The sequence below is a fragment of the Lissotriton helveticus genome, chromosome 7 (assembly GCF_964261635.1).
Source record: "Lissotriton helveticus chromosome 7, aLisHel1.1, whole genome shotgun sequence".
Classification (NCBI taxonomy): Eukaryota; Metazoa; Chordata; class Amphibia; order Caudata; family Salamandridae; genus Lissotriton; species Lissotriton helveticus.
The window spans coordinates 1,519,799,501-1,519,943,679 of NC_136068.1; the positions used below are offsets into that span (position 1 = coordinate 1,519,799,501).

Here is a 144,179-nt window from a genome sequence, read left to right on the forward strand (position 1 = left end):
CATTCTGACACCTTCCATTGTGGTGTAAAGACACCGTCCCTGATCGGACCTGGTCTCCCGTGCAAACATACCCAGGACTAGGTGCTTGCAACAACACATCATGGGACACACCAGTGGTGGCAGGTGAGCAGTGAAGCCTTGGTGTGCAAGACCTACAATTGAGCACAGTGCGGGGGAAGGGGTTGGGGTGCAGTACCCTGGGTGCACAAGTGCATGCAAGCGATTTTCCCGTAGCTAATAATGTAGGACTACATTATCAAAGAATGGTGATAACAGTATCACCACTTTAGCAACAGGAAACTGCAGCTAAAGCGACGATAAGGGGTTGATGATTTGCCCTTGTCAATTCCCATAGAAGCTCAGCTTTACACCAGAACCTGGGCTTCTATGGGAAATCACAAGGGCATATTATCAACCCCTTATCGCTGCTTTAGCTGCAGTTTCCTGCCGCTAAAGCGGCGATAATGTTATCGCCCTTCCTTCATAATATGGCCCATAATCTCTGGCCTCATGTATTTAATTTTAAGGACTTGCTGAACCACACTCTTTCTCGCAGACCCCAGCGTCCTAGACAAATGGGTGATGGAGGGGTGCAATAGGCCAACGCTCTGTCTCCTCCTCCCTATCTTCTTTTGACTCTCCCCCCCTTCTCCCTTCCACCCACTCCCCCTCCCTTCCATTCTCACTATGGTCCTTTCATTCGGACTACCTTTCTTTACCTCTTCCACATAGCACACATACTTATGTTTCATTTTTGTCTTGCAGGTTTCCTACGCTGCTTCCTTCTGGAGTCCAACCCACTTTTTTTTATTATACTGTTCTATTAAGGTTACATTTCTAATTATTTCTATTTTAATAAAGGTTATTTTTTTCAAATAAATAATTGAGTGTATAGGTCTTCTTTTTCTGACAACACTTGTCTATTATTTATTGTGAAAATCATCTATTTATAGGAGATTTTAAGGACAATATTATTTAATATTAGAGCGCACTTATCAAACATAATCTATTAGACAAATGAAGCCTGGGTAATTATACAACTGCAAGAGTTCTATGAGTGTATCACTTTATAACACCATAAGTACTGCCCGTATGATTACAGAACAAATAAGGCACCACCTAGGACCACCGAGGCTTCAGGGACTGCCGAGGCAAACCCTGCATATTTAAATAAAGACCCGGAGTGTGGCGATCCCCGGACTTCAGTTGGCCTCGAACCCCCGGAACAATTAGTAAACAATACCCGGGTAGGTGGCGCTCCCCTAGGCTGAAAAACGTCTCTGTGACCTTCCGCGCCTAATATACATGTGACATTAAGATCCCTAGTCCTACAGAGACCCCGCAATATAATAATTAGATTGGCCACGGAACATTACCCACTCACCAGGGGCCTCATTTAAAAGAACAGGTGAGACCCCACTTTTTTTTTGTTCTTTTCTCTCCATTTTTACCATCTGCATCCCCTCTAATACAGCGATTCAAGGTTTTCCTCCTCTTGCTTCAAGTAGTCGAACAAGTATTTGCTATCACAGGGTGGAAGCCATACACCACCCTCTAATAGCAAACACAAATGTCCAGTGAATGCACTCCCGGGACATTGTATGAGCTGCGCCTGAGAGGTCACCCTCCCTAGGACCATGATGCATTTGTTAGTATAAACGCATACTAACACTACTTACACATGTGTAGTACAGCTACCAGAATGTAGTGAGGAAGCAGAGGTAGCGCAAAATCTAAAAATATAAATCCTACCAGAAGTCGGATGACATACTTCAATGAGCTGATGACCCTGGCATGAGTAGAAACAGCTTCACGAACAAAACGGGTCTTCAGCACAACGCAAGCAATTTTGAAATATTGGTGAGTGGTGCCTTCTTTTTGCCTTCTCCTGTGCGTCGCCACATTTATGTAGTGAAGAGACAGACAGTTGTGGCTCCAATAAGTAGATTTATTGCAAGAAAACAAGACACCTGAAACAGCCACCAACAGGAGCAGACAGCAAAGCAACCGTCTAATCCAGCAACCGTCTAATCCAGCAACTGTCTAATCCAGCACCGTGTACAAACTCCGCAAGGTTCCCCTCATGAAAGCCCTACATTCGAACATTACATACTGAGGGCCATATTATCAAGGAACGGCGTTAAAATTATCGCCGCTTTATCAGCAGGAAACTACTGCCAAAAAGGCGATAATGGGCTTGATAATATGCCATAGAGAATTTCAATAGAAGCCCATGTTCTGGTGTTAACATGGGCTTCTATTAGAATTCTCTAGGGCATATTATCAAGCCCATTATCGCCGTTTTAGCGGCAGAAAGCAGCGATAATTTTAACGCTGTTCTTGATAATATGCCACTAAGATTCTAGTAGAATTACATACTAACATTCTATTATGACTTACAATGGAATACTACACAGAGCACATGAATTTATAGCAATGAGCTCATGGTTTCATCCACGAGTCTTGAGACCGGTAAGGGTAAGACTTTCGTTTCCCACTCCCTATATTGTATAAACGTAAAACAACACTTCTTCCACAAGTATGCTACAGCGCCCAGAGCACATCACTTTACAGCAATGAGCTCCCAATTTAGGCTTGCGGTTTAATCCCTGAGTCTTCACACCATTAGGGATGAGTAGTTGGCTTTCCACTCCCTATATACTATAAACGCATACAAACACTACTTACACACTTATACTACAGCGGCTAGTATCCTACAGCGCCCAGAGCCCATCATTTTACAGCAATCAGCTCGGTTTCATCCCCAAGTCTTAACACCGGTAGGCGTAACTACTTTGCTTCCCGCTTCCGGTATACTATCAACACACAGTAGGGGTCAGTAGTACGCTTCCCTATCCCTGTATGGTATAAATGCCTACTAAAACTACTTGCACACAAATGCTACAAACACATGACCACATTGCTTTACAGCAATGACCTCACGGTTGAGACTCTCGGTTTCATACCCGAGTGTAGCACCATATCATATTACCACCATGCCACTCTTAGAAACACTGCACTTTCAGATAGTTAACAGTGATAACTACCTACTGGCGACCGCCAGTAGGTAATCAAGAACAAATTACAATAGTTCCTTGATTCTTTTAGCTTTCAAAAAGTCTCTCTATTACTGTCTTTCTACTTTTCCATATAAATTGTTTTTTTTAATATTCAAGTACACATCGAAGTCACAAATGCAACGTATTCTATCAACACACTTTCTAGAACATTCTACAACAAGTGGAGGTTAAAAGTTCATCAATTTTTTTTAAACCTAACAATATTTTTTGCAACATTTCTCGAACATTTAAGGGCACATGCAGGTTAGAACTTCATAATTGTTTTTAGTTTGAACAGTGCCTTCCAAATTCAAATAGAAGGTGTCGTTGAGTTGAGCAAATGTTATCCTAAAATATGTACTCCACATGCAAACTGCTTTTTCTTAACCAATCGCAACCAACCAATCGCAAATATACTTTTCCACAAAACAAATCTGCACCCTACTTTTAAAAAACAATGTTTTTCTTCTCCGAGTCAGATACCGTTTTGTATGCGAAAAGAAACTCGTTCCCCATCTTTAAACATATCTCTTAGGAAATAGCTATGTTTTCTGGTGCAAGAGGTATGCAGAACAGAGACGTATTGACTTAGACTTAGGTTTACAAAATGTGGACATTAAATGGTTTGGACAGAGAGGATTGAAGTGGCACCAATTGTTGCCTTTGGTTAAAACCTGTTTGCATCTCCAACACCCTGACCTCATGATTGTGCACTGTGGTAGAAACGACCTAGGCACTTTGACTGGGGTAGATTTGGAAATGCTTATGAAGGACACCTTTGGACAATTGATGTTACTTTTGCCTCAAACTGTCTTTGTATATTCCAAAGAAAGAAGTGGAAATGTTCCAAACAATTTTGTCCTCAGATTGAAAAATCTCAGAAAAAAGTCAACAAAGCTGTCTCTGCATACATCAGAGACCACAAAATGGGATCCATCTACAACAACAACATACATGAAATGGCGTATATCTACAGAAGGGATGGAGTACACTTCACAGATCAGGGAAACCATGTTTTCCTGAATAACTTGAAGCTGTGCATACGCACTTATATGTAGCTCCAACTAATGAACACCAGGGCTCTTTTGAGAGCCACCCCATAACTTACAACTTAGGCCCGCTATTTAGGGCCATATAACGCCAACTCCTGCACCCTCTCCAAAATGTATTCTCCACACAGCTGTGGTTTGTAGCACAGACCTCTTGCTTTGATCCCCAGCTCTACTCTCCCATAGGGGTGAGTAGTTTGCACTTTACAAATACCATATTGAACTACCTTTGCATTCCCTATACAACATCACCTAAGCACCATGCACAAGCTACAATGTTCTAAACAAAAGTTTATCCAAGTAGCTATAACTACATGCTGACACTACTTGCACAGATGTGGCACAGCAGCCAGAGCACATGACTTCACAGCATATGACACACAGTTTAGGCTCACACTTTAAGCCCCGACTCCGGCAGCAGCTCAGCTTAAAAGCATGAGACTCTAGACAATACCTCACATATATTCCATACCCCGGGACTTTCATACCAGTACGTGTCAGTAGTTCGTCCTAGTAGTTATAAACACATTCGGACACTACTTCCACAACTGTAGTGCAGTGGCCACGGCGCATGACTTCGCAGCATAAGACACAAAATTTGGGCTGACGCTTTATTCCCCGAGTCCCGCACCAGCTCACCTTACCTGCATCAGACTCAATACCTCACTCAATTTCCATAGCCCACCACTTACACACCGGTAGGGGTAAATACTTTACTTCACACCCCCTATATAGCACACTTTAAACACGCAACAGAGGTTACAGTACTCTTACCCTCCTATTTCCCACTTTTTCTCCCTTTTTTCACCTTACTCACTTTAACGGAATCACAAAATGGCAGCCAATTGGCAACCAGTCGCACCGCTCGGAGCCAATCAGCAACAAGCTCATGCTTGTAATGCCTCAGCCAATCAGATGGCAGAATTCTCAAATATCGATATCTGCAAAATTCAATATTTCTCAAAAATTACTGAACAGATTTACACCAAATAAACAAAAGTGTGCTTTCTAGACCAAGATCCTTCTCCCTGCCACATTTGGGGTAATTCCGTTCACCCATTCAACCTGTAGCCTTGTCTAAAGTTTCCTATGGAAATTAACATGGAGAAAACACGTTTTGGGACCCCCCCTTTTTTCTTCTCCCCCCTTTGACGAATCACCCCCAAATGTTCAACATAGGAGCTGATCTCAACAAAGAATTTGTTTAGAAAATTTGGCAAAGATTCGTCAATCGGCGCCAAAGTTATTGGGATTAGAATGTTGCCATTTTCCTATGGTAACTAGGTCCTAACTATAACTACCTACATTTCCTAGTTGCAACCGCTCCCACCGCCCGCAGACAATCGGCAGCAAGCTTGTGCTCGTCACGCCTCAGCCAATCAGATGGCAGAATTGCCAAATATCGATAACTGTAAATTTGGATTTTTTGCAAAAACTTCTGAACAAATTTACACCAAATTAACAAAAGCGTGCTTTCTAGACCTAGTGCTTTCTAGACCAAGACCCTTCTCCCTGCCAAATTTGGGGTAATTCCGTTCACCCGTTCAACCTGTAGCCTTGTGTAAAGTTTCCTATAGAAATTAACATGGAGAAAACACGTTTTGGAACCTTTTTTCTTCGCCCCCCTTTGACGAATCACCCCCAAACTTTTAACATAGGAGCTGATCTCAACAAAGTATTTGTTTTGAACATTTTGCAAAGATTTGTCAGTCGGCGCCAAAGTTTTTGGGAATAGAATGTTGCAATTTCCTATAGTAACTAGGTCCGAACTAATTTATACATATATATATATATATATATATATATATATATATATATATATATATATATATTACCTACTGGCGGTCGCCAGTAGGTATATATAGTTAGGATTTTTTCCCTATGGGATTTTTGAAAATTCTATGTCTAATAACTTTGGCGTTTGTGGACGGAATTGGCTGAAATTTTCTGGAAAATGGAACATTTTGTTTCTGAGCATCCCCTGGAAATTTGGGGGGGGTTCGTCCAGGGGGGGTCGAGAAAAAAGGGGGGTCCCAAAACGTGTTTTTAACATTGAGTTTTCCATAGGGCGGTTGGCCTCACTTTTAGCCCGAACGGCTGAATGGATTTGCATGAAACTTGGCAAAATTGTAGGGACTGGTAGCCCGATGTGCCTTTTGTAGGTTTCAATATATGTGCTCCAGTGGATTTTGAGAAATTAACGTTTAAAAAAAATATATATCTGTAAGCGCGCTCTGGGCAGCGCTCCGGTCCGCGGACCTTAAGCGTACCGGAACTTCGCGTAGCTAAGCTGATTGGCTCTCCGGTGTCTGTCAACATTCTAAACAGTCCGGAGCGGCCGCCATCTTGTCTCTCGGTAGGATTGAGAGACAAGAGGAGGCCAAAACAAAGGGGGAAATAACCATAAGGGGGCATACTAGATCCTCCCTGACCCCCTAGGTTTAATGTGGAGGTTTTAAAAGGGCCCCGCGGGGCAAAAAAAACCAACATTTTTTTTTTGTTTTTTTTGCGTGGGGAGCGCCCGGTCCGCGAACCGGGAAGCGTTCTGGGCAGCGTACTGCAATGAAAAATGAATGATAGACTTTTCAAATGCTGTATGTTAATTGATTGTTGGTTTTGTTGATTATTTTTTATTTTCTTTATTTTTTAAGCATTTTTTTTTATTGTGATTGTGTTTCATAATTTATTAAACTTTCTAACATTTCATTGTCAGAAATTTCATAATTATCATTGAATATACATTGTAGTCTCTGAGGGTGTAAAATGTCCTCATTTTCAAGGAGGTTATCTACTGCTTGTACACATTGCAGTAGTTCTTTGTTTAAAGTTTCATCGAAAAATTCAATATCATTTTCATCATTGATTTCTTGGCTGCTCTCTTGCAGGACAATTTGAAATTCAACTTTCTGTTCGCCTTCCATTTTGCCTGAAATTTAGATTAAAAAAATATATATTAGTAGAGATAGGGCACTGTTGGGATTAATTTTGGGCAGTGTATAGTATCAGAGTGGAAGTAGGAATACAAAAAAGTGTATGTGATTTAACGTAAGTAAATTCATAATTATACAAGAGAAGCCTAACTCCATCCATAACTATAACAGAGAAGTCTATCTAAATCTATAACTACTACAGAGGGATAGTATATAACTATCAGAAAAAGTTTACCATATTAACTTATAGTGCACAATATACTTCAGTTTTAAAAATAAAAACTTACCTTTAGAAAGAAGTTGAAGGAATTAGTGAAAATCCTATTGAAATGTACACCAAGAAGTAGTAGTCAAAATGGCTGTGTTTTCTTCTCTTCCTTTATATATATTCAGGTATATAACCAATCAAATGTCAGGTAAAAAAAATAGAAAATGAAAGTAACATTTTAATTGGTTGTCAATTCCAACACTTCAGATGTGTTTTGTGAAGTAATTTACCTCACGGTATTTAGAGAGGTCTACAGCTAAATGGCTAAATGGAATTCCAATCAAATTTGTGAAAATGGTAGGGATTGGTATGTAGTATGAGCTAGTCTATATTTGGTGAAATTGTCTCCAGTGGCTTTTCTGTGAACTACTTTCCCACCTTTTTTGATGGTGCGCTTCCCAGGGAGCGACCCGGTACGCGAACCGTTGAGCGCCCCGGTTCGCGAACCTTAAGCGTAACGGGAGTCCACCATTTTGTGTTTCGGTCGAATTAAGATACAAGATGGAGGGCAAATAATGTTCAGAATGGGTAGAAGGGGGCACGGTAGACTTATCTTGACCCCCTAGGTTTTGTGAGGGTGGCTGAGGAGGCTTATATGTGCGAAAAAAAAACATTTTTTTTAAAAATTTCGCGAGGTTAGCTCCCGGTTCGCGTACCGGGTAGCGCCCCAGGGAGCGTACTTTGTTGAAAATTAGTGAAAAATGTTAGAGTAAAATAATAATTGTGAGTGATCAGATGTAGGGTAGCTCTGAGAAGAGCTTTTGGGTTTATGGTACATTTAGGTACTTATAAGTAGGTACCAATGCACATTCTTAAATTCAGAGTGAAAATTCTGTTGCCCTCATCTGAGAAGTGAACTCCATCTCCTCTGTAGATATCTTGCATGTAGTAACGCAAGTTATTGTTGTACAGGGAGCCCATTCCATGGTCTCTCATGTAAGCTGAAACAGATTTGTTTACATGCTTCCTCGACTTCTCAATTTGTGGACAAAATTGGTTTGACCACCTCCATTTCTGTCTTTGGCATATATTTGAATATACCAAGGCAGTCTGAGGAAAAAGTGCCATTAATTGCTCAAAGGTGTCCTTTAAAAGCATTTCCAGACCTACACCAGTCAAAGTGCCCAAGTCATTACCTCCACAGTGCACAATTAACAGGTCAGGTTTGGGCAAATGCATAAAGGTTTTCACCAATGGTATCAATTGGTGACATTTTAATCCTCTGTGGCCAAACCACTTAATTTCCACATCTTGTAAATTGAGGTTAGGTAAATTCCTGTTTTCAGCGTACCTTTGAGCCCAGTGAATATAACTATGTCCAACAATCCAGACAGAAAACATGGTGAGAGAAGGTTCTCCTGCAGTCAGATGAAGTGTGGCAATGAAATGGCAGTTGAAAAAATGAGAGTTTAAAATGAAAAAAACTGTGGAGTTTCTGTGTTCATGAAGCAGTAACAGTGATTGGTGGATTTTGATGGCTGAAAACAGAAAGTTAGGGTGCACGGATGAGTTATTTGAAAGATGTATTTTGAATGGTCAATAAAAAATCATTAAATGAAAGAATGCACTGGATATGCAGGTGCACTGAGAGTTCAGAGTTCAATTGCAACATTGTTGTGTGAACTTGCAAACACCAGAAGTCTTCCAAGAGGTGGTTGCCATGCAGAAAAGGCAGAAAGGGCAGAGGGGGGAAGGGTTTTCATTTGAAAAAAAGTGAGGGAAGAGTTTTGATTGGGTGACATGAGAGATATGTGTGAAGAATTACAGCATTTCTGTGCTTTTGATAGCTGCAGACTCTGGAGTGCATACCTTTTGCTCTGCTGAAGACAAATTGGTGTGTTTCTGAGACTGTTTTCAAACTCAAAGTATTTGCTAAGGTGAGAAAATATTTCTTTAATTTAGATAGAGAATAGTGTGCTTTAAGGAGAAAATTATGAATTATGTGGCGCAAATTGCTTGTAAATATGCTCCCACCTGTGCATGGAAAATTTAGATTTTGAATGTTTGTGTTACATAGCCATGTTAAAAGTGATACAAACATGCTGCAAAGGCAATTAAAAAACGCTTTTATGTGTCTTAAGGACATTTTAAGTAATTTTCCCATGTGCAGTGTTTTGAAATTATGATTTGAAAATCGTTTTTGGGGAAAAGGAATTGTTTTTAAATTTATGACAAAGACATAATGGTGTATGCTTCTTTATAAGGCAATTGACTGTCCCTGATGTTATTTTTCCCATTTTAATGTAAGACCTTTCTCTGTGGCGCAAATTGCTTGTAAATATGCTCCCACCTGTGCATGGCAAATTTAGATTTTAAATGTTTGTGTTACATAGCCATGTTAAAAGTGACCCAACCATGCTGGAAAGGCAATAAAAAAACACTTTCATGTGTCTTAAGGACATTTTAAGTAATTTCCCTGTGGGCAGTGTTTTCAAATTATGAATTGAAAATCGTTTTTGAGGTAAAGGAATGTTGTTAAAATTTATGTGCGCCATATGCCCCCAAATTTCTTTTTCAAGGGTGCAGCAGGGTGTTATTGAGACACCCCTGCACCTTTGGAAAAATTCCTAATTTGCGATGAGCTAATTGCTAATCGCAAATTGCACCTTCTTTCATATGGGCATCCTGGCGCATGGAAATGAATGGGTAATTTGCAATTAGCAATTTGCTCATCGCAAATTTGGAATGGTAAAGAATCGCTATTTATTCCTTAAAATTCGCTATTTTGGAAATGCAAAATAGTTATATGATACATATGGCGGTTGATGTCTAACAAGATAAGAAGCTTAGGGATACATTTATGATGACTGGCGCAATGAAGTGGACATCACTTACTTCATTGGTAGAGCTTTACATGTATTATGTCCTCTGTATTCTTCATCAAGCGTAACTTTAATCTGCAATCCTGAGTACGCCTCACCTTAAACAAACCTCTGGATAGGCCACATCTTATTGTCATCCTGAATTAATCATTTAAAATGCTAGGGACAGATTTATGATAGGTGTATGCCTCTTTTGCGCCACTTACAAAACACTGTCCATGGGGAAATGACTTAAAATGTCCTTAAGACACATGAATGTGTTTTTTTAAAGCGTTTGCATTTTTTTTGGGTCACTTTTAACATGGCTATGTGACTCAAACAGTCAAAATCTAAATTCACCATGCACAGGTGGGAGCATATTTACAAGGAATGTGCTCCATGGGGAAAGGTCTTATAATGTAATATGGGAAAAATGACATCAGAGACACTGAAATGCCTTATAGAGAAGCATACACCATTATGTCCTTGTCATAAATTTGCAAACCATTACTTTTCCCCAAAAACGATTTTCAAATCATAATTTGAAAACACTGCACATTTGGAAATGACTTAAAATGTCCTTAATTCAAAATTTGCTATTCCTTATTTTGCGATTGCACTGAAGGATTTGCAAATTTTGCGATTCCTTAAATGCAATGTATCAAACAAAAAATATGTAAAAAATGACATTAAGGATTTGGAAACTACCACCAACTTCTAGTTTGTGGTAATTTGCGAATTCTTTTCAAAAAGCATTTTTTTCCAAAAAACAAAAGGTGCCATATGACGCCAATACATGTCCTTAGGGCATGTATGTGTGCCATATGCCCCCAATTTTCTTTTTCAGGGGTGCAGCAGGGTGTTCTTGAGATACCCCTGCACCCTTGAAAAAATTCCTATTTTGTGATGAGGTAATTGCTAATCGCAAATTGCAACCTTCATTCCTATGAGCCTCCTAGCCCATGGAAATGAATGGGTAATTTGCAATTAGCAATTTTCTCATTGCAAATTAGGAATGGTAAAGAATTGCTATTTATTCCTTAAAATTCGCTATTTAGGAAATGCAAAATAGTTTGATGGTACATATGGTGGTTCATCTGTAACAAGATAAGAAGCTTAGGGATACATTTATGATGACTGGCAAAATAAAGTGCAAATCACTTACTTCATTGGTAGGCCTTTACATGTATTATCTCTTCTGTATTCTTAATCAAGCGTAACTTTAATCTGCAATCCTGAGTAGGCCTCACCTTAAACAAACCTCTGGATAGGCCACACCTTATCGTCATCCTGGATTAATCATTTAAAATGCTAGGGACAGATTTATGATAGGTGTATGCCTCTTTTGCGCCACTGTGCGTCATTTTTATGATGCAGCGGCGGTGCAAAAGATTTGCTATGAGGCGACAAAATTACAAATTGATGCATTTAGGCAGATATGTCATGGTGTAAAAAAAACGTACCACATGAAACCGATGCAGCAGTGATGCAAAAGATGCACCATGTTGCAAGACAGGCCTCACTTGGGGCCATATGTATCAAGCTAATTAGCATTCGCAAAGATCCAAATTCTGCGAATTTCGGCCTTTGCGAATGTTAATTAGACAAATGGTATGTATCAAACAAGTTTGATGCAAAATAAGGAGTAGCAAAATTTGCTATTCCTTATTTTGCGATTGCACTGAAGGATTTGCAAATTTTGCGATTACTTAAATGCAATGTATCAAACAAAAAATATGTAAAAAATGACATTAAGGATTTGGAAACTATTGTGGTAAATTGGTGGTAATTTGTGAATTCTTTTCAAAAAGCTTTTTTTCAAAAAAACAAAAGGTCCCATATGACGCCAACACATGCCCTTAGGGCATGTATGTGTGCCATATGCCCCCAAATTTCTTTTTCAGGGGTGCAGCAGGGTGTTCTTGAGACACCCCTGCACCCTTGGAAAAATTCCTAATTTGTGATGAGCAAATTGCTAATCGCAAATTAAACCTTCATTCCTATGAGGCTCCTAGCCCATGGAAATGAATGGGTAACTTGCAATTAGCAATTTGCTCATTGCAAATTAGGAATGGTAAAGAATTGCTATTTATTCCTTAAAATTCGCTATTTAGGAAATGCAAAATAGTTTGATGGTACATATGGCGGTTCATCTGTAACAAGATAAGAAGCTTAGGGATAGATTTATGATGACTGGTGCATCACCAGGGATGTGTCAGTCATCCTGCGCCGCTGTTCCGCCACCCATGGTGTGCTGCATTTACAATGCGGGGCATCATGGGGCAAAAATGGCACAGATGCGTGATGTATCTGTGCTGTAAAGGTAGTGATTGCTGGAGTTGTATCGCAAGTGCGATGCAGCTCAAGCAAGGCTCAGGGATGCCCCATCTCCACAATGTTGCGTCAAGACCTATGCCTGCTTAAAGCAGGCGCAGGGTTTTGACGCAGCTTTCTCCTATCTGATTGTAAATACGGCACACCATGGGTGGCAGAGCAGCGGTGCACGTTAACTGGTGCATGCCTGGGGATGTGCCATTTAACATAAATCTGCCCCTTTACATTTAAGTATGTGCAGGACACACAGAGTCGGTGAGGCTTATCCAAGGTTAAGAAGAGATGAGTCCTGTTCACTGAAAAATTAGACATAGGCTTCACCTGCTCAGCATCGCTGGACATGGCTAAATAATAGCTGCAAAATATTACTCTTGTTAAACAATTTTACTATTATAATCTCTGAGATTTGTCTCTTACTCTGCAACATCTCATTGTTGTTATCTTTCTTTAAAGATAAAGACAACATCAACATGAGCGACAATCTGCAATCAGTTGATTTTGACCTCATCATTGAACTTGTAATTGAAACATCAGTGGATGTTGATCCCTTGGATGATTTAAATCCTGAGGATGAAGAAGAGCGTGATGAGGATGCAGATTTGTCCGAATTATATGACATAGGGTGGGAAGCTGACCTGCTTGAGCCTATGGAACTATAAACATTTATTTTTAAAATTTATAATAAATAAAAAGTAAAAGTGTAAACTGTTTAATTTAAAAATAAAGACACCTTCAAAAATAGGTTATGTGTAGTGTCTTCAATAAAATATTAAAATATGCTCATAAAATTAGATCAGATTCACATATAAAATAGCACAGGTAACATAAATTTAAATGTCATTTCTTTTCTGCTATTTCTGTATTGTAATTTTGCCAAGGACTAAAAAATCTTCTATTTAAAATGTCAAGTAGTGTGTTAAGTTTTTGATCACTGTTATTGATTTACTGTTTGGTAATAATGGTTAATAACAGTTTTTATTATATTTTACCACAGATTCAACTGCAGATCATTTCAAGATTTCACCATGCCAACAATAGAAAGACAGAGAAAGGCTGCAAAACGTCAAAGACAGCAGGTGAAACAAAATAAGCAGCAGTCCTCTAACAAAAAGATTTGTCAAGTCACGAAGAAAGCACCGGCTAAGAGCACAAAATAGTTCATAAGAAATATGTGTAGTAAAAAAAATATTACTACAGAAAATGTTTCAGTCCATAAAAAGAGAACCAATTCAAATGGAAAGGAAAGGCCAATCAAAAATGTTACTGCTAGAGCAAGAGATAACTCTGTGCATGATAGTAGAAGGAAACAACAGTTTAGGGACATTCGTAAACGAATGTTCCGCAACAGGATAATTGGCAATTTGGTAAAAAATATTAAGAAAGGTCAACAGAAAGTGCTTTTTTATAAGAGAAAAAAAAAAGTTGAGAAAGTTATTGATCAGGCATTTGAAATTAAACGTAAGTTATTTATTTTGATAATCAATAGAATTAGGAAGCTAAACAAGGCAATTTATGATTTCAAAAGAAATAGTAGATGGAAGAGAATAGTTAATCGTAGTAATTTTTGTGAAGTTTTTTCTGGAGAATGGATGCATAGTTCAAGCTGTGAGGCATTTTTTAATGAGGAGAGTTATTTCCAGGATAATGATTTGGTGCATGCAGTTGACACCAGTGGTCGTGCTTATGAAGTGAAAGATGGTTGTCCAGTTGAAAAAGAAAAACTTGTGACAACAGAGACAGAAGAGGTGTTAGGTAATGAGGTTTTAGGAAGACGTGCTAAGGGTCCTGTGTACACCTGGAAGTGTAGTAGTATTTGCAGTGTGCGACAGGATTCCATCAATTTGCTTTGTGATTTTGTACGGTCATTTAATAAGAAAAGTTTGAAGCAGAAAATAAGGTTGTTGCAAGAATTAGATCCTTGCAGAGTGAGAGAAGTGACAGGTTTGCATGGTCATTCACTGGATTGTCTTTCCAGGAGAGTATGCCAGAGTGTTTTTCATCATTTCAGGATGCTAGCAGTGCATCATAATAAAGTGAGAAAATTAGTTAGAATGTTGTATTATGCTAAGAGTCCAGCAATTATGCTTAAACAATTATGTGCTGCTCTTTTGCATGGTTCTGAAATAGATGTGAAGAACATATGTGAAGAAATTGAGTTTTGTTACTTTGGAAGTAAAGAGGAGAATGTTGAAATTGACCCAGAAGAAGAGGGTAATGTGGAAGATAGTGTACAGGTTTCCAGTACAGATAATTTCCAGAGGGAAATTGCGACGTTTCAGGTGAAATCAAGTGAGAGGCCTAATTTCACTTGTGTGTGTTGTCGACGCACTTAATATAAGAATCAGACTAAGTTAGTGGATTTATATGCAAAAAGTGAAAGGGAAAATAATAGTGAATGGAAGGATTTTGCAACATACTTGATGGTAGAAAATTGTTTTGATTTGGGATTCGATCAACGTGTGTGTACTTATTGTTGTTGCAAATTAAATCAAAACCAGATGCCTGCTAGAGCAGTTCATAATAATCTGGAATTGGTTGAGATTCCTTCTGAATTGAAGGATTTAAATACTTATGAATCTATTTTGATTCAAAGTATCCATCCCTTTCAGGCTATTGTAAGAATGGAGCCAAAGACAGGGAAATTGCCTCCATCAGATTTACAGAGAGGATTAAAGGGAAGAGTTGTTTATTTGCCTCTAGATTTGAAGAAAAACATTAACACAATTGGAGTAGAAAAAGTGGAAGAGGAACCTCTGGTTATCTTAGTTAATGGGGTTCCGACAATGAATAAGAAAATATGGCAAGATTTAGTAGATGTTAGGAAAGTCAAAAGGGCAACATTGTATTTGAAAAAATATAATAAATACTATAAAAATGTATATGTTGCAGAAGAGGAAGTAAGTGAGGAAGAGGATAGCGATTTGTGTGCTGGTCAAATTGAGAAAGTAGAACCCTCTACTAGTGAAGAAATATATGAACATTATAGTGTTCATCCTTTGCATTCCAAGGAAGTCATGGGGAATGCTATTGAGTTGTTTCAAATGAAACAAGCCAAAGGGAGTCCCATTAGTGTTTGGGAGGAAAGTTTGGAAGCTCGGTGTTTCCCACAGCTTTTTCCAACAGGTCAGGGAGGAAGATATGATGAGCGACCTCATCAAATTCCTGCTTCTGAATACCGGACTTTGCGATTGTATGCAGGAGATGCTAGGTTTCGACAATGCATTCCTTATTTGTTTCATCTCCTGTTTGAAAGCGATCTGTCTGGACTGTCATATGCAGTGAACCACATCTTGAAAAGTGGTATACACATGCAAAACATCTCGGCAAGTGACTTTATGGATAAAGTCAATGTCCAAGACAGTATTTTGGATTCTCACCTGATTAATCTCATGGCGTGTCAGCGTGGTACTAATGAGTACTGGTACCGTCGTCATGGTGATTTAAAATGTATGCTGAGGAACTTAGGTACTCCCACATGGTTCCTCACTCTGAGCTGTGCCGAGTATGGCTGGGAAGACTTACTTGAATTTCTACGAGAGGCAAATGCTAACGTAGATAACATCGAATTCAAGACACCCGGAGAACTGTGCTCTTTGGATCCAGTCAATGTATGTAGGTACTTCAATCATAGATTTGAAGCTATGATGTCTTTCATCATGAATAAGAAGAATCCACCTCTTGGAGAGGTGTTGGATTTCTTCTGGAGAAAGGAGTACCAAGCAAGAGGTGCTCCTCATATACATATGTTGCTGTGGATCAAGGATGCACCTAAATTTGGAACGGATCCAGAAGACTCAGTGATGAGTTTCATCCAACAGTATTCTACGTGTGCTGTTCCAAACGCAAAGGAGAAGAAAAGCCTAAGAGAAAAAGTTCTGCGTTTCCAAAGCCATCGATGTGGAAAGTACTGCCGTCGTAAATTCCGAAACAAGGACAAGTTCTACACCAAATGTCGTTTCGGCTTTCCACGACCGGTGATTTCTAAAGGAAGAGTAAACAGTTTGATGTCTTCGCTGCGACACAATGTCATGAAGAAATCACCTAAAAACACATACAATTTGAAGAGGAACGAAGAGTCCAAGAACATCAATGACTACAACCCGGTGATTTTGTCCATGTGGAATGCTAACATGGATATACAGTTTGTGGCTGATAACTGTATGGCTGTGGCTCGGTATGTGACGTCTTACATCACCAAAAAAGAGAAGACAGAATTGAAGGATATGTGGGAGGACATTTCCCATGAAAAGAGCCTCAGTAAAAAGTTGTACAGTTTCAGTCTGAAGATGTTGTCGCATCGAGAAATCGGAGCGTACGAATGTTCTGACCGGTTGTCTTCAGCAAGTCTCTATGCCAAGTCCAGGAGTATCGTTTGGGCGAGTCTTGGTCTTGCTGCAACGCGTAATCGAGTTCTCAAACCTGTCCGGGAAATTGAGTATTTGGCGGAAAAGGAGCCAAACAGTACCGACATTTTGAAGACCAACATGTTGGATACATATTATCCAAATCGAAGCATTCACCTCGAGAATGTTTGTCTGTATGAGGTTCTTCAAAATTACATATTCAAGAGGAACATCAAAGAAGATACTGAGAAAGGAGTGTATGCTGTAATAGGAAGTGAGGGATATCTGGTCAAGCAAAGAAAATGCCACTTGATAAACCATCGAAAATTGAGTGGCGAATCTCCTGAAAAAAAGGAGTTTTTCTATTTAGCACTTTTGCAACTTTTCAAGCCTTGGCGTGCAGAAGAGGAACTGCTTGGAGATTTTCTCTGTTACGAAGACTCTTTCAATGCCGCCAAGGAGACCATAGAATGTCCTGCTTTTCCCAAATATGTAGAAATGTTGAATGCGGAAATTGAGCAGGAAGCAACGATTGCAGCCGAGATTGCCAGAGACAGTTCTCAGGACAGTCAGAGTTCTGCTTCATTGAGTCAGGATCCACTAGGAGGACCTGTTATTGAAAATGAAGCTGCCACTGCTATGAATGAAGTGGAAAGAGCCATGGCACATGCTCAAGAGGATGCGGTTAACTTAGAAGAGTTGGAAAGACAACTCAACGTTGAGCAGAGGAAAATATATGACGAAGTTACCATGCAAATTGATCATGGATTAAGTCATGATAAGAAAGAGTGCTCATGTACGTCGTTGAAGCCTGTCCGACTGTACGTGAGTGGAGAAGCGGGAACTGGAAAAAGTTTCCTCATTAAAGCAATTTCATGCTATTTGCAGGAAAGGACAGAGTCATCGCTGTCTTGTGTTGTCACTGCTCCAACTGGACTGGCAGCACATAATATTAAAGGGATTACTTTACATCGTTTACTGATGCTGCCAGTGGAGCATGACAACAAATTACAATATCACAAGCTATCTGGAGATGCTTGTTTTGAAGTTTCAAGAATCTTGAGGAAAATGAAACTTCTTATCATTGACGAAGTAAGCATGGTTTCCAATGTCATGCTTGCCTTTGTGCATTTGAGAATGCAAGAAGTTCTCAAAACAGAGTATGATGTGTTATTTGGTGGCAAACACATCATTGTTTTCGGAGATCTTCTGCAGCTGACACCAGTGAAAGGGCAACCTGTGTTCAAAATGCTCACGCATGAAGATACCAGGAAGTGCCTAGGCAGCATTGGCAACGTCAATATATGGTTAAACTTCAATTATGCTGAACTGCATGAAAATATGCGTCAGGCGAAGGATGAAGTTTACAAGACTATTCTACAAGATGTTAGAATTGGAAAAGTGACCGAGCATGGGAAAGAAGCTTTACATGCACGATTACTGTCAAATTTATATCCAGAACAAGATGTTGTGCCTGAGAATATTTTTCAGAAAATTACTGAGAAGAAATCTGGAATATGTTTGATGCCAACTCTTGCAGAATGTGCCAAATTTAACAACAAAATGTTGCATTTAGAAAAGCAAGAGATTGTGAAACTGGAAGCTATTGACAGAGTAGAGCATATGGGATCAACAATTATTTTGTCTGAGAATCTGAAAACAAAATTGGATTCATTAGAGAAGAGTATATCTAAAACTGCAGGTTTTGAAAAGACTCTGAATGTGTGCTTAAACTGCCGTATAATTTTAAGAAGGAATTTACATGTTGAAAGAGGTCTGGTAAATGGATCAATGGGTAATGTTGTTGATTTTGTGAAATACAGAAATAGAGATGGAATTGAATTTTTAAAAATTAAATTTGATGGCATTGAGGAAGTACAGCTAATTGGTCGTTGCTCTGCTAGATTTTTGCTTGTAAAAGACTTATATGTTCGCCGTAAGCAGTTTCCTGTTTGCTTGGCATATGCGGTGACAATCCATAAATCGCAAGGTTTAAGTGTAGACTGTGCATTGGTGAATATTGGCAGTTCTGTGTTCAAGGAGGGTATGGCATATGTGGCATTGTCACGAGTTAGAACTTTATCGGGATTGTACTTGATTGAGTGTGATGTCACAAACATTTGTGCGGATCTAGATTGTGGTAAGGAATACAATAGGTTAAGAAGAGAGTATGCGCCACATTTGCCTCAGTATCCTTTGTTTGAGAAACGTGTGGTAGGCCGGAAACGAAGAAATGTGACCAATACTGGGGAGGTTGTAGCAAAAAGACGAAAAGTCGATGAACCTAAAATTACAAGCAGAAACAAAAAGGATTCTGTTGAAGATGTTGTTGGTTTTCAATTTGAAAACAGTTCTGGTGTCAACTGCTATGCTAATGTAGTGGTTAATGTTTTGTTTTCTCTAGAAAATGTCAAAGAAGAGATTGTGGTCAATTCTGATCAAAGATTTTGCAGTTTGTTAAATTCTGTGTTAGAGAAATGTAGCACTGATAGAAGAAACATAGAAAGTGTGTCTGAAATTCGAAATCTGTTAGACAGATGTTCAGGCCAAACACAATTCTCTCAAAATATTCAGCAAGATTGTCAGGAGTTTTTAATGTATATGCTTGATGTATTGCATGCTGAAGGTGTAGATGTAGATCAGCTGTTTGGGCTTTCTTATCAATGGCAGCATGACTGCGAGAACTCTGATAAGCGTGGCCCAAATCCACTGAGTGACTTACCTCACTCACCTATAGTTACCCAAAATAAGTCAGCCGGACAGTGGAGAAGAATAAACAATACAAGTTTATTAGGCCACAAACTCCCATATGAGAGGGCCCTATATCGACCTCACCCCTAAGAGTGTGCCGAGAAGGACTAACTCACATCATCATGGTGATACATTATATTACGAGAAAGCAGAGTAAAACACGCCCATAATGGAAAAGTACTGGTCCACCAGAGATGTGGACAATGGCCTCATACAAGAGGCATCTGCACCTGCAATAGCAACACTTGTTATCATCTCCCAAGGACACAGAGCCAGGCCGCTACATCCCCAGCGCATGAGAACGGCCTGATAAGGAGTTTCGCTAGCAGGAGTTTCAGTTACAGTAAACCAAGAAATGCATATATGCTGACACGAGGAATTACTCCTATTCCTACGGGAGGGGGAATGAGCAAGTACACTTTGCACGTAAAGAGAATAATCCAAAATGGTGGCACACATGCTAAGCTAAGAACACTGCAAACAATATCACACGCATAAGTGAATAACTGCATAATAAGAACATGAACGTAAATGCGTAAGTGTAAGTAATTAGTTAGACACATTCCGCTAACTTCATAAGCATAATGTATGCAGGGGGCGGGGCTTGGGATTGACGTCTATCAGACCCTCCTTTTAGCGGACTGTGGCTAACACGTTTGTTTCCATTTATTAACCAAAAGGAGGGCCTTTACAGCAAAATCTATGGGCAGGGGAACTTAAACCATAACATCATCATGAATCAGTATTAGCCAATTCGCATCAGTAAGCTCAACAGCAGGGTATTGTTTCAATCGTTTCGTAGACTTCTTCAAATTGCTGGCACACATGGAGCAACAGGGAGGAAGGCAATAAACGCAGAGGCAGCATGACAGTAGAAAACCTACAACACCTATAATGACCATGAATATTTTCCAACCCCAGGAAGAGAAAAGACCCCACAACCATGTCTGTAAGGACCAGGTACCATTATCTTGATGGAGTTCAGCAGCCAACCTATGAAGTTTCTGCACAGCCAAGTTAACAGTCGGGGCGGAGTCAGGAATATATACGCAACAAGACGTCCCGATGACGCGGCAAGCTCCACCCCTATCTGCCAGGATGACGTCAAGAACCATTCTATTCTGAATCGTAAATAATCTCATAGCCTGCATCTCTAGTGACATGTTAGCTGCGATATCAGCTTCAGTGTTCACTACCTTTTCCATAACCCGTGAAAGGCGTCTAATGGATCTACTATTAAAAATAGGGCCCCAGAATGGCAACAGACCTTTAGAAAAGTCGTTAAACTGCTGCCCAGCGGTGTCTGTCTGATCGACGTCATCAACTTGAAGATCCCTCCTTTTTCGCTGTCCTTGCCCCGCGTCAAACCTCCTATGTGTCTTGTGATAATCTGAAGGTGCTACATAAACAGGAGGAAGTAAATACGCCAGGTAGCATGTCCCACCCCAACCCTCAGGCAACCACAGGTACCCGTTATCACCGCACACAAAGTAGACATTAGGGGGAGTGACAAGCGAAGGGCTAAGGGTCAACCTAATCGAGGTGGTCACATTACAAACACTATCACCCACCTTTATCGGACCTCTACCCTGTATACAGAAATAAGGTGAGGGTCCCACCACTGCTAGGGGCACTAAAGAATGACCACTACTGTTCGTAGTGGGAGGGTGTCGGTATGCTAGAGAGGAGTTTAACTGTAGAAAACTCTCTCGTACTTTATCAGTGTCATTAGGTACCAGAAACTTGTCCAACTTGTTCGAGCAAGTCTTTAGGAATGTTTGATCAAAACGTCCATCAGTAAATAACCGTCCAAGGGATGAGGGAGGCAAAGGGCGAACCCGCATCGTCAATGTAGACCTACTGTCAGGGAGTCGTGGGGTAAGAGAGTCCGGCTGCTGAAAAAACTTTACCCTACCAATTAAAGTGTACCAGCCCACGCAGCTATTCACAGGGGTCAGTTGCAGTGCCAGTAACCTGTCCTTCTTATACGCTGCAGAAGGAAGCAACCCACATACCCAACAATCTGTCACATTGTATACCGCGTGTGCATGATGTAACGTTTTTATGAAGACATTATCACGGTAACCTTTTCTCATACATTGTTCACCATAATCAACAGTAATCATATTATGCTCTGGTAAGGGGGAAGGGGTAGGAACCATCTTGTGGACTGGGTAAGCTTTGTCTAGGAAAAACAGTATTCCAAGCATGATCAGGAAGATAATAATGAGCACCACAATAACCACAATTTTACTTTTTCGTGATAGAGCACGCCATGGTGAATCTGGTTCCGGCCTGCGGGGAGCAGCAAAAGGCTGTTCCTCATCGGGTATTGGACGACCAAAAGGGTACATTTCTGCTAAAGAACGGGGCAAGGGATATCCTAAAAGTTCCGAAAACTAAGGACACTACTAAAAGTTCAGACACTCCAAAACCGGCCAGAGGGGTTCTTCACCCTTCGATGGGCTGTTCTCCCTATGTCCGTTAAAGCCTCATAGGCAGGCTTTCAGCTTCGCGAACCCTATTCCCTCGACGGAGCCACACAACTGTAGTGACTCAGGAGCACTAAACTTGGGCCCACGTTTGACTCTAATGTTCCATCCAACAATGTCTTCAGAAGTGCACCAGGGCTCCTTTCAGCAGTCCATCCCTATTGCTACACTAACCTATCGACTTCAGTCCACTCCTGCCCCTATCTCAGCCCTTCTTCCAGTGCTCAATTCGTTTGCCTCTCTTTCCTGGGCCGCAAGTTATAGCGAGTGCTCCCTCGCACTTCGTGATCTGAAAACAGAATTGGTGGATCAATCGGACAAGAGGTGGCTTCGGTCACCGGAGTACCGTGACCGATGGAAGCCTTGCTACTCGTACTCAGGGCTGGCTTTCGTGCTTTGTCGTCGTGCTCCTCCCCAATCAACACAGCATCAGAGAAAGGGAGATACTTAGGCAACGATTCTGTTTCGTGATCTGCAATGCCACCTCTTACCCAAGCATCATAGGGTAAAGGCAGTGGAACCTTTTTCACATGAGAGGCATGCGTCCACGCCTTACGTCCGTCCACTCGAAGTGCGGTGCGGGTGGTGAGCAGCACCAACCTCGGCTCAGACCACCTGGGCTCCAAACAGGACTTCCGCTGGTACTTCTTGACGACAACCCAGTCCCCTGGGTTGATGCCGTGACCGGGCCCCTCAGGCAGCGGCTTCAGTGTGTCTGCTACCTGCTGGTGAACAGAATGAAGATCTTTAGTCAAGGCATACAAGTAGTCTGTCAACATAGGATATTCTATCTCTGAGAAACATTTAGGTCTAGGAACTCCCCACACATTTGCTGGCCTGCCGAATACAACTGCATGGGGAGAAACACCCGTCTTGGAATTTACTGTAACTCGTGTGGAGAGTAGAGCAAGGGGAAGAGCGTCTGGCCAACGCAACCCAGTACTTTCCTGTATCTTGGCCATTTTCAGTTTCAATGTACCATTAAATCTTTCAACTAAACCCGCCGCCTGTGGGTGTAAGGCTGCGTGGAATTTTTGAGAGATTTGCAATCCCTTACATATATTTTTCATCAGTTCTGCATTGAAGGATGTACCGTTATCACTCCAGATCACCCTAGGTAATCCGAACCTGCTGAAGTATTCCTTGATCAACATTTTAGCTGTCGACATGGCTGTACAGTCTTTTGTTGGAAAGGCTTCCACCCATCTACTGAATGCGCACACCACCACAAGTACATATTTAAGATTATTCACTCTTTCCATTTCAATGTAATCCATTTGTATTACCTCAAAGGGGTATGTTGGAGGTGCAAAGTTACCCACAGGGACAGGTGTTCCCTTCCCAGGATTGTGTCTTAGACAAATCATGCACTGTTGTACCATGCGTGTGGCCACCCTGGAAATGTTCTTATTACTCCATACGGGGTCTAATAATTTACATATTCCTTTAGCGCTTATGTGAGCTGGTCCGTGGGCCATCGTCACCACTGGAAGGACATATGCATTTGGGAGCAACCATCGTCTTTTGTCAGTCACATCCGTCCAACACTCATCCGAGTCCAGCTGTCCCTTTCCATTCTTCCATTCCCTCAGCTCCTCCTCAGTCACTTTCTCCTGTATGTTTCGCACACTCTGTACAGTATCTGAAAACATATTAATGTCTGGTACAGATCTAGCCGGTCCAGCCACAAACATTCGCGGGAGTCTGTTCCTGGCAGTTTCTTTGGCCGTCTGATCTGCAAACGCATTTCCTTGTCCCACATCATCAACCACTGCTTTGTGTGCGCTACACTTTATGACTGCCAGCCTTCTGGGAAGCGTTAGAGCCGTCAGCAAGCGCAATATCAATGGGCCGTGTTGGATGCGCTGTCCGTGTGATGTTAAAAATCCCCTCTCTGCCCACAGTCTTCCATAACTATGAGCTACGCCAAAGGCGTATTGGCTGTCAGTATAAATGTTCACATCCAATCCTTCACTCAGTTCACATGCACGCATCAACGCTATTATCTCTGCGGCCTGAGCTGAGTTATACGGGACTCTAGAAGTCTCCACCACTGTGTGTAATGTTGTCACTGCATATGCTGCTGTTGTGGTGCCGTCCGTTAATTTAAAACAGGACTCATCAACGTACAACTCTCCGTCAGGGTTATCTAGGGGTTTGTCCGTCAAATCTACTCTCCCTTTTGTTTCCTCCTCCGTTCGGAACAGGCAGTCATGTACTTCACCAGTTTCCTCATCCGAAGGGAGGGGCAACAGTGTTGCTGGGTTCAGGGTAGCACATCTTTTTATCGTCACATGTGGGGCAAATAATGTCATCTCATATCCTGTCAGACGAGCGCTAGTTAAATGCTGCGTCTGTGTTCTGTTTAGTAAAATGTCCACTGCATGTGGTACCATTACCGTAAGAGCTGAACCCAGTACGAGCCCTGCCGACTGTCTTATCGAAACTGCAGCAGCCGCTGTAGCCCTTAGACAGCTCGGAAGCGCTCTTGCCACATTGTCGAGCATTGCAGAGAAGTAAGCACATGGTCTCTGCTTCCCTCCAAAATCTTGTGTTAAGACAGACAACGCGCAACCTTCCGCCTTGTGCACATAGAGTACAAAAGGCTTCTGGTAATTGGGTGTTCCCAAAACGGGTGCAGAACACAAAGCAGTTTTCAACAACTCAAACGCTTCCTGGCATGCAGGTGTCCAAGGTAGGGGCTCACACACTTCTTTCGTGGTCAGATACAGCAGGGGTTTCGTTAGTAAAGCATAATTAGGTATCCACTGACGACAGTACGATGTTATTCCCAAGAATGCGCGCACCTCTCGCTGCGTGTTAGGTACTGCCATGTTAGTTATTGCCCTGATGCGTTCTGGTGTCAGCCTTCTCCCGTCCTTCGATAGGAGGTGACCGAGATAAGTAACCTCCTGTCGACAATATTGGAATTTAGGGAGAGACACCTTGTGTCCCTTCTGAGCCAAATGGTATAACAATTTAACTGTCGACTCTCGGCATCCCTCCTCATTGTCGGAGGCGATGAGAATATCGTCCACATATTGCAACAAGACATTGCCCTGTGGGAGCTCCAAATCATCTAACTGTGCTTTTAATGCTTGACTGTAAATACTGGGGCTTTCTGTGTAACCTTGAGGAATTCTCGTAAATCTAAAACTGCGTCCGGCCAATGAGAATCCGAAGAGGTACCTGCTATCTGGGTGTACGGGTATACTGAAGAACGCATTCTTAAGGTCCAATACTGAAAAATATTTTGCTGACGGAGGTATCATAGTCAAAATGGTAGTAATGTCAGAAACCACTGGGTACTGAGGCTCAACCACTTTATTAACATGGCGTAAATCAATCACAAAACGATAGACATCAGGTGTATTCTCACCCTCGGCACCCGAGGACCTTTTCAGTATCGGGAGTATCGGGCTATTACAAATGTTAGAGTCTGTCTCCTCAACCACCCCTGATCCGATCAAATCCTGTATAATCTGCAACAGAGCCCTCTCTCCATCTCTAGAAATCTTATATTGAGGTATGCGAGGCAGCTTCGCTCCCACCTTAACATTTATGGACACCGGTGCAATGTCCATCTTACCCGCATCAGTATCGCTACAGGCCCACAAGCTCGGAGGGACATCCCTGAATTCAACTGGGAGGGGTTCATCCTTTGAAAAACATTGCTGCGCATGCGCGACTGAAGGACCCATTGTAAGGTACACACCATCCGGAGAGCAGTAAATTGTAGCATGCAATCTTTTTAACAGATCCAAACCCAGCAAATTCTCACCACAATTCGAAGTCAAAAGAAAAGGGGAGTCAACAGTAAAGGGGCCAATCGTAAGTGTCAATGGCTTAGAGATGGGGCTAATCACCGGGGTACCAGAAAACCCCACTGAAACATTAGTCTTGCCAGACAGAGCTGCCCCTGGAACCTGAGAACGTGCTACAAAACTTTTCGTAGCGCCTGTATCCAATAAAAATTTCTGATGAGATCCCGACAAGTCTGCCGTTACATAAGGCCCACGTTGATCAACATCCACAGAAACAGGTCCCTCACTCTGCCCTACGCTGTCCTAGTTATAAGAAAATCCAGTGAAATCATCCTCGGCGTACGCATCGTTGTAAAACTGTCTATCCCTTCCTTCAACATGCTGCCTATCCCTTCCTCCGTCAAAATAATTTCCTCCAGGTCTCCTACCCTCCTCAGACTGCCTATTGTCTCTAGGCGCTTCTCCCCGACCTCGTCCCCTACCAGGTCCAGCCTGGGACCGCAGTAGTGGACAATCCTTCCACCAGTGCCCTTCCTGTTTGCAGTTAGCGCACTGGTTGGGTCCCAAACGCTCTCTTCTCTCTCCCCTCCCGAAACTACTTCCTCGACCACCTGACGCGGGCGGGGCTCCCCGTCCTCTGCCCTTCGCTACTTGCTGCAACAAAACCTTCGTTTTCAAATCTTTCGCCTTCTTTTCCTGCCTGTCTTTATTCTCATTCTCTCTATGCTCATAATACTGGGCCATGCTTAAGATGCCTGAGGGGGTAGATGTTGTCCATGTACTTTCAGACGCTTGCAGTCGGGCTGATATTTCTGGCAGTAGATTCGTAACAAATCTATTGACAAAGAGACGCAACCCGCCATCTTGAGAGATATCCTGCCCGCTAAAATCCATAAACGTGTCCTCAAAGCGAGTAAAGAAATCTGAAACTGCCTCATCCTTTTTCTGTTTGCAAGCTGTTAACTTATCCCAATCTACCTTTTTAGGAGGAATGAGTGAATGCATATATTTAATTATGCGCCCGGGTAATGCTAGTATCTCAGGTTTCGGTTTTTCGCCTGGCTTACGTTCCTTATCCCAATCAGTAAATTCTGCCCAAGTTCCGCCTAACTCCTCTCTATGTTCCGAGCCCTTCACCTGTCTCCACACATCCACGGGGACCAATAATCCGAAAAACAGTTCAATATCTGCTAACGTCATTACCGTTGAGGATGCTGCCTCTGTTAACTCCTTGTAATAAGCCGTTGGGTTTTTTCTAGAGTCGGGTAACTGCGCCTTCAGAGCTAATACCTCGCTCCTTTTCCAGGGCGTATACACCCATTGTTCTTGGAAATGAGCATCTACACGTGGTCTCGTTACTGCCAAGGTGGTCGGGTCTATTATTTCAGATACCTCAGGGTGAAATATAGGGTGTACCTCACGCATTGGATGTATCCCCGGGAAGTGAGTCTCACCTGTTACCGTTAGCTCATTCCTGTATTCCAACAAATACCGCAGACTACGGAGCACTTCCCCCGCACCAGTATTAGCCCTGTAAGCATGAGCCTTAATATCGCGAAGAATCGCCGGTGCCTCACCGCCATACCCCTGCTCCCATAACGTTATCAGGGTCGTTGACATGTGCCACAAAGCGTGCTGCTGCATTAAAGGCTCAAAATCCTTCATAGTAGACCAAATATCTTCTAATGAATAAATGTTATTCCTGGCCCATTGACAAGCTTGATTAGCTACCATTGTTTTCTCGTCTAGGGGTACAGTAGCGCGTGTGAGTAACTTTCGTACCTGATGGAGTAGACCTCCCTCCGCTCCTCTAGCAGGTGTTCGCAACGCGCTCTGAGGGGTGGCGCTGGCAGAAACAGTGGGGATAGCAGGGCCAGCAGAGAGCACCGGGGATAGCGCAGCAGACGCAGGGCTCGCCGCCGAGAAAGGGAGCAAGGGTGCCGTGGTAGAAGGGGAAGTAAGTCCCCCTGCAGAGGAAGCAGGTGTACCGGACAAGGGAGGGGCACCGACTTGGGGAACTGAAACCACCGCCTGTGGGGCGAAATCCCCGAGCACGGGGTACAGTGACTGTGGTGCATATGGGGGAGGAGGTCGAGCGCTCAAAATATCTTCCATCTCGTCTACGTCCTCTTCCTTTACCACATAGCACTTATTTTCCAACAACCGAAAACGCCTATCTGCGCGCTCAATCCGCAGTTCATTCTCTTTCTTAGTGTGTTCTCTCGCCTTTTGCGCCATAGTCTGAGCCGATCTTTTCTGAGCAACCTTCTCTTCCCTTATCTGCCGTTCCCGTACCTCCTTCTGCCACATTCGCAAAGAATCAAACATACTCTGGCGGCTGCGTCTAGCAAATAACTTGTCTTGTAAATAGTCTAATTTTTCTGCATCGAAAGAACCCAATAGGGGCCACTGCAAATCCACATTATCCATTGTATACTTATGCCATAAAGAGGAAAACAAAATAGGAGGCAAGCCGTGTTTGACGTACATGTCGAAATTTGGAGAACCTTCCTGAGGGGCAGGTTGGCTCTTAGCCAATCTCACATCTGAAACCTCATCACAACACCCGAAACACCGCAATTTACTAAAGCACGGCATTTTGTAATCCTACAACACACAATAACACAGGAAAAATTCACAATATCATATGCATATATTAATCAAACATAATCCGTACTAAAACACGTGTTACCAAATGGGACAAGGCCCGTCGACCAAGTCCTGGGAAACCTGGACACTACCGCAGACTGAACAGCCTACACTCGCTGTTCCGAGACTGGGAAACCAATCCGTTTCCCGGGCAGCACTACAAATCGGCAGGTGCCACACCACGCGGGACCCGGCGCTCTCCCGTAAATCACCACATTAGGTGTTCGGGCGAGCCCAAAATCCTCGCGCAGCAAGCCACTCACCAACCCGCAGTACTATCCAGTCGGATTTTTCACAAACCCTCGTTCCCCAATCTCCATCAAGTCTGTCAGAGCGTTATCCACGCCCTGAGTTTCCCGGAGCACACTAGTCCCAGAAGCACACCGGCTCCTCCAATCACCAGAGACACACCGGTCTCACGGAGCACTCCGGCCCCTCAATCACCAGTCGGACCACTTACCTTCCGTGCGCGGTCCCGACTTCTACCGTTCTCCACTTCCGGCTGGCTGGACCAACACGGTCAGCTCCAAGGTTCCACCTTCCGGACTCCGGCGTAGGATCACGGACCAAGACCTCCTCCAATCAGCAGGGTGGGGCAGCGCTGCGAGAACCAAGCTCGGCATCAAAGTGGGTACCCGGACCCACCGTGCCGACCAGGGGGTCTCTGGCCTTCTGCTACCCACTTACGGGTGAGAAAGATCCTAATCGCGGAGTCCCTGTTCGGGCGCCATCTGATAAGCGTGGCCCAAATCCACTGAGTGACTTACCTCACTCACCTATAGTTACCCAAAATAAGTCAGCCGGACAGTGGAGAAGAATAAACAATACAAGTTTATTAGGCCACAAACTCCCATATGAGAGGGCCCTATATCGACCTCACCCCTAAGAGTGTGCCGAGAAGGACTAACTCACATCATCATGGTGATACATTATATTACGAGAAAGCAGAGTAAAACACGCCCATAATGGAAAAGTACTGGTCCACCAGAGATGTGGACAATGGCCTCATACAAGAGGCATCTGCACCTGCAATAGCAACACTTGTTATCATCTCCCAAGGACACAGAGCCAGGCCGCTACATCCCCAGCGCATGAGAACGGCCTGATAAGGAGTTTCGCTAGCAGGAGTTTCAGTTACAGTAAACCAAGAAATGCATATATGCTGACACGAGGAATTACTCCTATTCCTACGGGAGGGGGAATGAGCAAGTACACTTTGCACGTAAAGAGAATAATCCAAAATGGTGGCACACATGCTAAGCTAAGAACACTGCAAACAATATCACACGCATAAGTGAATAACTGCATAATAAGAACATGAACGTAAATGCGTAAGTGTAAGTAATTAGTTAGACACATTCCGCTAACTTCATAAGCATAATGTATGCAGGGGGCGGGGCTTGGGATTGACGTCTATCAACTGTATGGTATCAAGTACTACTAGTGTAGACTCAGAAAGATTTATATATTTAACTTTGCCAGACAGTAAATCAGTCTCCTTTAATAAGCTAGTAAAAGCAGCTGATCACAACATGGAGTGTAGCCAATGTAAATCTGAAATGATGTCCACATTATTTATACGAACATATGGCCAGTATGTCATTTTAATGTTCCAACGATGTAGGCCTGATGGAACAAAATTGACAACTTTAATTAAACATTTTGTAGCTTCGCAGTTGTCAATATCAGGAAGGACTTTTGTAACTGCAGCAATTATATATCATGACGGCCCTTCAATAACATCAGGACATTACACAGCTTATTTAAAGTCTAGAAATGGCTGGTCATTCTGCAACGATTCTGTTTTAATTTTCAAAAAAAAATTGCCGTATGACCTTAAAAACTCTTACCTGGTGTTTTTAAAACCAAAATTTTAGGGAAATAATCTCGGGATGTGCTCTGTGGAATTTCAAGAAGTTCTAATGGCTCCTACACAATTTGGCCTTGAGGATAAGTGTAGTCCAGAGACATAACTTCTAACCATAAGACTGGACGTCATGGAGAAATAAGTGCACTTTGAATGAGTTCAGAAAAACTATTTCTTTTTATAAGCTAATTGAAGCAGCCAATCAAAACATAGAGTAGAGGGAATGTAAGTCTGCAACGCTGTCTACTGTTTTACATTGCTTTGTGATTGAAAGTGATGTAGAGAATTAAATCATTGTAGTAGTCATTGAGTTAGTGTAAGTCTGCTTCATAGTAAGCAGTATCAGTGTCATAGGAAATGTAGAACATGACTGAGCAAGAAGGGGAAGATATTACTATTCCAGGATTGTGAAAATGATCTTCAACATTTTAATTCTGAAAGTTGCGGAAATGCCAAATGACGGGATTGGCTTACAAGAAATCCAAGAGTTATAAATGGGTCTGACAAGATTTGGCCTTGTGGAAACTTGTGGTAGAGAGCAAGAAGTCATTTATTGCATGTAACATGTTTTTAAAAACGATGGAGATTTTCTTTCAGAAAGTGGCGGGCTGAAAGTAATAACAGCACAAAAGAGTGTAAGCTGTTCATAGGACATCCTTTGATGTCATGGAAAGTAAGTTAACTTTAAGGAGTTCTGAATTCTGATTTCTTATGTTGTATGGGTTTTTTAAACACAATCATTTTGATTGTGTTTTTTTTTCCCCGCTGTTATATGATGAATACCTTCAAGTCACTGTTTTTAGTGAATTTTGATACATTCTGAGAACAGCAAAAATAAACCATTTAACATGTATAATTAATTCTGTACTGTTTGCATTTATGATATATATGTAGAACTGTGTAGGAGGCATGGAGAAGGTGAGGCTTCTGTAAGTGTCAAAGTTGTTGCATGCAGTGCTGCACTTCTGCGTATTCTTTCATATGCTAGACTACATCTGCACAATGAGATACCTAAGCAAAGGAAACACAAGTGATGTGATTGTGAAATGAGCAAAAGAAATTGCACGTATTTCAATTACATCACCTGTGTTTCCTATCATTACGAATCACATTGTGCAGATCAAGTTTAGGTCTGTCCAGGGAAACATAGGAGGTTTGGACTTTGTTCAAGAGTGCAGTGGACATGACTCACTTCATTGGTAGACCTTCACATGTATTATGTCCTCTATTCTCTTCAACAACTCGAAATTTCATCTGCAACCCTGAGTAGGCCTCACCTCAAACAAACCTCTGGATAGGACACATCTTATTGGCATCCTCAAGCAATTATTTAAAATTTTAGTGTCTTGCGACACTTTTCTGAGACAACAGCAATGCAAAAGATGCACCATGTTTTAAGATAGGCCTCACTTCATCTGCATCAAGATACTGTTAGTTTAAAATGTATATCTTTAGGACTGTGTAGGGGGCCTGGAGAAGCAGAAGCTTCTGTAAGTGTCAAAGTTGTTGAAAAACTGTTTGTCCTTCAATCTTTTCCCTTGTCTTTTGTAATTTTTAAATACATGTTTTAATATTTTTCAAATGTTTGTTCTCTCTTTCACAGATTGAAAGTATAAAAACAAAAAGTGAGTAATTTAACGACAATTATAAGGTAAATGTTTTGTACTCTTTTCATTACATTTCTATCACATTTAACTTCTATTAGTTCCACTGCTTCATTTCTTTAACCCTCAGTTTCCTGCCTTTGCTACTTTCCTCATTCCTTTCTCTATTACCTACTTACTCAACTCCTTCCACTCTTTTTCTCAGTCCCTCTCTTCTCATAGTTCCTCACTCTTGTTCACTCACTCCGTCTCTATTACTCTTAGTGTCTTTGACTGATCACTCTATCACTACTTGTTCATAATGCTTTCTCTGTGTAGTTGAAGCACACTAAGGGGCATATTATGAACACAGCCAATAAAATTATTGCTCTTTTTATTGGCAGAAAACTGGTGCAAAAGTGGTTTTAGCGGCAGTTTTCTGCCGCAAAAGCAGCTTTAGCGACACATTTCTGCCAATAAAAGCTGCAAAACTTTTATTGCCTATGTTGATGATATGGCTCTATGTTACTTACATTTCTTTGCTGTTTCAATTAATCTTTTTCTGTTATTTTTTGTTTTCTGTTTTCTATTTTTTCTCTCTGTTATTCCTCATGTTTTAATCTTATTTTGAACATTCACTCACATTCTCCAAGAAACTCTTCTTTGTTAATGTTATACTCTCTTTTTTTTTCTTTCACTTCGTTATCTATTTTGTTTTTCACAATTATACCCTCTTCCGTCTTTTCTTCGGTAAATAGATCTATTAAACAGTATCTCTTCTTTAGTCCCTATAGCTGTCTTTCTTTTAACATCACTCTCTGTTTACTTTCCTTATACTTACTCTATTTTTAAAAAAAATATATTTTTGTTTAGCTCCCGGTCCGCGTACCGGGAAGCTAACCGGGAAGCGAACCAAAAGAAATAGAGCTTGCCAGAGTGCTAAACATTCTAGCAATTTTTTAATAACGGGGAGGTAGTTCTGAAAAGAACTTTTTTTTTTTATATTTTTGTTGTTTTATATATTTTTTTTCTTTTTTGAACATTATTTGTTTTTTTTGTATTTTTTGAACACTTATTTGTTTTTTTTGTTTTTTTTCAAAGGGAAAGAACAGAAAGAGGCATTGAAAAAGGCTCAACAGGAGCAAAAAAAAAAATTAAAACTTGCTGCGTTTGGAGCATCGGTGTTTCTCGAAAGCCAAATTAATTAATTTCAGACTCATGTTTGCGCATGAAATTAAAGTGCCACAATATAAGCATGTCAGCTTCATATGGACAATTTTTTTTTGAATATTTGGCACTGTTTCGTTGGCCTCTCCAAATGTGAGAGAGATATCAGTAGATGTTCTTGTCACCGAAGTTGGGCGGTTCTGTTGTAGTTCACGCATCTCTGCACGACTATAGTTGTTTGGATGCCACCTCTGCATATGTCGGTGCATCGTGTGATTTCCATAACTGTATTTTTTATTAGTGCCCCGGGATAACTTTTCTTGGCAGATAAGGCACGTAGCATAGCGTGCATTGACTTTTTTCTCTCCTGGTGGAATGGAAAAAAATTGCCAGATAAAGCTAACTTTGCGATGAGATACCCGGGGTAACTCTTTGACAAATCGTGGTCCCTCTTCTTCCTCTCCGTCTTGTTCTTCCTCTTCCTCCTCTGTGTCTCCAATAAACTGTGCAGGTGGTCCTCTCTTCCTATGAGGAGATGGTGGTGGTGGTGGTGGGGGTGCAGAAGCTGAAGCTACTATTGAAGCCATTTTTTAATCAGAGCAAATGATCAGGTCTTCCTTTCTCAAAGTTGAAAGTCAGAGTGAGAAAAAAGGTGGGGGCTTTCATCATTTGGGAAAAAAAATAGTTCTAAACCAATGAAAAGTGTTATTTTTAGGTCACCTGACCTAGCCTTACATCATTATGAAACCAAAAGTGAAATGAACCAATGAAAAGTTTTATTAACAAGTCACATGACCTCTCACGCTCAGGTTACGCGCTGCGGAACGCGCCCCGGTTAGCTTCCGGGTCGCTGAGCTTCGCGCCTCGGTCCGCGCCCCGGGACACTTCCGGGTGCGCTAACGCGGTACATCACAAGACGCATTACGCGGCAACGCGATACGTCGCGCTTTCGCGACGTGCCGCGGATCGCTTCCGGGGAGCTGCGTTTCGCGCCTCGGTCCGCGCCCCGGGGCACTTCCGGGTGCGCTAACGCAGTACGTCATAGGACGCATTACGCGGCAACGCGATACCGTCACTATGTTGATTTCTTACCGGTTCGCGGACCGGGTCGTGGCATCAAATTGAGCTAACGGGAAGCTTCCCGGTTCGCGGACCGGGAGCGAAACAAAAAAAATATTTTAAAAAAATTATTAATAAACATATAAAATATATTTTTGGATTTAAAGAAGAATACATTTTACAGCTATAGATATTAGCTTTTAAAAAACCAATGAAATTCACTGAAAAAACCATAGGTTATAGACCATATATAGTTAGGAATTAGCATTTACAAAACCTTGAAAATTCACTGAAAAAACCATAGGTTATACACCATATATAGTTAGGAATTAGCATTTAAAAAACCTTATTTTACTCACACAAAACCATTGAAATTCCATATATAGTTAGTTGTACTAACTATATATCGCGCACCCGCAATCCACTGCTGATCATGTCACATATTACATCATTCATGACATGGTCAGTGACATCACTGATGACATCACTGATGACATCTCAAATGACATCACTGATGACATCACTGATGACATCTCAAATGACATCACTGATGACATCACTGATGACATCTCAAATGACATCACTGATGACATCACTGATGACAACATCCAGTGACTGTATGTTTCTGTAAAGTTAAAATATGTCTTACATATTGAAGAATGAGTGGATGTAGAAGTGTCTGAACAAAGGATTTTGTAGGTGCATGACTGACTGTATGAGTGAGTGATTAAATGTGTCTCACTGAGTGCATGGGTTAGTGACTAAACTGTCTTAATTTGTGCATCATTATGTCTGTTGTTCTGTAAACTGCTGCATGTGTTGATCAGTAGCTATGTGATTAACTATATGGGTTATTGATTGGTTGCCCAAGTATTTGTATGGGAGACTGAGAGTGTGTATGGGTGGCTGGGAGGTGTATGACTCTCTGCATAGATGTATGGGTTCAAAAGTGCATGTGGAAACAGCTGTATGGGCGGTTGACTGTGTGCATGACTGTATTGGTGAGTGAATAGATATCTCAGTGCTACATGTCAAAGTAAGTACATATGTAAAATACAGTACATGTGAGAGTTGACATATATAAATAACTGTGCATAAGAGCCAGTGAATGTGTGAGTGGCTGTATGGATCATTGTGAACTTGTATCCAGGATTGTATAAGTGAGTAAATATGTTTTAGTATATGTTTGAATAAGTAAGGTGTGTTTAACTGTATAGTTAAGGAAATGGAGGTGTGATTGATTGTTTGCATGACTGACTAGGTGTGTGTGTAACTTCATGGATGAGTGACAATCTGCGAGTCTGTGTTTACACTGAGTGTATCTAAGGTTATATTAGAGTCTGAAGAGGTTCATCGTATTATCACATGAATGATGTCATCAGTGATGTGATCAGTAATGTCAAATGAGATGTCATCAGTGATGTCATCAGTGATGTCATTTGAGATGTCATCAGTGATGTCATCAGTGATGTCATTTGAGATGTCATCAGTGATGTGATCAGTAATGTCAAATGAGATGTCATCAGTGATGTCATCAGTGATGTCATTTGAGATGTCATCAGTGATGTCATCAGTGATGTCATTTGAGATGTCATCAGTGATGTCATCAGTGATGTCATTTGAGATGTCATCAGTGATGTCATCAGTGATGTCATTTGAGATGTCATCAGTGATGTCATCAGTGATGTCACTGACCATGTCATGAATGATGTAATATGTGACATGATCAGCAGTGGATTGCGGGTGCGCGATATATAGTTAGTACAACTAACTATATATGGAATTTCAATGGTTTTGTGTGAGTAAAATAAGGTTTTTTAAATGCTAATTCCTAACTATATATGGTGTATAACCTATGGTTTTTTCAGTGAATATATATATATATGAAAACCCAGTCCTGCTCCCGAAGAAAGAAGGCACGTACACAAGGCTGTCAGGATACAGTTTTTTTATTTTCTTGGGTCTCCCTCGACCCCGAGATTAGAGAGACGCGTTTCGCCTTCGCAGAAGGCTTTATCAATCTAATTGGCGCCAAAACTAAGTAAGCATATATAGCCCTTCCCATTCAAAGCATAGATAAACATAGAATGAGTACTATTCCATAGGTACCGTGCACTGCTAACAACGCTTTTCAATGTTGAAAATGCCCACATATCTAAACAATGTAGCTGGTGTATATTGATACAAACTATAGATACATCTTAATGCCAAGAATAAAAATAAATATACATTCTTGTACAAATCGCTGCTCAATGCAGGACCAGCATGTGTATTTCAAAGGCATGTATGCAAGGGCACCTAAATGAGCACGCATACCCAAAAATAAACGTTATCTGCTTAGATGGTAACAGTCTGAGCCATTCATTGCGACGCCAATTTTTCAAATCTAATCGCCTAGATGTATATTGTTAAAAACTAATAACACATAATAAAATAACGTGCTGTGTAATTTTGGCACCTTGAAACAACGAGACAAAGTTTAACCAAAAGAAATGTTTCAGTTGTCTTGGATAATAAATCCCTCGGCCCTTAAAAATGAGTCCAGAACGGAAGAAGCAATATTCGATTGTGCCCAAATCTATTTGCAAAACTCACTATTTGGAGCCTCGAGCAGTGGAAAAAGAACATGGTGATTGCGTTCGTGTTCCAGGGCCAAACTAAGCACAGACGTTGAAATTGCGTCATGAATGACAGCCACCTGGTGCACGTTTATTTCACTGCAGAGCCACCACTCCCATAGTGCACTGTAGCAGACATAAATGTCAAATTAACTTGGGCACATAAATCATTAACATATCGATGTTCCAAGTCCATTCTGCCGGGGGCCAAGTACTGAAATATAAATAAAACAGGACTAAACAATGTAGTCTCTTCAAGAAAACAGTCTCGAAGTTATAAGTGGCAAACGCAGCACTGAAATAATTTTTTTTAATTTAATTTATTTATTTTAATTAAAATTATTTCATGGCAGTGAAAAAATTGTGGCCGACACATTTGGTCTTCTCTGTCGCCTACTGGCCCATAGAGTCCCCCCAGTGTAGAAAGTTCATTTAAAGTGTTCGTACCCCTGAAAACCTTCAACATTCCTACTAAAAAACATCTAGACCACTTGTTTTGTTGTTTTATAAGAGGGCTGTAAAATTGACTTTTTTTTTTACCAGGGGTTAACTCCTACATTCATAGAATAAAGGTTTGTTTTTCAAAATGTCACATTACAATCTTCTATATTAACCAATGCACACACACACATACCTTACCTATAATTACCATGCGTGGTAACGGCATTCACGGTAAAAGCATTGCATAGTTAATACTTCGTTTGAAAGGCTGTTTCCCCTACGGAAGAATACAAAATACTGTCTTGATAATTGGTGAATGACAGATTTCCTGTAATCTCTTTGCAATATACATAGAAGTAAAAGGCTGATAATTGGGGCCTTCAAATGCAGGATTTATTTGGAAACATGTATTTAAGTATTTCATATATTAGACCAGGGCTGTTGACTGTAGTGTTGTGTGAGAAACAGTAATATACCATGTCTATTTGTAAAGCGTACCTTCGTCCAGAAGGGTATCTTGGCGCTGAATAACAGATTTATATTGTGGCTCTGTGGAGCTGTGACGTAAGCGTTAGCAGAGTGAAGTGAAGGCAGATTTAGAATGTGGAGTTCAAATTTATACATGGAGAAGACGTGTTATATTAAGCTCCGTGTGTGGCGTAGTCATTGGCGAGTACCTAGACTGGGGAGGACGCATCACTGGCATTGTGTTCATTAATGTTAATAGACTCACCGTAGTATTATTTTATATGTGAATCTTTATTTAACCACCACCTCACCCTGCCAAACTCATATTTCCCTTCAATCCCTCCTTGTATGCTATTTGTAATATGTACACAAGGTTTAAATAATAAACAGGGACGATTTCATGAAACATTTTTGTGGACTTCGGGCAACCTTGAGATTGTGGATTTGATTGACCTTGGAGCTTACATTGATCACAACCCAAGTACGGACACGAGGAACTAAATTAATGCGTACATTCTAATAAATAGTTATTTAAAGTAATGTGCTGCCTCTTTTTACATACCGGTAATCAAATGGAATTTGAAGTTTTGACTCAATAAAAAAGTAAAAGTAATTCAGAGCCTTAAAACTGAGTCATTTATCACGAAAAAGAAATGATGTTGCATACAAGGCCTTAGGGGAGGCTGGAAAAGGCCAGCACCATTTACAGAAAGTTGACAGTTGGCGAGAAACAGCATTCCTTCTCGGTGCACCTTTTAAAAATAACACACAGCTGCTAAGGAAAAGGCTTGCATCATGTCCTAGACATGCTAAATATGTTAATTTCATTTAACAAGCATTGACATAGCCAATAGGTCACGCTTATTGGACCCTATGAGTATTTAGCTATGCAGCAGAATATCCTTGGTGCAACAACACCAACTGTTGCATGGCTAAACACTTATAAACACTTATATAACACTTATTTGGCGAGTCAATAGGTCTCGCCAAATTCGAGACTTATTGGCTATGCCAATGCTTGTTGGATCGTGGTTCTGCGCTTGGTTCTGTAATTCACACGTTGAACGTGACAGCTTTCTATAAATAAACATTTCCCGCCATTTTAAAATACGTGCGGCTGCCTCAGGCTCGTTGGGGAGCTCCCGCTAGTCAAAGCCTGTCAGTCAGGACGTCACGTGAAGGTACAGTCTTTTTTACCACCCAAATGACCCAGTTTCTTAAGCTATTCTGACACGCCCGACTGCAGATAGGTGGGTGGAGTCAACAGTGACAGCGCAGACACCATATTGAAGAAGGGCAGTTTCAAAGTTCACTGTTAGTATGCCGAAATAAAGGGTTACTAAAAGAAAATACAATAAATGTTTACTTGGGACAAGACAACAACTTTGTCAATGCAATACATTTTGTAGTTTAGGAACTGTACTAATATTGGTCTTGGGCGTGCATTAGGTGGGTGGCTTAGCTGCCAAGGGTCTGTTTGCCCTTTCAATAACAAAAAACGCTGGGAAAAGCCTCTGCAGGCATCCAAGATGTCAGCCAATAGTGCAGGAAGGCCTCAGGATGTGTTTCCTCAGGGAAGCCTACGAGGCGCAGGTTGTTCTTCTTGGGTATTCCTCTACTTCCTTGACTTTTCACTCCAGATGATTCACCTTCTCCTTGAGCCTGGTCACGTCCACAGCCAGTGTATGGACAGTGTCCTCCATGGTAGAGTACCTGTTATCAGGGTCCGTGAGTCTGTCTGCCATATTCCAGACATCTTTGTGGAGGAAACCTCCCTCCCCACCAACACCGCCAATCTGCTTCTCCATATTGGCGCGGAGGTTGCAGATGTCCTGCAGGATTTGCTATGAGGTAACCTGCAATTCAGTAATATCACTCTGGGCTCCATCAGGGGTCCTTGCCGATGACTTAGCATACTCAATAGTGTTGTGTTGCGCAGCGGTTGTTGTCTGCGATTTCCTCTTTGTGTTGTTGTCGATGGCAAGGAGGTTTGTACTGTACACTCATCTGAGCTTTTCTCCCCCTCAACCCGCTCCTCTTCAAGGGTGACAGTGAGCAGAGCGTGTCATCTGGGTGGGTCACACTGTCTGGTCAAACACCAGTATCGAGTCACCACCCAGAGTGTCTACCACCTCCATGTCTCTCCTGTGGACCACAACACTACGGTCTCTGGAGCATCAAAAAGGCCAATAGAGCCTTGCGCTCAGACCAGAAACATTTGCTTAAAACTCCTAAAGTTAAAAAGGCACGTACAGGGGGAAGAAGATTCTCAGTGAATATAGCTATTTTCTGGAATTCACTCCCCCTGAGTTTGCGTTCAGAGACCTGCCTTCTCTGTTTCCGCAAACTCCTTAAAACACATCTTTTTTCTAATTGATGTCTCTGAGTACGTTTGACTGCCATCTTTCTGTTTCTGGAACAAGCGCTGGGATGCTCCAGGGTAACTATGCGCTATATAAAACTCGAAAAAAAAAAGTGCACTGCCCAGTCTATTCGTGGGGCCAGGGCCAGCAATGTGGGTGGGGGCCATTGCAGGCAGAAGGGAGCAGTTGGCAATAAAGACGCAGCAGAAGAAGGCCATAGAGACTGCCCCCGTCACTGTACCAGTCTCTGGGACCCCCTCACCTCCAAAATGCAGTGTCTTTACATTGAGCCCCAATCTCTCTCTCACCCCATGCAGGGGTTGCTGGTTCATCCTGTGGGAGAGGGTAGAGGAAGAGCAAGAGGGGGGCTCATTAGCAGTGTGCCAGTCCCGCAGTCTACCATGAGGATGTCTGAAATGCATGTGGCTAGGCCAGAGGCGGGGGAGGGAGAAGAGCTCATCGCACTTGCGCGATCCTGCGTCTATCCGTCCGCCGCACCAAGTTTTTTGCAGCCAAGCCGTGGGCATCCACTCGCAAAGCACCATGTCAGCACACCGCAGGTGTCTGGAGGTTGGCCACAGCCCTCTGGTATGCCAAGCTGTCTGGAATGATGCCTCTGCAGGTGTGTCAGAGAGTCTGAGTCAGGTGTGCTGCCTTGGATTTCACGGACTCGGAAGAGCTCCCTTAGCACATGTTTACCATGCTGCACGGCTAGCTCTGCCCTCCCAGAATATTGCTTTTTATTTGATTATAGGTAACTGAAACACTATGCACTTGCCCTCTCTCATGTTTAGATGCCTTTGGGTAACACCAGCACAGAAGTTCCAACTGTGATTGAGGACATTCCAAAGTTGGGCATTAGGCAGTTGAGCAAAATATGTAAATTGCTCCCATCAATTTCCAATATGTTGACGGCACAGAATTCTAAGGAGTAGTTTTAAGTACAAAGGCATTTTTCAATTGAGATGAGTGTAGAAGGCCTTCTTGTAATGATGTTTGTTGTTGTCAAGATCCTAGTAACATACTCTGTTACTCCGTTAAAATTAATGGTTTTCTGCACAAAAACTGTATTTCTTGTGAGATCTGCCTTAGTTTTCTGAAGCAAATTGATCTCATATATGGCTTCATATATATTATACAATCAACGTAGTGAAGGTATAGTATGGAAACAGTGACTGTGTACCTTGCACATAAATCAATCAATCAATCAATCAATCAGGTGGCTAGTAAAGCTGAAATACTCACTCGTAAGGGTCTCAAGGTGCTGGGAGGGGGGGACGACTACAGATTAGTCGCAAGGCACTGTGGTTCAGTAGAAAAGCCAGGCCTTGAGGTCCTCCCTCAACTGGGGTAGTGACAGTGTTTGCCTTAGGGGGAGAGGCTGAATGTTCCAGGTCTTTGCTTTGAGGTAGGAGAAGGATCTTCCATGGCCGTGGTCCAGCAGCGACATGGGATGGCGTATAGAAAGGGTATGATAGAGAAGTGTGATATGCTATAGGTTTAGTTTGTTGCCCCAACGGATTAGCATCCATTATCATAAACCTGTACACAGCTTGAAGAAAAAGGTGAACTCAAAATATCTTTACAACAGGAAAATCAGGCTTGTTTGAAATAAAGTTTATTGAAGATATTTATTTTGTATTTACATATAGTACAGAGTAAATAAGAGAGTCAATTAACCTAATCCAGAACAAAACAACATTTGCTGGATGTTTTGTCTCTCCATAAGATCATTTTAATGACTAATATAATACAGTATTTTATTCTTTCTTGTCTATAATTAAACTAACAGAAAGCCCATATGTATTCAGTAGCATTTCCTACCCACTCCCCGCTCCCCACTACCCTGCGTTCCTGGGCTGAATCAGGACTGGTTCAGTAGGTTTGGGCCACCTGCTGTCTGCGGCCCATCTATATGGCCACTCAGAGATCACTCAAAGCTGCACCTGAGGATGTGTGTAATGTTTGCCCACTTTGTAGTTCAAGTAGAAAGATGGATGCTGTTGACTCAGCTGCCAGCGAAGAGAGCCAAGGCAAAGCACAGTAGTGTTTAATATCAGGAGAGCTCCCAAAAGACAATTAATTGCTCCTAGATAGACCAGGGAAAGAGTCATGAGAGGGGTAGAGATATATCCTGAGGCAGGAGAGTGAAAATAGAAAGATACGGATTGTTATGACATTCACGGGAATAACTCTTTGACTCAGTAGGTAGCAAGGGGGTAGGATGTAGTACAGAAATGTGGTCTATGAAATGATGAGAATGCACTGAAGAGACCAGGGTACATATTATTCTCATCATAGAGCAACAAAGGTCATTCCCATTGATATTAGTGGTAAATGAACTGCATATATCTTTCTAAGTATTCAGGGCGTTTGGGTACTTTTGCTTATGCATCAGTGGTGGTGGTTGACAACATATAGGGAGCACAGTACGATTTTAAGCTAGACAAATCAGGACACACTTCTAGACAGAATGATGATTTCATCAGTTGAACTCCTGTTGTCAGAATTCAGATCCCAAAGGTCTATCACTCGTAGTAGCTACAATTCACTAAATGCAGAACAAGAAGGTAAAATTACCAGCTGCAAATAAGAGGACCATGGCTATCGCTAGTAAAAATAAAAGAGTCACTTTTCAAATGTAGACAACTAGTAGCCAAAAGGAGTTGTGGGAAATCAACAATTTAGTTTAGAACCTCCACAGATGGCATCTTGAGTCACAGTCTCTTTAATAAAAGTGTGTGTCAGGACAAACCACCAACGTGATGTCTCTGCCCATGGGCCCGATTCACAGAACTAACTTAAGACAAAATCCTAAACTTCCATTTTCGTATTCACAGAAGGCACTTACTCATTTCGGTATTCACAGAAGTTAGGAGTCCTAACTTTAGAACTCCTAAATGCCTTCTGTGAATACCGAAAGTCTTAAAGTTAGGATTTTTGTCAGTTTAGGAGTAGAAAGTTAGGAACTTTGCTACTCCTAAACTGAGAAAGATCCTAAATTTAAGACTTTTGGTATTCACAGAAGGCATTTAGGAGTCCTAAAGTTAGGACTCTGAACTTCTGTGAATACCGAAATGAGTAAGTGCCTTCTGTGAATACCAAAATGAGTAAGTGCCTTCTCTGAATACCAAAATGGTAATAAGTTTAGGATTTTGTCTTAAGTTAGTTCTGTGAATCGGGCCCCATCATCCCAACAGAGCAGAACCATAACTGTTACAAAAGACCCTTGAAGATTTTTTGTTGTTGTAACAAATTGCAAACCTTTACAAACTTTATAAGAGTATATTAAGATGTCACATCATTCTTTTAAAGGTGGGCTGGTCTACCTAAGCATCATGAGCTAAGAGCTCATGATGTTTAGGCATTTCGGACTGTGACAGATTTAGCAAAATTCTAGATATGCCTGAAGTTTATGTGATTCTTCACATCTTTACTAGCCATTCATAGTCGCAAGCCAGTAAGGAAACATCTCTGTTGATATGCCGGACCCACTCAGCTTCTCATGAAATGTTTAATTCAAAGTCCAGCAAAGTGCTCATTCAACCACAAAATGATACCCATAAGGCACTCCAGAACCATGTATCCCTGAGGATTATTAAATGTCTCAGGTGGTCAGGCAGGCTTGCAATTTAGACTTCCTTTACATTTTTTATCTCTAGAGATTTTTGAAATAATTCAATGATTTATAAGGCCAGGTGTTTGGCGAGATGCACATAACATAATTCATGTACCTAATTTGAGAAAGGATATCCAGCAGAAGATACACTCTCATCTGGAACATGTAATAAGCACTTTGAGAGGATTGCTCCCATAACCTTCAAACATCTCAAGAGTTTGGTGATCAAGTTTTGAATTTAATATATAGTACTTAATTGTTAATTGTCAGCCATCGAAAGCCAAAATATGATTGATTCGTAGTGGCATGGTCAAAGATGATATGTTCAGTCATTCTCTCTCGCTATCAATTTTAAATAAATTAATTCTGTGCTAATTATCTATTACTTTGCAGATCAAGTACCTGGCCCTAATATAATTTCAACACTGCATGGTCCTATCATCAATCCTTTTGCATAATGTGCATATTTTTAACTTCCTTTGGTCTAAAGTGCATGGATGGAAATCCAACAGTCTCACTACATTGTCCAGGCAATACATAAAGTATCCAAAAGGAGTAAGCAAGTGGACACATGAGTACATATGTAACTTGTTCTCATAAAAGCATTAAGGTATCATCGGAAACCTTCTGTTTGTAGTTTCTTAAGCAAACTTAATTTGAATACAATTTGTTTTAGTGAATGTATGGTCAAAATGTGCGCATCAACAAATCTGTCTATTTTCTGTATAAACAAAATTTCCGGAGAAAATGTCAGCAATGAATCATGAATTAAAAAGAAAAAAATAACTTGTCATGTCAACAATGAATTACAAATGGAAAAGAAAAAAACAGTTTGCCACAAATAGACACACTGCCAAGGGAACTGAAAAGAATCAGACAAAATAAAATTACGAATGCAAAAAATAATCTCATATCCAAAAAGAATTAATTGATTCAAATCATAGCAATTCGCTATATAAAAAATCCAAATGAGGTGAATACATTTCCCTTCATTTTTGCTCTGTAGTAGAGAAAAATTGTAGGAATTTTTTAGATGTTTCGCTATTAGCAGGAAATAAAACAAAGTATTTGCCATATTCATGCCACCAGAATTCCTTGATAGCATCAAAACTTCCAACATAGTTTCTCTTTATGTGTTCTTAATATTACATATTGCATGCCACTATCTCACTCGTTGGCCTTTATATAACTATTTTAAGTGCATTCATCACAGTGAAAATAAGTGCGGTATCTCCATTGTTCTAGACCACAAATTGTGCAAGTTCAGCCAACAGATATGACGAGCCCAAAAACCTTTTGACTGTGGCATTGCTTTACCTCTGGAGCGCCGGCACAACTGATTTGTTGTCGCTGGCGAAGCAAAAAGGCTTACAACCAACTGAATAAGAAGACACCCATGTACCTCTTTTCAGGCCTTTGATTTATGTCTATTGCTGAATATGTCAAATTAAAGTAGTAAAGCCTGCTCAGACTTTACATATTTTATAGTTTGTCTTGTCAGTCTTCAGTTGGTGGAGCAGTAGCAATCATTTGCAGCATATGAGTGGACTGCATCAGGCACATTTAAAAATCCCACTGCAGTTCTCTCTAAAATATAAAAATCTTTATTCATGATGAGGGGCTGAACAAAACAAATGTACTTTTATGATTTGTATGGAAAGGGAAAACACATTCCTGGCGTTAGACATAACTGCAAATAATCCAAGCTGTAAGAGGCAGGACACATCTCTGTGCCCCAAATCTCAAAGCATAAGATGACTTGTCCTGCACTATCTGCATAGATTCTGATCAGCGCCCATTCATGAGCGGCTTTATAGCCAAAGTGAGGTGTCCTTTTAAGTCTGTGTTTTATCTGTTCAGTCAGAGGTGAACTAATCTATGAGGAAAATGTATGCTTTCCCACCAGTTAGGTATCTCTTAAAGATCAGTAGGCATTGGAAGAGCAAGACCCTTAACGTTACCCTAGTCTTATGGGCTTTTACTAATTTGGAATGCTAAGAGGGTGGATGTATCTGAAACCCTGGTACAATGGAATATATACCACAAAATTTGCCAGACCTTGTGGATATGACAGCGGGAAGTACCATCGATTTGCTGGAGTTGGGCATTAACACTAGACCATTCCATTCCAGGTTCTCATCCTTATGCCAATTTGGGTGCTTTAAATCAGATTGCAACAGGTGGCAGGATTGCCAGTGATTCTTTCATTCACAAACTATGACATGTTAATGGAGTGAAGCCTATGAGGATAACTTTCTGTTTAGCAAAGTGGATCCCTCCATTAACCGGTCAATTCATTCACAGAAAAATTAAGATGGAAATATGCCACCAGTTCGAGAGTGAGATATGTTTTGACAATTATGGAAAGAGTAACCTACTTGGTGATTTAGAAAGTGCTTTTTTGGATTTGCCTGACCTTTATCTCCTTTCCATATTGTCAGGGATCATCTCCAACTAACAACACTCCTCGTGGTTGCATTATTCTGAAATGTTCAGAAATACCTTAGTATAATATGGTTCTTTGTGTGTTCTTTAATTTTGCTTTTATGTTGATTCCAGTGAACCTCAAGCAGGCCTCCCAATTGATGTTAAAGGATTACATTTCAGAATAATTGATAATGTACCATGCCACATCCTTACTTACTGTAAAAACTGGGACATACCAATTGCTGGCTTAATATTGCTAATATTTTACAGTTCTGTATATTTGAGGCAAGCTTACCCCCACCCCACTCTCACAATCTTTACGCTTCTTTACTGAACTCAACAACATTCTCATGTACCCAACTGACACCCGCCAACTCAAGTAATCCCCTGTCTCAAACTATCTATCCCAGTCCTGTATACATATCCCATCAGGACTCTCAGCCCAGTGTGCGCCTACAAACATTCTTGCATCATTAGTATCTTTAATATTATTACTATATAAATAAAATAATTGTCTTCTTGGGCGCTTAAATTCAGGTCTGTTAGCAGTTCCTATCATGTATGCAGCATGGCAATCCACTTAAGGTGCTACAGGTCTCTATGACCTTATACTATAGATTCTAAGACTCGATTCTACCTCTTCTTCTAGAGAAAAGGGGTGTTAGTTGTGCTTTTTCGATCAGTCATAATGTATTGGACATTTTCCATCTATGAAGGGAGGTGTTCGCTTCTCTGAGGTCCCTTCTTGTTCCTCTAGATGTTTTTGGCTGTCAGACCAGTGAAATTAAGAAAAGGAGCCCACTCCGACAGTTAACATTCATCAATGTTCTTTCATCGGGTACGAAGAAGTAGAGTGGGCTGCAGCATACAGCGGTTACCCAGACAAACAGTGGTCTGATCAGGGTCTGGAAACCACACCTGAGGGAGGTGTCAAGGAACTTGGAGGATGAGCAATTTGGGTGGTTAATCAAACTAGGGTGCTACCTCTGCACCTTTGAGAAGAACATGGATGTTGTCTGCTTCTTGATGCTTTGACTTAACCCTGCTTCATATGATGACAACACGTTTTGGGTTTCCATACTGTTAGTGCTGAGCATCCCAGAGCTTTGGAATCCCAGCAACTGATGAGCACCAGAGAGAAGACATGAAGGAGTTCAACTGTCTGTGGAGCGGCTCCGTGATTGACTTCGGCTCACTGGTCCTGAAGGCTCAGCCTGCTGTTCATGAGGTGTGATAACATCATGATGGGTTCACAAGTATGGATATCGGTGCAAAAGGCATTCAAAAATATGGAGCTGGTTCAAGACATGCTGCGTGGTTGAGTAAATGTTTGTGTGTATGTTTAACATGCGTAAAGTGTAATGATTTGGCAGTTCGTGAGCCTTCAACTTCTTATTGACATGCCATATCTAAAGTAAACAACTTCTCCACTCTTATTGGTTGTTCCAAGGCATTTATGTTGTTTGTTCCCTTCTGGAGCTATGCATTTGCTGTTTCATCATGTTGGAGACTATAGGTATTCATGCCAGACAAATTTCTCTTTGGATTTCGGTCTTCCTACACTCTGTACTGTGTTTCTGGTACTTGCAATCTGAATGTAGTCCACCAAAATTACTATGGTTGATGATGCTGTTTGAGGTAGAAAGCCCTGTCTGGTACAGCTCTGACTTGAGATATCTAATTTCACTGTACAGTGATTCTTCATAAAGTTACTGGTCGTAGAGTCCTTTGTGGTTCAAGGTTTCTCCAGTTGTCGGCACTATAGCATGCCACAAAAATAAGTGTAATCTTTCTTCACTTGGTGATGCACCTTCATGATTTTTGGGAGATCAATCTGTTGGCAGCAATCCTCATGCCCTTTCAGAAAAGCACCAGCATGGACCCAGATTTTACTTGTCAATATTCAAGGTAACAGGAGTATTTCTGGTGTTGAAAAGTAGCCAAGACATATTAAAATTACAGCTTCTTATCCAAAAGACAATACGACCTCCTCAAGTGTGAATCAGCAGAATCTCTTTTCGGTGGTCACGCCGGGATGCAATGAGAATGTAGTGTGACACTGTATTTTTCTTGGTCTGCATGGCAACTTTAGAAAGTTCCTTTAGGCCTTTTGTAGGAGAAAGCCTTGATTATTTTGTTGATGCCATGGCCAAAAGGGTATCCTCTGTACCTCACCTTTTCTGCTTTAATGGAAGCAACTCAATATACCTCATCTTGTTAGAAAGGCTGACATGTGCTATGATCACCAACAGAAATGTTGTGAAATTGGTACAAACAAAAAGTAATCACCCTACCATTGAAACATATCCAGAGCTGGTTTGATATTTCTATGAAAAAATACCTCTTCCTGATATATTTTTGGAAGGTCAAATGTCTGGAATTAAATATGAGCTGGCATGCCACTTCTTCATGGAAATTAAGATCATATCTAATTTATCTGCTTGCCCAAGTAATAAGGCTGAATATAATTCTCCTTAGTTTGTTATCAGTTATGTGGAATGTTATAGATTCAGCATGGAGGGAGGTGAATCGGTATTGTGCCTAGGTGTGGGGGAGGAAGTAGACTTTAAAGAAAACAGAACTTTTGCAGGTCTAACCATAAAGGTCTCAACACTTACTCCATACTGGAGAAATCTGAGTTAAGACTGTGGCCTGACATGAGCAGTTAACTACGGCATGGTGTTCATAAAAGAATGTAGGTGTTACAAATCCAAGAGGATCTAATGTTCTCAACTGGCCAGAATTGACACTGGAATGTTCCTCACAGCAACAACCATTCCACAGCTTTCAACCTCAAGAATCCACCCTTCAAACATGCTTGTGAGTGATGGGTTTGTGTCCAGGTTTCTTTGCCTCATCAGGAGAAGAACCAACCGGTTCATGGGATCACTAGATGGAAACCATCACACAGTTTTTTTCTGACATAATTGTATGGTGAGGCATTTTTAGAATCGTGGTCAAGTCAAATGTTGTGCCTTTTGTGCCCTCATTATTAAAGGTTTGCAGAGAGTTCCTGATACCTAGTCGTAAAGGGTCTGGTAAATCATGCCGTGATTGGATAGGATGCTGAACATGCAAACAGTGACAAGAAACACCATTAGAAGGTGACTGGAGAGACAGTGCTCTGTCACTGGTTGTATGTCACAGTATCGAGTAACAAAATGTCAATCTGCACCAGTATGGAGTACATAATGTAGACCACTACTGAATTGTTAAGGTATACTTAGGGGTAGGTTAACAATTCCTAACTTCGCCTCTGGTATATCTAGAAGATACATTCATAACTCCATATGTACATAGATTGAAGATATATATATCTTCAAGTGATGTAAATGTTGATTTATGAATATTAAATCTAAGTTTGCCTAGGTATACGCACTTTGACTATATAGTGGTAATTAATATTCTGCGATGGATAATATTGCAGGTCGATATTCTACACTCTGTATTGTGGTAGAACATCATGACACCAGAATCAATTTCTGTTTCCGCAGTAGAACAGTTCAAAATACAAATGGGCTATTTAGCTGTGCTTTGTGAGGGTCAAGTTATTCATAAGACCTTCACCCCTCTAAGTGAGCTTAGGCTGTTAATTTCTACTGGAGAGAAGGTAGCCTATTCGATGATAGAAGGGTTATTTTATGGCAACATCAAAGGGACAATGCACTTTCTAGCATTGTGTTCTCTGTCTTTAGGTAGCCCCTCAACATCAAAAGGGCAAACAATCCTCATCATCCACTTGTAAACACCTCAATTTTCAGGAAAAGAGGCGACCAATGGGTGTCAAGTAAGTGCTTGTATTGGGATGCAATGGTTTCTGTGCTTGGGTCTGAGTGACAAATTCACCACTTTCAATTAGCAAAATTAGGAAGCAATGGCAGCAATTCGGATTCATGTTTTCTATGGAGAAATAGAGAGGTGCTAGTTTAAATCTTTGATTTGTAAATTGAAGCTGTGTTAGTCATCTTAGCCTAATGTTCTTCTGGGTTCTAATTTATGAAGAATTTATTCAATGAGTATTATGAAAAATAATTATTGAGGAACTATCCTCCAGTTGCATTTAGTGTTTCATATCCCAATACATCCACAGACTACAGCCTAGCACTGATTATGTGAGCATAGGCTCATGCACGTTAGGCTAAATGCTATAGAACCCAGTGTAACAATAAACCCAGATGTTTGCCATCACACGACAAAGCACAAGCAGGGATTCTAGCCAGTCAGGTTGCAGGATTAGGGAACTGCCTTCCATAACCCTTAAAGTGTCTCACTTGATTATTATCTACTTAGAAGGCTGCAATGCTAGAGAGCTACAATATGTGGGGAGTCTGCTCTTCTTGGTCAAGAAACTAGTGGCTGCTCATTTCAATGGATTCCTATAATGAGCTAAGAAGAATGATAAGAGAGAATATGCATTTTCTTTCAATTATTAGTATTTGAGATGTTTGATTCATGACCAGTACTGCAATGGTGAACCCACATTAGCATATCTACACTCATCTGGGTGTCCACAACCTTTCGTGTTCGCTCTTATTCTCTTTGTGTCAGGGTAGTTCCAAGGATTGTCTGATTAGTTTGAATAATATTGGAACCTAATTGATGTGCAGACTGGATTTGTTTTGAAATCTGGAGTTTCCACCATGCCTTTGAAAGACCAGCAGGGCCGAGGTATAGTCAGCTGTATGCAAAGCGTTGCCTGATCTGTAGTTCACATTCTGAAGGGCAATTAATCTTTCTGAAACCCTGGTCTGTCTGGAAGTCCCCAGTGTCTTTTTAGGCCAACTCATTTCCAGTGTAGAAAGGAAGTATTGGTGAAGCAACGAAGGATATTTTGTTGTTCAAAATGCATGACTTTCTGGCTTGATCTTCTGAGATGCACTCCATCATCGGCATGTTGGCGATTGACTTTCTGTTGAATATGACATTCTTGCTTCCAAATCAAGCCTATGTGGTTTGTTTTGTATCCATTTTTCTTCTTAATTAAAAGAATCATAAATTCTGTGGGTGAAAAACTTTATCTCCACTTTGAAGCAGAATCTCCATCCACAGGCAAGAAAAAGATGAAAAAGCAGTATGTGCACAACACTGGAAGGGGCACTTTCCCACACTCACTTAGAGATCAGGTGTCTGGCATGAGATTTTACTCCTCGGTTTTCGAAAGCAGCTGCAGTAAACAGCACAAGAGCATATGATCCAGAAAATGCAGAGAGAAGAAAGACAGAAAGAGATGTGACGGTGTGGACAATAAGAGAGTAAACACAAGAGAGAATGGATTAGGGGGCAATGAGGCAAGGCAGAGACCTGTGAGGACAGGGAGAGAGTAGGAGGACCAAGAAGACAGAAACAGAGCAGAGCCAAAACCAGAACAAGAGTTTAGGAAGGCAAAAGAGGTACCAGGAGGGTTTCGGAGAGTCTAGGATGAAAGTGGAAAAGTAAGATGACAATGAAGATGCCAACAGGCCAGTCGGGCAACCAGGAGGTCAGGAGGGAATCCAACACAGTAGAAATTAACTACATGTGTGCAGAAGATCACAGGAAGCAATGGAGACAATATAAGTTTAGAGTAGACATCAGTAACCTTCAGAGACACAATCAACAAAAAACAAACGAAAGAGTGAGTGTGCAGAGGAATAACAGCACAAAAGAGTGAGACAGGCAGAGGATCATAAAAATGATGAAGTTGGAGTCTGAGAATCAGAAGAGTGCTGAAGCATTCCAAATGTTGTGGTGTGAGTTCTTTGTGCATTAGCTCCAGGAACCTGCCTAGGTGGTTCTAAACCTTCAAGGGAACAGTCATTAGCGCAGTTGTCTAGCCTTGGTTTTCAATTCTCCAGTTTGCCGTCTGGTTAGCGTGCTCTTAGCAGGGAGAAGTGGACATGTGTATGTGATCTGGATACTTGATAGCTGGTGGATAGTTCTGGGTCATCTGGATGGACACATCACTGGAGATATCTGAGGGGCTGCGGCCACGGTGCCAGACCTCTGGGTGGAGGAACTGACCAGAGTAGTCGGAGCAGTCACTTAGCCGTGGCCGGTAGAACGCCGGATGCGGACGATACATCTCCTCCTCAGCATAGCGCTTAGTAAAGAGGTACACTGACATCACTCCAGCGCCCTGCATGGATGGATGAGAAAAGAAAGAAGGAAAGGTTGTTTTACCAGAAAATGACTCGACTCACATTTTTTAAAGTAGTATGTCTCATATAAGGGAATAGAACACTAAACGTAAATCATAATGCTTTTTAAAATTAGATGGTTTGGAGCCACCACTTCAAATTTTAGGTGCATGGTGATTTTAATCACAAACTAAAGAGTTAGAGGTGTCAATAACTTTGCTTCATTTTTACCACTTAACATCAATTTCAACGCTTCACTAGTTCTTTTCACTCTAGTGCATGAACAATAAATGTAATGTGAAATTATCTTTCAAAAACAAGCCAGGGGATAATCTTACGTGACTGCACATGAACAGCACATACATACTAGCAATCACAATAACACCGGTTCAAAGGCTCATCTTTCCTTTGACTGCATTTTGCCTGCCCACCAAGCAAGATTCTGAGCCTCAAAATGGAGGCCAACTCTCTGGGAGAGAGCGGCGTGATAGGAGTCACTCTGAGCTTCAATGGTAACACTGAGCAGGTAGTAGGTACTGCCTTTGCGGAAGTAAACTCTAAATTTAGTGGCGGAGGTGGAGGCTTTGTTACACCTACATTTAGCGGCCGCTCCACCAAATTCCACCAGCTCGACCTCCCCATCGCTCTACCACACGCACAACACAACAGAGAGCTCAGCTTAAAATGGCCGTGTTCAGAAGGGCTCGTGACGAATCGAAGTCACTGTAGTGGGTCCAGGATCCGCCACATTTGCTAATGTGTCTGAAATAGCTTTCTAAAACTACTGCTACCATTTTTAATAATAACAATCCTGATAGTAATTCCTTGCCACTATCGTCAGCCTCATTGTCACGTCACACATACAGCAGTTTAAAAAACAATAAAAGTAAAATAGTGACAAATTAATAAAATGATGCCGCCCTAACAAGACGAAAGCACATTTGGAATAATAATAATAATAATAATAACATCAACAACAGTAATAATAATAATGAATAAACAGCAATCATAAGAATAAGAATATTAACCACAACGAAATACAACACATATGTTGAATAATAATAGTAATAATAATAATATTAATAATGATAATAATAATAACACCAATAATAATAATTATTATTATTATTAATTTATCAATATACAAATATAACAATAGAACCTTACTGTGGTTTAATAGTTATGCATAATACCAAAAATAAAATGCAAATATTGTTTAGATGACCTCTACAATGATAACTAAATAATTACTGATAGCAAGGGCTATGGGTGTGGTATGTGTCTTCAGCAAACTTCAGTAAATAAAAAAATGTATTTAGTGGAAAAACCTGTTTTAGACAAAAATGTGATTCTGCTATCAAAACATATAAAGAAGGATATTGCAATGTTAATGTTTACGCTGAAACTTAACTCGACTCCAGTGCACTACTTGTGAACCCGCCTACGCCATGACGTTTTGCAACCAGCATGTTTATAGTGTACTGCAGCCCCTGCTGGGGAAGAGGGAGGGGCATTCTCCAGGAGCACTCATTCAGTATAAAGCAGGGGGATATCAGAGGGATATCGGAGTCTCGTGGGGGGGGGGGTCTCCTTCACATCTGGACATTTTGTGCTAGTTCGCTGTGTGTCTGCATTGCCACATGTATAGGCTGCTTGTGTCTATGGAGTAGCACAGCCCGGGGTAGACTGAGATCGCATCATAAGTAGTGTTGCAGCGGGATGGGACTTGCACCGTGCAGATCGTTAGTGCAAACTCAAGTACAAGCTGCACTTGAGCAGGCGGACATGTAGTCACAGATTGAAGCTTAACGTTAAATTTACAACTCGTGAAGGTTTTATTTGCAGATTCTCAAGGCTCTATACTTGCACCCACATTGTTCAATCTCTACTTGGCACCACTGGGAAATCTCCTAAGTAAATCCGGGGTCCACTATCATCTCTACGCAGACGACACTCAAATCTACCTCAAGGTTGCCTCTACTCACGATCTCTCCGTCCTAAGCTCTACTCTGGACTCCATTCAAAACTGGATTTCAAAGCATTAACTGATTCTGAATCCCTCCAAAACTGAATTCCTCCTCCTCTCCTCCTCACTTTCTCCTCCCCCGGTTCAATCATGGATGGACCAGATGAATCTGCTGAACAATAAACCGATCATTGTCGACAGCGCAAAATACCTTGGTGTCATACTCAACACAAAACTCAATCTATTGTCCCACATTATTTCAATTGCAAAGTCTGCTCGATACCAACTGCGCCTTCTTTGGGGGATTCGTCGCTTCTCCTCGGAGCATGACCTTAAAACCCTGGTCCAATCGCTGGTCCTCTCCAGACTGGACTACTGCAATTCTCTTCTTACTGGCCTCCCCAAATCCCACCTGTCCCCCCTTAAGTCTGTTCTCCATTCAGCATCTTGTTTCATTTATGGGGCCAAAAGAAGCAACCACATCACACCCATGTTATCCACCCTCCGCTGGCTTCCCATCGAGGCAAGATCTATCTACAAGACTGCCTGCATCACCCACAAAGCCTTGCACTCCTCCTCTCCTTGCTACCTGGCGAATAAACTGAAACTCTCTGGAGGCTCTAGACCATCACGAAATGCGGAAAATCTACTGCTTGAACCTCCCACTTTCAAGAAGGAAAGATCGATGCCCCAATCCTCTTCAGGCAACGCAGTGAGAATCTGGAACTCACTTCCGCCTCAGCTCCTTCCCAGTGTGTTCCTGTGGTTTGAGAGTCTGTCATTTATTGCAGTACTACCCTTTTACCTGTGTTTGGTACTCTTTTGTAACATGCACACGTCACTTTTCTCTTGTAACACACTGTTTACCACCTCTTACATTTTGTTTTCTTTCGATACTTGCACAAGTGCCACCATTGCCTAAGTAACGTTTGTTCTTGGGTTTGAGTGTCCTCCATTTATTGCAGTATTATACCTCTATTTGTACTTTGTACGCTTTTGTAACCTGCACACATGTCACTTTTTCCTCCTGTGATGCACCGTTTGCTACCTCGTATATTTTGTTTGCTCACAATTGTCACTTTTGCCTCATGTAACTTAGCGTTTGCTTTTGTAATTTGTTCACTTGTAATGTTCTCATGTATCAGTTCTGATCCTATTGTAAAGTGCTCTGACACCTTCGGGTAAAGTCCCCGCTATATAAAAACGCATAAATACATAAATAAATAAATAAATAAATAAATAAATAAAATCAAAGCAATAGAGGTTAAATGGTCAGCAGATAAATGTCTCCATTATATAATTTGCTCAAATTCAAAATATAATAAATACAAAACAAAATATTAAGAATCTTCATAAAGCAAAAATATGCTACATACCGTTTCCCTTAAAGGAAAGATTACCTTATATGCTAAGTTAAAACAAATCAGGAAGCTTCGTTAGAAAGGTCAAGCAGGAGGAGCCAGCAAGTATAGCCTCTAAAATGCAGAATCAAATAAAGATTCAGGCAGATAAGTGAGAATGGACTTTCTCAGGAGCGGGAGCGACGAGGACTCTAGTATCAAGAGAGTGAAAAGGAGCTTCTGAATCTAACTAGCTCAGCAATGCACAATTAACTTATAGGGAGAGGTGAAGAACTACTCCCTACAGATCCAATGAAGAGAGCCAACCGAATCAATGAGACATTTTCAGCAGCGGCTGTCCATGCAGGTAAGCGCAGTGGGTGAGGCGTGGGCGGGTGGGAGGAGGGGAAGTTACCAAACGACGGAAAAGGGAACATTAAATAAATAAATAAATCCTATTCCGTCGTCTGTTTACTCCCCCCGCCAAGGCCCACCTCACCGCGCTTACCTGTGCGGACCGCCGCTGATTTTCAGTCTTATTGCCAGACCCCACACAAATGACGTTTTTTGCTGCCTGGCCTTCAAAAAAGATCTCGTAACATTCTAATTACGTGAACTACTGCAGATTGGCTCCTGAAATAAGCAAAAGAGAAAAATGCACAACAGGAAAAAGACAGTTCATGTTAGTTTGTGTTATTGAAATTGAGGCCTACATTAACTATGATCAGCTTTAACATGAAAATCACACTTTTTTAATAAATGCAAGAGATGTGCAGATTAATGTAAGTTATACAAAGCATAAAATAGTGACAGAGCATAACTAGTAGGATTGTTGGTGAATGCTTGTGTGAGGGTGTAGGATTATGATGATGAGGATGTTAGGAAACCAGAAGAGAGAGAACGTGTTGAAGGACAAGAAGGGCTTGTGAGGAACTCTCGGAGGATTGAGAGGTGGTGGGCAATGGATGGGGGAGAGGAGCTCACATGAAGGAAAAGTTGGTATCTTACTGGTGGTGGTCTGAACAGTGACCATAGAAAAATTGCACTTAAAACAGATATGAAACATGACAACAGAAAGGATGCTGGAGTTGCCAGAGAAATGGTGGAGTACTTATGATAATGTACAGGTGTAGGACAAGGTACAGAAAGATTGTAGCATGGTTTGGGCTGTTGAGGGTGTGAGAGGGAAGAGTTCAATGGCAGCAAGCCTATAGTGGTGGGATATAGATATTACAGGAAAGTAAATGGTTAATGATGAAAAACTGGAATTACAGTCTGTGGATATAGGGAGTGCAGACAATGATGAAGGTACAGAAAAGAAAATTTTGGTGATAAGTGAGAGTGTGCAGAAGGTATAATAATATGCGGTATAACAATTCAAACAAATAAGTTGACAAGAAAGATAAAAAAGAGCTGGAAAAGATGTGAGGAAAATGTTTCCATACATGGGCACCACTATGCCTTTGGGAACTCATCTATCTACAGTGACAAAGGACAAAATGTGGAAAGGGAACTTATGCATCCTTACAAGATGCCTATAGTATACAGTTAGGGACCCACAGGGGCCCTAGAAGGGTAGAGAGGTCCTCAAAAAAGAGGTAGGAAGGGACACATCCTCCCTATTATATATATTCAAAACGTAATGGGTGTTAACGCAAAGCATTTCTTTGGCAAAGGGGAAAAAAGGTTTAAAGAAAGCTGCTACATAGGAAGGGGCAGGGGAAAGAAGGTTTAAAGAAGGAACAATGGAAATTTGCATGGTAGATGAAGTTGTCAGTTAACTTTGAAACTTTGCCTCCCGCCGTCTTAATTTATGCTAGCATAAATTGTAAGCATTACCTAGGCCACTGTGTGGCCATTTTTAAAGATATGAATATCATTAGATAGGCTCTGTTAGCATGACTATGATATAATGAGGAGTTTAGGGCAAATGAGGCATCTAATACGGAAAAATAATGGGGAGGTAGATAGTTCATTTTGGGAGGAGCTTGTTGTGGTTTCACAAAGGAATTCTGTTCTAGATAATTATATAAGATCAAACATGAACATTCGTTCAATATCTGAAGAGAAATGTGAAGGGTAAAATACAAGTTCACCTAGTGCTTTGGACAAGTGGCAGAAGTGGGGCAAAGGCAGCATAGGAGAGAAAGTGGTCAGCAGACGTAAGAGCACATACAGCAGTTAAAATAAATGTTTTGGCACAAATGTTTGCCTTTTATTTTTATAGGAAATAATTATTATTTTGGAGCTGGTATTCTGGGGTGTTTTTGTTCGGACATCCAGGCTCTAGAGTGAGTAAATAGGCAAATAACTTAAAGTTGGTCAAGTCATTACCTTGTGTAGATCAAGAAAAACTGGCAAAAGAAGCAGAGGAAGGGTGGATTACATCGACCTTTTGAGATTGGCCCTCACCAAATGTAATACTATATCATTTCAGTGTGGTTTCGAAGAAGGAAGTGGGAGAATACAGATTGATACACCATTTATCATGGGCAGATGGTCAATCAGTGAATGACTCCATTGCTGGGGTAACAATTCAGTTCACTAGGCTACCACTGATGATGCATTAGGAAAGTTATGGAATGCTAGACTTCAACAAAACTAGTTAAGTATGTATTAAGTCTGCATTTAGGCTGACTCTGGCGCAGCCAATTGATTTTCTCTACTGGATTTGGAATTTGCAAATGCTATTTATGTGGCTAACGGTTTGCCAATGGTATGTGCTACATTCTGTGCACTATTTCAGATCAGTATTTTCCTAAAATTGGTGTTTACTTTAACCATAAAGGACCATGAAGTGACACATACTTAGTAAGATATTCTGTGTGTTGGTCTACAGGAATCTTTTGGCTCCTGAGAAGATGTAAGACTAAGCACAGTGTTGAGCTTTTTGGGGATTGAGTTTGACACAAACAGCATAGCGGCCATATTGCCAGCCAATAAAGCAGACGAGCTGTTAAGGTTAATAGAAGAGGCACTAGTGGTCAAAAAGAGGGCGCTAAGGAATGTGCATGTTCTTATGAGTCATGTGGTTAAGGCATGTAGATATTTTTGCAGGCAGCTAGGTTTTGTAATATTTGGTGCTTTCTTGCAACATCATACACTAAGGTTTATGGTAGACGTCCTAGAAGATCTGCAGGTGTGGAGGAGTTTTTGACTGACATTAATGGTGTGCCTATGTAGGCCCCTGATGATAAATGCTATGGGAGGTGCTGTTTTTCTGATGCTGATTTTGGTATGGTAGGAGAAGTGCTGAGAAATTACCTAAATGATGGATGAAGGAAGAGAGGAGTGATACCCTGGTGGTGTTCTCTCCTCTTTTAATAGCCCGTGTACGTAGGTAAAATCAATACCTGACAAAAACGTTACCTTTAACATGGACAATGAGACTGTAGGGGCATTGGTGAATGGTCAGGACGCAAGGGATCGAATGGTGAGGAATTTGCCAAGTATGTTTAATGCAGGTTGCCTGAACTCTAATATAATGCTCAGAGTGAAACATATGCCAGGTGTGGACAATAACATTACAAATGCTTTGTTTGGTTCATAGAGGCTGAGATTCCATGGGTTCGCACTGGGTGTGAACATAGATGCGAAAGATGCAGATGTAGAGTTGGGTGCTAGGGATTTGAGGGTTCAGGAACTCTGCAGAACATTCTAACCGTGTCCCACAGGAATAGATACATGCAAGCTTTGAGGTAGTTCATGGATGGTGGTACTGAACACAGAGGGACTTTGTCAGAGTTAAGACAAATGTGTGAAGGTGTGGTACATGTTATTGTGGTTTTGATAAATGCCAATTTGTCTGCAGTAACCATGTTAGGGGAATTAGGGATTACTTTCCTTTCTGGGAATACTTTTTTGAGTTATGCGCCATTAGTGGGGGAGATGGGTAGGTGAATTTTGCTGGTCAAATGAAATGGGACTCTGCGGGGATCACGGCACACTATGGGCAATGTGTTGAGGAGTATTGTTGCATTAGCAGCTATTGGCTGTTCACATTTTGAGCTACTGCTGTCTCATTCATGCATGGTTTGGATATTCTTTCGGGTGTTTAGTAATTCTGAGTTATGGGTCTGGGGTAGAAGGCAAAGTAGCAAGAGTTTTAAAAAAGTCTAGAGTTGGTTTGTATTAGGCCAAGACATCCAAACAATTCTCAGCTGGGCAGGGATACATGTCCAGGATTAATTGAATAGCTGATGATTTACTTTGTCCAGTGAAGGTTTGGGGAGGATTTTTCTAGAATTAGGAAGCATTTCAGAGTGAGGGTTTCCATCACATGGATGGGAATAAGATGACAGCCTATTAGTTCTAATCATTTTGAATCCGGCATTGAGGCAGTTAAATTGTCCGGCAAAGCTGTTTGGTACTCATTGCTTTAGGATATAGGCTGTAAGAGAGTCCTAAATGCTTCTGAGGACGAGATAAGAAGCTTTTGGTCACTTGTTGCAGTTGTTACATTAGGCCTAAAGTGTCGCTTTAAATAATAATGTAACCGTGGTTGTTGTTTCTGCTTGTGTGGCAGGTTACTCAGCCATTGCCATCGAGAACAACAGAATGGATTGTGGGCCACTTGTTTATTCATTGGGCTACCAGGCAAGGGAATCAAGACAATTCGGAATACTTCTGGAGTTAAATGGAGGGCCTATTTCAGTTCAGTGGTGGGAGGCGGAGCCAGTCATGTAGCAAAGTTATTTCATTACCTTTTTTTTTTTTGTAGAGTTTTATATAGCGCAAACTAGACCCGAACCGAATCGGGTATCAGAGCGCTTTACATAGCACTAGTTACGTTACATGAGGGCACACATTTATTTTAGGCACGGGGACATTAAGTGATTTGCCCAGAATCACAGGAGGTTTTGGCGTCGTTACCGAGAGTCGAACCCAGATCCGAGGTCGAGCGCCCTAGCCTAGTTCTTGAGGGCAGAGCAAAACACATTTTCAGGGTTTTCCTGGCTAGCAGAAGCAAAGCATGTCATTGATTTGATAACAGGGTTAGATTAGTACTGATTGGACGAATGCAGCTCTGGGAGGAGGAGGTGCATGGCGATTGGCGGACTGACCAGAAGGCTGGCAGGAAGGAAGGACGTTTATGGTCAAGGATGATGGGTGGGTAAAAGTTTGCGGGCTTCAAATGATGGGGAGGTAGTTGAAGGTGAAGAGTTTTACATTAGACTGTACTTGGATTGGGGTGGGGGTTGGTTGTCATGGTGATTTAAGGAGGGAATGTTAGGTTCTGTGTTTTGTATTAGTGAGGTGGGATGCTCCCCATTGTTGTAATGAGTACATGCATACACAAGCAGACCTGTCCTATTAAAGGGGCCCTTTATACTCAGTACATGTTCCTGGGGTAATTTGCACAGTTTCACTTTAATGGTAAACGGGAGATATAAACATGGCAGAAAGAAAAGAGATGTAAATGAGAAGAAGGAATGGAAAAATATCAAAAATGAAAGAAAAAAAAAGAAAGAAAATAGAGAGACAAGAAACAAGTGAAAAACAAATGGAAAACTGAAGATAAAAGGCTGAAAGACACTGCACAAAATAAGAAAAGAAAGATAACAAAGGAAATGGAAAATATTGAAAGGAAACCACATGAAAAATCAGGAAGGGGGTGCATTGGTTATAAAAGGGGCTGTTAGCAAGCAATTAATTAATAAAGAAAAAGGGTGAGGCAGAGACCAAGACGCTAAGGCAGAAAACATGGAAAGAAATAATAATAAAAGAGAAGGTCTGAATGAAAATCTCATTCAAAGAATATGAAAATAAAAACATACGGATTCAAAAAGAATGTTTGGTGCTCACTAAAACAAAACTAAAAATTCTGGACAACAAGAAAGTGAACAATAGGTGCATAAAGAGGAATTACCATGGAGAAATGAGCACTATTAAAAGAATAACTGACATAGAATACTGGTATGATATAAGGCATAAAGTACCCCCTGCTGTACATTGCAAGAATATTGCAAGCCACCAAGGGGTTCCATGATCATATAGAGCAACGCAATGACCTCGTTCCTATAGAAGGCCATGAAACTGCAAGGTGACTTGCAATATCCTTATAATGTACAGCAGGGGTTACTTTATAACATATATATATATATTTATATATATATATATATATATATATATATATATATATATATATATATATATATATATATGAATATATAATACAATTTTTTCTGTGTCCATCCATTAGATTAAAATAAATAGTGCGCAATGATTTGAGTACATTTGAGATGTAAAGTAGTCCCTCATACATTGCAATTCAAGCACTGCATGGGAGGTGGAATGACGAATCAAATAGTCTAGAGCATGAGATGAGAGAGTAAAGCTCCATTGGGCAGAGCTAACGTCCACTCTATGCTCATTTAATTAATTGGTAGCAATAGATCTTACAGACAGCTGTACTGTCTAGCCAGTTCTAAAAATTGTAGTGGCTGAGATACTCACGAATGCATCTGGGAATATGTAGAGCCATGAACACTTGAGACGAGGGTAAAGAGTGAGTCGGTCATCCTTTTCCAAACGTTTTTGCGGCATATTAATTATACCGCGCACAGCTCAAAGAAAAATGCATTTTTTCCATGCCACTTTTAAAGCGGATCACAGTGGCATCTATCCATTTCACTAAACCCAGAACGCCGAATAAGCTGAAATTGAACCTGTGACAGCCCTGGGTAGCTTTCGTTTATTTGAAACTGTTCTGCGATGGTGGTTCCAGATTTCGGCAGATTTGCTGCATGCGGCAACGCTGAAAACCAATGGTCCTGCAAAATGCTGATGCAAGTACTATTTTCAGACTCATTGCAACATGTCTCCCCCCACAGGCCGTAATGTGTACTACAACCAAGCATAACAGCTTAAAAAGAAGTACGAGTTCTTCGAGCAGATCAGCAGGTCCAAGTAAATCTAAAGAAAGAATGCTTAGATTTCTGTTTGAAAAATGCAGAAACGTTTTCAGAAAAGGCCTCGAGTTTGCAATTTAAACGTAGACTTGGAGGAGATGATTTAAAAGAGCATATGTTTATTAAACTAAAATATCGAAAATGACATTATTTAAGGCATAGGCTTGCCTGTCGTTCTTACTCGTACTCGGAAAATGAATATATGCTTCAAATAAATAATTCATATTTTCGATTTTGCAAGTGTATGTTCCAATAAAGAACAGGTTTCATGCTTGTCCCTTTCCCTCGAATGTGGGCTATCCTACATGGAAATTACACGATCTCTCAACATTCCAGTGCCATTAAAAGTCCAACTCGGGCTGGATCCCCATAAGTCACACTGACTTCACACTCTGTGACATATGCACCATTTCACAGAGACTATGGGGCATATTACCAACAAGTAGCGATAATTATCGCTAAATAGGCTTAGCGGCGATTTTTTTTATCGCTGCCTATAGCTGGATATGTTAGCGGAGAAAACATGCTATTAGCAATGTTTTTCTCCATTGTGCTACAATATCCAGCGATAGCAGCGAAATGCGTGAATAACGCTGAGAATACAGCGATATTCACGCATTAGTGACGAAATGCTCTTAGTTATCCACCTCCCATTGGATAACATGGCTAAGAACTGGTCTGATCAGGCGTTAGTTTTTGGCGATAGCGGGAATATTTCCATCGCTACACCTGCCTTGCTAATAGGCGATAGCGACGTTAGCTAACAGGTTGGGTATGCCCACTTTGCATGTCATTAGCGATAAATATCGCTGACATGCAAAGCGGGTCCCAAACCGCTCGCTATCACCTAAAAGCTGTCGCTAACATCAGTTAGCGACAGCTTGCTAATAGAGCGATAGAATTATCGCCGCTTAGCGGGCGAAAACGGCCTCAAAACCGGCGATAATTGCCTATCGCCACCCTTGGTAATATGCCCCTATTTTCTTGTGAAGCGATATTTTCTTGCCCACATTGTGAAAATCCTAAGGATACGGGCATTTATTATTTACTTAGTAGGTCTGAAAACCATTGCACTTTTTCTCTCTAGAACTGAAATGGCATACTAATACCATATAGTGGGGCATATTTACAAGTCCTCACTACCACTGGAGCGTCACTTGTTTTGATGCTCCGGTGATGCAGAGCCATTTTCCATATTTACAAGATGGCACAAAGCCACTTTGCGTGGCTTAACGCCACCTCGTAAATATGCCCTTTTCCGCAGCAGTCCTCTGCTGCAAAGGGGAGTGCAATGTGTGTGGGCATTCCACTGCAACACCCATTGATTTTTGACACGGCCCCAGATTTACAAGGCTGAGGCAGCGCCAAACACTAGCGCCATAAAATACCAGGCGTTAGAAATAATGGCAGTACAAGGAGAAATTATTAATTTCTCCACGTTTTTTGCTCTTTCTGTAAGGTGCAAATCCCCATTATTGATTGTTCATGTGCAGGAAGGCGTTCCTTTCTGCACATAAACAATTATCCCTACAGCGCTGGTAACCTTGCAACATAGCAGCAGGGAGCCTGCGCTGGCGCTTGGCAGCTTTTTTGCACTCGGGGGAACCTAGAGGTGTGCTGTATTCTTGTGAATAAGACAGCGCATCCCTGCATTTTCAACATGTCAGACCACGGCGCCGCCAAATTTGGGGCAGCTCCGCGCTCCGACACAGTATTGTAAATACGGCTCAGTGCGTTGTATAATTCACAAAAACCAAATATCAGAGGGTTTAAACCGGAGGTTAAAGGTTGCACTAAATTCTGCCACAGGGGTGTCTATTGTCAGTCCACCTCTCTTCAGCGCTTCGGTAAAGGGAGAGTTCGACCTACATTCCTCCCCAGGATTCGCCTCAGCGCGTCTGCCTTTTCATAAAATGGGCACCATTCATGCATTATGACTCAGTCAGCCTCAGCTTCGGTGCCGCTCATTTCTACTCACGTCAGATTAAGCAGCATTGTCAGCGCGAGACCACACGTGGGCGCTCTATCGCTATTTTATCTAAACGAAAGCATAATTTGTTAATGTGCTTTACTTGATGCATAGAAGATAAATACGGCACCAAAGCATTTTTAAAATTGTACAATTCATATGCGTTAATTGTTTGGAAAGTTAAGAATGACCGAAAATCCTGCTATGAATTAGAGACGAACCATTATTATTAGTAGAATCATCACTTTCCGCTTCCTCCAGCACCACTTCCAGAAATTAGTTGACACCATTTCCCTGAGTTCCCGACCCCAGACACACAATACTGAACAGACCCATCATGAAAACTTAAACAATGTATATATATATATATGTCTATATCTGAATGCTTAATTAATTGTATATATCCTCTTATATCCTCACATACGGCTGCTCTATAGCACCCTGGCAGTCGTCGTTTATGGGTAATACTGTGTAAAATCGTTAATAAAATAATAGCAGTAACTGTGCAGCAACCCCCACTCGAGAATATGATGCATGACAGTAAAAGATTGAAACAGAGATGGCTGAATTTAAAACAAAACTAGAGCCTCTTGGAAGCAATCACAGTGTCGTACAATAGCTGCACAGTATTGGGAACTTGTGGCTGCCGGGGTCCACCCTCGAGGGGCTCCAACACTTCATAGGGGACACCTATTCAGACGAAGGCCAATGAATATCTATAAGGTATAGGAAACTCGGGTGCCCCTCATCACATGCTGGGTTCGTCATGTGTCCCACACGTTTAACTTCAACTGTCAACCGCGGGCCTCAGATAAATCTACTGCGTCCTCTCCATGCTACATTCTGATCGAGTCCTTCTTTGGTGTCTACTGAACAGCTTGCAATATGGCTGCTCGATATAGCACGTGTCACCCAAAAGCATGAGTAATTAACATTACCGGTAAGTACTGTGACCATTACTGATGTCACTTTTATTGGCGAGGCCTGCCATAGGATGCTAAACCTTGTTTTGTGGTAAAAATAGCTATATTGACCTCAAACATGCTGTACATGAACACATGACTTTTATAACCAGGAAACAGGAGTATCAAAGTAAGAAGATGTCAAACCTCTTTGAGGAGGAAGGATGAGGCCGCAAACGCGAAGGACCAGCCGTAGCGATAATGGAAGTACTGTTCGGAGCTACTGGGCCTGTTCATCACCTCGTCGTTGATGCTGGAGATGTAGAGCACGAGGCCAACCACCAGAGAGAGACCTGGAAACAGAAGGTAGAGGAACCCCTCAGTTAGGAAAACAACAGGAAGATGATGGTGATGCATTGCAGGTAATTTAGGCGCATGCGAGCTTACTCACGGACAAGATGACTGGGACACTGCCCAATCACTTGTTTCATGCCCTCCTCATAATATGCTCATAGTCTCTCCCTTCCAAACAGTTAATAGATTATTGGCAAAAAACATATCACAAAAATGCACGTGTAAGTTGTGAGAAGTTGGCTTGATATATGGTGTACACTTATGTAAGTGGGCACCTTACGCCATTCCAGACAACCCTTATGGTGATTTTAGTGGTCTAAGACAGCCTTAGAAAGCTCCCTAGGTGGTAGCTGTGGAGGTGGGGGTGAGTGTTTGATTTGCTCAAACACTCCATCCATCATCCCCTTTGGTATCGCTTTGTTCGCCCCGAGTTGGCAGGGTATGCCCAGACGTGGGTCCCTTGCTCACTCTATCACTGGATTCAAGATAACCTGGCTGATGAGGATTATGAATCCGAAAACGGTCCCAGGATGCTTGTTTCCGGTCCAGGGAAGACATGGCTTGGCAGTTCGGGCTGGACTGTTCCCTTGAGGCACAGGGTCAGACTGATTTGCATATGGCCATGTCTGAACTGGAGTGGTGGAGTGAGCTAAAGAATGGTGATGGATTAAACCCAGATCAGTTGACTGGGGTTGAGTGTTTAATTTGCTCAAACACTCCGTCCATCATCCCCTTTGGTAGAGCTGTGGAGAGCAGCCTCCAGGCTTAGTCCAGAAGGAGTGTAAAGCAGCTTGTTTTACCAGAACATAATCTTATAGGTATTGATTACTCGAAAAAGAACCACCAAGTGTATTTATAAAAAATATGTATTTATTATAAGACACTCACTAACGAATACAGATATCTCCTAGCTGGAGATATACACAATGCACACAATACTTTGCAATAGAAACAGGTAAGTAGCACGGAACACACAGTGCTCATCCAGGGGTAGACCAAACCATACACTAAAATAGTGGTTTGCAAACTACGACTCAAGTCAAGACTATACTCAAAAGACGTAGAAGTGCAGGGGACTCAAGGAACCACCCAAGGTAAGTAACCAGGAGCCCCACGTAGGCCGTGTGCAGAGTGGGAACACAAGCACGGGATCAATGCAAGTCAATCGGTAAGTCGCGGTCACAATTTAATAGAACGACTCTTCCCAGTGGACCCTGAAGAAACCCTATGGAAGGCAGAAGGTTGGAGAGCCACCACACCCGTAGATACCTTAGGAACCAGGATGCTTGCACCAGGGAAGCCAGGTGCATAGGCGTGAAGTGATGTCGGAAACCGCCGTCAATCTCAATGGAGAACTTCAGAAAGATGCCGCTGCTGGAGAAGGTAAAAGTGTCCAGTGGAACCCAAAGGTGGGTTAGAGATGTGAAGAACCTGCAAGCAGAGGGGACAGAGTGTATGCCACTCAGAAGTGACCAGGGGGCACAGAAGACGAATGCCCACTGATGTTGAGTGTTGCAGATAAGCTGACGGTGGCATTGAAACATCAGCTGGGTGGACCAGGCGATGCTGTGGATGACCACGAGCTGGATAGGAGCTGTCCCACGTCGGATGTTGAGAGTTGAGAGGTCGTGTCCATCGGGAGTACCAAGAAGCCTTAGCAACTGCTGCCAATGCGGACGTTGAAGAAGGTGCAAGGTCCAGGAGACTCACCACAAGCAGAGGAGTCAGGGCAGGCCTCAAGCAATCAGAGGAGCCCAAAGAATTCAAAGAGGACCCTCAAGAGGACCCACAGGCCATAAGCACAGGAGTCGCGGGAGAACCTCAAGCAGCTCACCAAAGATGCAGGCCCAAGGTGCAATGATGTAGTGAGGATGAAGATCTTGGTCACTGGAGATGCTTGAGGATGGAGCTACGTGGAGCCTGAAGATCTTGGTGGAAGGAAGCCAACAAGCCTTTGCAACTGCATGTCAATGTCGTGCACAGGGGTTGCGGCTCTGACAAGGGATACTGGCCTCAAACTTGGTGAAAGGACAGGGCTGGCCTTGAAGGATGTGAGGAACCACCACCTGTGTTGCTGAGCCCGTTGGAGTCTGTGGGAGCTCAGGATCAGCAGACCAGTCAGCTTAGTTGCAGTGCCTGCAGATGCAGGGAAGTGACTCCTTCACTTCAAGGGAGATTTCTTCAGATGTCCTGGATGCCCACAGGCCCTGGAAGGTTCCTGTATGCTGCACAGGCATGGACGTTGCAGCAGGCGATAATGGCGATGAAATTAGGAGCAGCAGGAGTCTTCCAGAGAAGTTCAGAGTGCCCAGATGGTCAAAGAAGTGGTGTCTGAAATTAACCTTGTCTCATGATGAATCTAGGGACCCACCCACAGGTAAACCCTTAAATACCCTAAGGAAAGGGTTGGGACGTTCCAGTGGTCCCTCCCTAAACAGGGGCTGGCCAAGGGGGAGGATACACGCCTGTCCTTTGTCCAGTTTCACACATGAACTGGTTTGAACTTGACTATGCATGGAGGGCACCAAGTCTGCCCTGCACACAGACTATGTGGCGCTGCCAAGTGCTCCCACACTGCCCCAATACACTAAACCCTGTCTGGGAGGTGGTCACACCTCCCTGTGACAGGATACCTATTGTTCTGCCTTCCTCTGCCTGAGATTGCCTCAGCAGCAGGAGGGCAGAAACCTGTCTCTTGCTGGCAGCAGCCCTACCTTGCTTTCCGGGTCTGAAAGACTGGTACTGGGAGCACTGAGGGCCCGCCAAAGAAGCTTCACGGTGCATGGAATCATACCTCTCACACCATTTACAGTGTGGGGGTTTGACTTCAACATGATTGATACCAAATATGATAGGATTCGTTACAGCCAGTTTCGAGATGGTCATCGCATAATGACGCAGTGCCCCGCTATTTGTCATCTGGCTGTCTCACAATCAACCCAGGAGGCTGTATTCCATAGGTTGTAGGGGTGTCCTGCTCCTGTAGGGGCACCCTCACAGTTAAAACCGAGCACCCTGCCTTCAGGATTGAAAGGCCTGCTTCAGGGGTGAAATAGATTTTAAGTGCAGTGACCGTATATATAGGGAAACATATCTCTTTCGTAAGTGGTGCTAGCACCAGTTTACAGAGGCTGCAATTACAGGCCTGTAGTTACAAATTGAGTGGTCTTCCATGGGTGGCATAATGCATGCTTCAGCCCATGTGGGACCCCTGATGCACCTATGACCTGGGTACCTCAGTACCATATAGTAGGGACCGATACGTTTACACCAGTGTCCAATGTGGGATGTACATAAGTACTTGCCATACCAATTTAGGGGAGAAAGTACAGTGACTTGGGATCATGATTAGCAGGATCACAGTCAGACTAGACAAAAACAGCATTACATCAAGCAAAACGTGGGGGTAACCATAAAAGCAGAGCCTACTTTCCTACATAAGTGTTCTGGTTGTATTGTGCATCTATGTCTCACCCTTAGACTGAAGGCAAAGGGACTGATTCACTAGTTTTCTAGGGCGAAAGAGTAAGGCTGGTGCATGGTTCATAATTACACATAAATTAGTAAAAATCTATGCTCATAAATGTGTTCCATGTGCCCATAATGTAAACCAGCTTTGCTCACATTACATATCCATTACTTTCTATATCATAATATTGTTAACAAAAACATAATATAAATATCGTCGGCTCTAATATTGTTTATAAAAATATTACTCCCTCAGTGTATACTTTTATTATTAACAGCAAAGGGGCTAAATTTTAGTAAAGGATTTTAAGGGCCTAATACTTTTGTCATGCAATATCTTCGAAAATGGTATTCTGATTCCATAACTTTATAAATGGGTGAGGAAAAGAATGAAGGAGAATGTCAGGAAAGCAACAACCCCATACACGCAGTATACATTTTCTGCACACCCACAATTACTTAAGGTCTCTGTTGGCACAGAAACATCCTCTGCTTGGTAAAACATGTACCCTTGACCTGAGTGCCAAACTGTACAGTTGTCTGTTTCCCTAATGCTGTTTTTTGTAATAGGCGAACAAGGGCCTTGCGTGTGTGCCATGACTTGGGCCTGTCTCATGGATTGCAGTCTTGTTGGATCTGGAGTGGCACCCAATATGCTACCCTCATAGTAATCAGGAGTTAGCAGCACAAGTGCGGTGGTGGCAGCATACAGTGTAGTCATCACTAGTAGCGAACAAGACCTTTTATCCACGTGTCACCCGATTGAGGTCTACAGGCTCACTCACATTTTTAAAAGTTCTGCTGTTGTGTGCTTAACTCATCCTTGGCCTACATCAGGTAGATGTGGAGTGCTGCACAGCATAGGAGTAGTGGCTTTGTACTAGTTTTATGTGAGCCTGGAATGGGTACAGTACGAGGAAGGAGCAGAACTGTGCAGTACGTGTGGCTATGACATGTACTGGTTGTATGTATACCTGAGAGGAATACATTACATGAGAGATGTAGTACTGGGTATATGTGTGCTTGCTTGCAGTACAAGCCATGAAGGATGAAGAGTTGTGTAGCACACATAGTGATTGGATGGGTTAGCAGTGCAAGTGTTTCGAACTAACACACATTGGTTAAACATCAGAAAGTTTCAGTGCTGAACAGTGCATGCAGCCTGAGTGTGTGTGCTGGACTCAGGGAAACATGTATGGGTGAATGCATAGGGGTATTAGTGCTAAACAGAAAGTGAGCAATGAACATATACTGAGTGAGTGTGCCTGCAATGATACATTGTATGAGGACCTTGGGTTCCATTTTGGGAAATCCAGGCCTGCCTGGTGAAGACATCAGGAGGTGAGGAATCCCCACAGACAGACTTGTAGATTTCTGCATTCCTGAGAGCTAGGTTGGGTCACACTGGAGGGAAGAGTTTCCCTTTACATTTAAAAAACTTCTCTTTGTTTCAGCGATAGATCACAAGTAAGGGGGCCCAGGCACATCTCAGAAGGGAGTTGGGCTGATAAGAGTATCATAACAGAGAATGGCTGGGGGTCTGTGATTAACTCGTTGATGTACTGTGGCTGGCATCCAGGTGTAAACTCTGGTCACTCCCTTGAATTATGTAGTGGACAGTCAGCTGCGGAGTCCTTTCTGCTGTGACGGACCATTTTCATGAAGGAAGATGAAAAGGAGAAGTGTCCACTACAAAAGAAGCAAAACTCCAACATAAAACTTAACAGACCTAGACCCTAAATTACATTTGGTGTCTGAAAAAGGACTAAAAGAAGGGTAGTTTGAGTCCCCAAAAATGTGACACCTGCCAAACAACCAGACGGGCTGCGTGAGAAGGGGCCGCTCTGCAAGACTTCTGCCAGTGACCAGGGCTGGGGGCTGCTAGTCACCCTACAGGGTGAGGGGACATCACCCAGGACACCAAGGTCACCTGCCCTGGAGCATAGATATCTATTGCCTATCTGTTTGCCAAGACCATTGTGTCCTGTGAGGGAGAGGAGACCGTTGGAGGGAGTGAGTTCCAGTGGGGATTCCTGCATGAAGATTTCTTGTGCGAGGTGTAAGGCTGTGCACCGATCGGGCCATTGCCCTTGTGTAGTATCAGCTCTGTGACCCTCATATGCTAGGAGAAGGCAGTGGTGTTCTGAGACATATCAAAGGTTCTTGGAGGGAAGCACCAAGCCGCAGTTCTGCACTGCGGTCACCCTGTATGCCAGAGAGGATGGATCACCGGTAAACAGAGTTTTGATTAGTTACGCAGGACCTGTGACTGCCGAGATTGGTAACCTCGTATGCCAGGAGGGGCCGCCGTCATGAGGGGCACTTGCGTAAGGAGAATGTGCCCGGATTGTGAGTACTGTAGCAACCTCTTATGCCAGGAGGGGCTGCCAGTACTACTTTGGCATACAGTTCGGCCCTTCTCCCAAGGCCAAAGGAGAACTGCTGTGACTAGCGGGTCAAGCTTGCTTGCTGTGATCTGCACCTGGTGAAGTCCCTGATGTTTTCTGAAATGCCGTTGAGGATGTACACCCTCATTGGCACTCCAGACATGAACCGGAGGATCACACCAGTGTTCTCCCCATCCTCCTCACTCCTGCTAGTGGGGAAGAGCAACTTACCTTATGTGTACGTCGAGCGGCAGAAGCTCTGATCACCGGAAACAGAAAGCCAGCACAGCGCGGCAAGAAGAGCCTGCGCCGCCGGGTGCTACCATGTCAATCTTGAATGGCCCAACTGCGCTGTATGGGATCTGGAATTGGGAGCACCTGAGGAGAGGGCACTCACTGCACTGCTGAATACTGCCATCCCACTGGAAGGGGTATGACTGAAACCAGGTCTTTGGCGACCCAGGGGAGATGCTGTTATCAGTGATGTAGCGCCAAATACACATTAGACTAAGTTACTAAAATATTAGAAGGGAGCACTCTTAAGTATGGCCTGATACTTTGCATTCCCTGATGTGGCCACCAGTGGATAGGAATTATCACACTACATGAAGGTCAGTGGGACAGGGATTCGTCTGACAACTACCGGAGCTTCGACTTCAAGGAGGATTGTGCTATTACATTTGATTGTTGCATCTCTTTGCATGTGTCGAATTTGAAATAGAAATCTACTTTTTATTATAAAAGCAAGTATTTGGGTGGAAATTGATGTTTTGTTCATCCTGTTTGCATTTTGACTTATGTGCCGTATTCACTGACCTTTGGCTACATCCCCTCAAGGGAACCTTGTCTGCTAGATCACAGCTACCACTGAGAGTCAAGTACAGAAGGGGTTCTTGGCCAAGTAGAGTGGGATCCATAGTAGGTCAAGCCCTGAGACATCATGAGTAGAAGGTCTCAACCACTACAGTGGGGCATAGTAGCCCCTGCATACCCTATGGCGCTCTGAAAGGGGTTTTGACAGTCTTGTTAACGAAATTCTTCCATGTGGAAGCTTGAATCACACATGCAAATGCAACCATTTATAGCTTTTGCAGTTAGTACATGGATTTACTCAACAGAAGTTTGCATGTCAATAAACCTAATCCAGTAGGCGGGGAGTGTGTATTTTATTGAAGGAATGCCTCAGAGGGATGAAGGTTCAAAATTGTATGCAGTTCACAAACTCGATTTGACCGCTTCCTTCCATGAAAAGGGCAAGAAATTACTCCTTACAAGCACAGAAGCAAAAAATCACTTTTCACGGTGAAGCACAAAAAGGTACCTCACATGAATGGTTAGGGATATATGATGTGCATGTTGTTAGTGTGGGGAAAAAAAGATGGTTAGCAAGAACATTTGGCACTTGTTCTATAAAAAGAGCTGCCAAGTCACCCGAATATTTGAATCTCACGCTTTTAAGCACATAATAAATATAATGTAGAAAGCGCTGCTTCGCCCACAAGGTGAATTAAGGCAATAAGTATGGGTTACATCACTAGGTGGTACCAAATTATGAGGAAAAGGTTGAAAAATGCCCTTTTTTAAATTAATGAATGAAGAACAATCAAGCGCCATAATCTTTTATTTGAGGTGCCAAACATCCTTGCACCATTGCTCATGCATACCATATGCAAGAATTGCACGTAAAGATATTTAACTTATAAGAAAAGTTGCTTTGCGCACGTTATTATATAGGGTCTCATTTACAAACCCATTGCACCACCGATGTGTCACTTTTTTAGACACAGGAGTGGCACAGTGTGCCTGCCCATATTTAAAAGGCCAAGTAAAGTCAGCCTGAGTGAATTTTCATGGCATTGTAAATATGGGCCCGTTTCATGCCTAATTCTGCACGAAAGGGGCATTCCATGGGTGTTGCTATGGGTGTTCCCATGCAATATCCATGGTACCTACAAAACTCCCAGATTTACAATGTGTTGTAAACCTGCCAATGCGTCACAATCAGTGGCGCAAAGAGGAGAAAAACTTTAATTTCTACTCGTTTTTTGCTCCTTTTATGTGTGCTGCATTTTACAGCACACAGAGACGGAGGAAATAACCTTTAATGATTGTTTATGTGTAGGAAGGTGCCCCTTTCTGCACAAAACAATCATCGCTGTAACACAGGCACCCTTGCAGCATGGGGCCAGGGTGTCTGCAGTGGCGCACAGCTACTGTTTGTGTGCAGGGGAAAAGGACAGGAATGCACTGTTATCTTGTAAATATGACGCATTCCTGCCCTTTTATTTTGTGCATCAAAATATAGTAAATGAGGCCCATTTTGTCCTAGATTTCATGAACTAGTTCCCTTAGCTAAACGTATAGTCTACAAAGCCTGTTAAGATTCCGTAATACATTTAAAGTACAACCTCAAGAAACACAAACACTTTAGTGAAAATCTAGGACTTCTTGGCTGCGCCATTCTTCCCAGAGGTTTTGCACCCATGACATTGAAGTAGAAAAGGGTACATGTCTAGGCCTTCAGAGGCTGCATTGCATAAACCCAAATGTTTGTGCAAACCATGTAAGCATGTCACAGGGACTCATTATTTGGATACAGGCTAAAATGGTGCGCACAATCTGCTTGTGCTGAGAAACAGAAACACATTTTGGGCACTGAAAACTTCTTTGAAGTATTCTTTTTCACTGAAGCCTGACACTTTTAGTGTGCACGTCTCCATTCACTGTGGCTACTGTGGCCCACCCGCTGCGGGATGCTTGGCTTTCACCCTGGGGATACCCAGTAGGGGCTATCTCACAGGGAAAAACCAGGACGGGTTCCCAAGGCAAGCGCCTTGATGCCTTCGGGTGATACGTGCGCTATATAAGTCGCAATACATACATACATACATACATACATTCAAATTGTAATTTTTAGTCCAAAGTGAACTGATTCACCTCACAACAAGAGACATCTATACTGGGATGGCATTTGATTCCATTGAAAATAGAGAGAAATGCACATAGGACTGCCCAATCGCTGGTAAACAAATACATTACAATTATTCTGGTCAGCAGCAGCTCCTCCGCTATGGCGGAGGAGCATCGTCCGCCCCAAAAACTGCAGGAAAGGAAAAATAAACCAATAATAAACACGTTATATTTTTCCTTTCCAGCCTGGCTATGGGGTCAGGGCCATTAATGTATTCCATAATATGTAGCTGTTCATAGTAGCTAAGTATATGCAGAAACGTATATTGTCACATTCTATTATGTATCGACACACCACACTAGTTACGTTATGTTACCTCATACTTCATCATTTCAATTTATGCTACAGCTCAATAAGATGTGCTTTGCTATGACATATCGGGTCATATACGGTTAGATCTTTTGTTAGTTATCAAAATGCTACTGGTTAAGGTAGAAATATCTTGTTTCTTTTCAGGCAATAGACGAGGGGACTACTTTTTTTGGGTGCAGCAGGTGCCCAGGCTGTGAGCGGCCCACTTCACCCCATTTATGCTTCTGTTTCACCCACCCAGTATGGAGAAAGGGGCTCATTGACCTAACTTGTACCCAACTGAACCAGACCATCTCTTGTCTGGCCTCAAGGCTCAGGAACAACGTCCCTAAGGACCTGAGGATTAACAATAACCTCCTATCATCCAGGAGAAACCTGAAATTACACTCGTACAGTAAAAGCTCAAATAATGAACAGGGATAAAAGGGAGGTTTCCTTGGCAATCACAGATATGTTAATCTGGGTCGGCACGTGGTAATGATTTGGATCCACAATAACCACTACCTATCGTCCCAATTGCTGTTATTCAGTTTAAAATGTAATTTGCACAGTACTTTTAGTGATCAATCAGTGTTCAAATGTTTAATGCATTTGGCTTTTTAAAATTTCCTTAGCACTTTAGCTTGGAACTTTAGGTATTCTTGTATCTCAAGCATGTAGATGTATCAATGGCACTGCTGGGCCATTAGTTTGTACTCAAGAAGCTCTGAATCTTTGTAAATTGTCACCAAGATAAATATTGCAAAAAGATGAGACAATTTTTAGGAGATACAAATTGTATTTGTCAGACAAATCTCTGATGTATATATATATATATATATATATATATATATATATATATGTGTGTGTGTGTGTGTGCGTGTGTGTGTGTGTGTCTATATGCAATTAAAGGATATGTATAGCCTGTTATTAGCTTTTGTCACAATCTAAATGCTAACACTTTGTATCTTCAGTTTGTTAATCTGAATGATATTATGCTGTAAACTCACTCTATTTTATGATTTATTCACATTCATTGCTCTGCACAATGTGTTGTTTATTTGCGCAAATTTTATATTCAAAAACTGTTACGCTTGTACACTGCTTTGTATCTTCCATTTCGCACTTTAATGGACTTGAATGTCTCAATAAAGTATTTCAACCTATAAACTGAAAGCATACTTGTTTAGAACTTATCTGCAAGACTTTGCGCTTCTCTACGAGCATCTCACTATTGGATATACTTGAATACTGCCTTTTCTGCACCCACATTATGTCCCCTCACTTAATCGTGTTTCTGGTTCCTGGTAAGTGCTCCACTGCTCACACGCCAAGTCTGCCCAACTAAATATTAAAAAGAAGTAATATAAATAATTTCCACTCTTGCCAGGCTACTGAGTTAATCTCATTGTATTTATTGGTTACAGTGAATAACATTTATGATGCAGTGTTTGATAGCCCAGTCGACTCAAGCAATCGCTACTGGGATCTGTGTTTGAACCTATTGGATAGATCTCAATATGCGAGGCATACTCAGCCTTTCAACCTCCAGAAGTCTATAATACGCGACCCTTTGTTTCAATGACAATAGACTTTTGTTAGAGTACAGGTGCCATATTATGAACACTGCCACAGATTCCCAGTTGCATACCAACATAGACCTGGACCACACTTCAGATTACAAGAAGGGACCTCTCCAATGGACACACAAATTGAGAGTTAACTTCTACACTGGAGGGAATATGAGCAACTGTTCTCAACCCCCATCTTGGTCACCAACCGGTGGTAGAGCAACCTGCTCTTGGCAGTCAGAAAGGGAACCCCTTGAAGTCTGAACCTGCATCCACCTGTAGTGGGGTCCACTGAAAACTTCATACATTCTTCCAAGTGGCCCACTAACTGGGAGCCACATCCTGCTTTGCTCTATGTTAGTGCGCCTACCGTGTGCCTCTTTGCCCATGAGCCTACATTAGCATAAATTGCAAAGGTGCATGGTCAAAGGACTTTCCTTATTTTAATTCGGCCACCCCGCTCACATAGTGCAAGAGCAGAATGTGTGCTTGAGCACTTGGTATAACAGAAGAGGCTACACAAGCTTGGACAGTCCCTTCTGTAATACGCAATGCCCAACTGATGCAAAAGCAGGCACCAGCTGCTTCCCAAGGCGCTTCGGCACCACAGTCTCCGAAGAGTGAATGTTGAGGACGGACTAGGCTGTCTGAGTTTTGCACTTCTTATGGAGACTGTTGTGTCCTCGCCGTGGGCACCACATAGGACAATGACCCACAGGACACAGGTTGGTGCAATCACATATCTTTATTGGCTTTGTAGATGCAGCTGGCTGTACATACGTCCGTCCCCGTGGTCGCCCTAGTCCGATCTGCCCTCTTCCTGTCCCCTGACCGGATGTGGTGTCCGGTGACCTGGTCACCTCCCTCATGACCTGCAGGGTCCTAGTGTCCTGTCCTCAGTCCCTACTTGTCAGGTCGCCACATCTCCCCCTTTGTTGTAAACAAATATTCATGATGCTGTTTTCCTGACCACTTCCGCCCCTTCAGCCCTTGACTGCATTTGCTTGTTGTTGTGGTGACAAAAGAGAGAGAGAGAGAGAGAGAGAGAGAGAGAGAGAGAGAGAGAGAGAGAGAGACGTTTTGTCTGTCTCGTCGACCCTTCTCCCCAGTCTCTGCTTCCTACTTTTTCCTACGTAGTTTCTTTGTCCCCTTGCTCTCCTTCTTTGATTGTCGTTTTCTGCCATCATCTTTGTTTCTGCTTTTCGGTTGTCCTCCGTCTGCTCTCAGAGTGCCAGCCGCTCTTTCTCTTCGTCGTTGCTCTCTCCTTTTTGCCTTGTTTCTGTTCGTCCGTGGTCCTCCTTCTGCTCCCTTTTTGCCAGTCTCTCGTCGTCTTGGTTGTTGCTCTCGGTCCTCTGTTTTGCTTCGCGTTCCTTTCTTTCTACCGCCGCCCTTTGTTGTATTGGTTTCTTCAATCACTCTTTTTTGTTCTCTTCCTCTTTCTTTGTTCCCTGAGTCTTCTCTTTGCTTGCTCTCAGCAGGTCTATTGTTTTTGTTATATGTCATCGTTATAAGGCCCATCGTTTTCGCTGTGCTGTTGCTCATCAGGCATGGCCCTGGGACATCGCCTTGTAGAACATGAATGTCCTCTCTTTTTATTGTGTCCTTGTATCTCAGTTCCTCTGTGAATTTTCCCAAGTTCATTATTTGTTTCCTTGCTCCCCAGGTAAAAACCTTTGCCTGGGACGCTCTCAGGGCCGGCTTTACTTCCATTCTCTCGTATTCCGATATACACATGACATTGCATGTTGCACCACTGTCCAGTATAAAATCTGCTTCATGCGCTCCTACTCTTATCTTGGCCTGGTCCGTCTTTCCTCTGGTGCTTCTGTCTGTTGGCTGTGTTGTCTCTCCTGCTTTTTCTTCCTCGCTCCGCTCGATGTGCACCTCCGACATGTGGTATAATCTTTCCACTTTCACTTCTTCCTCTTCTTCGCCTGACCCTCGTGATGAACTTCTCCTTTCATTGTCGATATACCTGACATGTCTTGTTGTCGATTCCTGTTGTCTTCTTGTTCTCCCCTTGTCGTCGCCTCTGAATTTTGCGCCTTTGCACATACTGGCGTAGTGATTTCTTCCACCACATCTTCTGCATGTCTGGCCAAATGCTGGGCATGGACCTCTGTGTGGAAATTCCATTCCACACTTGTAGCATGTTCCTTCAGGTCGTCTCCTCTCTTTTTGTTCCCTCCAGTCATTCTTCCATCGGTCTGTGCGATATCTGTTTGTCGTAAAGTGTGCGTTTTCGATTTCAACACTTTTCCCTCTTTCCATTTCTTTGGCATGTTCTGTTGCTCTCGCCTCTGCTCTCGCTAGGGATGTTCTCCAATGAGGTCGGTTCCTTTAGTATTCTTGCTCTGAATCCGGTGTCACGACAGCCTTCTATGATCCGTAGTCTGATTGCTTGCTCGTTATCAAATTTGTCAAACTCACAATGTGTTACCAACTTTCTCAGCCTTGTTGCGAAGTTGTCTAGTGTTTCGCCGACTTGTTGACATGCAATGGTAAAAGTATATCGTTCGAAGTCAATGTTGCGCTGTGGGTCGAATTTGGCTGTTAGACATTTCTTTAGTTGATCATATGTTTTTGTTTCCTCGGTAGGCAGTGTCACCAGGAGTTCTTCAACGTCATCCCCTGCTAGGTTCAACAGTAATCCTCGTTTCTTTCCCTCTGCTACATCTGTATCATCTACATATCTTTCAAACCGTCTGATCCATTTCTCCCACCTTATTCCTGTTTGTGGCTCCGACAAGTTGAAAGGTAGTGGTGTCCTGTATTGCGCGCTGGGCTTTGGATCTGCCATTCTTTCCTTCTTCCTTTTATCTGCACTCTTTCTTTTATTTCCCTTTTTTTTTTGTTCTTTATTTTATTTCAGTCCTTTCTTTATTTTCCTTGTCTTTTCTGCCTTTTCTCTCTGTGATCTCTTTCTTTGCTTTGCTGTATTTGGCCTCTTCTGGGCTTTCTTGGTCCTTTTCCTTGTGTTATTTCTTTGTCTCTTTGTTTTATTTCTTTATGTCTCTTTCTTTTCTTATCTTTTCCTTTTTCACATATGTATGGTATTCTAGCACTTATTTCTGCCTTCTTTTTCCTTGCTTTGTATTCTTGCCTTTATTATCTTTCTTGCGGTGCCTCTTTATTCTTTATTTGCCTACTTTCCACCTTTGTTTCCTCTATTTCTTCGTTGTTTGCGCTGTGCCTGACTCTTTAAAATGGCCGCCGCCGTTTCCTTCAATTTGATTGGCTCCTGCGCCTGCTCTTAAGATGGCCGCCGGTGTTCTCGCGAGACTTCGCGTCCAATCAACGCGATGCCTGACTCCAAAATGGCCGCCGTCTTTTCCTTCGCGGTGATTGGTTCTCGCGCCTGACTTGAAAATGGCCGCCGAGACTCTCGCGAGAGCTTGCGCCAATTTCCTTTCACTTCGCGCTTTCTATACAGCGCTTACCGGAGTCAGCAGTCTTCTTCTCCGCATCAGTCGGGGTGGGCTCCCGCGTCGATGGAATTCTTCAAGGCACTTCTCTCTTCTTTCTTCACAACGCGATCCAGGGTGGGCTCCTGAGTTCAAGTCACGAATGGGCACACGTCGAGTTCGCCCTCGTCGCCAGTTGTCTTGTCCTCGCCGTGGGCACCACACAGGACAATGACCCACAGGACACAGGTTGGTGCAATCACATATCTTTATTGGCTTTGTAGATGCAGCTGGCTGTACATACGTCCGTCCCCGTGGTCGCCCTAGTCCGATCTGCCCTCTTCCTGTCCCCTGACCGGATGTGGTGTCCGGTGACCTGGTCACCTCCCTCATGACCCGCAGGGTCCTAGTGTCCTGTCCTCACTCCCTACTTGTCAGGTCGCCACAGAGACAACCTCAGGGCAAGGGTTTAGTTGGATTTCTTCCCCAGCGCACTTCTTTCGTGTAGGTACTCTGGAAGCTGGACCAGTGAATGGACAGTGCTTCTTAATTACCCTAAACCAGCCAGCAAGTTCAGGTAGGTGTAAGGACGCTCCAGGAGAGAAAGGTCTGGCAGGAAACTAACACTTGGAGCTGTGCTAATCTGCCCTCAGTATGAAGCTGGAGAGAATAAATATGGATTATAACTGGGGAAACATAATTAATGAGCAAATGTGTTGCTGTGAGGGCAAGATGGCTTTAACTCTGCAGATTACAGAGTGAAGGGTTCAGATGTTGTGAATGTAAATTGATACTTGTATAGCACACTACTCACCCGCAAGGGTCTCAAGGCGCTTGTACAAATACCACTGTGGAACCCATCCTGGCTTTCGCTGTGAGGTGTCCACTCCTGGGCACCCCCAAGGTGGAGGCCAGGCGTCCTTAGTGTTGTGGGGGCCGTTGTGGAGATTAAGCCAGCTATTGCCCAGAGTTGCATAGTGGGACTCCATGATTGGAATAGGCACCGAGGTGAGAATTATCAGGTCCGTGGAATTTTTAAGCCCAAGACCCGCCAAGGTGGGGAATTGAACCCTGGTCCCAGGCTAGACCTCTGCATCAGGGTCTGCCGCTCTAATCATTGAGCCACACTTCTCCACACATGTTTAGGAAGTGCTGAACAGTCTGTTGATAAAGCAGAGAGCGCTACGTTGATGGCTGGATAAAGAGATGTGTGAGAGGCATCAACAGTGGTGCCCCTGTGACTCCTGGGCAGCTATAACCTTTGAGCACCAAGATACGTCGGTAGCTGGCACAATACTGCTATCCGTTAGGACAGTGAGCCAGATTACAGGACAGGCGAGACTGAATTTACACAGGGAGAACATGTGTAGTGAGTGATTGTATGACTGAGTAGGGTTGGAGAGTTGTAGCAAAATAAGATCTCCTTCCCAGAAGCACAATAATAACGCAGGCATTGCTTGGAACTAGAAGGTGAGATATGTCATGTCCACCCAATATCTTTATTAACTTGCTCTTTACCTAAGACGTAATTCTGCAGTTCAGTTATTATTAAATGAGTTACCTTGATAAATTGTAGAATGGCCCTGGGATGATTTTCTTTTAGAACTAACAAAAACGTTTCAAAAACAATTGTGAAAGTGAGCATTTTTTATTGTCGCCTTAGGTACATCCGTTTAAGGGGGGCTGACATTGTATCCCCCTGGTTGAAGCTGCTGCTTTTTAAAAGTGAGATATTGCTTAACTGGGAATTTGTTGAGTTGCAGTTTACTTGTAATGTGCTGTTATCTTTACTATGAGGAATTCGTTTTTTTTTATTAACCAGCTCAATTAAGCAACTAGTGATAAGTGTATCAACATACATTTATGCGTAGGATGTCGGAATTCCCAATTACCTGGAAGTAAAGGCGAACACGAGAATCGTGCAATAATAACATTGCCTAATAAGATTGTTCGTAATGGAGGGTATAATTAACTAGTTAGCTTCGAGCATCAATTTTGTTCAGGAGGGTTAGCTTATGGTTGCTCTTTCTGCCCTCCTCTATTGTCCTTAAACAATGTAAAGGGAATAAATACGATTATGATTTAGAGTGATGAGAAATTATATGGGTGGTGGTCAGAACCAAATCTGCTCAGTAAGGGAAGGAGAAAGAGAGATATCCCTGTAGGGAAGATTGTTCTCCATGAGTGGCTGCAGGAAGGCAAAGAGAATCTTACATTAGGTAGCTTTGGAGGAGAGAGAGGGAAAGTAAGCAGAGGGTAGGAATTGCAACCCCAAGGGGAACTGAGAATGACAGCGATGTGGGGGAAGCGATAGCTTGGGCGGATAGTTTTAGGACTTAGGTTTATACAGGGCAAAGAGAATATATCTGTGTGTGCTTACAACTCTGTCCATTCTGTGCAGGGCAACATTGAGGCTGTAAAGGGTAGCTATAGACCAGATGTGTGATCTGGTTCGAGGGCCTGCTCCCTGATGAGGAGAGAAGTGAGGGTTTGAGGGCCAGGCACAGACAAGGATTTGAGATAAGTTAGGTCGGGAGGTCCTGTTTTTATCACAGCATAATTTCAAGAAAAAGTCTGAGAGTGGAAATGATGGTCATGGATCTGAGTGAAAATGTATAACTGAGGGGGGAGACCACAAGGACCATGGGCTCAGACTGATGTAAACTGGATTGAGTCATCAGAGTGGTAATTCCTGGGATGTGGAAAGTATATATGTCTACAGTTGAAAGTGCAGAGTCTACTGCAATGTGACCATTGGTTTCTTTATGCAGTGACTGTGTCAGATACTTGGCATTGGGTAATGGCTACCTCTTGGTTAATGTGTGAGTAGGGATGCACACAGCGAGCAATTCAGCCCATTGGGGAAGTGTGCTCTGTCCCAGACTCGGTAGGTGCATCATTTTATAAGGCGTCAAAAGGAGAATCCTATTGATAAAACCTTAGACTTGGAGAGGAAATTTATTAATTGGTAGATGGGAGATTGGTATTGTAAGGTCCAGGCAGAAGTTGGAGGATCCCACACGTGTATTTATATAATATTAAACATAAGTTTGAGGTTGATGACTGTAGGTCTTTTAACTGACTGTGGATTTAGGGTATTATAAACTCTGCCTATAATGTCTGCATTTGTGGTAACTTAAGACTTTGTGGGGTCTACAGATAAATGTATGACCCTGGTGTATCAATTTACAGACTGATCGTATGTTGTAGGACTAAATAACAGAAAGGGTTAAAAAGCACAAGATTTCTGATATCCCTACAGCACATGTATGACTTAGTAAACCAAGAATGGGAGAACTCAGATAGGGCTCTTGTGTGCAACTAAGTTACTACATTTGAAAGGAAACATTAAAAGGGAAATATTAATATGCACAAAACAACACTACAGCGACAGCACATAGTAATGGGCTAACTCATCTAAGCAGTGGTTACCATTAACATGACGCTAGAAACAAAGAGTTTGCAAACGGCTGACAGTGGCGTAGCTAGAAATATGACACCCATGGTGGCCCCTACTTTTGCCACCGTGGCGGCCGAATGTAAGTGCGGGGATGCTGACGATTACGGCCTTTGTCGCACCATGATGGCTGCAGGTAAGAGCAGGGGGAGACCGCTGTCCCCAAAACTCATGACCGCCTCCCCCCCCCCCTTGCTACACCACTGCAATCTGAATTTCCAAGTGTTTGACAAATAGGTTGAGATAGGCAGCTTTCTACAGCGTCATTACGTAAAATAAAATTATAAGTAACACAGGTTTATTATCATTTTATTTTTCTTCAAAGGGCCAAGCCCACGGGGCGGGGACATCGTGATGATGGGCATAGGAGGAGCGGTGAGCATTGCTGCTAAGTGCGCATGTGGGTTTGACCAGCCATCTAAGGATGGCCAAACTGGCATGTGCACTGAGATGTCTCCAAACCGAGCTGCGTTGCCCGGTATGAGACAGCAGGCTCAGGCTCCCAGTCCCCTTGTGAGCACAAATACAGGGCGCTCAGTTCAATCCTGGCACTTCTCTCATGCTGGCAGCAGCATGAGAGCAACGCCTGGATTGGCTGTAGGGGTGTCTGGGAGGTTCAGCCTGGCCTGCAGTGGAGCCAGAGGAGCAGAATAGCAGCAATGCAGAGGGTGCCTGGTATGTTCTTTTTTTTCCATGTGTAGTTATTGTCGTCATCCCCTCCCCCTGCCCCACCAATTTTCCCTGACACCAGACGCTCCTGACATTCTATCCAACACAATTGTTTCTTCTTTTGTTTGATAACTTCAAAACAAACTGACAATTCTATTTGACATTTTGGCACTATTAAAAGAAGTACTTATGAGACTTCCTGTCATCAGATACTTTGCCAAACTGCAAGTTAAGGGCGACACCCCATAGACTAAACGTTATTTAAACACTTGCAGCAGTTAGTGCACTCGCCTTAGCGAGTCTGTAATATGGGGCCCATTGGAAAAAGCTCAGTGATACTGACATACACGATATGGGACTTCAGTAGGATCATAAATGACTGCACTGTAAAAGCCCCAAGATTAGAACCTGCAACCAGCACTTACTATAATGTCCATAGGCCGGTCCGGCTAGAACGCACGAATTAGCTGTAGCAATAGATTGAACAATCAAAATGCTTCATTTTAGCTATGTGTGATGTGGCCGATGTATTGGTAGTTGTGATTTGCTCAGGGCAAGAACGAAATGAACGATATTTTTTTTTAAGAGGGGCATAAAATATTATTGCATAATCATTAAAAGATGTAGAAACTATGATACCCTAGCAAAAATGTATAGCGTGCTCTCCAGAACTAGGCATTCTTTAAACATTATGCTATTATTAGGAGCCAAAATTAGTTGGTACTCCGAAGGTATTGCCTTATCTATCCTTTGTGAATCACCAACCCTGCATTTGTGCAGCCCGAAGCCACAACGACCTGGGATTTAATGCATATAAGTACTTGCAAAATCGCTACAATTGTGATTATTTTGTGGTTCACTAAAACAGCAGCATTGTGACATATTTAGACTGAAAGTGCAAATCTCAAAAAATTGCTAAATGTGCATCAGGCCCATAATGTCTTTTTTCCTAAAAACCGTCAAGAGAATACTTACATCTGTTGGGAAAGAAAGCTATAACGAATAAGTAACATCAGGCTGACAGCCTTGTGAAGGGAGATAACCATAGGATTATACTGCATTGAAGACTGACGTAACATGGGGACATGTGTGTGGAATGTGTGGCTCTACCAATGTGTGCAGCAATCACTGGATTTATTCAAGGTACTGTAATTTTAGAACAACTATAAGAACAAAGGTGGTGTTGCCCCAAACATTTATTAGCCCTCCAAACACTGTCACTACATAAATATTTTAAAGTGAGTGAACACTGACAAGTAGAGCTTTGAATCTCCTTTGTATCCCCAGTCGAGGCCGGCATCGCTCACAGGTGGTGGGGTGGGGGGGAGCGGGCACGAGGGTCATCCGGGGGGTGGTCGCAGGGGAGGTCGCGCATGGGGAGGCGTTAAATCTACAAAAATAATAATAATAAATTAAACTTACCTTGGGGCCGACACGCAGCAAGCCAACATACACATCAGAACCATTCGGGTAAAGTCAGTGTATATACCACATTCTCATGCACAAAGCGTCATATCATAACTATCTACTGAGATTCTGGTGCTTGAAAGAAGAATAGACTGTCAGTCACCCAGCAAAGAGGAAAATGGATAAGTCCTTCAAGACACCCGCCTGGCCTTCAAAGATCTCACAGAATACGATTTTAATTCAAACTAATCTACACCAACCCCTTTAGAATGAAGTATTTACAGGGATATTTTAAGACATGGACAAAGTGGTAAATCGCACAGGGTACCCACCTTCCTGCCCCCACCGCCCCCTGAGCAGGGCCGGACTGGCCATAGAGGGCACTGGGCAATCCCCCGGTGCGCCGCACGGGTGGGGGCCGGTTTTGGGCCCCCTGGGGCCGTTTTTGTTACAGGGCCGTTTTTGCAGCATAGCCCCCTAGAAAGAAAACTTTCTCCAAATCTAACTCACTTCTGTCTATTTCCTTATCTCAACCTCTCTGCCCACCTCTTCCTATGAGTTTGTGCCTCTTTGCCAGGTGGCATTTTCAGGATTTTTGGGAGCCATGGACCGAGCTGTTTCAATTGTTTTTGTGTGAACCTTGATTCTGAAAGTTTGTTTGGCATCATACAGGCTTCAATTAGCATTGGATGGGTACAACAATTACGAACTGGGACCTCAAAATATATCTTGCCACGGCCCTCAAAAACCTTAAGACGACACTACAGAAACAACTGTTGGGCTGCCCAGGTGGAATGGAATGGCTTTCAGATTGAGAATGTGCCACAATTACATAATAACGATAACACTATATAAATGCATTTGTCCGAGCTGAAAGACAGGGTGGCTGGATAAAACCTGGCACAGCAGTTGCCTAAGTTTGCGTGTGTTTGTTACAGTGGTGAGGGATCAGCTTGGTCCAACTGAGGATTTCAACTTCCTAGACACAACCCTATTCTTTTACCCCCACTACATCCCTGTGATTTACTCTGGCTCGTGTGTTGGAAAGTCATCATAGAATTAGCTCACAAAGTTTTACGTTAGGTTTCCCCCACTTCGTACATTTTTTAAAACATTGACATCGTGATCAATTTCATACAATTGTCAAACTTTTAAACAAAGATTCAGGTAAAAACGACACAAACAAGTATGCTTTGCAGCAGAAAACCACACAAAATCAATTTTTTGAAGAATAATTCTCCTGCAAAAAAAACCCAACATTTGCTTAACTAAACCACGTCTTTAGCTTTCATGAAAATGCAGTTTGTTTTCACACAGTTCCTAAGTATGCTAATCGGTAATGTTAAAGCTTTGGTGCAAGGGACCTGAAGCAGCTTATCACGCACGGGCCTGGGAAATTTGACAGCTATGTGCCTATATGTTTTCACAAACACACACAATGGCTTGTTGGAGGCTCACTTCACATCCACTGTGCCTGTAAATCACTCTCTTTGGTATTTCTGCATGCCTGCAATGTCTCTAAGCTCTGAAGCAGCTGAAAGATGCCATAGAAACACCCAAATAAACAAAACACTACGCTTTAGTAACCCTGGGCATAGTTTGCGCAGTAGCGCTATGCGTAGCTACACAAAGTGCACTTCGCACTACGCACGCTACGCGTAGCTACGTGAACTGCGTAATGCAGTAGGGAAATGCTGTTCCTACTGATTGCACAGTGCTCGATGCTTGTCGGCACTCTGCAATCATTGCAAACGGCATCTTGCACAGTACAAGCGGTTGTTTTCTGTCACTCAAGTAGATTTGTACTCGAGCATCAGCTTTCTCAACGCGGACTGGTAGTTTCTCATCGTGCGCGGTCATGAGCATACGTGACCACTCGCAATGAGAAACCTGGCCTTCTCACGTTGAGAATCTCGCCGGAGGTTTATTTTCCACACTCGCGATCGGCAACTTGATGTTGCTGATCGCGAACGAGGAAAAAGTCTCGCAGAGATGTTGATTATGCTCGCTCGCAGTCGCCAACTTGACATTGAGGACTGCGAGCAAGCAAAAAATGCCCGCTATGCTACGCGTTTTTGCACTGTGCTACGTGCAATTCACGTAGTGCGTAGTAGCACAAACTATGCACGCTCCGCGACCGTAGTGTAGTACTACGTCCAGGGTTACTCTTTAGTACAGCTAAGGAAAGATTAATGCTTATGTTATATAAAACTGGCAGTGGGCGTTTACACAGAAGCCACATTGTAGGTATTTTACCACCTATTACCAAACTCGACTACCTGAAATCAATTCTTGTCTCCCCCATTTTTCCAGGCTGCACAGTTATTAGGCTCAGCACCCCAAGAAGGATTTGAAGGACTGCTGTTGGATCTGGAGAATTCAAAAGCTGCCGGGGAGGGCCCAGTGTGGTCCCTTAGGTCCACCCTCTGAACTGCAGATGAAGATGGATGTGCAGTGAAGGTGCAAAGGATGCCCCAGAGAAGTGGCAGGGCATGAAGCTGGAGGCCTATAATGTAAGAAAGTTGAAGGATCTAATAAAATACTGAAGCTTAAGCGTTTAAAAACAGGAATGTAATCTGCAGACTCTTGCTCATCATTGTTGTGTTTTCTTCTTTCTCTCCCTGTAACCTTGTGGTCACAGTGCCTGTGGAAGTTCACAAGGGTAACATCACATTTACCGAAGGAAACGTGATCACACAAGGGGCACCTACTGAAGAAGTGTAGAAAGCTAACCAAGCTCACAGACTGTGCCCACATCTGTGCCATACATTACCAACCTGACTTACCTTACTAATATTATAATACCCACAAAATTGCCGGGCACACAAAGATCTTTGCAGCAGTGTCTTATTTCAGTAAGATAGCTTAAATGCTGTCTCTTTGTAACCAAGTAAGTAAGCTAGAACAGACTTGTCACTTTTATCTTTGTTGCTAATTTCTTTGCAGCAGATTTTATAAATTTAAATAAATGTACAAGTTGACTGTCAGCTTCGCTCCTCGTGACTCCACCCCTTTTCCCCTGCCACACCTTGACTCCCAAATTATGGGTTCCTGGAGTAAATGTGTTCTAATTCCAACGTTGACCTGAATCATAGGAAATGTTCATTTCACAACAGCATGATATTCACTGGCTTGCAGTTTGTTCAAATAACTGCTTAATTATTACAATTTCAATTCTTTACTGATAATCTCTGGTTCTGGACTAAGCGAGGCCCTTGTTATAGTCAGGGAATGACAATACCATCCCCTGCACATTGATACATTGGTGACTTTTCCTATTCCTCATAGAGTAATTAATGTAAATATAAATAAGATAGGGTTGATAGGGTGTTAGTGATAGGAAAACACCTTCCTGTCTTTACTCTAAGAATTTTAGAAATTCATGAAAATTCCATTAAATCCTGGGTTTTAGTTTAAATGCATCTTTTAATGAACCAAAAACTACCCCATCCCTCTGCTAAGCGTGTCAGCTCAAATATAAATAAATTTCAACCCATCCGCATCATTGACTTCTCAAGCTCACCAGAAAGGATGAAGAAAATTCCAGACACAAAAGCGAGGATGGTCCTTTGAGGTCGGATGTGCCCAATGTTGCTGATGACAAAGGCTGTGAATACAAGGAAGAGGCTGACCATGGGGAAAGGCGTAGCACTGCGGATCGTCTCTGCAACAAAGGAGAAAAAGAAAACAAGGAAAATGAGGAAACAGACCGACTACAGAGCATGAAAAAAGGTGGGAGGGAGCCCACAGCCTAACATACCAGCACGCAACACGCCCAGAAGCACTCTGGTAAATACGGTGCAGGAGGACACTCACTTTATTTGAAAGTCTTTGCAGTGTACCCATTGTTGGTGCAGCCAGTGATGTGTTTCTCTAGACATGTGTTTCAGGTTATTTGTCCTTATTCAGTAGGGAGTAAGATCTGCATTTGGGCATGCTGGAAATGCTGCTCTCAGGTGTTTTACCTCTCCCAGAGAGCAGGTGAATCCCAATAAGCTCATCAGCCCAATCACTCAACGTGGAGCCAATCAAAAAGTGGGGGAGGGAGCAAACTGCCTGACATACGGCACACAATCCGCCCAGATGCTCTCACCAGTCACTTACACTTCTCATTCTTGTAGTAAGGTTGGTAGAATATCAAAGGTTCAAATGCACACTTCCTCTAGTTGTACTGTGGAATGTAAAGCTTTTCTTAAAACAAAAATGTAATAGTTTGTTGGTCCAATTTCCACAGAGAAATCTACTTACACAAACCTCAAAAGAGTGGGACTATTGTAAATTTCAGAAACATTGTAACTAGTGTGGGAAAATTATGCACAAAATAACGCATAATATCATGGAGATACTTAAGCAATACAATTTGATGGCAGATGAGAACTGCCAGGCCTATTCAGATTGCACTTGCCTTTCCAACAATGAACAAACCAATATTTGTCTTTCCTTTAAGATCCTCAAGCTGTCCTCTCCCCAGATTCTTGGGAATTTACTCACTCCCTACGCTCCTTCTCGTCCCCTGAGATCTGCTTGTCAGAACCTAGTGGTAGTGCCTCGGTTCAAGTTGTGTAGGGCTGGAGGTCGATCCTTCCGGGTTAAGGCTGCCAAACTCTGGAACTCTCTTCCCTCCCACATCCGTGCACTTGACGATCTGCTTGCATTTAGGAGTGCCATCAAAACTTATCTGTTCCCTAATGTTTGCTAGTCTTTCTCTCTTTCCTGCTCTGTTCCTGTAGTGTGTGTGGTGTTATGTGTCCATTTGCCTGTTCAAAAGCGCCGGGACGCCCCTTTGCTGGGGCGGCTGTGCGCTATAAAAATGTGTATAACATAACATAACATAGCATTTACTAGCCATTGAACAACTTCAATGTGAACTTATTCACTGGAGAATAAGTATATCTTTGTTGAAAGGCACCCAATGACTTATTCCTCATTTCAACGCACACGGAAAGATACACTTACTTGTAAGTCTTCCACTACTCAAACCCCACCCTTCCACTGTACCTAACCAACAAAATGTTCTTGTGTATGTCCAGAGTAATGTCCTGCATGCTTCTATAAAAGTAGAACAGATATATGGGGCTCAGGTCAATTGGCTGTACCTTACGGGAGTAGGAGGTCCTACATTTAGTACCTAATGTAAATATATCTCTTAAACCCAGACTCTTTCACTACAACACTGCCATACGTCTTGTAACAAGCTTAAAGGTCTACAGTTTTTCAATTTCTGTAATACTCTCCACAGACACATGATTGGATTTTAACTTTCTGTACTTTCGAGAATTCTTTCATATGTTAGGAAAGGCCAGACCTAACAGCAGGAGAGAAGAAGGACTGAAATTCTGACCCTGCCATGCGAGTCAGGCCCTTTCAAACAAGGAATGTGCCTTGTGTATCCCAGTGTTTCAAATTCTCCAAAAGATTGAAAGTAGGTCTTGTGTGGCCACAATATGTATGCGTCCTGACTACTGTGTTCACCCCCAAAGCTACCAACCTTGGGTGAGAGTCTAGGTCAGCCAAAGTGAAGTAGCTTGTTCCAGCTCCTCCGAAATCCCCAACGTTTGTCCGCTCCCAGAATCCATCAGCTCAATAGAGAATGTGGCAATGTGGATACTAGGTCAATTTTATGACTAAAAGAAGTTCATACCGTGGCACAACGTCAACAGGCTACCACAGAGAAACTATCTGAAAAAGGGAGTTGTGGTTCAATAATTAGTTAATTCGGTCTCACTGGATGTACAGCACATGCCCTGAGACCGCTTTCATAAAAACATGGACAAAGCATATTTACATTGCTACTGACCTCTGCCCATATTGTGAAATCTTATATGAACAATTTAGTGTGGATGATTTAAAATGGCTGATTAAACATTTGAATCAATTGGTGTTTTTGAATACTTCAACTTTTTCCACTAATTAAAGAACTACAACAACTTTTTTAAAACCGTTCCTATGTGGCGCTCTATTTGACATTCTGCCACTGTACAAGCTTTTAATCAAGAGGTTTTAGTACCTTTACCCGGGATCCTTTGAAGGAGGCACAGTAAACAAAATGTTCAACTGGATATATTATAACGATCCTAAGTGCACCACAAGGGTGTGCTATTCAGATGGTGAAAATGTCCTGGCAACAGTCAGTTTCCGACAGCTGCACGCCTAATTTCAGATAGAGATGATCAATTTGCATAGAATGGCATCCCTTGGATGACTCCTTACTTCCCTCATCTCTTCCCTGCGGTGCGTCCTGATTTATGAACCACCAGCGCTTTGTCTAAGGCGGCTTCTCCAAAGCGCAGCAATTTAATTTTGGCTTTTTCAGGGTGGAGGGGAGACTCTAAATTTGTTTAATTATTCAAGCAAAAATAGTGATATGAATGATTAAAGTTGACCAGCGCATTCTATCTGTGGTCCTGTTCACCGTTGGTATGATAATCTGGAACTTGGGTGCATATTGTCAAAGCATGGTTGCAATTCATAAAGGAATGTGTTTTTTGGATGAACAGTTGGATGCATCTTTTGTTTTTCATGGATATTTGGTTAATGTGCACAATTACATACAACATGATACACATTACATACATTGATGGAAGATACTTGGAGACTCTGCTAGATCGCAAACATCAATTGGCGATTTTAGTAATTTGAATCATACCCTGGCATTACATTTCACATAGTCACATCGTATTAAATATCACACACATTTACAATTTTGGCCCTTGGGAGGGTAAGTGATTTGCCCAGAATCAATCTTTTTACCAGTAAGAAACCGTTCTTTGCTTGAAGCCCAGGGCCTCCACCTCCAAAGTCCACTGAATAGCCACTAACCCACAAATTCTCCTACATTACCAAACTTTATCAATCAATCATTTACAAAAACTACTTTAAGACGATGGATCAATTGCAAGAGCAAAAGCCTAGTTTCCAATAAAGTTAAAAAAAGGCAAGTCTCATCCAAATTTTTGAATGTTTATGTTAATGGAGTTTTATAAAAATTGGATTTGTTTTATGGAGAGAAGTGGAATATGCAATCAATTCTATCAGTGTCAGTAATAATGTGTATCACAGACTGAACCATTGTCCCTAGAATAATAATTACAAATGAAACCAATACTTTTCCAACTCACTGAGGATATTGGCCGTGTTCTCTGTCACAATATCTGTGTCCGGGCCATGGAAGAACTCTGACGCCACACATCTGCCCTTCTCTTTTCCTGCAGAAATAATATACAGAAAGGGTGAAAAGTAGGTCTTTTTTTGTTCCAACATAGATAGGTGAATGTACTTATAGAGAAAAGACATTAATGACAGTGAGTCCCTATGCATAAAAAAATATATAAAACACGGGTTTTAGGTCACTGAGAACAAACAATCAACAAGCTTTCCATACCACTCTACATCATTATTAGAAGGGCGTGTTGGCACCTTGACCAAACAGACAGTGACATCTATTCCTGCTTGCAGAATATACAGACATATACATTTTCTCCTTTAAAAAAAATAATAATTTGAATGCGCTCAATGCTGGTCTCTCATTTTATGGGAATCCTACTGCCAAGGCCTGAATTGATCAGAAAACATGACATTCATTTAAATGATGCAATCGTACCCCTCTCTATGCATGTGCGGAAGGCAAAATCCTACACCTTCTACAGCAAAAAAGAGCATTTCAGCCGAATATTAAGTTGTGCTTAGACAATGCGAAGCATTTCCATGGAATATTCCGCTTGAGCTTTTTTTTTTTTTTCAATTTTCCTGAGCTCCGAGGGGTTCTCCCCAGTGATCGACGTAACAGGCTTTTTTTTTTAATTGTGCGTCTTTGGCGTGACCGCGCCCTGTGTATTTTTAGTCTCCTTAAAATTGATGTGCATCAAGAAACGAGTAATCTTTCCTTTCAGTGCCTGTCTGCAGCAATCTGACAGGCTCTGATGAGCCCAAAGCAGCATCAAAGGTTTTCATGAATTCCCTTATGCAGGGATTTCTCTATCATTTGGTCTATAAATAGACCCTGCTAACAGAATGTATTAATAACATTGGAAGAGGGAGAACGAGGCTGGCTACTGCTGACTTTGTCTTCCGTCCTCGCCTTATCCCTCAACTGACTGCATTGTATAAATCAGGAAATATATCTCCATTTTAGAACTTGAGAGAACAGCAAGAAGGGATATGTGTACGGACCATCACTTGCACATTTTCACTGGACAGTGGACAAGTGGGAGGTTGAGATTGGGGAGACTGTAACAGTGGGACGTTTAAAATGCTGGGAGTACGTGACATTTTGGGAAAATATAATAATGTACACTTATTTTTGTCAAATGTTAATCTGACATTTAGTGCTATATTTTGCCACAGAATGCGGCATAGTGACAATGCGATTTAGTAACAGCTTTTGACCAAACGATACATTTTTATTCTAAATATAGTTCTGGTCGTCTGCGTCCCGTGCTATAATTATACCACAAACAGTTGCATATTTATGCAACATGGCATACTGGCATCCTTTCGGAAATTTTGCGTGACACTTATAACGCAAAATTCATGAAATTACGCCTGCATAATTTGAGTTTGCCGTGGCCTAATTAAAGGACCATTTGAAATGCTGAGTGTGACGGTTTGTACAAAATAATTTGCAAACTGTTGGTGTAGATGAAAGGTGGAAGCAAAGTCACAGATAGGTTAAATACATAGGTGCTGATTACTGTCAAAACCCTCTTTCTATATGTGTTGCAGAATGCAGCACACATTGAAAGAGGAAGTAACAAGGAGAAATAAAGATATTTCTCATTGTTATGTCTCACCTGGGAAGGGGTATCTTGTTCGCGTATTCCCCAGTTTACCAGTTCTGGTAAGTCTTGAAAAGTGCCAAAAGCCATGGCAGTTGCAATGGAACACCAAAGCAACGCCCATGGAATGCCTCCCTGACACAGAGTAAGACAATGCAGTGATTTGTGCTGCATTGCTTTACTCAAGCTTTATGACGCCATTCAGGGCCACGCAAGGTGGCCTTGTGTGGCTTCATCAATCTCTCTTTTTTTTTGCATCACCCTTGCACTGCATTGCGTGGTGCAAGGGCGCCGTAATAGGACTTATAAATATGGCCCTTAGTATATATATATATATATATAATGTAACCATCTATTGGTTCCCGATAGCAAATTAATCCAGATCTTCTTTCTTATGTCTTTGTAAAATCATGTTTGAAAACTTGAATTTCACCAAAAAAATACAAAAATGAACTTATTTAAGCAGCCTTGCAGAATGTTTGCCAGTCATATGTTCTTTGATTTCCACAACAGGTCTTTATGTGACTTGGCTCTTGGTTTGGCTCTTAGGGTGAGCTCTGGCATGGCTATCTCCACAAGGTGTGTTGCTTGCCTGCCTCTATTTTCTTGTTGCTGTCTAGTCAACAATGTTTATGTAATCGAATGATATGATATTTGATGGTCATATATTTCTTCCACTGATTTGAGATTTGTTTGTTATATTTTAGATATGGGAAATACATTTAGGCCACAGCCACACAGCAGCCCAAAAGCCCTGTTAGGACTTTGGTCGTCGGACCAACATTGCACCGCCATAGCCGAAAGGGAACCACCATTCCCTGGTGCTCCTGTGGTGGTCTAAGGGCAGCAATATGCTTTGTGGTGCACTGAGGCACCGTCAAGCATATAGCTAATTTCCTCACTGCCAGCATTGTCATCGAGGTTCTTCCGCTATAAAAAGGCTAGCGGTGATGAAAGAAAGGGGGCCTACAGGGCCCCCTCTTGCCCCTGTACACACTGGAGCATGCAGGGGGGGCACATGTTGTGCACTCCTGTATATCTGCATCCTCAGTTCCTGCACAGGAAGAAATGTATGGCATGGTGCATTCCTTCCTGTACAGGAATGTGCACTGGATGTGCCATGGTGGTGCTTTGGCAGGCTCACCATGAGCATTTTAAACAGCTGCGCAGTGGAACCGCCATGTGACTCGCCTGCCAAAATACAAAAAACGTGTAATCTGGCGGGTGGGCGGTAGCAACTCTTGGCGATGGGGGAGACGGCGGTGAAAAGTTGCCCGCCCACGCACAGCCAAAAGTCATAATCGGGCCTTTAGTATTTTGTATTGTCATAACTTTATCTGTGGGTTAAATCAACTGTTAAGGCACAATAAATCCTTCAATCAATCAAAATAATTTACCTCGATTATTTAGAACCATAAATACTATAGCATTTAAAACCCTACATTACATAAAATAAAAAATTCTTACAATCAAATACAATTCATACAAATATAATTTTATTCATATGATTAAAATGCATTTTAAAATCCAAATTTTTGTTAATGATTTTTTATTGAATGTTAAAAGAAGTAAACAGTACAAGAAGTTAAGCAATATATAACGATTTAAACAGAGCATAGAGTTAATAAACTCATTTAGATGAAGGATCTCCTAAAAAAACAAAGAGTTATGGATTACAAATCTAGTTACAAGAAATAGTGAATTGAACCAATAATATTTATCTATGTTTTACAAGTTTTTTACAAAAAAGGAAGAAAGAGAAAAGGAAAAGATGAAAAGAAGAAAGAAAAGAAAGGGAAAGAAAGAGAAGAAGTAGAAAGAAACCAAGGATTTTTAGGGAAGTGGTGGGTGTGAAGATAGAAAAGTAGTAAAAGGTAACCACAATAAATTAGATTACATTTTTTGAGAGAACAAAGAAGATGAGACAGTAAATATTCTATGTTCATCACAGATAAGATTCCACCAAGCCAATAGCCATAATTTAGAGTTATCTTTCCAACAAGTCAGCATAGCTTTAAAAGGAAGTGTAATATAAAGATCAAATAATGCAGATTTTGAAGAAAGGTTAATAAAATCAGCAGATACAGTACCAAGAAAAACATTTTGAATGGATTACAGAAGATTACATGAAAATATCAATAACGATTTTGATAATATAGATTTCCAAAATGTATTCAGTTTAGGACAATAATAAAGTAAATGGGTCAAAGTACCATCAGAGGAAAGACATGACCAGCATAGGAGAGAGACAGAGGAATCAATTTTATGAAGGATGGAAGGAGTGATGTGAGGACTATTATATCCATAAAATAAGGACTGTGTAATATTGGCAGCTTTGAAAGTATTAACAATGTTATGCTACAATTGATCCCTTCGGTGGACATATAATGATTGAGATAAATATGTCTCCCATAGAAGTTTGATAGAGGATTTATTCCTCTTAGGGAAGTGGGAAGAGAGAGACTTATATATGATAGATACTTTGGGGATGGAATCACAAGTAATGCTGTATATCTGTGTCGTCGGAGTGAATGGGGTAACGTCAGAAGCAAAGTTGTTGCTAGTAAAAAAGATTGAAGCACAGGAAGTAGTTGGTTATATTGTAGTAGGCAAGAATAATATATTGTTCTTGCAACCGAGGAAAATATAGAATGGAGTTGTGAGTGACCAAATGATAAACATGAAAAAACCACTTTTCCTTACATTGTTTGAAATTAAATGATTTATGACGAAATTTAATAAATGTATTGTACCAAATAGAAGATGCAAGGAAAGATTGACAAAAGTCAGACCCTTGGGTAAAAATTGTATATAAACGATGTTGTGAGTATTTTAAAATTGGATTTTTAGATATGAATGTACAATTAGATATGAAAACATCACAAAATGAAAATTCATGCAATAAAGAATGTTAAAAAAGAATCCATGTTTGTATAGGAGAGTCATGGTATTGTTTGGTCAAAGCATAAAATTGTCGAAATAAAAAGGCAGTTTGATACAACTTAAAATCAGGAAAATGTACACCACCTTCGGTCTGAAGTTGAATTAGCTTGGACAAAGCAATAAGGACACATTTATTATTTCAGAGGAATTTAGTACAGATAGAAGTGATTTGAGAAAAATATTAATTAGGCATTTTAAAGAGTTACATATATAGTATAAAAAGAACATGAGGAACAATCACCATTATAGTGTTATCTAATCTACACCACCAGGATAAAAATTGAGGAGACCAGGAAGACAATAGATTTTGAAGTTTAAGTTTTAAAACAGTAAAATTATGAGCAAGTGTATTGGGTATGGTGGGGGAAAAAACAGAATCCCAAATATTTAATATTAGGGGATACCTTGTAAAATTAGTGTCATCAAACATATCATGAGAACAGGAAGAGTTTAATGGTAAAATCTCAGTTTTAGAATGATTGTTTTGTAGTCAGAAATACAGAAGTACAAACTAATCGCCAGTAAAAAAAGGTTCTAGGGAAGTGGAGGGATTAGAAATATAGAACACAATATCATCTACATAGGCAGCGAGTTAGCTTTCTAGGGAGTTGAATTTAAAACCAGTTACAAAGGGATGACATCTGACATGTTCAATAAAGGGTTCCAAACAAAGAAGAAAGAGCAAAGGTGAAAGAGGACAACCCTGTTGAGTGCCTCTATGCAAATTAAAATAAGGGGAAAAATGACCATTAACAAATCTCCTTCTGATATCAGACTCAAAAAAAGATGTATCTTCTGTATATAGTAATTCATAATAGGATTTAAAGTTTTTAATAATGTCAGAGTCAGAGGACATCATATTGTTATTATGCTTTTTACGAATAGGGCCAATAGTTTTCTGTTCCAATTTGATTTTTAAATAATTGGCCAACATTTTACCAGCTTTATTTTGGCCTCCATGGTATTTGGATTTAATTTTAAGAAGGACATTGCATGTGTCGACCATAGCGATCTTATTCAGGGCAGAATTAGCTTTAATAAATTCCTGTAAGTTTGAGGAGGATTTGGAGAGGAAATAGGTATGTTCAAGAGCTTTAATGCATTAGAGAGCAGAGAGGTATTTAGAATCAGATACCTTTTTCTTTTTAGCTGAGTAGGCAATAGTGAATGCCCCGAAGGAAGCCTTAAAAGTGTCCGAATTGTTGTGAGCAGAGGTATGTTTGGAATGAATGAATTGAAAAAATTCATTAATAAAGAAGTGACTTCCAAAATAAAGGTTTGGTCTGATAGTAAAGAATTATTAAATCACCAACGTCCCTGTTTAGAAGTATTAAAGGACATATCAAATTAGACTTTCTATGAAAAAATGGGTCTAACCAGTCATTAAAAATCACCATCAACTAACATCCAAATTTATGTACACTAATATTTTGTCGCGAAATAATCAATTAATTCCTTCTTATAACTGTCACTATCAAAAATCTGCAAACCACATAAGATATCAAAGGGGACGGTAAAGAAGGAAGATAAAACAAGGTGGGAGACATGATCTAAAATGATACTCCATAATTACAGGAATAATGTCTTTCTTACGAAGCACAGAGCAAATGTTCAGAAAAAAAACCAAGAAGATGATGCTGGTCTGTCTAGATAAAGTTCCAGAGTTAACTAGAAACTGCCTTGAAACTTTTCTCTTTAGAAGGAAATAGCAGCACACTAAAAAGGTCACATCTCAATCTAACTAGAAGAAATCTCAAATGGCTACTCTTAATCCACAAAAACCCAATTTAACTGTTAAAGATATTTCTGTGCTGATTCTGTTGGTATTAATCCACTCCAGCTAAGAGTTTATAAATTTGCGAATCAGTTGATACATGAACATTTTGATTTCATTCACAGTGAATATTTTGGAGAGAAGGAATTTGTTCTGTTAAGTTACTTGACATCAACTTTGTATAATGTGATACAAACTAGGATAAGGCATAGGTTTAAAATGGCTGACATGGATGGAGCAAGGCGGTAGTGAACGGTGGGTGCTGATACTGGTTTTTAACTGTGCGACTGTCAAAGAAAGATTACACACATTTCTGTTTTTTTTGTGCTTGATAAACTAATAAAATTGTTATTAAAACAAGCATTTGCAATGCAATAGGTCTCGCATTATGAAAGTTTGAGCTATTGGTCTTGTAAATGACATTTTTTTATTTATGTGTTGATTTTGAAAATAGCTAAATTAATAGCTTTGTCATTTTCAATGCCAATAGTTATAACTTTCGCACATGTGACGACTATAGCATTTGTAATGCAACATGTTTTGTATTTACGTGACTTAGATGTATTGATATTACAAATAGCAACGGCTTTTAATTTTTTAAAATAATTAATACTTAAATAAAAGTGATTGTAATTTATATTGGCAATAGCTTAAACTTTTGTAAATAACGTAGGTGAAGATTATGTTCAGTGTATTTTATTGTGATGAAAATCCAAGAACAGAAGTGAAATAACATCTTTTTGTGACATTTGTAATAAAGCTTGAAACATTCAGAGAACATAATTGAACCAGTTGTTGTTGAATGGTAGCACAGATTGATGCTGTGATGTCGCGGAGTGATGCTGTGGTGGTGCTGAGTGATGCTGGGATTGCGCTGAGTGGTGCTGTGGTGGTGTTGAGTGATGCTGTGGTGGTGCTGAGTGATGCTGTGGTGGTGCTGAGTGATGCTGTGGTGGTGCTGAGTGATGCTGTGGTGGTGCTGAGTGATGCTGTGGTGGTGCTGCTGAGTTCTTTCTGCAACTGCACTCTGCAACTGCACTCTGAATCTGCACTCTGCACTCTGAATCTGCACTCTGCACTCTGAATCTGCACTCTGAATCTGCACTCTGCACTCTGAATCTGCACTCTGCACTCTGAATCTGCACTCTGAATCTGCACTCTGCACTCTGAATCTGCACTCTGAATCTGCACTCTGCACTCTGAATCTGCACTCTGAATCTGCACTCTGCACTCTGAATCTGCACTCTGCACTCTAAATCTGCACTCTGCACTCTGAATCTGCACTCTGCACTCTGAATCTGCACTCTGAATCTGCACTCTGAATCTGCACTCTGAATCTGCACTCTGCACTCTGAATCTGCACTCTGCACTCTGAATCTGCACTCTGAATCTGCACTTTGAATCTGCACTCTGAACTCTGAATCTGCACTCTGAACTCTGAATCTGCACTCTGCACTCACAATCTGCACTCTAAATCTGCACTCTGCACTCACAATCTGCACTCTGAATCTGCACTCTGAATCTGCACTCTGAATCTGCACTCTGAATCTGCACTCTAAACTCTGAATCTGCACTCTGAATCTGCACTCTGAATCTGCACTCTGCACTCTGCACTCTGCACTCTGCACTCTGAATCTGCACTCTGCACTCTGAATCTGCACTCTGCACTCTGAATCTGCACTCTGAATCTGCACTCTGCACTCTGAATCTGCACTCTGCACTCTGAATCTGCACTCTGAATCTGCACTCTGAATCTGCACTCTAAACTCTGAATCTGCACTCTGAATCTGCACTCTGAATCTGCACTCTGCACTCTGCACTCTGAATCTGCACTCTGCACTCTGAATCTGCACTCTGCACTCTGAATCTGCACTCTGCACTCTGAATCTGCACTCTGAATCTGCACTCTGCACTCTGAATCTGCACTCTGCACTCTGAATCTGCACTCTGAATCTGCACTCTGCACTCTGAATCTGCACTCTGAATCTGCACTCTGCACTCTGAATCTGCACTCTGAATCTGCACTCTGAATCTGCACTTTGCACTCTGAATCTGCACTCTGCACTCTGAATCTGCACTCTGAATCTGCACTGTGAATCTGCACTCTGAATCTGCACTCTGCACTCTGAATCTGCACTCTGCACTCTGAATCTGCACTCTAAACTCTGAATCTGCACTCTGAATCTGCACTCTGAATCTGCACTCTGCACTCTGAATCTGCACTCTGCACTCTGAATCTGCACTCTGCACTCTGAATCTGCACTCTGCACTCTGAATCTGCACTCTGAATCTGCACTCTGCACTCTGAATCTGCACTCTGCACTCTGAATCTGCACTCTGAATCTGCACTCTGAATCTGCACTCTAAACTCTGAATCTGCACTCTGAATCTGCACTCTGAATCTGCACTCTGCACTCTGCACTCTGAATCTGCACTCTGCACTCTGAATCTGCACTCTGCACTCTGAATCTGCACTCTGCACTCTGAATCTGCACTCTGAATCTGCACTCTTCACTCTGAATCTGCACTCTGCACTCTGAATCTGCACTCTGAATCTGCACTCTGCACTCTGAATCTGCACTCTGAATCTGCACTCTGCACTCTGAATCTGCACTCTGAATCTGCACTCTGAATCTGCACTTTGCACTCTGAATCTGCACTCTGCACTCTGAATCTGCACTCTGAATCTGCACTGTGAATCTGCACTCTGCACTCTGAATCTGTACTCTGCACTCTGAATCTGCACTCTGAATCTGCACTCTGAATCTGCACTCTGAATCTGCACTCTGAACTCTGAATCTGCACTCTGAACTCTGAATCTGCACTCTGCACTCACAATCTGCACTCTGAATCTGCACTCTAAATCTGCACTCTGAATCTGCACTCTGAATCTGCACTCTGAATCTGCACTCTGAATCTGCACTCTGCACTCTGAATCTGCACTCTGCACTCTGAATCTGCACTCTGAATCTGCACTCTGCACTCTGAATCTGCACTCTGCACTCTGAATCTGCACTCTGCACTCTGCACTCTGAATCTGCACTCACAATCTGCACTCTGCACTCACAATCTGCACTCACAATCTGCACTCTAAATCTGCACTCTGCACTCACAATCTGCACTCTAAATCTGCACTCTGCACTCTAAATCTGCACTCTGCACTATGAATCTGCACTCTGAATCTGCACTCTGAATCTGCACTGTGAATCTGCACTCATAATCTGCACTCTGAATCTGCACTCTGAATCTGCACTCTGAATCTGCACTCTGAATCTGCACTCACAATCTGCACTCACAATCTGCACTCTGAATCTGCACTCTGAATCTGCACTCACAATCTGCACTCACAATCTGCACTCACAATCTGCACTCACAATCTGCACTCACAATCTGCACACTGCACTCTGAATCTGCACTCTACATATGGTATGTTATGCTTACATACGCTCCATATATTATCCATGTATATGCCACATTTAGTTAAGAATATATGTTTAGTTACATTTCTTTGTTTGTATACCCTTTTATGCTGCTCTAAAGTTTTTCAATGGGTGAAATGCGGAGCCTGGGTAGCAGGAAGGAGAAGATAAGAGAGTGCATCGAGTGCGGACTTGTGAGCAAGCGCCTTAAGCCATCAGGATGCTACTTCAAGGCACGTAGACAGGGTCGTAATACCCAATGATACTCGTAAAGGTAGCTACAAAAAATGGCGTTAGGTTGTGCACACACCCTGCAAAGATGCGTGTAGCGCCTGAAGTCACAAGTTGAACCTGGTGTTGTTCGCTACAATAGACGATAGTTATCAGTGAGGTTTGTTCCACCATGAAACGAAAGTTGGCTGCCGAGAGTAACAAGGAAGTGCTGGGAGGGGGGCTGCGCACCAACTGAAGTGCTCTGGTTGCACGGCCTGCGGCCGTGTGAAGTGATAAGCCTTGAACGGCCTGCGGCCGTGTGAAGTGATAAGCCTTTGAAGTATGGGAGTGTGGGAGGAGTGCTGCTACGGCCTGGGGGAAGCTGGCTGGGGAGGGGGAGGAGAAATGAATGTAAGGCTGTGGGGAACAGAGTTTATGGCCCAAAAGCGCGTGCCTGTGGCCACGTGAACTTCAAGAAAACTGCAAGGAACGAAGCCCTGGTTTGACGAGGATTTCGAGCACTTGAATTCTCGATCCCTCAATGCGCTTGCGCGCATTGTAGGTCACGAGACCTAAAAATGGCTGCCTTGGACTGAGCTTCTGTGCTTCTTGTCTCCAAATTATGCTCCAGAAATATCTGTAGGTGTGTCTTAAATTTCAATGGGAACAGAAGACCTTCCTCTTACTTACACACCCTCTGCAGCAAACTGTTTGCTTTAAAAATAGCAAGGCTCGGCCAAGAGTTGAAGGTGTGTGGGAACGAGGATTACATCAAATAGTCTTTTTTACACTTAAATATATTGGTGTTGCCGTAAAGTCATATGACACTCATATGTGCAGGGCAGTCTAATATGGTGGTGAAACAGGCATTCCAGTTTTGGTCATGCTTATATCGCATGTTTCCCTGATAGATGCATGAGTAACTCATCCAGTCCATTTTTCTCTTTGCATTCTGGTACTTGTAGTCATGGATGTATAATAGCACAGAACTACAAACCCCAGAATGCCAAGAAAGCTACATAGCAATAGACCTGAGAGATCTATGAACTTTGCAAGTCACAAATGAGTAGATCATCTAATCCTACATTTCTTCTTTGTATTCTTGTACATGCATTTTGGATTTTTTTCCATTAGAAATGCAGGGCAACAGTGACTACAGTGGTTAAAAAAGGACTGGTTGAGAGAAAAACCTGAAAATAAGCAAAACACGAGAACGCTGGTGCAGTAGAAAAGGCATAATATATATTGTTATGAGAATCGTGCAAATCTAACAACCCAACAACTCCAGATAAATCTACTCTTTAGAGCTAAGATAATTGCTTCCAGTCACCAGAAAATCCTGACACTAAATTAGTGAAAGTCTCACCAGTCTAACAATACACAATATACAACAAACTTATGAAACCAATAGTGATTGTACACACCCTTTTTAGAGATCAAGTAATTGCTTCCTACCCATAAAATCATAACACTTAAATAGCCCAAGAGTCCATTTCTGGCAATCAGATTAACATCACAATCCACCATTTTATGTAGAAGGCTGCCATTGTCACAAAGCATTCATCAAACTTGAAAAATAGACACTGTGTGATTTACCAGCAATAAAGCACACCCGCCACAGCCCTGCATGGAGTGCCATCTTCACTTCTTGGGTCTGGTTTTGAGGCAGAACAATGCCCTCTTCGACGTAGAGCCAGTAGTCAGTGCTCACAGCTATGCCCACCAGGAGGAGGCCACAGGCTCCAAAGACGCTACTGAGCAGGGTCAGTGCTCGACTGCTGCAGTTACTCATCCTAGGAGGCAGGGGAAGCCGAGCAAAGAAACCTCGGCACAGCTCTACCTAGAAGACAAAAGGAAGAAAACAATATGTGAGTTCACCTACATCTGGCATTAGTGGTAAAAATAATCAATCCAGCTATTTGCAAGTTTTAAAATATATTCCATTAGTTAACTGAACGTCATTATTTGAATAGTAATGCTTATCCCATTAGGCTGAGGCATTTGTTTGTTATCTCCGCTCTGTGAATCAAATACAAAGTATGTATATTTATTTCTAATAACTGAATTTATATATGTATCCATGCAAAGTAATATGCCATAATGTAAATTTTGTGAAAAAGTTAATGCTGTTTTAATATCTGGAGATAAAGGATGAATAGATTTTAATATGTTACCAAAATATGGTTTACAGAGCCTAATAGAATAATATTGTGTTGTATGTAATTAGGTAAATCATCTGGATAAATAAGTATTTCTTTATTAAGGGAATGCATTTCTGCATATAAAGCATCTAATGGATCCATAATATAAAAAGTAAATCTTGTGTAGTCCATGTATTTGCAGGTTTATATTAGTTATGAATAATTGCAAATGTTCTATTTGGTAGAAATTGTTTGCCTCTTGAATTGCTATCACATTTTTCATGCCATGTATTGAGTTTGGTTTCCGCATGCAACACCCATGGCTTTTGACATATTCAAAGGATCTGTAAACTTAGGGGTGCGTCAAAACTGCACGCTTCCCCTAGGGAGGCGTAACACAGAGAAATATCTTTATTTCTCCTAGTTTCTTCCTCTTTCTCTGTGGTCTGCATTCTGCAGCACCCACAGAAAGAGCAAAAAGCCTCCATGGATTGTTTTTCTGCAGGAAGTTTTCCCTTCCTGCATATAAATAATCCTGGAAACAATGCAATGCACTATGGTGCAAGGGAGCATGTGTTGGCTCTAAGCACCAAATTGTGTGCTTGCGCTGGCTGAAAGGACAGGAATGCACCAAATCTTGTAAATACAGTGCATTCCTTCCCTATCAAATTGGTGTAGGGCAGAGCAGAGCCCTGCTCTGTGCCAATTCATTGTAAATGAGGTCCCATGTTTTTAGCTTCAAAATTAACATTTGGGTCTGACTCACAAAGATTCTCCTGTGACTTGATATTGTAGAACTCCAGACTTAATCATGATTTCCAGGAGTAAGATTAGGGGTAGGTAAGGAGTCTTCCTGGCTTGCTCATGGAATTGAAGAGTAAGTTAAGAGTACAACAAGAGTAAGTTACACCTACTCACAGCTAAATCTTTTTCAAATCTGGCTCATATTTACCTCAACACTGGCAGCCAGACATAAGGACACATTTTAAACACTGCACTGATTATCTCATATGCTTAGGGCCAAATTATGAGTTTGGCGGTTCAGGCAACGCTGCACCGTTGGTCCAATTGCCAGATTACAACTTGGCCAGTCAGACCGCCATAGCACCGCTGGAGTGTCGGTCTGAGGGCCGCAATCTACTTAGTGGCATAATACAACTATCCTCATCGCCAGTGGTCTCATGGAGGTTCTTTCTGCTGGCGGTGAGGAAAGAAAGGTGGCCCTTCGGTGGCCCCTCTTGGCCTTGTGCACTTGGGTGCATGCAAGGGGGCAAAACACTCGGGTGCATGCAAGGGGGAACATGTTGTGCCCCCCTATGTTCATTCACCCCATTCCTGCATGGCATTGCATGGCCTGCGCAGTCCATGCCATGCAGGAACTTGCACCGGCGGTCTTCTGGCGGTGCAATTACTGCACCGCTTCAGGACCTCCACACCTCCCTCCAGACCACTATTTTACTCAGGTGCAGGTGGGCTACAGTGAAGTTTGGTTGTTCAGAAGCGGGCGGTGGTGTGCCATCTGCTCCCGCCTAGCCAAAACTCGCAATTAGACCCTTAGGGGGTCATTAGGATGGCGGGCGGACTTTGTCCGCCCGCCACCCTAACGGAGATCGGGACCGCCCGCCATAAGGGCGGGGGTCCCGTAGGGGGAATTACGATGTGCCCGTCACAGTGGCGGGCACATCCTACATATATATCATTGTGGCGGGCAATGCACTCAGCACCGCCCGCCACAATGATAAACATGTCAGCACGCATTTGCATATGCAAAGCGGCAGGCACCGCGCGGTGCCTGCAGCCTTGCATATGCAAATGTGGGGGGGTACCATAGGTACCCCCCAGGTCCCCCTCCACCTCTGCCATCACCTGGGGGCCCCGCAGGTGGCTCCCTCAGCAATCGCCGACTGCCTTTCAATGGCGGCATTGCCGCCGCGGAAAGGCCCCTACATATTGCCATTGTAATATGGCTGGCGACCGCGGCGGTAAAGCGGCAGGCGGTCTTACCGTCCACCGCTGTTCCCTCCGCCATCCTAATCTGGCGGGGGGGGAATCAGGACTTGGATGTTGGGCGGATTGCCTCCGCCAGCCTGGCGGAGGCAATCCGCCCGACATCATAATAGCCCCCTAAGTGTTGGCAAACTCCTAAACTTTCAACACTGTATTATTTGCATTGAGCATCTAGCATAAGCAGACACATTTTTATCACTGCAAACAAATCCAGGTACTGCCTGCAGTCTCATCCCCTATCTCTATGTGGGAATATTAGCATTACTTGATGCTGAATGTTGAAGGATCTCAGTTGCCCTTTGACGGATGAAAATTCTCTTTTTGACAACATAATTTAGGAAATGTATATACTGACAGAATATTCCTACAGGAAATGGTGTACAAAGGAGTCAGGCATTGGCAGTAGAATATTCACAGAGAGATGTGGTGAGGAAGAATGACATAATACGTTGACAAAGCATAACATACATTGCTTATATTTACAACGTAAAGTTTTTTGCCTGTATTCATGTTTTCTTTTTTAAGTGCCAGTGCTCTTATAAGAGTGGCTTCCACTGGATCGCTTATACTCCTGCTTCATTTTACCTTGCAGTGTAGCACGAGCGTCAGCCCTTTTGATGATTTCATTCAGTGTATGCATGACTTACATGAGAGAATGGTGTAACTCAAAAGGGTCTTTTGGATTCAGGTGTTGGTCCCTGCTGGGAATGACCCTACACCTCACTCTTGTTAAACAGTTTATAATATAGTTGCAAATCTGCTTTTAATATTAGCAAACCCCAATCTTGATGTGGTGTGAACCCAATAATTATTGAGAAATAAGATTCTTAAACTATTGAGTCGATACATGTTTCATTTGCTTGGGACCAGGGAGCTTTTAAAGGAGCATTCATAAGCACCATGAACCCTGATACTCAATGTCAGTGAAAAATGTCAGAAGACTCAATTCAATTCCGTCTTCTGACTTAACACATCCAAGAATGGCAGTATAGACGCCCCTGTATTCTCCATCGGACCATCAGTTTTCTCAGAAATCATGCCCATCACACCGTAGATTGATTCCAACCCGTTCTGTATTGAAACTGTCAACATTAAATTGATGCTAGAACAGCACCTTAAAACAGACCACAAACTACTCTCCAAAAATTGTGGCACCCCAACATCAGCAAAAGGTCAAAACCCTTTCTAGTTAAAATGAGGTACCAATTTAACCAAGCCACTCAAATCTTTCTTTAGTAGATAACCCTAAGATGGATTGTCCTTAGAGGAGCTTAGTCACTAGAGAACCACATATTTCCTTATAGCAAGACAAGCAGCAAGCTGGAAATTACAAGAGCCTGCCACAGGACAAACTCCTGTTGTCCATTAGAGAGAAGAAAGGCGGGGCTGGCATCAGGCACGCCGAAAGTATGGCGGTCGTGCCGGCCCCTGATGACCAGAGAGGCGGGCCTGTCCTGCACAGTAGTGACGTGACAGGCGCCCCTCAATAGCAACTGGTTGAGGTCCTGAACGTGACCTGGAAGTGATTAAGATTACTTCCAGGTCACGCGTTGGGACAATGCCAGGCTGGTAAGAAGCGGCCTGGCAGGAAGAACAGCATAAAAAGCTGAGGAGCAGAGGAGTCGTCCTCTTTGCTCCTCGCTCCCCCAGCCTGCCAGGTCAGCCTCGCTAGGAGGGGGTAACTTTATTTCCCCACCCACCATCCCCCAAAGCAAATGTTTTATTGGTGTATGCTTTGTTTTCTTTACAGGTAGGACATGGATAGTTGTGATGTGTTTTCAAAAAAATTCGGTCTATATCTAGGAGAGGTGTCTTCCTTTACAGGTCATCTAACGTCGTATTTAGTGCAAATCCTTGGTCAGGCGGTAAGGTCATGATTGGTGAGCATGATTAGTGATCAGTAAATTTAAGGTCCTTAGAGGGCGGCGCCATTCTTGAATGGTGTCGCCGAAGGGGGAGGGACAAATGGTCTCTCCTAGAACTCCAGGGGCAGTTACAGCCGGTTGGCTGGATGGGTGGGGGGAGTGGGGAGTTACACTTTACCTAGGCTGGTTGGCCACCCCTCACGTGCACAATGGCGCCAGTAAAGGGCGCAGAACTGCAAGGGCCCCTTATGGGGATAATATACAGAGCGTACGGGGGTAACCGGGGGGGGGAGTACCCTCACGGTAAACAGGCCTTCCGCGCATGCGCACTCCGGTGGGAGGGCGGGCATAATTTGATAAGGATCTGACACCATTTATTGACCTTGCCGTAGGCTCAAATAGGGATACGCAGAAAAGTGACTGCTATTATGATTATTGATGATGATATGTTTTAGATTTGGAAAGGAATAACTTGTATTAGAGTTATGTTAAGGTTTTGCGTATTTTGAAAATATTAATTTTCATTTAAATTTTTTATGTTAATAAATACATCTTGTTATGATATTATCTGGGTCTTGAGAAAGGAGGAGGGGGTGTAGATAGTACCATGCCATATGGGCATGCATATGGGCAACATCAGCATGTGCTAAGCATGAAAAATTATACTGCTTGTGTAAATCACTAAATAAAGTCAGCAAAGAATGGCAGCAAGACTAGATCAAAGAGGTCTGGCATTGGGTCTTCCTAGTTGTTGGCTCAGTATATATTATTTCAAGCATGCAACATGCTCCTGAATGCCTTCAGCTCTTGCAAAAACCGCAAATGAGACATAGCCTACAACGCCGCTTTTCTGCTCCATTTCCGTCAATAACTACATCACCATTCTTCTCCTGCTCCAAGTAGGCTTTTGAAGGATTCCAAAGTACCTTCTGCCTGACTTCTTCTCCTCAATTATATCTCTGACGCTACCAACCCCTTCCACACACTTGCCTTTGCAGATGGTAGGAATGTCCCATAAACAGGCTAGGCTAAACCCCTCAGATTTTCTTTGCCTAAATGTACACATCGAGAACCTGAATAATTGATTGTGGAAATGCCTTCCTTACTGAATTTTCATGTTGTGTACCAATCTTTTAGGAGCGCGTTTTACTCAGAAACTCGATTCAACTTGCATGCATGAACCCAGGCCGGGAAAACCTTAACAGGCTCTATATAGAAACTCTAGCAGGAGTAGGTGGTATCTGGGCATATTAGAGATGATGTAGTTTCTGTTCAATCTGCCAGAGTGCTCTTCCACTTCCCTACTTCTTCATTGGGTACATTTGTTCAGCAGTAGCCATCATCCATGCTGTTTTAAACATACTAATAATAATCAAAGAAAATGGTGCATGGCTACTGCTCTCGTCACAAGTTCCCATTTCGGCTATTTTGGAATCTTTTTGTTCATTTAGCAACATCTTGCCCAGCACATGTTGCCTCATTGATTACTGGCCCATCTATGATTATCCTCTTTAATGTGTCTATCTCTCACATACTCTCACCCATCACACCACCAGGTACTGTGTCCCATAACCTGATCACTGCATCTCAGTGGTCATCACATATGACATGGAAGCAGGACCGATAGGCGATTGTATGCTGACTACCGCATGATGAGGATCAAGTCTTCCTCAGGCTGAGTTGCAATATTTTTAAATAACTGATGAGAGGGCTTTTATGAATCAGACTCCCCTTGATTTATTTTTTAGCCCTTGCAAAATATTATAGCATAGCGTTTGATTATATTTTTTCCTCCAGGTCAATGAAAACATATACACAGAATTATTCCAACCAGGTTTTTTCATGTGCCACCTACTTTCCATTAGTGAGCCCCCAAATTCTCTATATGTTCTTACAGCATGAAGTTTTGGCTCCCATTTTTCAGATTGTTTTTTTCTGCTAGCCTTTTAGGGCCAGTTACATGATTCTTACCTTACCATAGAGCGGTTGTGCTCACAGGATTCCACTCGATTGCATAGTTGGTAACTAGCTTCACAATTGATAAATCTATTTCAGCATTTGGAGACCTGTTAGTACATTGAGTTGTAGCCATTAATTGATCCTAATAAAATAGGTACTACTACAGACGTTCACCTAAGCTTGTCCTACTCACCTGTGCCTTCAACTACACCGGCTTGTGAATACAGGAGAATATTTCCACCTGCCATTTCCTTTAATTTTCACTACACACAGGCACATGTGCATAGCGGTCCTTTACAATACAATATACGATTGCAGTGTCTCAATCTTGCAAACATATTTTACTTTTCTCATGTGTACTGTTGTTGTTCCTCTTCTCATCTTCTCATTGTCTTCTGTATAGGCGATCTTCTTTTTCAGGCTTGAAAAAGTCCTTGGCTCACTTGCCATTATAGGGTGAAACACATGTTGGCTGAACTTCTACAACCTCAAAAACCGTGTTTTTAAGCATCTGTGCATCCTTGACAAACTAACATCAATTTATTTGCAGACACAATGGAGTTCCAATAATAAATATATATATAAAATTGGACATAAAGAATATGGGGTTTTCCATTATTATTATTTAGATCTGAACTTCTTGAGGAACTATATGAACTATCAATTTCTAAGGTTTGTTATGTTTTGCCTTTCACCTGTCCAGGAGCTGCTGTGGCTTAATTTTTCTGTAAAAAATAAAAATACTGCCAAGACTGGTAGTAAACGCTGCGCACTGTGCATGAATAGTCCTAGCGGACTGTATTGGTACACTTAATGTGTGAACAAAAGAATCTTGTACATACTTTGTTTTTCAAAAAAAATGATATGATAGATCATCACAATAATTCCTATATTATACAGTTAATGTTACACTACAGTGTTGTCATAAACTCATTAAATCACATGAAAAAAATTATTTTCTGCAGGTTCATTAATACATGAATCCATACATTGGTTCATTGAGCGCAATAATCTATACATGAATCATATTATCTTAACAGCAACCATCTTGGAAATGCCCGATGCATTTCGGGACAATGATGTCCCTTCTTGGCGTGAACTTGGTTATATCGGGATTCTGACATAGAGAGACGTTGGCGTGTATCGTGCACCCCCGGGCTCACACTAACGGTGTTTATTGGATATCGGAGCACCATTGGGTACTCCCAAACAGTTGAAACACAGAGGTGACTGAAGACTCATTCCCCGCGGATCATTTCCATAATCTACAGCATTACAACAGCAGGTTATCACTGGATAGCGTTCCACGTTACATACATGCAGTTGGCAGATCGTGGTTTACATCAGATTGCCCCTGAAGAAGGGACATCATTGTGTACCAATACAGTCCGCTAGGACTATTCATGCACAGTGCGCAGCGTTTACTACCAGTCTTGGCAGTATTTTTATTTTTTGTTAAACCTTACACTTGTCTGACAGCAAGTGTCACGCTGTGGCACCATTGTGATTAGATTGTATAGATATTAGTGTTTAAAATTGATGAGATTGAAGATTAGGAGTGCGCTTCCAACCCCTTTAAGCTTTAGTTTAATTTTTCTGTCACATAATGTTTCAGGAGATTGTACTACTGAATATCTACATGAAGAATATTGACATACAAGAATATCGAGGACAGAACATCATTGGACAAAATAGCAATAGGTAATCAATGTACCTCGAAGTTACATGTACCGTGAAGGTGCATATATGTGGAGTTAGATATAACAAATCTAGACTGACTTACCTGTCAATATTCTTTTCGATATTTTGTCCTCGATATTAAGGGCCTTCCTACTAGTACAGAGGTACTAAGGATCGCAGTACTCACGGTGGCAGTCCAACTACCGCCACCACTGCAGGCCCCCTTGCATTATTCTGAGTGTGGCGGTCGGACCGAGGATCCTGCTGTGCCGTTGGTCTGCAACCAGCCTCAATATGCTGGTGGTGCCCATGCTGGCACCCGGCCCATATTACGACCTAAATATCGACTGCCCTTTTCTTGTCGGTGAGCCTGCCATGAAAACGGTGGCAGACATGCAGTAAAGGGAGCACCGATAGGTCCCCGGCCAGATCTGAGTTTAGGGTTGCATACGGGGATGCACATGCTGTGCGCCCCTGGAACTGCACCCCTATTCTGTATGGTGTGACATACATGCCACACTGTGCAGGAACATGCTGCAGGCGCAGTTATTGCAGCGGTCATCTTTTAAGGCTCTCTTATGAGCCTTTTACAGCTGCCACTGTGTGACCACCGCAGCATCACCCACCTGTCCTGGATTACACTCATAATCCATCGGGTGGGTGCACATCAGGCTTGGAGTTCTTCCTTGTGGCACGGCACTCAAGGGCCGACAAGAGGACCACCAAACTCATAATGAGGCCCTTAGTACCTCTATTTTCTGCCTTTGATATTTAGTATGTACACCTTTCAGGCCATTCTGCTATGAGTGTTTTTTGAGGCACATAAATTCTTTCTCTGATTTCTTTTTTTTTACAACTTTATATGTATTAGGAAGCAACTTTAATCTATTAAGGTCAAACATTTCAAAAGGCATTTGACTTTCTGATAGCCTACTCTCAAATAATGTAGTATATGATAAATGTGCATATGAATACAAAAATATGAGAATCATGGGTTTAAATTGTAAAGCGCCATCCGAGGTTTAAACAATCACACACTTAACAAACAAAAAAAATCATTACTGAAGCATCTGAAAGACAAGAAGAGTTGGAGAGGATAATTTTTGTTGTATATGAGTATGACACTTATATAATCAAATAGCTTTGTCAAACGATAAACTAGTGCTCAGATTTCAGAGGTCAGCTCTATCCTTCCACAGTTTTGAGGCACAAAATTTAATTAATCAGAGTATTGTTGCTACTATCCTTGCATTGACACTCAGTTGCCTTGCTACTATTTTATGAGGACAGTATTTTCAGGCGGTAAAACTCCTATTCCTACAATGGAAGCGCTGCCAGCACAGGCACCACCATAGGGATTTGGATGTCCCTTTCCGACTGCCTGTCCATGGAGGTCCCACCGCCATGAAAAGGCAGACAGAAACAGACTTGGTGGCCCCAAGCAGGGCTTCCGTCCCATGTGGGCCTCTATTAAGTGGCATGGGGACACATGTAGTGCCCCCCCACATCCATGCACCATGTGCCAGGCTCCCCATGGTGCCAGGCACATGGTGAATGAATATTTGCAAAGTGCCTTTTTCTACTGCGGCTTGTGCTGCGGCCCTTTTCCTGGGTCGCAGCACAAGCCGCAGTTGAAAAAGGCACTTTCCGCCTGACAGCACAACAGCGTAATTGAAATTCTGCCAAGGCTTAGAAGACAAGCCATTGCATGGGAAAAATAAGATGATTTCATTGTAACAACCGAGAAAAGACGCAGTTGACCCTTTATTTGTAGTATCTCAGAATTGTCCGTTTGGCTGATAATACGTTTTGCTGTCAGTACTCTGAGATATGTAGTTTTACCACATGTTCTATAACACAACCCAGGTTTTCCGAAGACACATTTTACCTTGCAAAGTGTGTCTGGGTAAAACTATACATTGGGAAACATAGGGTATCTGTGGTGAAAATGAGATTTCCGTGCCACTTTCAGTTTTCATATTGTGAATGTTGTCATAATACTTCAATTCCGAACCTGGAAATCGCCCCAGCCATGAAATTAGAATTTCTGGGTTTCGTATTACCTCACTGGTAGCACCACAGAGGCTGAAATGAAGGCCTTATGTGTCAACCTATTTGCTAATCTAATCTGAAATTTATTTGGGAATCTGTACATGCACAACAGCGTAATTGAAATTCTGCCAAGGCTTAGAAGACAAGCCATTGCATGGGAAAAATAAGATGATTTCATTGTAACAACCGAGAAAAGACGCAGTTGCCCCTTTATTTGTAGTATCTCAGAATTGTCCGTTTGGCTGATAATACGTTTTGCTGTCAGTACTCTGAGATATGTAGTTTTACCACATGTTCTATAACACAACCCAGGTTTTCCGAAGACACATTTTACCTTGCAAAGTGTGTCTGGGTAAAACTATACATTGGGAAACATAGGGTATCTGTGGTGAAAATGAGATTTCCGTGCCACTTTCAGTTTTCATATTGTGAATGTTGTCATAATACTTCAATTCCGAACCTGGAAATCGCCCCAGCCATGAAATTAGAATTTCTGGGTTTCGTATTACCTCACTGGTAGCACCACAGAGGCTGAAATGAAGGCCTTATGTGTCAACCTATTTGCTAATCTAATCTGAAATTTATTTGGGAATCTGTACATGCACATTTGGAAACATGGGCAAAAATCAGGAAAGTTACACGTCATGTTCTTCTCTGATATGCACATAGTGATATTGTAAATCACATGACTACCGGTCCATTTTTGCAATGCGTTGGCATGGTCATGCCACAAATGTACCACTTAAATAATCAGCACCATTCTTACTAGTATACTATAGTGTGCTCCAAAACGTTGATACTCAATCACTTGAGGAAGCTGGGCTGGTGGCTAAGGGCACGGGAGGAATGTATTTGATTTGAAAGAAAACAGTCAATTAGAATGTTTTCTAAGCACATTTGAGTATAGGGCATAGAGTGAAGGGCCTAGTTACGAGGTGATGGGAGATACAAAAAGTGGAATGCTAAACGGAATGTATTATTCGCCTAAAACTGGGGACTTAAATCAACAATGTGTCATCTGAAATGCAGCTCCTTTAGCTCTACAATTCATCAAACGTAATATTAAAATGCTTCACCTAAACCAAAAATTGAATTAATCTTAGCCATCATAGAGTTAGTCTAAAACAATGACACAAAGTGCGATACCAAGATCCGCGAAGAAGTCCATCAATGGCATTGTCTAATTAAGTTAGTCATCAAAGATTTAAACAGCTTCTCCAACAGTTTCCAGTATTAGTCCAAAATGGTTAGTATTATCCTAAACTATTGCCGAAATGCTCAGCGATAATCCTAGTGTGTCACATAATCAGATTCAATGTGTGTGACAATAAACAACTGTATCATCCAGACAATAAAAAACCAAAACCTTCCAAAATGAGTTCAACATTTCCTGACAGTCAAAAAAAGGACTAACAAGACCCCCAGATCTCAGAATTCATGTACAAATGTATTATCAGGATGAGCAGTCAGTTACCACCATTTCCCTATTCCAGACGAAAGAGTGATTTGTCTACATTTAAATTCAGTATGATCACGTGAGTACAAGCTTTTACCCCATCCAGTGTGTGCTTGAGATGCAAGATGAAGCCTTCCCATGCTCTGGTTTCATGAGGGGTCCCTTTATTTATCTTGCAGAGCCAACGCCTTGTGGAACATCCCTGTATTTAGTATTGGTTGTCTTATTTCCACCACAGCTGAAAAAGAGCTTGTTAGCTTGGGGCTTATTTACAAGCCTCTTGTGCCTCTGGTGCGTCACTTTTAACATGGGAAAAACATAATACACTGGCGGCGCAATGGGCTTGTAAATAAGCCCCCATGTGTCCACGAAAGGCAGTTTTCATCTGTCTTGCTGCATGGACTGAATACACATATTGCCCCTAGCAGTCATATCCAGGAGCAACGCGGTCTACCAAGTTTAGACCAAAAGTCACTAAGATGTACTGTAGGAGCATGAGTGTTACTTGTAATCTGCACACCTGTCCAGCTCCCAGAAGCCAGCCTTTGGGCACAATTCATTATCATGCAAACAAACTCATCATGCCATGTGGGGCGTCCACAAAAGGGATCCGAAACCCTAAGGTCTTTTCCCTACCAAGTTACGGCAAATATGCAGTGGAGATACTCTAAACTAACTGTCTGCAGTGCTGGGAAGCTGCCTGAGTGAAGGACATGAAGCCAGCAATGCAGTCCGCCACACCTGCCCACTTCAACCCAAATGCCAAGCATGCTTTCTGGTGAAAATAGCAGGTTCTAGAAGAGAAATGTACCAGCCACCCAAGGGAGACTTTCCAACTATACAGAATTACAGGTGAGCCAGTGCTGAGCAGCACTTCTCCCTGAACTGACATCCCATTTACCCACTACAGCCCAAAGGGCAAAGATGAACCCCAAGTTTCCTAGTATTGGACCTTTTGTGGAACTTTTGGCTGCTTCAGCGTCCTGTGCTGCGCAAACTTTTCGGTCCTCTGAAAAAGAGCCCCCATGTGTAAGACCCAGCCTGCACTGGGATGTGTCAGATACAACTTGTGCATTCCAAACCATTTGGTCTTGTTGTTTCAAGATTATGTGTTATCAACCTACCAGAAAACTACTCGTACCCATTGGCCCCCAACACACCAGAGGAATCAGACTGACAACAGCAGGTCATCATAGAGATGTCCACGGTGGCCTAGTACATCCAAAACATAAACAACTCAAAACAATCCTACAAAACCCTTACAAGCTAGTTTAAAGAAATTAGCTGGCTAGCCATTTGTGGGTTTTCCATGTAAAGGACCTGTTGGATATTATGGCATGGCTGGAGTCTACGCACACTGAACTTCCCTGAACTGCCAAGACATCACACTATTGCACTAGAAAATGGTAACACCCCTGGCTACTGTATCCTTTCACTGTGAAGACTGGACGTAAACCATAGTAAAACCTAAAGCCTTGAGCCCTTTTTTCTGAAAAGAGATCCATTGATTAATAAGAACTGTTTTGACTGAATATGATAGGAAACCAATGGAGCCCTTTGGGGTCATACATCTCCGTCAGCCACGATCCAGACTTTAGAGATTCAAACATGCATTCTGTAGAGGATGTTCCATACTTAAACAACAAGTTCCATCTGTCCAAAGGTCCAGGGGAAAGGGGCTAGTACCACTCAACCTCTGCTTCAACACGCTATGACAATAACCAAAATATCTTCTAACATTGCTCTGCAAATGTCTGAACTTTAGCTTAACAATGTTTCAACTTCAAAGTAATTGCAAATTACTCCCACAAACTTCCTAACATTTTCTCAAAAATACTGATGCACGAATTAGTTACGTTATCAGTATGTTTATAGTACATTAATCATCTGTGAGGATATCCAGGTGCTCTGTGGCAACTGTTTGAGGCCAGCCCTGGGGGGCTTACACGAAAAGCCAGGTTTTCAGCCTCTTGTGAAAGTCAAGAAGAGAGGAGGAGGCTCTGATGTGCTGTGGAAGGTAGTTCCAGACTTTAGGGAACAGGTGCGAGAAGGCGCGGCCCCTGCTCTGTGGGGGGCTTGTTTGAGCTTTTACACCCTCTTATAAATGTATTTTCTGGGAAATAGTTGAGAACAGGTGCTTTCAGTCGGATTTGGGGAGGTGTCTGTCAGGTTTCACCAGGTATTTTTTCCTACACACAGACAAAAACACATACACACTCTCTCCCTCCCTCTCTCTCTCTTTTTATAAAGCCCTAAAAAATGTTGGTTATTTTACAACATATTGTGATTTCTTTCATAATTGCCATGATTTAAATTAACCAAACAATAGAGAAATTTCGATATATTGTGACTTTTTCTCATATAGCACCTCTACCAATACACATTTCTCTCCCATTTTACTGTCCTTTAAGACCCTTTCATGCACCGTGCTTTGGGTTTAATGCATTTTAACATTATATAGTTGGGCAATCTGAAGCTCATTCTCCCTCCCCCCCATCTTCTTACTGACCAAGATATGCCCCTGAGTAACGAGAACTACAAAAATATTTGACTTCTGCTTCTAAAATGTTCCACATTACCTCCTAATCATGCTCATGCCTGATATGCTCTAACACAAAAATACTGGAAGTAATAAATGCTCCAGCATCAATCAAATGGGGTTCGTAAAGTGCAGCTACTGACCCGCAAGGGTCTCAAGGCGCTGGGGTGCAGAGGGGGACGGCTCAGTTGAGTGCTGGGGTCATCCGAAAAGCCAGGTCTTGAGGTCCTTCCTGAACTGGAGCAGTGTAGGGGTTTGCCAGAAGTGGAGGGGGAAGACCTTCAAGACCTTGGCTGCGAGGTAGGAGAAGGACTTTCCTATCGTTCTGGTCTTGTGGGTGCGTGAGATGGTGGCCAGAGAGAGGTCAGCAGATCTGAGGTGTCTCGGGTGCGTGGAAGGAGAGGCAGTTGTTTAGGTATGCTGGTCCAATGTTGTGGAGGGCCTTGTATGCATGGTTGAGGAGCTTGAAGGTTATTCTTCTTTCGATGGGGAGCCAGTGGAGATCTCGGAGGTGCTGGGGGATGTTGTTGCAATGGGGGATCAGTCTGGCTGTGGCGTTCTGGATGGTCTGGAGTTTGCATAGTAATTTCTTGTTGATTCCGGGGAAGAGAGCATTGCCGTAGTCTAGTCCGCTATTGATGAGTGCGTGCGTGACTGTTTTTCTGGATTCAGATAGGAACCTATAAAGCATCTTTAACCCCAATATACTCCGATATTATATGTCAAATGACCTTCAGATGTTATTTAGGATACTTGATTCTCTGCTTTGCACTTTTATGCAGGAGCTGCTCCTTCATTCAGACTCTGAGCTGCTCTTTTATTCCTAGAGTGCGGCACCCCCACACTTTAGACTCATAGCCACTTTATTTACTGCTGGAATACACACGATGTGGCCAATTCACAAAAATAGCTGTATATTCTGGCAAGTGTTAAGTGTGCCTCTGTATGACTGTGTTTTATAAACAATTGGGTGATGCAGAAACTGTTATGATTTAACCATGCATACATTATGCATACCATAAAGTAGGAATGCAAAGTCATTGTATCCGAGTCACAAAAAAATCGGAGGCTTTCGCACTTGGCTCAAAGAAAAATCCAGTTTTTTCAAATACCACCTGTTAGACGGGGACCTGGAGGGTCGGCCGGAGCTTCTTGAGGGCCCATAGTACTGCGAAGGCCTCTCGCTCAATGGTGCTCCAGCGCTGTTCTCGGGGCAGTAGGCGTCTGCTGATGAAGGCCACTGGTTGGTCGACTCCTTTGGGGTTCAGTTGGGAGAGGACGGCCCCAATACCATGGTCGGAGGCATCGGTCTGAACGATGAACTCGCGGCTGTAGTCGGGGGCCTGGAGCACAGGAGCGGTGCACATGGCGGCCTTCAGCTTCTCGAAGGCCGCTTGACAGTCGGGAGTCCAGTTGACTCTTTTTGGGTGGTTCTTAGACGTGAGTTCCGTGAGGGGCCCCACAATGCTGCCATAGTCCTTCACGAACCGCCGGTAGTATCCGGTGAGCCCCAGGAAGGCTCGGACCTCGGTTTGTGTTTCGGGGGGTTGCCAGGACTGAATGGCAGCTACCTTGAGTTGGAGGGGGGCCACCAGACCGCTCCCCACTTGGTGTCCGAGGTAGGTCACGGACCCCTGGCCGATTTGGCACTTGCTGGCCTTTATGGTGAGGCCGGCCTGTTGGAGGGCCTGCAGGACCTCTCGGAGGTGGTGGAGGTGGTCTGTCCAGTGGCGGCTGTATACCGCGATGTCGTCCAGGTAGGCGGCGCTGAATTCTTCGAGGCCCGCCAATACCTGGTTCACCAGTCTTTGAAAAGTGGCTGGAGCGTTCTTCATGCCGAATGGCATCACTCTGAAATGGTAGTGCCCATCCGGGGTGGAGAAAGCGGAGCGTTCTTGGGCCCTGGGGGTGAGGCCGATCTGCCAGTAGCCCGCTGTCAGGTCGAAGATGCTTAGGTAGCGGGCTGCCCCCATGCGGTCGACTAGTTCATCTGCTCGGGGGATAGGGTGAGCGTCGGTTCGGGTGACCGCGTTCAGACCCCGATAATCGATGCAGAATCGGAGCTCCGGTGTGGTGCCCGGGGCCACGGCCTTGGGGACCAGGACGACCGGGCTGGCCCAGGGACTGTCCGAAGGTTCGATGACCCCGAGGGCGAGCATCTTGGAGACTTCTTCTTGGATGCATGTACGTACCCGATCCGGTACTCGGTACGCCCGGTGTCGGACAGGAGGACTGTCCCCAGTGTCCACGTCGTGCAGGCACCAGGAGGTGACTCCGGGTGCGAGGGAGAACAGGTTTGCGAACGGCAGCAGGAGGGCCCGACAATCTTGACGCTGCTCTGGGGTCAGGGCCTCGGAGAGTCGGACCCCGTCCACCGAACCATCTCTTTCACGGGTCCTCAGTAGGTCAGGGAGGGGCTCGGAGTCTCCTTCTGCGCCACTGTCGGTAGCCATCAGCAGGCTGAGCTCTGAGCGCACGAAGTGGGGTTTGAGTCTGTTGGCGTGGAGAACCCGGAGGGGGTTCCGGGGGGACTCCAGGTCGATGAGATAGGTGACGGGACTCTTGCGCTCGATCGCCTTGAAGGGCCCCGTCCATTTGTCCTGCAATGCACACGGTTCGATGGGGGACATCACCCATACCTGCTGACCCGGTTCGAACTCGATGGAGGAGGCATGTTGATCGTACCACTTCTTCATGTCCTCTTGGCTGGCCTCAAGATTGGCTTTGGCGATCTCCCTGAATTTCCGGGTCTGATTGCGGAGGGTCAGGAGGTACTTGTAGACGTCTGGAGGGGTTTTTAGGGGGGCCATTTCCCATTCCTCCTTCACTAGGCTGAGAGGCCCGCGAACGGGGTGTCCGTACAGGAGTTCGAAGAGGCTGAAGCCGAGGGACTTCTGGGGGACTTCTCGGTAGGCGAGGAGGAGGCACGGTAGTAGCACGTCCCACTGGCGGCGTAGGGGTTCTTCTAGCCCCAAGATCATCCCCTTGAGAGTGCGGTTGAACCGCTCGACCAGTCCGTTTCCCTGGGGGTGATAGGGCGTTGTGAATCGGTAAGTGACCCCGCACTGCTGCCAGAGGGATTTCATATACTTTGAAATAAAGTTCGTACCCCTGTCGCTGACGACTTCCCGGGGGAAGCCCACTCGAGAGAAGATCCCCATTAAGGCTCGACCCACTACTGGGGCTGTTATAGTACGAAGGGGGACCGCCTCAGGATAGCGGGTGGCGTGGTCCACCAGGACCAGGATGAAGCGATGCCCTTGTGCTGTTCGGGGGTCCAGGGGCCCCACAATGTCTATTCCCACCCTCTCGAACGGGGTGGTCACCACGGGGAATGGTTGTAGGGGTGCCTTGAGTTTGCGGCCGCTCTTCCCGCTGGCCTGGCAGGTCGGGCAGGACCGGCAGTGGTTGGAGACGTCATTTCTCATTTTGGGCCAAAAAAAGTGAGTCACCAGGTGGTGGTAGGTCTTGTCTTGCCCCAGGTGCCCAGCCAGGGGGACATCATGAGCCAAGTTCAACAGGAAGTCTCTGAAGTGGAGGGGCACCACCAGCACTCGACCGGCCCCCAGCTCTGCGATTCTCGGCTCGCTGTACAAGAGGTCATTGTCCCAATAAACCCAGTGGGCCCCGGTGGTGTCGCCTTGGCCCTGGGCGAGCGCTTGCTGTCGCAGTCCCTCGAGGGAGGGACAGGTCTTTTGCTCCTGCCGGAATTGTTCTTGGGTGGGCCCCCCTTCTTGACGCCACTGAGCCAGGTCGGGAAGTTCGGGAGGCTGTGCGGACCCCTCTGTGGTGGGTTCCGGGTGGTCGGTATGGATGAAGTCTTCTTCTGGAGCGATCGAGGGCGGAGGTGCTGACCATTCCGGTTCTTCTGGTCTCGGGATGGTGCGGGTGGCCATGGACCGGGTGGTCACGCACGCCCAGTCCGGGAGACCCAACATCCCCAGATGCTCCCTTCTTTCAACAGCTGCCCACGGGGAGCTCTCGAGATCGTTCCCCAGGAGGCAGTCCACGGGGGCATCGTCGCGGACAGTTACTTTCAGCATGCCGGACACTCCTCCCCATTCGAAGGGGACGCAGGCCATCCGACACAGGCTCTCCGAGTTGTCTGCCGATCGGACGGGGCAAAGCACGTTTGGCAGGATTTGTTCTGGGGTCACCAGGTGACAACGGACGGCCGTCACACTGGCCCCGGTGTCACGCAGTGCCTCGGCCTTGCGCCCATTTATGCTCACCCATTGGCTGTACTTCCGAGTGTTGGCGGGCAGGGGAGTCCGCGGGACCATGTCTCTTCCTCCTAGGCAGGCCAGGGTCATGGCGGCGGGTTCCCACTCGAACTGCTCCGACTCGTATGCTTCAGAGTCTTCGGAGACCTGTTCTTCTCCTAGGGCGGCGGCCGCCACCTGGCGGGGCCCGGGAACCTGGTTCTTCGGGCAGGTCGGGTCACTGGCATAGTGGCCGACTCGCTGGCATCGATGACACGTCACGTTGGCTCGGAACACCGGGCGCATCGGGGGGTTTCCCCGGCCTGCTGGGGGCGGGGTGGTGTTAGCGGGAGCGACTGGGACAGCGTCTCTGCCCCGGCCCTGTCCTCCTCCTCCTCCCCGGGGACGGTGATGACCTTGGTTGGTTCTGTTCTGCTCGTTCGGCCCACTCCGGGCCACTCGGGTGCTCTCCCACCGATCCGCCTCGGTGGCGAGCTGCCGTGGTTCAGTCAATTTACTGTCGAGGAGGTGCTGCCTGAGCTCGACGAAACAGTTGTTGGAGAGGTGCTCCCACACAATGAGATTGAAGAGTTGTTCGTAAGTGGTTACGTTGTTACCCTTGATCCATCCCTCGAAGGCCCGGCAGAAATAGTTCACGTATTCCAACCAAGTTGTGCCTGGGATCCGGGTGCAATTGCGGAACCTCTGGCGGTACATTTCGGGCGTAAGCCCATATCGACTGAGGAGGGCGGCCTTCATGTGGTCATAGGACGTCATTTGATGGTCCGGAAGCTGCAGCAGGGCATCACGGCCCTCATTGACGAATCTCCCCCATAACCCGGCTCCCCAGTCACTTCGAGCGACCCGGTAGGCAGTCATGGCGATCTCATAGGCCTTGAACCACTGCTGTATGTCGTCGTTTCGGTGGTATTCTCGGACCACATCCTTGGGGATGTGGACCTTCTGCTCGGTAGTACCCGGGGAGCGCGGTGACTCGGGCACCCCTAGGTTTTTGTTCAGTTTGCGTATTTCTATCTCTGCTAGTTTGCACTCGTGTTCGTACGCCAGTCTTTTTTCTTCGAGATCCCTCTGTCTCTGTTTTTCCTCTCGCTCTTCTCTGAGCCGTAAGTGTTCTAAGTTTATTTTTTGTTCCGCCAGCTTCAATTCTCCGTCTAATTTGAGCCGTGCCAAGTCTAACTCGTGTAGTCTATTTTTTTCCCGCTCCTGGATCTCTTCTCGGGAGGGGCCTGTTCTCCGTTCTTCCGTCAGGGTGGTGTTGACTTCCGGGGCTTCGGGGTCCCGGGGGGTGGCGGTATTCGTCTCTGTCCAGGCCTCTAGGGCGTTTTTGAAGTCTTCTTTCGTGCTTAGCCCGGTGGTAGCAATGCCTAAGTCCATGCAAAATTGTTTGAGCTCTCGGTGGTTGTATTCTTCCAGCTTTTCCATCTGGAACTTCTCTGCCGATCCGTTCTCTTTGGTCGTCATTGTGGTTTTAGTCGTAGGGTGAGTTACTGTCTGTACGGTACGCGTTGGTTCGGATCGCGCCGCTGGCCACCAATGTTAGACGGGGACCTGGAGGGTCGGCCGAGCACAAGGGGAGAGGCCTCCAGTGAGGACCGTCTCCAGCGATCGCACAGACAGGTAACTTCCCCCCCACAGATGGACACCACACGAAGATCAGATTAATACCTTTTATAGGCAGTTCTTGAAATGAGGCAGTATGATACAAGGAGATCAGGACACGGTGGTCCTCTCAGCTCTAGTCTCTCGTAGGAAAAAGGGGGTAGCGGGACAGTCTTGGTACCCGTAGGTACGGCGGTGGAACGGTGATAGCTCACAATCCTCGAGCTCGGTGTTCGGACGGGTCGGACCGCGGCAGCGCCATCAGGTCCCGAAGAGGTCGTAGGTGGCAACGGGCCGCGGCAGCGCCAGCAGGTCCCAACGAGGATGAATGTTACAACGGGCCGCGGCAGCGCCAGCAGGTCCCACGAAGATGGAAGTTACAACGAGCCACGGCAGCGCCAGCAGGTCCCACGAAGATGGAAGTTACAACGGGCCGCGGCAGCGCCAGCAGGTCCCACGAAGATGGAAGTTACAACGGGCCGCGGCAGCGCCAGCAGGTCCCACGAAGATGAAGGTTGCCGAAGGCCGCGGCAGCGCCAGCAGGCAGGACAATAGTTCACAAGGCAGGGCTGCGGCAGCGCCAGCAGTCCGTCAAGGATGAGTTCGTCGCGGTGTCTCTCGACTCCAGGATACAACTGCCTTCCTGTTCTGGGGCTGCCTCAGTTATAGGTCTGGTGCTCTTTGATGTCCGGACCCTCGCTCTTGGAGGTCGGGAGGTCCGGGATGAGGGAGTCCAGACACCCAGCAGGGGAGTGGAGCCAGCGCCCGGGGAGGCTGGGGGTGATCGGCACCTGGCGGGAGAGAGCCATCGACACTTCTTACTCCCATTGACCTGCCAAGTGGTCCGTTCACCGCCTGGGTGGATGGTGGTGCCGGGATGTCGGGGCCTGGCCAGGCCCGGGGTTGGGGTCGAGCTGAGGCCACGCGGCCTCGTGGCGCAGTGTCTAAGATGGCGGCTGGCCCGGGCAAGGGTGCTGACGGTGGCCCAGGCCAGGGACACAGGGATTCCCAGGAGCAGACGTCCCATGGGGGACGGGTTGGGGGTTGCTTCTGCGGGTAGTACCTGGAAGGCCCCTGTCATGCGGGGGGGGAGCGAGCCCTTCATGGGGCCTGTCCAACACCACCGCGGTTTTCGGAAGTGCAGGGCTCCTCACCAGCAGCTTTAGCATCCCTTTTCCCGGCATTCTTCTTTGAAATTCATAGCGAAGTAAGCACATTTGCAAATGTACATTTGCTCCTGTGCTATCCAATTAAGTGCAAACATACTTGTTAGCTTTTTTTCTTCCTAATTGGAAAAATAAACTCCTGTGTTTATAGCCCCATCAATTTTGGGCTGTTCTCTTTCTGTTTCAACTTTGGAAACAGCGTTACTCCTGCTCCTGGTAGGAATACACATCCACTCTCTGCCACTGTAGAAAGTTTACTCCAGATCATTGTTACGTCATACTAACAGTATATTCCATATGAGTAAATGAATATGCAAGTGTAAGTTCAAATTTTGTGAATTACCATGTATATATCAAGCCACTTGCACTTAGAAGCTGAGCTTACACACGCATGTGGCAGTGCGCCTCATACCCGTGGTGTTTGTGTATATTTACAGTTCATTCCTGATGTCCAAGTCCGGTGTAAGCAGAGGCAACGCACATACATTGAATTAGGAAGTTAGTGATATACAACATTGTTTTTTAATAAGTTCCTCTCTTTATGTCATGAAAATATATTCATTTAAATGTTTTTCTTAAGCACACACCTGGAGAAAATAGGGCGAATTGCTGGCTTTCCCACTTATTCTACACCACTTATGCCTGGATCATTCAAGTGTAATTACATTTGCAGTTAAGTGTTGGAAATGCATTGCAAAATATTTGTGGGTAAACATAAACCTATGACGGGTTGTTACCTCATTTAATTAGCAATTCCCTTAGCAGTACTGGGACATCCTCTTGGAAGGCCTATTTCTACACATCCACATGGAATTCATGTTTGTGGGATTGATACATCATTTCCGTAATGCTTGTATCCATAGATGCTAAGAATCACATTCGTAAATAGGGCATTTCTGGATTTGTGAATCGTTAATTTTAGAATTATTACTTTTCCAGGCATATCTCACATTTATGTTTCAGAAACATTTTGTGCGATGGCACCTGTGTGTTAGTATTTGCCAGACACAAGTCATTTCAGAAAATCTGGAGGTATGGTTTTACATCCGAAGCATAAAATAACACCAGGTGGCTCTGGATGAGGCAACATTCTGGGGCATATTCACAAGAACGTGTGATAATCATCGCAAAATTAGATTAATGCAACTCTTCACATCGCAGTCCATCACGGGAAAATAACGTTGTGTTAACGTTGTATTCTCAACACGGCAGTACCATGCGATAGGCTCACGATAACGCGTCAAATGACCGCGTTAAAATTAACACGACGCTGCAAAAATGCGAAAAACGAATAAAAAAAAATTCAATGAAGCCAATCGCGATGCAAAAATCCGCAAAAACCAGAGACAAGCCAGCAATTCTCATGCGTCAAGCGGGAAAAGGCACCATAAAAGCAGGTCAAAAACAGAGAGAAACTAAAATAAACTGCGTAGCACTATGGAAGCCCCACAGACACCAGCAAGGATTCTCGGGGATGGGAAAGGCCAAGGAGAAGAGGAAGAGGAAGACAGGGTGCAGTCCGCAGGAAAACCGGATCAGCGTCACAGAGGTGACAGAACACTACCATCAACTGAACTTCAATTTGATAAACGTGAACGCAGTCGGAGTGTCGAGGAGATCACTGGAGGAGGTCAAGAGGTTCTGGCATGATGTGAAAAGCCAAACCAAGCACAAACCCGCTGCTAACATGAAGACAGCAATGGTGACTTGAGGTGGGAGTCCTGTGCCACAGTAGGAGCTGGAGGAAATGGTGGCCACAGTCATCAGTGTGTAGACGGTGCAACAAGTTGGGAGTCTGGACCCAGCTCGATAGGACCTGACACAACAGCAACAGGGTGAGTAACGACCAGAGACTGGGGATACAGGTGGAGATGGACACACATGCACAACAATGTATAACACACTGCACACCCACAATGACCCTGGATCATGTCCCTGATCCCTGTAGCACACTGCAACACATAAAGAAACACCAAGTAGGCCCACGTCCACCATGTACCCAAAGGGGTCCCAACCCACACATCAACAATCCCACAACTAACACATGCATACGTGGAAAGCCCTGCAAAGATGCGTATCTGTGAACCACACTGACAATGCAAGTGACACTACATGACGATCAGCATGGCTGCAGTTCAATCATCATGACATTGTGCATGCCACGACACTGAGGTGGCTGATTGTGGTCCACATCGGGAAAGGAGCAGGCCACACTCTGACACATTAACGTGCACATACAATCCCTGACATCAACAATACATCTGCAGACAAACATTGCACAAGTGTACAATAACCGTCCAAGAGCACAAATGACCCAAGTCACCAACATCTCAGCACCCGAAAAGCACAAAAGTCAAAGGCACACCACCTCAAAGGGATAAGGGGCAGCAAAATCACAGCTGCAGTGGCGACTCTCCTACAATGCAGCACACACACACAGCAATAACATCACATCCATATTGACGACAATGTGGTACAAAGTGCAACACTTAAACTGGAGAACAGAGGACACAACTGAGTGCGCTTGTGCATAGAAACTTGCCAATCACATATGACATAGCAGGAAACTGTGAGATGAATATGTACGTGTACAACCTCACATCCGTCATGTAGTCCAAATGTCCACTGTCCCGCATCAAATAGTCAGCTCCACCCAAACAGTCACAATGTGCAATGTGCATGTAAACTTGAAGAATACGCCAACATACATGTCAACAAAATGTCAAAATGCATCTCCCCTTCACATTGCAGAGGGACAAATAACACTTGCAGCAGATCAGACCAGACAACTCATCAGTGATGCTGAAGAGGACCTCCACACCTTCGACCCTGACGCACTACAACAGCTCATAGACATCACATCCACATTGACGACAATGTGGTACAAAGTGCAACACTTAAACTGGAGAACAGAGGACACAACTGAGTGCGCTTGTGCATAGAAACTTGCCAATCACATATGACATAGCAGGAAACTGTGAGATGAATATGTACGTGTACAACCTCACATCCGTCATGTAGTCCAAATGTCCACTGTCCCGCATCAAATAGTCAGCTCCACCCAAACAGTCACAATGTGCAATGTGCATGTAAACTTGAAGAATACGCCAACATACATGTCAACAAAATGTCAAAATGCATCTCCCCTTCACATTGCAGAGGGACAAATAACACTTGCAGCAGATCAGACCAGACAACTCATCAGTGATGCTGAAGAGGACCTCCACACCTTCGACCCTGACGCACTACAACAGCTCATAGACATCTTAGGCAACCCACCTCCAGGAGCAGGGCAGCCCAGCTGCACCGAGGAGACCCCACCCACTGCACCACAGCGCAGGAAGCACCCTCCACCACGGCTGGCTCCTAACACCTCACCGAAGCACACATCGCATTCCAAGGCCAGTTATTAGAATGGCAGAAAGGGGTGGTCAAACAGGTACGGGGAGGGTTTGCCCTCATGGAAGCCGAGCTAGACCACATACGTGGGTGTCTAAGTCCCATCAGGGACCACCTAAACTCCCCAACGGAGATCCACACTGCGACAGAGACACATGCATTTGCACATTTCCTGTACTGGACCATGCCCAGTGCCCCAGAATAATCATTCACACCCCACGCTGGACCTGCATATGATGGCCCAGTCCACTCCTCTTATGTATTGAGTGGGTGACGACAAAGCTACATGTCCAAGGTCTTACTCGTTGCCTGCCGTGACATAGTTGTGTCAGCTGTACACAGCACACAGCACAATGTAATGTTGTAGGGCCCAGGTCCTTCATGCATACATTATGACCACACGGACACACTCAGATAGTATGTGGAACTGGCTACGGGCACGTGCGCCCGGCACCTTTATTGGCAGGGTCACATGTACAATGACGCCTGTGCTGGATGTGTGTGGGGTGAGTGTAAGCCAGCCCTCACTGAGTGGTTGGTGCTGGCAACAGCTTGAACAGTGATCCTATTGAAACTGAAACAGAAAACACCAGCATTACAGAAGAAACTCCGAATCATCATGGTGGTAGCCGGAGCAAGTACAAAGGTCACCCAATATGCAAACAGAAGTGTCCGTGAGTTGCAGTACACTGCGGTTGGGGCACTAGAGCTGAGCATGCTCATGTGAATAAATTGGCTAGGATTGTGTCATTTTGGGATATTCCTGATGCAGCTGCAGTGGGGATGTTACACCTGCATCATCTTCCTCATCATCATCCCAGGTCTCCCACACTGCCTGAGGTGACATTGCTGCATGAGCTCTCCACAGCACAAAACTCAATCACAAATGGTCTATGAGTTGTGGTGCACTGAGTTAGTGGCAACTGAAGAGCTGAGCAGGGTATCAAGCAGATGATGGCATCCACAACAGGTGTGAGCAACTCTGAGAGTCAGGCAGTAAGACTCTTTTGACTCTGGCAGTTGTTGTTTGGAGGTAGTCCTGGCGGTGGTGGTGTGTGCCTCCTGCGGTGATGCGATGTCCGGGCCGGTCAGGACTCGATTTGATGTGTGAACCCTGATGGACTGCAGTTGAGGCCGGAGGCAGCGGACAGCGCAGGGCCACAGACACATGGCCATCCAGTATTCTATCAGACAGGTTCCCTGACTTGAGCTGCACAGAGTTAGTGGCCCCGGATGCACTGCGGCTGACACAGGTACACCACCACGGAACGGTGACTTGTGGTACACTGAGGTAGGGCCACTCAAGCTGAGCGGGTCCTCATCGATGTCGAAGGTGAATGTCGCGGAGGGTTGCGGGGGACAGTGGAAGGTGTCCTTATAGGGCATGATGCAGAGGGCAGAATCCGGCAGAAACAGGCAAATGGAGGAGTGGAATAGGGCGGTTGACCTTGAATCTGGGGAACTGGGTTCGAGTCTCAGCAATGACGCTAAACATCCTGTGATTCTGGGCAAATCACTTAATCTCCCAGTGCCTACAAAAATGAATGTGTGTCCTCGTGCAACGTAACTGGTGCTATGTAAAGCACTCTGATACCCGATTCGGGTCAAGTTCGCGCTATATAAAACTCTGCAAAAAAAACAACAACAAAAAAGATGATGAAGACAACCCCCAGGCCACAGACTCAGTGCCATGAATGTGGGGGCACAGACTTAGTGGCACCGGAGCTGAAAGGGGATGCAGTCTGCGATGAGGTTTGTACAATGATATAAACCTTGCCAGGAATAAGTGAAGACTCAGTTACAAATGTGTGACCTACTCAACCACAGTGTAGGCCGGAGGCAGCAGTGAGCAGGGGCCCACAGCCAAATGTTGTTGGCTTGCAATGCACAGACTTAGTGTTGGTAGTGTTCGATCACCTCCGTAACGATTATCCTTTGTTCCTCCAGACTGAAACGCGTCTTCCTCTTATGCCTCTCCTTGCGGGCAATGATATGAACTCTGCCATTGAGAAATCAAGACTCAGTTCCACATGTGTGACCTACTGGACAGCAGTGTGGGCCGAAGGCAGTAGTCAGCAAGGGACCACAGACACATGTGGTTGGAATGCTATACACAGAGTTGGTGGCACCACATTGAAGGAGTACAGTGATATCAAAAGTTCCATGAACATATGAACTCGGCCATCAGGATTTCAAGAATCAGTTCCAAATGTGTGACCTACTTGAGCACAGTGTAGGCCGGAGGCAGCGGTGGAGTACGTTAACAAGAAAGGAGTACTGCGGGCCTCTGTTGTGTAGGATGTGATGGTATGAGGAGGCTGCCAAGGTCGCGGGCCTCGGGCTTGGAGCCTGCACCGGCACGTGGTGGGCCCTCTTTGACACACACCGGTGTCTGCAGATAAGCAGTGAGGCCTGGATGCGCAGGAGCGGGTAAGATGGGTCCGGGGACCAGCGGTCCAGGGTGCTGCAGGCGCACAGGATTGCGGCCAACAACGCTCACGGTGACGGCGTAGGCCTCGTGGCGGGGTGAGAGGCTCTGCCCTGGCCGACACATTGGGCATTCCAGAAGAGAACCACACCCAGAGCTACGTGCTTTTTACTCACACCCCTACACTGTCCTGGCGTACGCCCGGCCAGCCCACTCCACTCACAATTACAGGAGGGGACGTAACAAGCTACATTTCTGCGGTCTTCCCCACAGGCTGGGGTGACATGGTTGTGTCCACTGTCCCATGCGCTCCAAACACCAGCAGTGTATGTCAACATGGATATGTCTGTGGTCTGCATACTGCGGTCTGGCCAGCACATCCACACCACACTTGGCATTGTGTACATTCTCATTCATGGGTCTCTTGCCTCCTTCACACATGCCTGGTTCCTACTTCTTCCCACAATCTGCTATTGTGTGGCTGAGGTGCCATGCCGTTGATGGCTTATGTACATGGCTGGCCCTGGTTCACATAGTAAGTTGTGCTGTCGTGTCTGGTTGGTAGGCATGTTGTTTGGCATGTTGTATGTGAGTTTATAACGTGTGCATTCACAGAGTTGTGAGTTGCATGATTGTGGAGTTGGGGTGTGTGGTCTGTTTATTTGGTAATTTCCAACCAGCAGAGCATTTCCGAAGGTGCCATCCTGGAAGCGCCGGTTGATGAGGGACTGTCGACAGATATAGGAATCATGCACACATCCTGGGTAGTTGGCGACAACATTGGTGAAGAGTCCCCGGTGGTGCACTATTGCCTGCACATAGATGGAATGTGGTAATTGTGTGCAGTGTCGGCAGGGGGCACAAGTAGGACATGTGTGCAGTTGATTGCCCCCAACACGTGCGGGAAGCCAGCTATGGCGTAGAAGACTTGCTTGGTCTCCAGCTGTTCCTGCACAGTGTGGGGGTAGTGAAGGTGCAGAGGTACCAAGCTGATGATGGCATCCAAGACAGTTGTGATGAACTTTGATGGGCTAGCTGCGAGACTCCTCCGACTCTGGCAGTTGTTGGCTGGAAGGTACCAGAGGCCAACAGATGCAAAACAGCCAGCAGCGTTGTCTGGGGTGGGATGTTGGTTGTCTGTTGTGTTGGTACCATCAGCCTGTGGGCAAGGATGGTCAGGATGCGGAGGATGGTTGTCCTTTTGTCCCTGTAGTGGGCAATGGCATCCTCTGGTGTTAAGTTTGCTGTGCACAGCTAAGGACCGTGTGCAGAGGCGGGGAGTTGGCTGCCCACAGCAGATTGGGTGGAGGACTTGGCTGAAGCCTAGGCCCTGCTACACATGGCTGTGGATAGAAGGCATAGAGTACCCACTGCGAGCCAGGGGCAGGGCCTTGCCACAAGCCTGCCACTGCAGCCAACCCTGTCTGTCTATGGACAGCTGCAAATGGCCATAGCTGTGCTAAGCAGAAGTTGACAATAAAGTGAATTATAAAAGAAACTCTAGAAAGTCAATAAGGAAATCACAGATAAAACCTTTAAAATTAGCTGATACACCCAAAACTAATGAAATTCACCTCAAGTCTTAACTCATGCCTCTCTCCATGCTGAATGCATCATTTTGCCAACAGCACAGGAACAAAAGACAGACTAATTAGAGAAAAACAAGGAGGGTGGAGTGAGATATGACTTATGTTTTGTTTGTTGCTAACCATAACTGGGAAATGTCAGTGGCTTTGTGTGTTTGAGCAAGAAACATAACCCGTATGTGTTTTTTCAATTAATATATATTTATATATATATAATGAAAGGTTAGTTTACATTCACATTCAGTTTCTCATGCGCCATCAATAAGATCCTAAACTCATGAGATTTGCCATTCATCTCAAGATAAATCATACTATTCATTGTAAATTGTCTCAGCATCAGTGCTTCGACAGTGATGATATCATCTGCTTGGTGAGCCTGACATCACTCCCTCCTGCCCTTTCCAGCACAAGCCGGGTTGGAGGTCGAAGTCCTCTAACTATCGAAGCTCATTAATGGTAGAGGTGTGTGAAATTTGCATTATTTTCTGTTGTGTAAGTATGTGAAATTTATGGAATACGATACAAAATTACACATAATTACACAAACTGAAAATCTTTTATTAAGCGCTATATTTTAGCGCTTCACGTGCCCTCACGTCATTTTTTTACACAAGGACATACTTCATTATAGGAAATATTCACGAAAAGCACATCTTCACCTGGGCTTCAATAAAGGGTCACTATGGAAATGACTCATGTACCTTGGTAAATCTCCCTCTTTAACTTGTTGAAATACCTAATAGTATGACTCCCACCTACCCTGGGAATAACACCGCTAACAATGCAGCAGGTGTGTGGAATCAATTAAACTCAGTCAAGGATTCTCTATTGACATCGAAAGCCATATTATGATAACTTGGTTCTTATCACTTTGTACACAGGAGCACTGTGGACGCGCTTACCGCCATTCACATATATCTTCAAACATACTTCAAATCTAACTCACATAAAAGCAAAAACTTAGTACCATTTTTTTGTTATCATTAGTAGTAGGGGTGGCCGTACCTCACATACATTTACAGCAATATTATGTGGAATTTCACAAGGAGTATAATCCAGAATTTAGAGATATTTCCTTAGAGGAAATGCACCCGCACATCCACAATGGGACCGAGGATACATTTTGGGTCAAAAGAATAATGGGAAATTACTCTGATGTTATAAAATTTTCACCCAGGCCTGATCAGTAAAAAGAACACCCGTTCCTTTTCTAAAAATCTGGCCCATCTCATCCCCTCTGCCTCTCTACCAAATGTCATGTCCTTACATCTAACCAGTGGGCAATATGAGAAGTTAATTCAATGCCCAAGTATTTCAGGAAGGGAGAGAAGGAAGAAGGAAGCTAAAGGAGAGAATTAAGGGAGAGAAAGGGGGGATTAGGGATAAAAAAAGAGGATTCAAAGGGAAACTAGAGAACAAGAGGAAGTGGGGTGAAATGGAATATGGAAGTCAGCCTAAGATTAAACAGGAGATGGGAAGTGAAAAAGCTAGGACACGGAACTGAGAAAAAGGGGAAATAATTTGAGATGGTCAACAACAGGAAACATTGAGATGGTCTGAAATCGTGAGGCAAAGGAAGGGTTCAGGGGTACCACATGGGAGGCAGCCGAACTTTGGGGAAAGAGGATAGAGGGTGGAGAAAGGAGAGCGGGGATACCAATACGCTGCAGTAACTAAAGAGTTGCTTGCCAAGGGGAGATGGAAAATGAGTAGCGGATGGGATTAAAGAAAGGAAAGGGCAGGGAGAAGGAAGGCACAGACAGAGAGAGCCAGACACACAAATCCAGGCCCAGTGACTCATTCTTGCAAAGTCACTTTCCCTGGTGGGATAACTCTTTAATAGAAGCAGAGCACATGCAGAAGGAGAAAAAACGCTGAGGCGACAAGATGCTGTCTGCGAGGCCCACATTGAGATCTGGAGCACGAGACGACAGGATGGTACGGTACTGCCTGCGCATATCACCCATGCCTGGAGAACCCGTGCAGGCCGCGCTGTCTGCATTGCCCGCCACGCATGCGTCACCCTCTCCACCTCCACGGCCATTTCCTTCCCGACGCATACACGTCACTGCTGGGTGCTCAGTGCTGCAGTCTTTTAACCCTGGCTGCTTAAGCGGATTTTTTTTCTTTCGTTTTATTATCAACTTGGACACAGTGGAGATAATTTGTCGTTTTCGAAACAATGTTTCGTTTGCAAAAACTAGTGTCTATAGATTTGCATGCACAAAACTGTGGTTGCACTGATTTCAGAAAATCTTTGAAACTGTTATGTATATTTTGCTATTTTTACAACATGAACCTGGCTGGAGAGCGACGATAGCTGCGCGTTGCTGTGTGGATTGTAGACAATATAAAATAGAGAACATCAAATGGGGATTGTACACATGTGTTTAACTTATATTTCACCTGCTTACAGTTGCCTAGTATTTTAGGTATCCCAGTCAGAAACAGGTTCCTAGAATGATACAGTTTTCACTCACGTGACAAGAGAAATGAAACCATGTCCTCATGTTTTAAATCCGCAGCCTATCCGGTCGACCACATCCCCCTCTCGAAATAATGTAGCGAAAGATTCAATGTTACAGAATTTCCACGACTGCACATAGAGGGGTATATTCTCATGAACTTGTGATAATTAACACAAAACTAGCTTAACGCAACTTTGCACATTGCAGTCTATCGCGACAAAATAACACTGAGTTAACGTTGTATTCCCAACCCGGCAGCACCATGCGATAGTCTCACAATAACGCGCCAAATGACTGCATTAATATTAACGTGACGCAGAAAAATGTGAATTGCAAAGAAGTTGTGATGTCCCAAATCGAAGTACAAAAATCAACGACAACCAGCGACAGGCCTGCAATTCCCACGTGTCATGCAGGAAAATGCACTATAAAAGCAACAGAAAAGACACACCAAAATAAACTGCGTAGCACCATGGATGCACCCGGACTGAGTGCAGAGGACAACTTGAACCCCACAAGCCCCACGGAGGACCATCCAGGAACCCTGTGGTCGGGGAAGGGCAAGGAGAAGAGGAAGAGGAAGACGGGGTTCAGTCCACAGGAAAACTGGATCATCGTCACGGAGGTGATAGAACACTACCAACAACTGTTCGTCAGCTTCACTGTGTCATTGGCAACACCAACGGAAATATGGCAGTCCATCGTGAACAAACCAAGCAGAAACTCGCTGCCAACCGGAAGGCAGCAACAGTGACTGTAGGTCGGAGTCCTGCGCCACAGGAAGAGTTGGATGAGCTGGAGGAAATGGTGGCCACAGTCATCAGTGTGGAGACGGTGCAAGGAGTTGGGAGTCCAGACACAGCACGATATGACCTAACCCAACAGCAACAGGGTGAGTAACGACCAGTGACTGGGGGACAGGGGGACATGGGCAAAATGGCACACATGTACATGCACAATTATGTGTGGCACATTGCACACCAACAATGATTGTGGAATATGTCCCCGATAGCCTTGGCACACTGCAGCACACATAGGAACACCAAGTAGGCCCCTGTTCCCTTTGTGCACAAAAGGGTCCCCCTCCCTATGACCAATCTCACAACCTACTCATGCACATGTGTTGAATACAGCAAAGCGGCGGCTCAGTGAGCAACACTGACAATGCAAGTGGCACTGCATGACCAATAGCAAAGCTGCAGTCAAAATACATGACATGGTGCATGACACAACACTGAGGTGGCCCAGTGTGGATCACATCCTCAAAGTAGCAGGTCACACTCTGACACATCCACATGCACATACAACCCCTGATGTCAACAACACATCTGCAGACAAACAATGCAAAAGAGTACAAAAACCCTCCAAGAGCACAAATGACCCAAGTCGTCAACATCTCAGCACCGTAAAAGCACACAAGTCAAAGGCACACCGCCTCAAAGCGGTAAGGGGCTGCTAAACCAGAGCTGCAGTGGCGACCCTCCCACAATGCAGCACACAAAAATATCAATCACAGCACATCAACATTGACGACAATCTGGCACAAAGTGCAACACTTTCACTACAGGACAGAGGACACAACTGGTGCCGCTGTTGCAAAGGAACTAGCCAATCCCATCTGGCATAGCAGGAAACTGTGAGATGATAATGTACGAGTACAACCTCTCATCTGTCATGTAGTCAAAATGTCCACTGTCTCCCATCAAAAAGTCATCTCCTCCAAAACAGTCACAATGTACATTGTCATGCTGACTGTCTCTAAACTTCGCCAATGCGTCAACAATGGAATGTTATTGTTGCAGTATCCCAACCTGGGCTCACACTTGCCGTTCATCATCTGGCTGGTCAATTCATTGACCTCCTCCCAATTTGCAATGAGTATTGACAGCATTTGTATTGCTTGGTTGTCATATTTTTGTCTAGCCTAACCAATAGTAAAGCACTCTGATACCCTACTAGGGTCAAGTCCGCGCTATATAAAACGTTATCAATAAATAAATACATGGAACACACTGCTAACCTGCATCACCACTTTACATTGCAGAGGGAGAATCAACACCTCCTGCAGAGTATACCAGACATCAGGAGGACCCCCTGACCATCTGCTCCGATGCCCTCCAATGGCTCGCGGACAGCCTCGGCACCCCACCCCAGCTCCAGGAGCAGGGCAGCCCAGTTGCATTGAGGTGACCCCACCACCTGCATAGACCACACAGAAGGAAGCACCCACCACCATGGCTGGCTCCCATCACCTCACAGAAAGACATAGGGCATTCCAATGCCGTGTGTTAGACTGCCAGAAGGAGCTGGCTGAACAGGTGCAGGTGGGTTTTTACCTCATGGAAGCCAAACTAGATGTCACATGTGGGTGTCTAAGTCCTATCAGGGACCACTAACAGTCCCTAACAGACACCCACAGTCCATTCCATGCTCTACAACAATCCTTGGCTGACTTCGCTGGAGCCATTACTCGGATACAAGAACTGTCTAGTCAGACAGGCTCCAGCAACGACAGCACAGAGTTGGCTCAGCTTCGGAGGACAATGGACAACATGGAGCGGATGCAGGCTGGAAGGATGGCTGCCACGGCTGAATACCAGTGAGATGTAGCTGGGATCTTCCATGCCCTGCAGATCCTTGTCTTGCCATTGCTGCCACAGTGGCTGTCCCAGATGACTACTGCAAGAACTTCGCCACACACATCTCCACCCCCTGATGTGTCAGTGGCACACAGTGATGCAGCCATAACACCATCACACACACCTGACACAGAAGACATATCAGAGGACCAAGATGTGGATGGTAATGACTCTGTGTGCAAAAGGATGTTGTAGCATTCATCCACCATATGGCCTGCTCCTGCTTGTTTCAGCCCTGTGGATCATGCCCTGTAACAACACCTTCCATTGTCCCCGGAAACACTCTGCGACATTCACCTGGACCCCGACATGGACTGCCATATCTGCTCTGGTTACCAATGACACAGCAATCAGGCTGCGGACTGAACTCTTCCTCTTCTGATTAACTGATCATTCCCCAAAGGACCTAGGTTGGCCCTCCACTGGGCAACCATGTAATGTGTGGTTTGCATGGCCATGTACTCCTCCAGCTCTGACACACCACAGAATGTGAATAAAACATTCCAAATCACACAGATGTGTCATGTCTATGTTCAATCACATTTAAAAAAAAATCTTTTTATTATTTTCATCATCAGTGTAGCCAAAAGCTTCAAACGAAATACAATCATATTATAGCACATCGCTCCACACTCCTGTAGCATTAGTATAGTAACAATATACAGAGTCTCATCTAGATCCAGAGTCTATATAATCTTCCCATATAGGTCATGACACTGTTTTCAATGTTCCTCCTCCGAACTGTCCTCAGTTCGTTCTGGTGGCAATTCACAAATGTCCCCCCTGAATTTGTTCCATGCTCCCCACACCCTACTCCATTTCCGGGTAAACCCGACTTATAAACACTGTCCTTTCAGCCACCATAACCATGTGCATGTCTTTGCACCAGGCTTTTAGGGATGGCACTTCCGTCGCCCTCCACTTTTGCGCAATATTACATTTAGCATCCATTATCCCCATTGTTGCCCAATTCTGCGCCGGATGAGTAAGGTCGTTTGGCTCCCATACGTTTAACAAATACCTCCTTGGTTCTGGTACCAATGACACCCCTGCTGTCTGCGATATTGTTCTCATTATTTTCTTCCAGTATTCCGCAATTATCGGACAGTGCCATATGCTGTGATAGAAGGTACCTTCCTCCCCACAACTTCTGAGACAATAGGGATGCTGTGTTTTTCCCATCTTGTATATGGCGTGTCTAGTGTAATAGGTGCAATGTAGAATTTTTAGCTGCACCAGTCTGAGTTGCGAGGGTATGCCCACCTCCCGTGGTGAGGCCAGCACCTCCTGCCATTCTGTGTCATCAAGGTCACCTAAGTCATGGGCCCATTTGTTACTGAGCGGTGTCGTAGGGTCCTGGAGGTTATTAACTAATTTCCGGTAGGTGAATGACGTAGCCCTCTTTTGCATACATTCATGTCAGTAGCCTGTCCTCCTAGGGGGAGGCCTCAGGTACCTCGGTGCCATGTGGTATGGCCTTGGTCACTGCGTGTTTTATCTGCATGTAGAGAATAATTTCAGTGGGTGCCAGTTCGCATTGTCGCTGAAGATGTTCGAATGTGACTACTTTCCCCTTAGACTACATGTCCCCCACTGTGGATATTCCTATTGCATCCCACTGCTCAAAGCCCTTGCTATTCCTGAGTCGTCCCAATTGCTTAGTGTCCCAAAGAGGAGTAAGTTGCGTCAGAACCCCTTGCTAGCCCATTTTTGCCTGCGCCGCATGCCATATTTTGAGAGTGTGCTGTGTGGGCCCTATTAACACAGGGGTAAGCCCCCTGTTGTAAAGTGCAGAGAGTAAATTTTCAGGTCCCAATAGAAACCTGTCCACACTGTATGTGGGGTCTGACTGCAGGGCATGTATCCACTGGTTGATCACCTTTAATTGCGCCGCCCAGTAATACAATTGTATATTTGGGAGTGCTATCCCGCCATAGTACCCCCCATGGGTCAACTTATTCTGTGCTATACGTGCTGGTTTGTTACCCCATAACAGGTTGGATACTTGGGCCGCTATCTTTTTGAATAGCCTGGAGGTACAGGGAACAGCGTGTTTTCTTGTGCCTACAGGAAGCGGGAAAGTGCCATCATTTTAAAGGGTGCTGCCTTTCCTAACAGCATCAGCGGTAGCGACTCCCAGTGTGTTGCATCTCTCCTCAGACGCTCCAACGGGGGCACTTAATTTCTGGAGAAGAAGTCATTTGGGTTGGTTGTAATGTATATACCTAGATACTTAAATGTGTTGTCCGCGACCCGGAGTGGGCAGTCAGCAGGGAGTTGTGGCGCGGGGCCATGCAAGACATATAAGATAGATTTATGATGTATCCTGATGCCCTTCTGAAAAGCTCGCAGCTATTAAGGAGAATCAGTATGGAGCGCCTGGGGGATGCCAGATATAGCAAAACATTATCCGTGTATAGGGAGATGTGGTCCCGTATCATTGGCTCCCAGCTGATCCATGCTGCCAGCGATTCTAGCAGCAGGGCAAAGAGCAGTGGTGACTGGGGACAGCCCTGACGCGTTCCCCTTGCAAGTGGAAAATCATCGGAGATGTGCCCATTGACTGTAACATGTGCTACTGGTTTAGTATACAGAAGACGAATCCATGCGCAGAATTTGTGGCCAAATCCCAAGTGATGAAGTACTGCGAATAGGAAGGGCCACTCTACCATATTGAACGCCATTCACGCGTCCAAGGAGAGTAAGACCGCCGGCTCTTGAAAAGATGGAATTCTCGCCAGCACTCCATGAAGGCGTCTCAGGTTCAGTGCTGTGTTTCTGCCCAGCATTAACCCAGATTGGTCCGGGTGTATCGGGGTCTTAAGATGCGGTGTTAGTCTATTCGCCATTAATTTTGCGAGTATTTTGGCTTCCGCATTGATCAGTGAGATCGGGCGATACGAGGTACACTCTGCAGCAGGCTTTCCCAGTTTAGGTATCGCTACTATGGTAGCTAATCTTTGATCAAGCGGTAGTTCACCACCCTTCAGGCTGTCGGAGTACATGCGTAGTAAGTGTGGGGCAATAGTCCCCGCCGTCTTTTTATATAGCTCAATAGGCATACTGTTAATTCCCACCGCTTTGCCAGATTGCAACGATCTGATCGCCCCTTGTAGTTCTTCCACCGTGAGGTCCGCCACGAGTTTGAGGGCCTCCTCCGGGGTGAGCCTAGACATCGCTATATCTTTAATATAAGACAACGCATCCTCCATTGCCATGTGGAGGACCACGTATATACTCCTAGGAAGTGCAGTGCTAGTGTGCGCACTTTTACTTGTGGGTCCGTCGTCGTCTGCCCTTCCACAGTCTGAATCTGTGCTATCCCCGTATTACTTCGCTCCCTCTTATCAAGCCAAGCCAGGAGCTTACCTGCCTTGTCCCCGATTTCGTATAGTTTATGTTTAGTGGCCGAAAGCCTTGACTTGGTCGCCTCTCTAAGGTAGTCTATGTACTGCTGCTGCCTAATGCCCAGCGTCTGGGAAGCATCTGATGTGCGGTTAGTAGAATGGTATGACTCAGCCTCCTGCAACTTTAACTCAATATCATGTAATTCCCGCTGCTTCTCCCTCTTGTGCCCTCCTATAGAGACTATGGCCTGCCCTCTAATGATAGCTTTGTAAGCCTCCCGTAGAGTAGTCGGTGAGCTGACCGATCCAACATTTTCTTCAAAGTAGTGTTTTGTCGCCGTGACCATCGCTTTTTTGATCTTAGGGACCTGTAAAAAGCCAGGGTAAATGGGGTAAATGCGCCTCCGAGTCTTGTGGTGATATGAATAAGTCAATAGTACTGGGGAGTGGTCCGAGATGCCCCTAGGTTTGATTTCTATACCATCAATGTTCCTAATACTATCCGCCAATGCCAGGTAGTAGTCTATTCTAGAGAGGCTGTTATGTACCCTAGAGTGGAAAGTGTGGTGCCGTGTCGTGGGGTAGTGCCATCTCCACATGTCAATAAGCCCAAGCGCCTCCAGAAAACCTTGAAAACGAGAGACACCAGGCACAAGCGCCGTCACAGGGTGTCTATCCAGTGTACTATCCATAGTCGCGTTGAAGTCCCCTCCTATCAGAAGCTCCCCTTCTGGAAGGTCAAGTAAGAACTCGCTAAGGGCTGGGAGTGCTATCGCGTGTAGTGCTGGAGGAATGTATACGGATACTATATTGATCGAACGTCCCTCCCACTGACCCAGTATAGCCGCAAATCAGCCTAGATCGGCCGTTTTGTCTTGTGCACTATTAATGGAGATTGTTTTATTACCAGGATGCCAACTCCTCTGGAACCAGAAGAGTACTCTGAGTGCACTACCATTTTGTACCCCCATTTATCCATTGCCTTACATGTCGTACCTGTGAGGTGTGTTTCTTGCAGCAGGGCTACCGTTGGGGCACACTGCTTCAGACATTGTAATACCAGGCCCCTCTTTATTTTGTCCCCCAGGCCCCGCACGTTCCACGTGAGTAAGGACAGGGGGGTCACTTGGGTCGTGGGGTACGACTCTGAGTCGGGGTCAGTTGGTGTATCGCCATGTCAAGTATAGTGCCTGGATGCTGGTACGGAGGTGTCCACACCCTGTGTCCATCGGCCAATGTGTGTGACTGCTACAGTCCTAAAACAGCTGCTGAGAACAAAAAACAATAACATACAAAACCTTAATTACAGTCCCAATCCCCCAACCCCGCACCCTGCCTCCCTGCCAGACAGACTCAAAACTACACGCCTCTCCAATTTTGCAGAGTGCTCAGTCCCAAATCCCCGAAACAGTACTTGCGTGCGGGAGGTGAGAGGTCAGAGACAACTTTGTTTGGTAAAAAATGTGCAGGTAAGTTCGTCTGTGCGCCACCGAACATCTCCCAGTCGCAAAGTCCATCATTCCCATTCACTCGTCGGCCTCATTCTGGTGCAGGTGCTCCTCCTCTCGCTTCTGGGCATTGTCCTCTGGGTCCCTAGCCATCCCATTACGTCGCTGGCTTCTCTCCGACCATTTGCGTCCTCCCACCTGACGCCATCCCTCGAGCCAGTCGTGTCTCTTCAGGTATTTAAAAAAAACAGTTTTCCCATCTGCCACCACACGCAGTCTCGCTGGGAATAGCATTGAATATGGTAGCTCCCTGGCTCTCAGTTGCTTCTTGACCTCCATGAAACTCCTGCTGTGCTTAGAGACCGCTACCAAATAATCAAGGAAAAATGACACCAGGGAATTCTGAACACGCAGCGGTGGAGTCACCCTTGCTGTTTGTAATATAGCGTCTCTATTCCTAAAATTTAAGATGAGGGCCAAAACAGGTCTAGGGGGGGCCCGGGTTTGGGCTTACCCCCCGACACTCTGTGGGCCCTCTCAACTGAGGAAAAAGTCGAGAGCCCCCTGGGTTTGTGTCTAGTTTTTATGAGGTCCTCTATGTATAAGTCCATGGCTGGACCCCCTTCGCTTTTGGGAATTCCCGTAATTCTAACGTTGTTACGCCGGGAGCGCTCTTCCTGGTCGTCCAGTTTTGCTGCCATGAGTTTGTTCTCTGCCTACAGGCGATTTACTTTTTGCATCAGAGCAGTAGTATCTTTCTTCAGAGATTTCGTCACCTGTTCAACCTCTGTGACCCTGGCCGTCATTTTTTGAAATTCCGCCCACAGGAATGGGACATCTGCTGATATCGGGCCCACCGTGGATTGCACACTGGTGAGAGCAGTCATTATGTCTTCCAAGGTTACCTTGTGTGCCCCTTCTTCTCCATGGGTCTGGATCCGCAGGGCCTTTACGCTCAGGTAATGGAGGGAAGTCCTTGCCATAGGCAAATTTTTTCAGTATGGTCTGGGCGGTCGTGCATGGGCCCCTGACCCATCTCCTTCCGGGTAATTTGGAGCTACTCAGTATTCGCCGCCACCTGCCGTGAGACCGTCCGCCCTGCGCGGCCTGTCGGTTTTCCCTCTGCGCTACTGGAAAGTGCTATGAGGTCTTTAGGTGGTGATGCAGGGCCAGGAACATCTCGCACGCCACTTCCATGCAGTGCACGGATCAAGAATCCCACCACTCTATTGCCAGGGGCCGGCAGCCGGGGAGTCTTCGCTTGTCTGCTCCTTCAGCTCTTCTCAGTGTTTGGGGTTCATGAGCCCCGTCTCCTCCGGCATATGTAGCAGATCCTCACTGCTGCTAGGAGTCACAAATCTCCTTATGCAGCCCGATGGCACCTGCCCTCCCGATGATGGGGACCCTCCAGACGTCCCTCAGGCCATGAATCCCTCCCTGACCTGGTATAGTTGCTGCTACGGGTGTCTTCTACCCCCTGTTTCACTCCTGCTGGGCCCTCACTTTAATTGATGCCCCGGCTTCACCTCGGCGAGTAGGCCGCACTGCACCCACTCTCACCACAGGGCCCGTAAGCTGAAAAACGGGGTTTAAAGCGGGGCCTCCGGTCTCATGGGGTCGCCCCCACCGCACTATATGCGTCGTGCCCGCCCCGCTCCAGAGTCACTGAAGCTCCCAAGGCGGCGTTGTATCTCTGCACCCAACCGCGACCGGGCCACAAGGAGGAGGGGGGGTGCACCTCGCACACCACTCCGGCGCTCCAACGATCGGTTAGCAAGGCAAGCCCTCACCAGTGGCACCGTCTTCAGGGTCTTCCGGC

General features: G+C 43.7%; 1 protein-coding gene across 1 annotated transcript; it reads right to left on the reverse strand.

Annotated features, from left to right (window-relative positions):
• Positions 1-51,909: 51,909 nt before the first annotated feature.
• CACNG7 (calcium voltage-gated channel auxiliary subunit gamma 7) lies at positions 51,910-104,150 on the reverse strand. Its single transcript, XM_078650935.1, has 5 exons — positions 103,955-104,150; positions 92,354-92,440; positions 88,759-88,899; positions 65,464-65,609; positions 51,910-52,167 (listed from the first exon to the last, which is right to left on the reverse strand). Exons 1-5 carry the CDS (start codon positions 104,148-104,150, stop codon positions 51,910-51,912), a joined length of 828 nt encoding a protein of 275 aa, XP_078507061.1.
• Between the last annotated feature and the right edge of the window lie 40,029 nt (positions 104,151-144,179).

Coding starts and splice junctions, on each gene's coding strand:
- CACNG7 (XM_078650935.1), bottom strand. CDS start 104,150: ATGAGTAACTGCAGCAGTCGAGCACTGACCCTGCTCAGTAGCGTCTTT. Junction 88,900..92,353: donor GAACACGGCCAATATCCTCA/GTGAGTTGGAAA, acceptor CCTTTGTTGCAG/AGACGATCCGCAGTGCTACG. Junction 65,610..88,758: donor AATTTTCTTCATCCTTTCTG/GTGAGCTTGAGA, acceptor TTCTGTTTCCAG/GTCTCTCTCTGGTGGTTGGC.